At 56.3% G+C, this 135,431-nt stretch overlaps 9 protein-coding genes across 18 annotated transcripts in view; 4 read left to right on the top strand and 5 right to left on the bottom strand.

Moving 5' to 3' along the window:
* The window catches only part of SNPH (syntaphilin), a 13,291-nt gene extending 7,404 nt beyond the window's left edge, over window positions 1–5,887 (top strand). For 2 of the 3 annotated variants that reach the window (XM_032704573.1, XM_032704572.1), the window contains 3 exons: window positions 239–439; window positions 2,263–2,412; window positions 3,293–5,887. In XM_032704573.1, coding sequence (XP_032560464.1) covers window positions 239–439; window positions 2,263–2,412; window positions 3,293–4,430 — 1,489 coding nt within the window. In that variant the 3' untranslated portion in view covers window positions 4,431–5,887. The remainder of the gene's footprint in view (window positions 1–238; window positions 440–2,262; window positions 2,413–3,292) is intronic. The other variant, XM_032704574.1, reaches the window with a different exon arrangement.
* Window positions 5,821–10,758, bottom strand: SDCBP2 (syndecan binding protein 2). Of its 2 annotated transcripts, XM_032704576.1 has the most exons (10): window positions 9,353–10,758; window positions 8,726–8,893; window positions 8,014–8,079; window positions 7,843–7,918; window positions 7,506–7,609; window positions 7,172–7,333; window positions 6,778–6,953; window positions 6,506–6,677; window positions 6,291–6,382; window positions 5,821–6,199 (listed from the first exon to the last, which is right to left on the bottom strand). In XM_032704576.1, the coding sequence occupies exons 3-10, from the start codon at window positions 8,065–8,067 to the stop codon at window positions 6,145–6,147; spliced, it is 891 nt and encodes a 296-aa protein (XP_032560467.1). In that variant the 5' UTR covers window positions 8,068–8,079; window positions 8,726–8,893; window positions 9,353–10,758; the 3' UTR covers window positions 5,821–6,144. The 2 variants fall into 2 exon arrangements, with proteins under 2 accessions (XP_032560467.1, XP_032560468.1); XM_032704577.1 differs by lacking the exons at window positions 7,843–7,918; window positions 8,726–8,893; window positions 9,353–10,758 and having other exon boundaries at window positions 8,014–8,030.
* A 105-nt stretch (window positions 10,759–10,863) lies between these two features.
* FKBP1A (FKBP prolyl isomerase 1A) lies at window positions 10,864–20,231 on the bottom strand. The gene is made up of 5 exons (XM_032704578.1): window positions 20,000–20,231; window positions 19,837–19,884; window positions 13,778–13,890; window positions 12,866–13,018; window positions 10,864–11,879 (listed from the first exon to the last, which is right to left on the bottom strand). Exons 1-4 carry the CDS (start codon window positions 20,121–20,123, stop codon window positions 12,890–12,892), a joined length of 414 nt encoding a protein of 137 aa, XP_032560469.1. The 5' UTR covers window positions 20,124–20,231; the 3' UTR covers window positions 10,864–11,879; window positions 12,866–12,889.
* A 13,845-nt stretch (window positions 20,232–34,076) lies between these two features.
* On the bottom strand, window positions 34,077–42,062 carry NSFL1C (NSFL1 cofactor). The gene is made up of 9 exons (XM_032704575.1): window positions 41,914–42,062; window positions 41,078–41,175; window positions 40,400–40,474; window positions 39,109–39,274; window positions 38,687–38,779; window positions 37,946–38,055; window positions 37,387–37,524; window positions 36,736–36,900; window positions 34,077–35,757 (listed from the first exon to the last, which is right to left on the bottom strand). The coding sequence occupies exons 1-9, from the start codon at window positions 42,013–42,015 to the stop codon at window positions 35,595–35,597; spliced, it is 1,110 nt and encodes a 369-aa protein (XP_032560466.1). The 5' UTR covers window positions 42,016–42,062; the 3' UTR covers window positions 34,077–35,594.
* Window positions 42,063–43,387: 1,325 nt separating this feature from the next.
* LOC116795152 (tyrosine-protein phosphatase non-receptor type substrate 1-like) lies at window positions 43,388–70,755 on the top strand. 6 transcript variants are annotated; one of them, XM_032704560.1, is made up of 9 exons: window positions 59,023–59,100; window positions 59,443–59,572; window positions 66,023–66,376; window positions 66,590–66,901; window positions 67,052–67,402; window positions 67,656–67,754; window positions 68,092–68,116; window positions 68,491–68,530; window positions 69,266–70,755. In XM_032704560.1, the coding sequence occupies exons 2-9, from the start codon at window positions 59,500–59,502 to the stop codon at window positions 69,518–69,520; spliced, it is 1,509 nt and encodes a 502-aa protein (XP_032560451.1). In that variant the 5' UTR covers window positions 59,023–59,100; window positions 59,443–59,499; the 3' UTR covers window positions 69,521–70,755. The 6 variants fall into 6 exon arrangements, with proteins under 6 accessions (XP_032560448.1, XP_032560451.1, XP_032560450.1 ...); XM_032704557.1 differs by lacking the exons at window positions 59,023–59,100; window positions 59,443–59,572; window positions 66,023–66,376 and adding exons at window positions 43,388–43,589; window positions 44,520–44,873; XM_032704559.1 differs by lacking the exon at window positions 59,023–59,100 and having other exon boundaries at window positions 59,219–59,572.
* A 944-nt stretch (window positions 70,756–71,699) lies between these two features.
* On the bottom strand, window positions 71,700–76,293 carry PDYN (prodynorphin). The gene is made up of 3 exons (XM_032704563.1): window positions 76,192–76,293; window positions 73,184–73,327; window positions 71,700–72,905 (listed from the first exon to the last, which is right to left on the bottom strand). The coding sequence occupies exons 2-3, from the start codon at window positions 73,310–73,312 to the stop codon at window positions 72,333–72,335; spliced, it is 702 nt and encodes a 233-aa protein (XP_032560454.1). The 5' UTR covers window positions 73,313–73,327; window positions 76,192–76,293; the 3' UTR covers window positions 71,700–72,332.
* On the top strand, window positions 74,586–97,997 carry STK35 (serine/threonine kinase 35). Its single transcript, XM_032705307.1, has 5 exons — window positions 74,586–74,699; window positions 78,887–79,382; window positions 80,660–81,388; window positions 86,802–87,549; window positions 93,566–97,997. Exons 1-4 carry the CDS (start codon window positions 74,586–74,588, stop codon window positions 87,512–87,514), a joined length of 2,052 nt encoding a protein of 683 aa, XP_032561198.1. The 3' UTR covers window positions 87,515–87,549; window positions 93,566–97,997.
* FNDC11 (fibronectin type III domain containing 11) lies at window positions 85,492–108,102 on the top strand. 2 transcript variants are annotated; one of them, XM_032704562.1, is made up of 4 exons: window positions 85,492–85,495; window positions 95,471–95,476; window positions 104,593–104,637; window positions 107,030–108,102. In XM_032704562.1, the coding sequence occupies exon 4, from the start codon at window positions 107,048–107,050 to the stop codon at window positions 108,041–108,043; it is 996 nt and encodes a 331-aa protein (XP_032560453.1). In that variant the 5' UTR covers window positions 85,492–85,495; window positions 95,471–95,476; window positions 104,593–104,637; window positions 107,030–107,047; the 3' UTR covers window positions 108,044–108,102. The 2 variants fall into 2 exon arrangements, with proteins under 2 accessions (XP_032560453.1, XP_032560452.1); XM_032704561.1 differs by lacking the exons at window positions 85,492–85,495; window positions 95,471–95,476; window positions 104,593–104,637 and adding an exon at window positions 104,875–104,972.
* A 936-nt stretch (window positions 108,103–109,038) lies between these two features.
* On the bottom strand, window positions 109,039–134,578 carry HELZ2 (helicase with zinc finger 2). The gene is made up of 20 exons (XM_032704553.1): window positions 134,493–134,578; window positions 128,611–129,753; window positions 128,317–128,500; window positions 127,859–127,966; window positions 126,756–127,279; window positions 125,768–126,400; window positions 123,832–124,615; window positions 123,328–123,403; window positions 118,511–122,018; window positions 117,571–117,656; window positions 117,080–117,211; window positions 116,677–116,844; window positions 116,307–116,448; window positions 115,715–115,831; window positions 115,100–115,292; window positions 114,082–114,216; window positions 113,627–113,845; window positions 113,182–113,338; window positions 112,514–112,681; window positions 109,039–112,038 (listed from the first exon to the last, which is right to left on the bottom strand). The coding sequence occupies exons 2-20, from the start codon at window positions 129,609–129,611 to the stop codon at window positions 111,917–111,919; spliced, it is 8,457 nt and encodes a 2,818-aa protein (XP_032560444.1). The 5' UTR covers window positions 129,612–129,753; window positions 134,493–134,578; the 3' UTR covers window positions 109,039–111,916.
* Between the last annotated feature and the right edge of the window lie 853 nt (window positions 134,579–135,431).

Raw genomic sequence — 135,431 nt, 5'->3', positions numbered from 1 at the left:
AGGGCCACGCTCTCAGGGGACTCTCCAGGGGCTCCCGGGGGGTTCCAGGGGCTCCCAAGGTCCTCAGGGTGCAAGGATGCTGTGCCAGCATCCAGGGGCTGCCACGCCAGGGAGGGGGGAGTGGGTGGGCGTCCCCCCCAGCCCTGCCTTTGTGCCCGTCGCCATGTCCGTGCCATTTTGATCCCTGCTGTTTGTTTTGTCCTTTTGTCTTGTGTGTTCTCGGTGTGGTGGTTGGCAGTCGCGGGGTTTATGGACGGAGTGGCTTTGCCTCCTTCTTTAAGTCTTCAGCGCCCTCAGCCACTCGGCCTGAGACACAGCCTCTTCTCCCTGCCTCCAGGCGCCCCTCGCCCCCCGGGAGGGACACCTACGGCACCTCCTCGCTGAGCAGCAGCAGCAATTCTGGCTCCTGCAAGGGCAGCGACAGCAGCCCCACCCCAAGGTAACCCATCACCCGTGGCCCCAGGGTGGCTGCCGGGTGCCCCCGGGCAGGGGGAGCAGCCCCCCCATGCTGCCGGTGCCGGTGCCCGGCGGGGACAGGAGCTCAGGGCCCAGTGGAGTGAGGCTGTGCGCGTGGTGGCTGGGGGAGCTGGAGCTGGCAGAGCTGCTCGTGTGTCTCCGAAGACCCTCACTATCCTCTCCAAACCTCTCCACTGCTGCTGTTGTGTTGTGTCCCTCCCTGTCCCCCTGCCTGCCACTCAGGGACCCCTGTCCCCTTCCCTCCGTCCTGCTGTGGCTGTGGCTTGCACGCTGCACGCTCCCTCCTGCCGCTCCCGCACTCCAAGGAGCACCTGGATCCTTCCAGACCAAAGGCACGAGAGCAAGAACTTTGCTTCCATCCCCTTGTGTTGCCTGGCAAAGGTTTGATAAGAGCTGGTGGCACCCCAGCTTCTTAGCAGAGAGTTGCTGGTGTGTTTGGGGCACAAATAGCTGGCACCAATCTGTGGGACGAGCACCAGCCCCAGCCCCTCAGGCACAGCAGCCCATGGTGCACTGCTCCAGGGAGTGAGGCCCAACTCTTGAGTGTCCCCAGCCACCTTCCAGCTCTCAGAGGTGGAGTCAGTCTGGGAGGGTCTGAAGGGCCCACAGGTGACATGGTGATCAGGGCCCATAAGTGCTGCAACTGGGGTCAGTGGCCATGGGGCAGTCCAAGGCTACAGTCCTGCCTGGATGCTTCTAACATGATACTTCTGTCCCTGGCCAAAGGCTGCTGAGCTGCTGGCCAACATGCATGGGGGCTTTGGGATAGTCCCCTGCCATGCACAGGGAATTCCCACCACCCTGCTGCTGTGCATGGGGAATTCGGTTCCCCCACTGCCATGCAGGAGCCGCTCATGCTGCTCCCAGCTCTCCATGTGCCTCCCAGCCCACCATATAGCCCTAAATGTGCAAAACCAGCCTCCCTGAGCAGCCCCAGCTCTCTGCACTGCCCTAGGCTTTGGGCCAGAGATGTCACTTCCTCCACCCCAGTGCCAGGGGTGGCACAAGGAGGGTCCAGATGTGCCGCTGGCCCAACCTGGAGCAAATGCTGGATGCCCTGGCTTGTTCTCCAGGGGCAGGACAGCCACCATCTCCAGACCTACTCCTTCCCAAACCCTTCCATTCCCCACCTTCTGCCTCCATTCCTGATGGGGCTGATCCCACCCTGGGGTCTCCATCCACATCAGTCGTTCCTGGAAAGCTCACTGCGGGCACACAGAGACCTCGGTGCCCACCTGCTCCCAGCTCTGCTCATGCCCTAGCGAAATCCCAGCTCCACAGAAGGCTCAGTGCCCGCCAGTAGTATTAGTGGATCTAGGAGCTGCACCTACCCTCCTGTCAGCAACACAGCACCTGAGACACCCACCCTGCCCCTCCTGTCAGCAACACAGCACCTGAGACACTCACCCTGCCCCTCCTGTCAGCAACACAGCACCTGAGACACCCACCCTGCCCCTCCTGTCAGCAACACAGCACCTGAGACACCCACCCTGCCCCTCCTACCAGCAGCACAGCACCTGAAACATGCATCCTGCCCCTCCTGCCAGCAACACAGCACCTGAGACACCCATCCTGCCCTTCCTGCCAGCAACACAGCACCTGAAACATGCATCCTGCCCCTCCTGCCAGCAGCACAGCACCCTCGGGCACCCATCCTGCCCCTTGTGCTCTCAGAGCTCCTTTGGGATGTGCTATGGGGCTGCACCCCGGGAGCAGGTTGGTACCCCTGGGCCAAGCCTGTGCTGACCCTGGCACTGGCAGTGGGTGACATCCGTGTCCCTGCAGGCGCTCGTCCAAGTACAACCTCTGCAGTGACAACCATGGGATAAAGCCGCCGACGCCGGAGCAGTACCTGACCCCCCTGCAGCAGAAGGAGGTCTGCATCCGGCACCTGAAGGCTCGCCTGAAGGACACACAGGAGCGGCTGCAGGACAGGTGAGCACGGGAGCAGCAGGCACTGACTCCCTGGCACGGGAGCTGCCGGGAAGGGTCCTGGCACCAGCCATCACCGCCTGCCGTGGCAGCTCCTGTCTGGGACTGGTCCTTCTGGGGGTCTCAGTTCCCAGCACGGTATCTTGTCCTCGGGCTCGTGCCCAGGTACCAGGATCACAGCTCTACTGTGGCATTGCAGGGGTCTGGCACTGCTGCCCATCCAACCCAGAGCTGCAGATTAGGAGGCCACGGAGCCCCACGTCCCACCTGCGGTGGCTGCGCTCTCCCCTTGCCCTGGTTAAGTCCCTGCCGTGCTTTTGCTGAATTTCAGCGTCAGAGGGTGGCTAATCCCCATCTGCTCCTCTCGGGCTTAGGCATGTCCTCATTGGAATGCCAGCTGCCACACGCCTGCCCGGGGCACCTGCCCACCCCCACGCAGCCCTCAGGAGCCCTGGGTGCTGCAGCCCCTCCAGGAGAAGGCCGAGTGTCATTTCCAGGGATCCTCGAGCATCACTCCCAGGGGATCCCTGAGCATCAATCCCGAGGGTCCCTGAGTATCAATCCTGACAGTCCCTGAGTATCACTCCTGAGGGTCCCTGGTCATCACTCTTAGGAGTCCCTCAGCATCACTCCCAAGGGTCCCTGAGCATCACTCTTAGGGCTCCCTGAACATTGCTACTGAGGTTCCCTGAGCATCCCTCCTCGGGGTCCCTGAGTGTCACCCCCTGGGGACCTGAGCATTGCTCCTGAGGGTCCTCAAGCCACTGGATCCAGTCACGAGTGTTATTGGGTAATCTGGTTCCAACTCAGTGCTGGGCACACGAGGGCAGGGCTGTCCCCACAGCCCCCTCAGCGCTGTGGCGGTGCCCTCCCATCTCCGCAGGGACGCTGAGATCGAGGACCTGAAGACGCAGCTGTCACGGATGCAGGAGGACTGGATCGAGGAGGAGTGCCACCGCGTGGAGGCTCAGCTGGCGCTGAAGGAGGCCCGCAAGGAGATAAAGCAGCTGAAGCAGGTCATCGACACAGTGAAGAACAACCTGCTGGAGAAGGACAAGGGCCTCCAGAAGTATTTTGTGGACATCAACATCCAGAACAAGAAGCTGGAGACACTGCTGCACAGCATGGAGGTGGCGCAGAACGGGGCGCTGAAGGAGGAGGGGGCCGGCGAGTCGGCCGGGGGGTCCCCAGCCCGATCCCTCACCCGCAGCTCCACCTACACCAAGCTGAGCGACCAGGGGGCCGGGGACCGCAACGTGGGGGGCTCACAGACCATCTCGCTGGACGAGGGGGCCGACAGTGGCTTCGTGGGGATGGAGGAGGCTCCGGGCCACACGGACCCGCTGGAGGTGGGGGGTGAGCCTGGCACCCACCTGCCCCCCAACAACACCTACGAGAAGGTGCTGGGACTGCGGGGCAGCGTGGAGGCAGGGGTGCAGGCCAGCTGCATGCAGGAGCGGGCCATCCAGACGGACTTTGTGCCCTGCCAGCCCGACCTGGACACCATCCTGGAGAAGGTGATGAAGTCCCAGGCTTGCAGCTTGGGCAGCCCCACCTCTGCCTGGGTCTCCGAAATGGAAGACACGATGCCCGTCCCTGAGCTCACCAACCCCGCTGGGGCCACGGACATGCTGGTGGCCGAGCCCGATGCCACGACGGTGGGTACCGGTGCTGAGGGAAGTGCCCCCTGCAACCCGGCGGTGCGGCAGCCCCCCAGCGCCAGCCCCTCGGTGGCCATCGCCTGCATGGCAGAGGAGGAGCTGACGGAGGCGACCGGCTGCGAGAACAACCCTTCCAAGAGCTACTGGAGCCGCCACTTCATCGTGGATCTGCTGGCAGTGGTGGTACCGGCGGTGCCCACGGTGGCCTGGCTGTGCCGCTCGCAGCGGCGGCAGGGCCAGCCCATCTACAACATCAGCTCCCTGCTGCGGGGCTGCTGCACCGTCGCCCTCCACTCCATCCGCAGGATGGGCTGTCGCCCCGTCGCCAGCCCTGGCCCCGGGGGCAGTGCCCAGCCCTGACCCCCCCGAGGCCCCCCACCCGCCCCCATGGACCCGACTGCTGATTGTAAAACCCTGGCGTGGCACTGGCGGGTGGGACGGGGTGGAGGGGTCTGTGGGTGTGTCGGGGTGTGCTGCCCCCTCCAGCTCCTCTGTCCTGGAGGAGGGAAAGGACTGCTGTTGGAAGAGGGGCACTAAGCATCACCCCCTGCTGATGGACCTCCCTGCCCGTGCCTCTGGCTGCGGGGGGCTGCACCCACCGGGTGGGCTCTCCCTCCATCACACTTGCTTTTTGGTTGTCCCCAGGTTGTCCCGAGGGTCAGCCCTGCCACGGGTGGGTGATGGCAAGCAGCTTCTGGCAGCAGGGAGTGCTGGGGGTGCAGTGGTTCCTTGTTCCAGGTGCAGAGTCTGTCTGTGGGCAGCGGGATGGGGGGATCCTGCCCGGAAACAGGAACCAACTCCGGAGTGGTTCGATCCAGCTGCCCGTTCCCTGGGAGATGCCTCCCCACACCAGGATGGAACTGTGCTGCTGCTCACACATGGAGTGCCCCGAGGAAGACGTGGGCTCTCCCTCCCTTTGCTTTGCACTATATTCACTTTTTTTTGGGTACAGACTGAAGCCCAGGTGTTGGGACTCTGGCCGCCAGACAGCGGGTCCGGGGCCTCTCACAGTTTTGGCAGCGGTGATGCCGGTTATCCCACCATGTGCTGGAGCTCGGATGCCTTTGCCGGGGTGCGGGCAGTGCCGTGCAGGCAGAGCCAAGCCCTTTGCCCCCCTGGCCCACCCAAACCCCCGCTTTGCTGGTGGCCTCCAGAAAAATGCCTTTTTTTTTTGTTGTCGAGACGCAAAGACAGCGAGGATTGCTCAGCGGGGCTGTTGGGGCGCGGGACTTCGGGCTCCCCCCCGGGCGCGCCGCGCTCCCACCCCACGAATGTCTGTGGTTTCTTCGTGACTTGAACTAACAGTGTTTCCCCCACCCCAACCCAAGCCCACTCCCCCACCCATGGGTGCCACTGGCTGGGTGCCCTGGGAGCCGGTGATGCTCCACACACCGGCACCCAGCGGTCCCTGCAGGGGCACGAGCCACATCCCGCGTGCCCCATGCTTCCCTGCATCCCCCATCCGCTGTCTCTGCCTGTGCTGGGGGGCAGTGGGGGGCAGCAGCTCTTCCACCAGCACAGCACCAGGTGCTGGGGAAAAGATCTAGGGAGCAGCAGTGTCCGGGCAGCCGGGGCAGATGTAAGCGGAGCTGGGATATTCGCCTCTCGTGCAATGTATTTGTGGATCTGTGTACACGTCTGTTAGACTATCCAAAGCTTTGCCAAGAAATAAATGTAACGATTATATTTGAAAGACAAATCTATATAATATATTTTTTAAATACAGAACTGAAAAAGCTGTAAACCCCCCTTTTCTTGTTTCCCCTGTCCTGTACTCACTCTCTGTGGTGGATGTAATAAACGTCGCTGGGTCTGTGTCTGCTTTGGCTGGAGCCAGCCCTTGGCGTCCACCCTGAGGGGGGCTGGCCTGAGCAGGGACAGGGGGACATGGGGACCCTGGGACAGGACACCTGCCCCACCCCTTCTGAGGAGAGGAAGAACCACCCAGCAGCCACCAGCCTCTGGAGCAATGAGGAGATTCATGCTAAAAAAGCTTCTTTTGAGGTGTTGTGGTGTCCCCTCAGCAGCTCCTCCCAGCTTCCAGTGTCAGCTCCCCAGGAAGGCAGTGATGGCATCACAGGTCAGGGATGGAGTGGTCCATGGACGACTTTACCAGCCCTGATGAGAGCCTGGGCAGAGGGACAGAGGGAGAGGAGATCAGTGAGGGGAACCCAGGGGGCCTTCTGGGGTGTGGAGGTCCCTGTGGCCCCACATTCTCACCGTTTGACCATGTGCTCATAGATCACAGTGGGGATGATTGTCAGCGTCACCACATTCCCAGCCCCTGCCAGCACCTCCGTGAGCTGTTTATCCTGTGGGAGAGAGCAGGGAGGGGTTGTGGGGTGCCCAGCTTTGCTCAGAACCCCCGCAGCTTCTCTGGCCACATCCTGAACTCCCTGGGCACCTCCTGTGCCACCAGCAGGGCACAGCCCTACCTTCATGCCGATGACGTTCTGGCCGTTCACCTCACAGATGCAGTGGTGGGTGAGGAGCCCGTTGCGGGCGGCTGAGCTGTCCTTGGCCAGCGACACGATCTTCCCCTTCTTCACCACGATGCCGATGTGGCCGGTGCTGTCCTTGTGCACGGTGACAGTGCGCTGGAAAGGCCTGTGGGAGAGCACGGTCAGTGCTGCCACTGCCACCACCGGCACTGCCACCACCGGCACTGCCACCACCGGCACTGCCACCAGCACTGCCACCCGCTCACCTGTCCCGCACCACCATGACGATTTTTTCGGGGTTCGCCTTCTTCAGTGCCCGCTGTGCCTTGTCGCTGCTCCAGCCCGCGCAGTTCTTGCCGTCGATCTGCAGCACCTGGTCCCCAAAGCGCAGCCCCACCAGCGCCGCCGGCGAGTTGGCCTTCACCAGCTGCACGAAGATGCCCTGGGGACACAGAGGAGCGGTGGCACGGTGCCATGGAATGCCGTGCCATGCCCTGTGCACCCTGCTGTGCTGTGCCGTGGCACGCTGTGGCATTTAACGCCACGCATTGCCGTGCCATGAGACACTGTGCCGTGATACACTGTCACGATTATGCCACGAGTGCACCACGTCACGGGGTCCTGTGCTGTGCCCAGCCCCGTGCCAACCCAGCCCCTCACCTGGTCAACGTTCTTCAGCTGCAGCCCCGTCTTGCCCCGCTCGTCCTTGCACAGGTGGATCTCCCGCACGCCCGGCTTGATCTCTGCCCGCCGCAGCCCCGCGCTGTTCCCGGTCAGGGGGGCCACCAGCTGGCCTGGGGTGGGGCCCACGGGGGTCAGGGCCTGTGGTGGAGCCAGGGGTCAGTGGGAGTGGGGGCGACACGGGGCCCTGTGCACCTCAGCCCTTGGGGGGTGCTGCATGCCTTCCCCGGGCAGGATGCGGACCCAAAAGGACCCCCACCATGGCATGGGGACCCCATGCGGGACAGGGAGAGCAGCTGGCTCAGAAACCTACAGTGTTGTCCTCTGGGTGGAGGTTCTTCTGGATCTCCTCACTGGAGAGTGCGAGCCCCATGTAGTTCTCCAGCTCAGCCAGGTTGGGGTACAGCACGGGTGGCTCTGTGGGACACACCGAGGGTGACCTCAGCTCCTGGGGTCCCCTACCCACAGACATTGCCACCCTCCAGCCCGTGAGCCCCCTGCGACCATGGGCCAGCAGAAAGAAACCCCCAAATTCCATCCCCCACCCACATATTGGGTTTTGGGGAATCTCAGCTGAGTCCCCCACACAGTGAGCATCACCCCCCCCAGACAGCCCCAGGACAGGATGAGCTGGTCATGCCCCACATTACCGGTGCCTGAGGTGAGCTTTGGCTTCTCCGTGACCACTGTGGTGGGGGGAGTCCTCACCCCAGCAGCTGCCTGTGCCTGCCAAGAGATGGGGTCTGCTCAGTGCTGTGCCACTCACCCGGAGCACCCTCCATTGGGGTCTGCTCACCCCCCAGAATGCTGCTGACACTGACCTGCAGGACCTGATGGCCCTTCATGTCCTCCAGGGAGGGGTAGAGCGTTGCCATCGCTGCTGCTGCCTGGGGACAGGGATGGGGCAGTTCAGGGACTGGGATACCTCTCTCCAAGCATCCCCCTCCCTGCCCAGGTGTCCCAGACAGGCTGTCACCCAGAGCCTCTGGCGTGACTCAAGGCTGTGTCACCAGGGCCACCACTTCCTGGTGGCTGGGACATGGGTGGCTGCCAGGCACAGGCACCTGGGCTTTGCTTTCCTGGTGGCAGGTCCCACTCCCCATGTCCACCTGTCCAGTGGGGTCATCCCAGCATCACTCAGACAGGGGAGTGGGATATCCCATGGGAACAACCCCTGTGCCTCCCACTAGCCCCTCTGCTCCCCATGTCCACCTGCCCTGAGGGGCCAGCCAGGCATCATCCAGACAAGGGAGAGGGATATCCCATGGGAACAGCCTCTCTGCCCCCCATCAGCCCCCTCTGTCCCCAGTGCACCTCATACTGTGCCCAGGGCAGGGTTGTGCTCCCCCAGCTCTGCCCCACAGCGTTGCCTTCCCCAAAAAGTATCATCCAAAACTGGTGGGTAGGGGCCAAATCCAGACCCAGCTCTGAGCCCTGTGGGAACCAGGCAGGATCCCACCCGCAGCTCAGGGATGGCAGCAGCATCCAACGGACAAGACTGTCCAAGCCCAACCCTGGCACCCCTGCACTCACCTGCCAACAGCTCCCAGATCCTTGTGACACCCTTTGCTTGGCTGCTGGATTTTATAGCCGTGCCCAGCCCAGGGAGGGGCCAGGCAGCCTCAGCTGATTGCAGCCCAGACAGATAGGGCATAGGTGAGGAAGAGGAAGTGGAAGGTGAAGACAGCACTGTGCAGGGCCCTGGGGACAGGGATGAGGACAGGGATGGCTTTCTGTGGGTTTGGGCACCCTGGAGGAGCAGGGATGGGCCTGTAGCACCCCGCACTGCATCACCCCTCCTGTCAGACCCAGCACCTGGCTTGGCCTCCCTGGGGGGGGGGGCCCAACCACACCCCATCCTGGGCTCCACGGCCCTGCCGGGGGATGAAGGGGATGCCCCACCGTGAGCCCCTGCGTGGGCGGTGGCTCCTGCTGACACCTCACTGCCCGGACACGTGGGGCTGACACAGCCGTGACTGGGATGCCATGTCCTGCACCATTCCAGCTGTCACCTGGGACACGTGCCAGGCATGACAGCCCCGTGGGAGTCCCACACCACAGGTGGAAAAACTGAACCAGCGCGGAGTTCAGCGCGGGGTGGATGTGGCATCCCACGGGATATCACTGTGTCACTCTGGGATCCAGCCCTCCAGCACTCACCTGTGACATCCTGCTGCCTGCACCTGGGACCACACAGGACACCATGTCCTCAGGGGCTGGGCAGTGTGGTGCTGAGGGTGCTCAGCCGGGCCCACAGCCAGTGGCACCAGCCCAGAGCTCTCTGGCTTGGGGCCAGTCCTGCTGTGCAGCTGTGGCCAGGCACGTCCCAGCTCCCTCTGCCTCCACTCCTGTGTGCCAGACCAGGAGGAAACATTTTATTTACTGGTGTTATTTTTAGCTGGATGGTCCCTGGCTGCCGTGTCCAGCCTGGGACAAGAACAGCCTCAGCGACAGGGAGAGTCCTATACAGACAGAGGGTTCCTAGGACTCTGTCCCTTCCCCAAAACCCTCATTCCCCCTAAAACCAGAAGAACCTATACCCCACCTGCACTTACGGGTGCTGCAGGAACCATGTAGGTGCTGCGGGCATGAGGTCAGCAAGGTCCCCCAAGCCTCTCCCCAGCCCTGGCTTATCTCCAGCCAGAAGCCATGGCACTGCCTGGCACTGGTTAATAATTAAAGCAAAAAGCTTTGCAGGAAGAGAAACCCAAGCTGGCCTTGAGCTTCCACCCAGAAACAGCCATAGCCAAGGGCAGAGTGGGCTGCTGGTGCCCCAGCAGATCCCATTCTGCTTCACTGAGCAGCAATTAAGGGCAGCGCTAATTCCTGCCCAGCCTGGCCCCAATCCCGCACAGCCCCATATTCCCGGGTGCATCCCAGTGGCTGAGCTGCTCCTGCCCCAGGGCCACAGTTCCCTCCAGGCCCTGTTGTTACACACAAACTTTGCTCTGGAGCTGGGACTGGCTGTGTTATCGATTGTGGCTGTGTTATCAGGCGTGGCACTGGATCAAAGGCCGTCAGCAGAGGAGCCGGGCGCTAGCCTGTGCTGGTGCCCGAGCAGCTCCTACACACACAACATCCACAGCTGGAGCAGCCAAGCCCAAAGCGGGGGATGTACCATGTCCCACGTGCCATGTCCGGCTTCCAAAAAGGGCCAAGATAAATCCAGGGAGATGTATGGACAGGCTTCCCCAGAGGTACAGGGACCCTGGGAACATACATCAGTCTGCCCTTCATGCTCCTAGTCTGGGGTGAATCACAGCTGCAAGGGCACAAGGCTGTGAGGGCAACACTTAATAGGTTATGGTGAGGCAATTAATTATGCAAATTCCAGAAGGCCGCCATCAGCTCCCCACAGAGCCCAGGAGCCCCAGGCATCCCACTGCGCTCCCAGAGCTGAGCACCTGAGCCTCACACCAAGGCACACCAGCACAGTACCACAACCCTGGCAGAGCACCCACAGCACCCCATGAACCTGGCACAGCACCCTGGGAGCGCAGAGCAGCACCCACAGCACCCTGTGAGGCAGGAACAGCACCCACAGCACCCCACACAGCACCCACAGCACCCCGTGAGCCGGGCACAGCACCCACAGCACCCCACAAGCCCAGCCCAGCCCCTGCTGTGCTGAGCGACAGACGGGCAAGGGAAAAACCTCCAGGACACAGGGCTGAGAAAAGCCAGCATAAAGCGTTTTTATTGCAATAATAAACTGGATACCTTTGTGCGGCGGAGAAGGAAGTGACCGGCAGGAATTTCTGTTATCAACGGACTGGGCAGAGCAGAGGAGGGGGCACGGGGGGGCAGCAATGTGTCCTGTGAGACCAGGCAAGCGGCGATGACCAGCATCAGGTGGCAGGAGAGAACGGGCAGGTGTGCTGAGAGCGGGGACAGCAGGGGCTGATGGTTCCTTTCCCGGGGGAGGGAGGGAGGACAGGGGCGTTTTTGTTGAGTTGAGCCTCCATCACCCCCCCTGCTAACAGCACCTTCCCTTTGTCCACTGTTTTCCTTTCTCTTTACAGAATGCTCCAGGCTGTGGGATTTTCAGGGTGCGGTGGAGCTCTGATGGAAACCCAACTCCCTAAATTCAAAACTGGGCTGGGGGGAAGGCAGGCTCACCCGGTGGCAGGGTGAAGCAGGGGCAGAGCAGCCCCCCTTCCCTGATGCTGCTCCCTGCATGGAGAACAGGGAAAGGCCAGGCTGCTCCCTTGCTGTCCCATTCCAGGCAGAATTCCTATGAACAATCCTAGTGCTACCTTGCTCTCTGCATCCCTTTAGCCTCAACAGGCTCACTCTGCTATGGCTTTTGCAGCAGCAGCAATTTCTGGTTTGGAAACACCATAAATCTGCACCAAAACAAGTAACTAACAGGATTCCTTTTGTTCAAATTACTCCTATCTAAGGTCAACCCATCTGCGTGCTACTGGGAAAACGCAGTCTACACCTGGAACAAAAATAAGATTAAGAACTTGACCCAAAAAGAGTTGAGGTTTACGGCGTATAGTTTAAAAAGACATAAAAACACGATACGAGGAGGAAGAGTCAGACGCAAAGCTTAGTGACCAAAGGCATTCAATCAAGGTGTAAGGTTATACAATGAGTGTAGTGGACTATCAGGAAAAGCTCCGTACAAAGTCATGTGCACTCTTCTTGAAGCTGAGATTCTGGATTCCTCCATGTGCCAAACCTGTGGGGAGAGAGGAGAGGCAGCATGACAGAGCCGCCCACCCGCCGAGGGAGCTCAGGGCATGGCAGCCTCAGCATGAACCACACCAGGCCTTCCAAGCAGAATTCAGCCCCCAGCTACAGGGGGAACACAGCCCCATCCTGCCCCCACCACTGGGACCCTGCACCCCAGAGCACAGCCCCACAGAATCACAGAACGGTCTCAGTTGGAAGGGACATTAAAGCTCATCTCATTCCAACCCTTTGCCATGGGCAGGGACACCTTCCATTCGATCAGGTGGCTCCAAGCCACTTGGTCTTGAACACCTGCAGGTATGAGGCAGCCACAGCTTCTCTGGGCAACCTGTGCCAGGGCCTCACCACCCTCACAAAGAAGAATTTCTTCTTAATATCCAATCTAACCCTGTCCTCTGTCAGTGTGAAGCCATTCCCCCTTGTCCTGTCATTCCAGGCCCTTGTCCAAAGTCCCACTCCAGCTTTCTTGAAGCCCCTTTAGTTACTGGAAGGAGCTCTAAGGTCTCCTCAGAGCCCTCTCTTCTCCAGGCTGAACAACCCCAGCTTTCCCATCCTGCCTCCATAGCAGAGGTGTTCCAGCTCTTGGGTCATAATCAAAGCCTCCTGTCCACACCATCAGCCTCAAGCACCACCAACATGAGAGGCAGGAGGGGGAGCAGCAGCAACACAACACATGGAACCTGAGGCACAAACAACCAGCACCATAACACATCTGTGGCACGAACCCGCCCTGCCAGGCTAGGAGCTTTGCTTTTACCACCACAGTGATCTGATCCCCAGCTCACCAGACTCCCAAGAGCAACTTCTACCCACAGGCCCCTACTGTCCCCTCCTTCTCATACTCCCCATTGCCACCCACTCCTCCTGCCTCTCACCCCCATCCCACCTCCCCACGTTGTCCCAAGATCAAAGACAGGGGCCTTAAGCTGTCCCCAGTCCACACACTTCCTGCCAGCAGCTGCCCCTCCTTACCCGAGGACAGGGTGCTGGGGTGGGTCATTCCAATTTCATGAGCTCCACGTCAAAAATTAGAGTGGCGTTTGGCGGGATGATCCCTGGGTGGCCAGTGGAGCCGTAGGCATAATCTGGGGAGATGGTCATCTTTGCCCGCTGACCAACGCTCATCTGGGGCAGGGACAGAAACACGGGGATGTCAGGAGATGGGCAAAACCGCCAGGTGAGTGACAGAGGAGAGACAGACCTGTCCCCACTGCTTTCCCTACACTGGGCAAGAGCAAGGCCCTGGGCTGAACAAACCAGAGGGGCAAGAGAGGAATGGGGAGATCATCAGAGGGGAAAAGCACGCAGCATGGGCTGGAAAATGAGCAGAGCTTGAGATGTCCTTCACACAGGGGATGGCACAGAATGCCAGTCAATTTCCTCCAGCCACTGTCACCCTTGTGCTCATGTCCCCAGCATGGCACGGAGCGGGTGCAGTCACACAGGCAGGAGCCAAAGCTGTGCTGTGCCCACCAACCCTCCCTGGTGTGGGCCCACAGCCTGGAGCTGTGCCGTGCCCACCAGCCCTCCCTCTCTGTGGGCTTCACAGCCCTGGAGGCTGGAGCTCTCCCGCCGCGCTCGTTCGGAGCTGACTCAGTGGAGAAATGTCACCGCTGAGTCACCGACGTGCCGTAGGTGTTGCTGGGGCCCGGCCCGGCTCCATCCCTGCCAGCTGGCAGGTGGCAATGCAGAAGGTGATATTCACGCCCACACCTCCCAGCGCCGAGGGGGCGGAGGGGTGGAAATCTCAGGGGAAGAGAATAAAAAAAAATAATAAAACAGGGAATGAGCTGCACACAGCGATTCCTGCCCACGCTGCAGCTCCCAGCACACGGCTCGGCACAGCCCGGCACACGGATCGCGAGTCCGAGGAGCTCCGGGCACCTGAGCAACTCCTTCCTCCCAGCCGCGGATCACCTCCTGCTTGCCCATCACAAACTTGAACGGCTTGTTCCTGTCGCGGGAGGAATCAAACTTCTTCCCATCCTCCAGCATACCTGGGGGGAGAGAGAGAGAGATACGATGGTGACACAGGGACAGAGCCACGCACGCCACCGTGAAGCTGCTGTGACCTGTGACAGTCACCCCTGGGACAGCTCACGTGGCTCTGAGTCAAAGATGTGTCTAAGTTGAGCCTCCTTTTCCCTGGGAAACATCTGCACAGGGGTCATGGAGGGGAAAACCCCTGGGGCATCACCCAGCCTGGGGCAGGGTAGGATGGCTCTTGGCTGTCTTGGCCCAAAGAGAAGTGGTCCTCTGGGCTGGGACCAAGGACTGATAAGGGGAGCAAATGAAGGGGGGGAAGAAAACCTTGCCCACCTCACAGCACCACTGCCAGCCATTTGTCAGGCAGCAAGATCCAGCCTGGTGCTTCCTACCACACCAGCACACACCTCTCCTCGCCAGGCTTCCACCTTTAGTCATCCACTGATGATGCTCCAGTGCCCCATCTGGAGGCTTTGACTGGCCTCCAGCCCTCCCATGCCCAGCTGTGTCCTGCTGATCTGTGCCAAATCCCTCCCAGGCCCAGGAATGACAACGGGGAGAGGCAGCACCAAGTGCTGGATGCGTGTGCCTGGGGCAGCCCTCGTTCCCCAGCAAGGGCTGAGCCAGGCTGATATCCCCAGAGCTAAATATAACTCCCCAACATGAGCTAAGGAGGAATTTCCTCCCCTCCCTTGCTCCCTGCCTGACCTTCTTGGGGAATCTTGGAGCTGGCACTGCCTTATAGGAGCAGTAACTCCACTGGCCAGCTCCTATAAGGCAGCTCCAGCTCTGCATTAACACAGCCAGTGGCCTGTACAATAAACCCTGTATGATAAGAGCAATATTAAACTCTCTTCTAAATGCTTTTCACTTCTTCACTTCCTGAAACAGCCAAAAAAACCTGTTTTCCTGGCTGGAAACTGCTCTGTAGCCTTGAAAAACCAAACTTTCCCAGGAAGGCCTAGAGCAGAATGCCTTCCCTTTGCCAGGGCACATGGGCAAGGGAAAATGTGTCTGTGAAAAAGATGGGATGGGAGATCTTGGCCCCTGCTTGCAGTTACCAGAGCAAATGGCATGCAGGGACCAGTAGCCACAGAGATGGGACATGCCAAATGGAAAGGAGAGAATGGGAAAAAATACATCACCTTTGCAGGGGCAAAAAGCACTGAGACCTCTGGGCTGCAGGAAGCTTTCTCTCAGGGAGTAGAATTAAGCTTTTAATTTCACAAACAGCAAAAATCCCCTCTCCAAGATGTCAAGCGTCAGCTCAGCCAGTCACGCTGTAGCCCTGGACTTTGGAACAGTAAGTCTGGAGTTTTCTCACTTCCTCCTTCCAGGATAAACCTCTTGCCGCTGAACCTGCTTCCAGCCCCGTCTGGCACTGCTCCCCGCTCCCGTCCGCTGGCCTTCCTCCCGCCCGGCGGGGCCGCTGGCAGCAGGGACATGGGGCAGGCTGTGCCGGCTGGCACCGGCAGCGCTGCCTGGCTGCACCCCGAGCTGACCCTGCCTCAGCTCCAAGCCCTTCGGCACTGCAACAAGCTGGGGCGGCTGAGGAAGGATGGAGGTGGCAGCTCTCTGCCATCCCCCTCACTGGACACCCACCGAGGCCGTGCAGCACAATCCCCTGCTCGCTCGCCACAGCAAGCAGGGACCTCTGGGATTGCTCCTGGGGCGTCCGCTGCCTGCAGAAGCACATCCCATTTGGTGTCCCAAGCAGGGCAATGTAAAGGCACCATCAGCGGCCCAGGAGATGTGGCCAACTTTGCACAGGAGTGAATGGCACTGCCCAACCCTGCTGCCGAGCTCACCTGTCCCAGTCCAGCCTCGGGAAGTGTTTCGGAGCTGGCAGCACCCTGGCTGCAGAAGAGAGGGACTGACAGACTAAACTGGTTGCAGTAGCCCAAGGGATTGATCACTCAGCTGCCCCCGGCCCAGGACAGAGGTCACACACAGCCCATCCCTGCTCCCCAGCATGGGGCTGCTGTGAGGCTGCCATGATCCCCCATCACGCCAGCAGGGAAAACAAAGAGGCTCCAATGCTCCAGAGACAGCATCCTCATCTCAGGCACTTCCTCTGCCCACAAGCCTCCCGGGAGATTTCTCCAGCCCTGGACAAGTATGAGCAACCATTTCCTCATCTCTGCCATCCCTGAGCAAGGAGATAACGAGATCTTAAAGCTATTATGGAGACAAAACATCCTCTGGCAAAAGTAGCCATGGCCAGTAGAGCCCCAGGAGCAGCAGACAGTCCCTGGCACAGCTCTGTGCTTGCCACCACCAGTCCTGTGAGAGGAGCAGAGCCCATGGAGGTGGGTTACAGAGATCCACCTATCCTGGTTACCAGACTGAAAGGCTTTGAGCCTCCAGGGATCCCACCTGGGCTATACAGACCCTAGGAGGGTTCAGGGAACAGTGAGAAAGAGCACGGAGCCCTGCAGGGGCTGCAGCAGTCGTGGGATGGAGCAGGGGCTCTGGAGTGCAGCCCCAGCCCTGGACGGGCAGAGTGGCCGTGCCAGGTCTCTGCCACACTTGGCAGGCAGGAGCTGGGAGACGCCGGCTGCAACGTGCGACTTGGCTCCGGGCCCCCCTGGGCGGGCAGAGGCGGTGGAGAGCGGTGCTGGAGCAGGCAGAGTCAGCCCTGGGACAAACCTGCCGGGTCGGGTTTTGCTGGGGGTGCAGAGCCCCACCTGCACCCCCTCCATCCCCTCCAGGCTGCCAATCCTTGGCACAATCATCGCCCAGGGGCTCCCACATGGAGCCAGCTTCCTGAGGAGAGGCAGGGAGAGACCAGAGCAGTGGTGCAGGTCCCTCTGCTCCATCTGGGACAGGATGGAAAACCCTTCCCAGAAGCCCTGGGATACCCAGCATGCTCCAACCCCCCTCTGCTCAGGACCAGGATGCACAGCTGAGGTTCAATCCTGCCTCCACCAGTGCTCCCCATCACCCAGCCCACCCCACTGCCACCCACAGCTGGATGCAGAGGGGTTTTCGTCCACCATTCTCATGGCCTGGCAGGAGAGACGACCCCAGTGCAGGTAGGGAAGGGGGTGCAGGAGCTGCCACAAGTGTCACAACCTGCAAACTGACAGTTGCACGCCTCGGTAGGAAATGTCTCACAACCACAGGGTGTTCGCTGAGCAGCAGGAGAGCATCGAGGGTAGCAGCACCCAGAGCAGTGGGAGAGCACCACCACCCCACGGGTGCTGGAGAGGATGGTCCTCTCAGTGCTACCTTGCTGGAGAAAGATAGTTTTCTCCAGTATCCCTCCCTGCTCCAAACCCCTCTCCTTCCAAGACTGCAGATGCTGGGTATGCTCTGCCACTCAGGCAAAGCCGTTTGGCCAAACCATGTCAGACTTGCTCCTGTCCTGGCACTGCCCAGCATGACCACGGCTCCCCATTTCCCATCCAGAAGCACGGTGGCATGCCCACATTCTCCCCATATTCTCTGCAGCCCCTGTGTGCTCAGATAGCAGGTCCCCCTGGCACCAGCACTGCCAGACCCCCCACTCTGTCCACTGCTCTGACCCAGGGGGCTCAGCTCTGTTGGTCCCCAAACCCACACCCTCTCCCCACCAACTCGCTCCCATGCCACCCTCCTATCCCATGCCAGTTGCTGCAAGCAATCCTGAACGTGTCAGTGAACTTTACCCTTGATTTAGCTCCTTTAAGGGCCTTATGTAGCAGATTTCATATCAAAGGCTATTTAAGATGCCTCACGGTGTGAGCTCTCCACAAAAAGACCTGGGTCTCGGGATGGAGGAGGGGGAAAGGGTCCAATTCCCCCAGCTCCCCTCATACACTTCCACCTCTGCAATCCCAGCATAAGCAACTGGTATCTCTCAAGCAGGAGGCCCAGAGGATTCTTAGCTCTCCACCTCTTTCCCCAGCACTGCCCTCCCACACCAGGGCTGTCTGTCTGTCCATCCCTCATGCCTGGGATGCTCTCAGTGGGGCCAGGCCCTATGGAGCAGTAGCTGGGGCACAGGCAGAAGCAGCACCAGCCTCTGGCTGACTGAGCCAGCTCCCCACAGTCCCTCATCCTTGGATCACTGGTTTTTTTCCCAAAAATGGTTTTTACCCAAATCACTGTGCATCCGTAACCCAGCGCAGGGAGAGCTGCCTCCCGCACACCACAGGCTGGATCTCCCCAGCACTGGAGCAAAGGGAAGCCGGGGACGGAGCCAACACAGGGCTCTGGAAGGAGCCTCGGAGCTCGGCACCTCCAGCACTGCAGTCTGCCGCCATCCCTGATGCTGCTCTGCAACGGAGCCGGGAATCAAAGGTTTGTAAGGATTCCCGAGAGCCAAGCCCCACTCCAGCCTCTGGTAGGGCTGACTGCGGGAGCCACGCTGCCGACGCAGGGAAACGGCATCAGGGCCTGGAGGTGTTTGATTCCTGCTGCCTGCCGAGGCGGGCTGGGGGGGGGCAGGAGCCGCCTGCGGACGGAACGGGCGGGGAAGCATGAGGGGGGGAATAAAGGACAAAAGGAGACAATAATAACAAACAAACAAAATAAAGGAAATTAGAGAACCGCTCCCAGGGGCGCAGCGGATCGCTGCTGCTGGGGAGCGCCTGTCGGGAGCAAGTCACCACGTAGCACTTTGCCTGAAGCACCATGACGTGGGGACGGGACGTCGGTGACCCCCCAGGCAGCTCTGCCAGGGTGGGGGGGACGGAGCTGGGGAGAGCGGCAGCGCCGCAGGAGGGGGGGAGTCAGCGCTGGGAGCCGAAGGGCTGGGAGCTGGGAGGGCTGGCAGGCGGCAGGACTGGCCCACCGGGAGCCACTTGACTGCCTGCCAGCCTCTCTTTGTTCTTCCACCGGCGGAGGAAACGGGGCGGCCGGGCAGACCAAGCTGCTTCCTCTCCCTGCTGACGAGGGAAGGGGAAAGAACGGGGGAGATGGAGGAGCAGCAGATGGACTGGATGCCCGCCGAGCCCTCCCGGCAGGCTGGGCTGCCCGGGCCCTGCACAGAGGGGCTCCCCAGCCCCCCACCATGGCCAGGGAGGCGGAAAGGGGAATTGGTTATTAGCAAAAACAGTCGCAAATGAGTCGTTGACTCGTTTTTACCCACCCCGATGAGCCAAAGCTGTACAAAAGGAGGCCGAGGGGGACAGCAGCCCCAGGAGTGACCCCCCAAAGCATTTTTTGGGGTCTCAAGGTTGTTTTCTTCCTGCCCCCCAAGCTTGCAGAAGGCTGCTGGAGAACACCGAATGGAACATGACTCTCTCTGGCTTTGGGGAAGCCCCTCATCGAAGCACTACCCCGACCCCCAAACAGTGCCTTGGTTACCCACACTGGGGTTGCCCCAGAAAAGCCCAGAATTTGGGTCTGCGGCTGCCCCACAGGCACCCCCGGTGTCGCCCCACAAGGGAGAAGGGGTTGGGGCAGTAGTGGGGAGGGGGATTGCATCCCTACAGGGAGGTCTGGCATGGGGGTCCTGCTCCAAGGCAGTGGACCCTGAGACGTCTCGGGGATGACTCGTGGAGCCCGTGGGGGCTCTGGGCTCCACAGCCCGCAGGCCTCGGCTGCCCTGGGACCCCCAGAGACCCGCTGGGCTCTGCCCTGGGTGCCCCTTCCTGTCCCCCGGGGACCCCCCGAGCCGTTCTCCCGGTGCATCCCCAAAAACAAGGCGAGATGCGTGTGGGAAAAGGCCCCTCCAGGGATGAGGCTGCGGGAGAGACGGGGACAACGGGGCCTCCCCACGGCCACGGGGCACCGACAGGACCCCCCATCCCGTCTCCGCGCCCCCCCCGGGAGAGCCGCCCGTGGTGGCCCGGACCCCCCCGGTTCCCCCGGGGAGCGCCACGGCCCATCCCGGCCGCCGGGCCCGGGGTCCCCGCAGGCAGCCGGCGGCGGGCGGGGGGGAGCGGCAGGCCCCGCTCCCTCGGTGCCCGGGCCGGGCAGACCCTCCCGCCCCTCCGCTGCCGGTGCCGGCGGGGCCGCCCCGCACTCACCCGTGTAGTGCACCACGCAGGTCTGGCCGCGCTTGGGGAACGTCCGCCCTGCGGGGAGACACGCACCGTCACCCCGCGGCACCGGGACCCGCACCGGGACCCGCGGGGAGAACAGGGACAAGGGATGGGGGGTGTGGGGGAAGCGGGCACGGCCGCGGCTCACCGTCGCCGGGGGCGATGGTCTCCACATGCACGCCCATGCCGGTGCCGGTGCCGCTCGCACCCGCAGCGCCCGCAGCTCGAGGGAGGAGGGGCCGCGTGTGCGCAGCCGCGACGGTCAGCGCCATAGAGCCCGCCCGCCCCGCCAGGGAACTCGCCCGTCACCGCCATCCAGCCCACCCATCACCGCCACAGAGCCCGCCCGTCACCTCCATCCAGCCCACCCACCACCGCCACAGAACCCGCCCGTCACCGCCATGCGGCCCTCCCGCCCCGCCAGGGAGTGGTCCCGCCCCGGCCGCCGCCATCTTCCGCCCCCCCCCGCCCCGCCGCCATCTCGGCTCCACGCGGTTGCCGGGGAAACGCGAGCCGGCAGTGAGGGACCCCCGGGCTCGGGCCCCTGTGGGCTGTGCCCGTGTATGGCCATGCCCAGGCCCGAGATGTGTGGCCCAGCACAGAATCATCGAATCACAGAATTAATTAGGTTGGAAAAGACCTCTCCGAGGTCATCGAGTCCAACCGGTGACCGAACACCACCGTGTTAACCAGACCATGGCACCGAGTGCCGCGTTCCAGGCTACCCTTAAGCATTCCAGCGGCAGTGACTCCACCACCTCCATGGGCAACCCATTCCAATATCTAATCTCCCTTTCTGTGAAGGAATTCCTCCTGTTGTCCAACCCAAACCTCCCCCAGTGCATCTTAGAATCATAGAATGATAGAATCAACTGGGTTGGAAAAGACCCCCGAGATCATCAAGTCATTGACAGATCATCAAGTCCAACCCTTGATCCAACACCGCCGTGGTTACCAGACCATGGCACTAAATGCTACATCCTGTCTCATCTTAAAAACCTCCATGGACGGTGAATTCACCAGCTCCCTGGGCAGCCCATTCCAATGTCTTAAGACTGTGTCCTCTTGTCCTATTGCTTGTTACGTGTGAGAAGAGCCCGACCCCCACTGGGCTACACCGTCCTTTCTGGGAGTTGTAGAGAGCAAGAAGGTCCTCCCGAGCCTCCTTTTCTCCAGGTTGAGCCCCCACAGCTCCCCCAGCCGCTCCTCATCACACTTGTGCTCCAGACCCTTCTCCATCTCCATTGCCCATCTCTGGACTAGCTCCAGCACCTCAGTGTCCTCCTTGCAGTGAGGAGCCCAGAACTGGACACAGTCAAGGCCACAGTGCAGCCTCGGAGCTGCTCGGGAACCCCAATGGCAATGGCCGACAGCATCCTGGCTTGTGCCCACCATTGTGTGACCAGCAGGACCAGGGCAGTGACTGTCCACCTCTGCTGGGCACTGCTGAGGCACCTCAAATCCTGGAGTCAGTTTTGGGCCCCTCACAGCAACAAAGATATTAAGGTGCTGGAATGTGTCCAGAGAAAGGCAGTGGAGCTGGGGAAGGGGCCAGAGCACAGGGAACAGCTGAGGGAGCTGGGGGGGCTCAGTTTGGGGAAAAAGGAGGTGCAGGGGACCTTCTCTCTCTCTCCAGCTCCTTGACAGGAGGTTGTAGTGAGGTGGGGGTGAGGCTCTTCCCCCAGGCAACAAGTAACAGGGCAAGAGAAAATGCCTCAAGTTGCACCAGGGGAGGTTTCGGTCGAGTATTGGGGAAAATTTGTTCACCAGAATGGTGCTCAGGAATTAGAACAGGCTGGCCAGGGCAGTGGTGAAGTCACCATCCCTGGAGGGATTTAGGACACACATGGATGTGGCACTTGGGGACACGGTTTAGTGGTGGCCTTGGCTGTGCCAGGGGAATGGTTGGACTCAATGATCTTAAATGTCTTTTCTGATTAAAATGATTCTGTGATTAATGCTGCTCCCCACCGTGTGGACAGGGCAGGGGCAGGCTCAGAAGAAGACACACAGGTTTGAACAACCCAACACTCAAAAGGACTTTTTTTTTTTTCTGTGAAAAGCAGCAACTATTTTCTTTTTTGGTCAAAAAAAGAATCACTCCAAGCACAGGATTTTTGCCTCAAAGTGTCCTATTTCTTTACTTCAAGGAGATGAACTTGAGCCTCCACAAGGGAACAGAGAAGTTCCAAGGACAGCCAAGAGACTAATAAAAAGCCAGGATTCTCAGCAAGTGCATTAAAATGGGACACAAGAGGAGGAGACTTAAAATAACAGATAATAGCATGAAGCAAGTTTTAATTGCTTCTGTTCCTTGCATCTTTTAAATACTGAACTACCAAGGGGGTTTTTTTCTTGTTTGATCCATAGTATTATGTTTTACGTTAAAGCTCCAGCACATCGATGATTCCTGTGGTCCCTGACTTTCCACATCAGCAGGGTGGATGTGTGAGGCCCTGAGTCAAGGTGAAAAACAACAGGGTAGAAAAAGGGGCACATTCTCATCCCTCCTGATTCATACTGTCTCTGTGGAGAGCTGGGCCTGCTTTCCGTACAAGAACCACTGATAAACAAGGATCTGAAAGGGGAAAATGCTGCTGGATGTAAGCCCACGCTGGAGCCCTCACCTCACTGGTGCAGGCACGCTTGCACACGTCAGACACAGCAGCTCTTGCTCTGGGTGGGGTATTTTGCTTTTTTTTTTTTAACTTCCTGGCATAACCTGCTCATCTTACCAGCAGCAAGGGCACTGCAACAAGCAGTGCTTCAACAGGGGTAAGGAGCTCAGCCAGGGTTGATCACCCCTCACTGCTCATGGTCCAGCAGACAGACCCAGGACAGGTTCAGGTCAAATTCTGGTGCCCAAACTCTGGAGAAAGCACAAAGACTTGAAAACTAGTGACTCTGGATCACCCGCTGGCAGAACTCACAAAGTAAGAAATGCCAAGAGTGACCATTCAGATCTAATGCTGTAAAAAATAAAAGGAACATTATTTGAGCTACAGAAGCACAACCCTGGGCAGCAGTGGGCTGGCAGGCACCACACACACCAGCAGCTGCGGATCTGCTGGAGGGCAGGATGGCTCCACAGGGGGATCTGAGCAGGCTGGATTGATGGGACAAGACCAGTGGTATGAGGTTGAATAAGGCCAAGTGCCAGGTCCTGCCCTTAGGTCACAGCAACCCCATGGAATGCTCCAAGCTTGGGCAGAGCAGCTGGAAATCTACTCGTCAGAAAGAACCTGGGGGTGCTGGTCAACAGCAGTTGAACATGAGCCAGCAGATGCCCAGGTGGGCAAGAAGGCCAATGGCACCTGGCTTGGGTCAGCAGTAGTGTGGCCAGCAGGACCAGGGCAGTGACCTGTGCTGTTCCTAAATCCGGAGGCAGCCAGGCTGGAAGCGAGGCAGTGACGGAGTGCAGCACATTCCAACACCTGGCCGGGCTGAGCCAAGTGATCCCAAAGAAGAGCCTTCACGCTCCAGAAAACAAAGCAAAACAAAAACAAAACAAGCAAACAAACAAAACAAAACAAAAAAGAAAAATGAGATTCTTCGTGCATCTGAGCAATGGTTCTGAACCCAGGCTGCTGCAACCATCCTGATGCCACTCTAAAACACTGTCCCTCTGTTGATCACAGTGTTGCACCACGAGACTTAAGGCTTTGCATTAATTCATCTCACAACTGGGGAGCAATTTGCTCAAATCCTGCCAGTGTGCACCAGACTGGAGAGCTGCAAGGTCAGCCTGCGGTCAGATCCAGCACCAGCCCTAAAAATAACCAGCCTCCCTCTCTGCCTCTGCATGAGGCTGAACCCAGCCCAGCTGTACAGCCCTGGGATGGCTGATTTCCCCCTCTCCCCCTGCTGCCCCCTCACTGTTGCCAGGAGAAATGTGGGGGTGCCAGCATCTCTTGAAGATGCTGCTGCAGGAGATTTAGCTACAGGCTACGATTTAAAAGCAGCTCAGTACTTCTTGGCATTTATTTGACACTTCTGCCATAACCTCCCAACCTGGCAAAAACCAGGACAAGCTGCCAGACCCACCCCAGCTGCCTGACCAGAGGCAGCACAGCCCATTCTCATGGGAGAAGCTCCTGTTTTCCCAGAAGTGACAGGTGACATGGCCCAGGCAGGTGGACAGAGCTGGCTCCCACCTCCCTGCTACCAGGTGTTGTTTCTGCTTGAAACCACCACTGGCTTCAACTTCAGCCTTCTTCAAAGAAATTCTAAACCTTTCCCCATGAAAGAGCAGTCTGAGCACAAAGAAATCCACTGTCTCTGCAGCATTTTCCCTAAAAACTGGTCAAAAATAGTTTCCTCTCAAATACAACCCTTGTGTTTGCTGTGCATGTGTTCCCACCAGCTTAAGTGACACCTCCACACCCTGGTGTGTCAGCACTATTCCAGGGCTGGTGGGGGCCCTTCCTCCCAGCACTGCAGTCTCTCCCAGAAGGAAAGTGTGGATCTGCCTTGCCCAGATCTGTCAGGACCTGCCGGGCCAAGCCCTGGAAAAAGCTCTGGAGAGGTGGCAGAGCTGGGGCTGCAGCAGGACCCCTTCCCTGTGCCTGCCAGCCAGGAGAGGGAGGGGGTCAGGATACAAACCAGGCGTTTGGGACAGGGAATGGGAAACAACAGGAAGCGACGACTTTCCCCGACAGCAGCACATCCTGACAGCGCAGCAAATCCACGTCCTGCACAGTGAACTCACCCTCTTCAGCCCGGATTCGTTCCCAGCTGCCACACTCCACCTGATGTGGGTTAAAAAGAACACAAGCATTTGTGAAACCTGGTGAGAAGCCAGACAAGGGTAGGACAAGGGGAAATGGCTTTAAACTGCATCCATCCCTTGCTGCTCCCCAGCTAGAGCTCTCCCAGGCTCCACTCCAGGTCCCTTCCTGGAGAGGCTGGGACTCCCCAGCTGGCTGTGCCCCCATCCCTTGCAGCACAGGATGGTGTGTAAAGACAGTCAGCCCCAGGCACCATGTTCCTTAGAGTCATGCAAGTCTGGAAGAAGCAGTACCTGAACAGGTGCCACAGGAATTTCAGGGAGGCAGGGGTGGGACGACGTCAGGCTGTAGCCAAGCACCCCGGATGGCGTGGAGCTTGCAGCCATGGGGAGGAAGCAGAGCTGGCCAGATGCAGCCCTCAGATAAGGTGGTCACACTGCTCCTTGCACAAGCCAAGCTACACAGCACAGCCAAACCCCAGCCTCCAAACCACAGCCCAACTGCTGAGAGATCAAGATCTACAAGAGGAGGCACTAACATCTGAGAGAAAAGGTAGTGTCCAAGCTGAAAACATCTTGTATTCTCTTGCTTAACTTCTTCAAGTCCTTTCTCTGCAGCAGGACCCTGGGGCAGCAATAACCCTCTATGTGTGAGATCTGCCCGTGGGACCAGCTTGCTGTATTTTCTCCTTGGACTCTTGCTGACCAGGAAGCCAATAGCAGGGTCAGTAACTGCATCCAAGGCTCTTCCAAGGAAAATTATCAAAGAGGCATGGAATGGCTCCAGCCAGGGGGGAAAGGGAAACCACATCTCGAAAGGAAATTCTAACAAAACGCTGTGAAGCAGCAGCACGATGGAACTCACTCCAGCCAGCATTTCATCTGCATTCTCTGGAGATCCCTCCAAGGGTTGAAATGGCCCAGAAACATCTCCACCACCAATGTTTACATCATGTGATTTTGATCCAGTTTGAATGTCTATTTCTAATGAGCATTCCAAGGGCTTTGAAACACCCACCAAACTCTAGCCTTGCCCCAGACTGCTAAGCCCCTTCACAGATACCCCCGTCTCACATGGCCACTCACCTGCGCAACATCCAACAGGAAGATTTGGAGGAAAAATCCCAAGGTGTTGCCTGTCATCTGGTAGGGAATGCCCCAGCAGTAGAGCAAACCTCTGTGCAGAGAGCAGCCCTGGCTTCTCCTGCAGCTGCAACGCCAGGGAATGATCCAACCTGAGAAATTATATGAACCTCTGACTGACAGCTAAACCCCATCTGCTGCTTATCCCTGATTTAAACTCTGAGTCATGTCATAACTCCCCACGACAAACACACCTGTCATTGGCTGGACATTGCTCCACCTGACACCCACAAACAAGGTGGTCATGGCAGTTGGGGTGCTGTGGGGTGCTGGCTTCCCAATTGCTGGCAATCCCGGTGGTTCAGGGTGCAGTGCTTCCCTCCCTCAGGCTCTGCCTGGATCCCCAGGTCCTGCTCAGTGGTGTTCCATGTTCATAAGCCCGTGGGATCTCTTTCAGAGTGGCTCCAAGGGGCCAGGCAGGCCAGCACCCTCTCTTCCTGCTCCAGCCCACCATCTCTGGGTGGGGAGGCCCCGGCACAGGTTGCCCAGAGAAGCTGTGGCTGCCCCATCCCTGGAAGTGTCCAAGGCCAGGTTGGACAGGGTTTAGAACAACCTGGTCTGGTGGAAGGTGTCCCTACCCATGGCAGAGGGATTGGGACAAGAAAAGCTTTAAGATCCCTTCCAACTCAAACCATTCTGTGATTCTATGATCCCACACCCACTCCTCCACCAGCCAAAGCCCCAAGGCAAGTGCTGATTAGTGAGCATCTGTCTCATTTGCTCCTCTTAAGCTTGTCTTGTCACCAAGGTCACACCCCTGGTGTTTCCCCTGTTCTCCTCAAGGCATGTTTGCAGGAGATGAGAGGCTGCTAACGCATGAGACACAGATCTAACTGAGGCACAGTGCTCTGCTGAGCTGCTCTAACACTGTCCTTTGCTGTTCCACTGAGCCACAATCCAGCGCTTTGGGTTCTGTAACATTAAAAAGTACAAATTGCATCCGGCTTAAAGTGACTGTAATGGAGACAGTGAGGAGAGAGACTGCAAAGGCCAGAGCCCAGGGGATTTCTATAGATCAGCAGGGGAGGCACAAGGAACGTTTCAGTGTGCAGGAAAAGGGCTGATGGCAAAGCCTCTGTTTTATTTGGATGTGGTTTTCTTCAGTAAACACCACACCAAGCCTCGAGTATCTGGCAAGTTCCCAGAAGCAACCTACAGCACTGACTTCCCCACAGCCCCAAAACGAACTTGCTGTCTAGCATGATACACCTCAGCGTCAGACAAGGCCAGGAGTATCCTGAGGGATACAGGGTGAGGCCACAGAGAGGGTGGACAGCTCGTCCAGGCTCAGCTGACACTCGCTCTCCTACGAGCAGACTTGTCCCGAGGCCATTCTGTCAGGACAGGGCAACCAGTGGTGGGGTCACAGTGCAGATCAGGGCTGACCTTCTCTCTTAGCACAGGTTGCCGTGGATGATGCTCAGGGCTAACAGGCTCATCAGCATCTTGGGTTCCCGGTCACATCATGTATTGGCTTTTCCAATTCCCAAGCAGCTCCAGTGCAGCTCAGAGCACAGCAGATGGGCTCTGTCCTGCACCCAAAAAATCCACTGCCTCTCTGGAAAAACATGGAAGGCTCCCTTGCCCAGCAGGGCAGATGGCTATCCCAGGCACCTGGTCCAGACAGGACTGTAAAGGACTGTGAGCTCTTCCAGAAGAGCCCCACAGAGAGCGAGGAGGGATGAACACTTGGCACGGAGCAGCTGTGCGAGAGGCTGGACGGAGGGACAGGCTGCAGCGTCACATGGACAGCTGGGGAACCAGGAAATCAAGTCAAGAAATGCCTCACATTCCCACTTGCCCTCATCTCTGGTGGGGTGAGAGGGCAATCTGGCAGTTCCCCGGCCTATCTGGGCTGGGGACAGCTCGCTGTGCCATCAACACCAGTCAAGGTGACAGCTACCCTGGAGGGATGACAGACCTTCATTGTAATGGTACTAGGGAGCCGTGTACAAAATCCTGGGCACAATCCCAAAAAGCAGCATTCCAAAAGGCACTGAGTGTCCCTCATGCAGTGATTAGCAATAACTCCTCCACAGCCCATGCCACGGAAAAAGCACTGATGCTGCCATGCCCACCAGGTTGGAGGGTCCAGCTTCTCCCTGCACACCCAGGAGAGCAGAGCACCTACTTTCCCCCTGCCAGCTAAGCTCAGCAGCCTGATCCTGCCTCTCAGCTTCTGGTCTCAGTTTGCTTTCTGCCTTTTACAGCACAGCGAGGGTCAGGTCCCTTGTATTCCAAATTGCAGGCATTCAGTCTAAAAAGCTTTGTCCCACGGGGATGGCTGAGGCATTAGGCTTGCACCACCGAGAAGCACTTACTCACACAACATCTTATTTCCACAGCAGTTCTGTTTCTAAAATTACAAAGGCATTTCTCTGGGCTGTATGGTTTTGTGGTAGCTTTTGTTCCCTTGATGCTCTCAGCAGGTAGGACAGCGCTCTGCACGGCTCTGCCCGTTTCACTTGAAAGTCAGCACCAACCCCACAACGGCAGAGCCTTGCTTTAACAATGTGTTCTCGAGCCTGAGTCATAAACACTTCAAACCACCCCCACAGCCTGCGGCTCGAGCCGGGCAGGCTCCGCGTGGGCGAGCGCGCTCGCGAGGGTGAGCTGCACGTGTGAAATGCGCTTCTGCATGTGAGAAAGCAGCACCCTGGGACACTGATCTTACCTCTCTGCAGACCACTCTCCTCTGTGGGAGAGCCCCTTGGGTCGGCCTGTGCAGCTCAGTGTCTTTGTCACCACTCAGAAGTGTGACAGCAGACGTGACCATGTCCTGCAGCAGCACATGGCAGGGAAGCAGAGCCTTCCTCACCCAGGGTGAGGAAGATGTTGTCTTTGCACATCAAGGAGTGTACTGGAGATATGAGTGGATCAGAGCTGGCTGGAGATTTGACAAGTGAAGGTACAACACTTGCAGGGGCCCAGGAGGAGCTGAGGGAGGGAACGTGACCTGCCCTGCGAGACCCTGTCAGGGCTCACGGGGCAGCAAGTACTTGGGGCAGTAGCTCCCAGACTCTCTACAGTCAAGTGGAGAATCCGCTGCTCTTCAAAGGTCAAGCTGTGTCCAGTGTTTCTTCCCCACCCCACACTGCTCCCACAGTGAGATCTTATGGATGTGGGGAAGAAGTCCTTTGCCTGAGCTCCAGAGCACTACAGGAGCACGTTGGAGCCACTCCAGGACTCCTGTCTCAGCACCAGCAACCACCAGCTGCAAAGAACCAGCATGTGAAACCCAGAGCAGGCAGACAAAGTGGCAGGAACAGGTAGGCAGAGGGCAGCAGGAGCAAGAAGGTTCTTATCCCAGGTCACTCCCCAACACAGCCCCTCTGTCTGAAGGCAGTCCAGGAAGGCCCAAAACCCCACTCTGGTTCCTTCCTCACAGAATCACAGAATGGTTTGGGGTGGAAGAGACCTTAAAGACCATCTTGTTCCAATCCTCCTGCCATAGGCAGGGACACCTTCCACTAGACCAGGTTGCTCCAAGCCCTGTCCAACCTGGCCTTGGACACTTCCAGGGATGGGGCAGCCACAGCTTCTCTGGGCAACCTGGGCCAGGGCCCCACTACCCTCACAGGGAAGAATTTCTTCCTGATATCCTCGTACTGAAGCCATTCCCCCTTGTCCTGTCACTCCAGGCCCTTGTCCAAAGTCCCTCTCCAGCTCTCTTGGAACCTCTTTAGGCACTGGAAGGGGCTCTAAGGTCTCCCTGGAGCCTTCTGTTCTCCAGGCTGAACAACCCCAGATCTCTCAGCCCGTCTGTATATTTGGGGCTGTGGAAACCCCCTGCCCTTTGCTGTTCTCTGTCCTTAGGAAGTGCGAGGTGTTGGCACTGCCCTTGCCCAGGACAACATCAGTGAGCATAGGAGGTGTGGGATACATTTTCCTTTATTAAGCCAGATCTGCAATTACCAGCCTCATTCAGCCTATGAACTCCTGAGGGATCTCGAAAATGCAGACCCCACATGGTACAAGAAATGTGCTTTTCAGTCCCCTTTCACAGACCCTCCATAGCCCAGAGCACCCAGCAGTCTCAGCATCACAAACCAAGAATTACTCCTGCATGAAGGGTGGTGGGATCCCAGTTTCTTGGCGCTGGCAGTGTGGGAGCAGCGGCGTTCCCAAGGCAGCAGCACTCACAGCTCGCAGCCAGCACTGCTATGAACGCTGGGCTAAGCAAAGCAGAGGGAGAAATCAGCTTCAGAGGACAGAAAGCACAGGAAAAGGCTGGCAGAGATTGATGGCACCATCACTCTGCCCGCTAATGGGCATCTGGTCCCATTGGGCAGCTCTTTAAAAGCACATCCTGCCTCGATCTCTGACTTATCTGCAGCAGCCAGGGCACAAGAGGAGAGGTAAAACCCTCTCCTTGCTCCCACTGGGAACGTTAAATCTGTGTCTCTGTACCACCCCTATACCCAAGGTGAAGTGAGTACCCTTTCTGCAAAGTTCATCACAATGTGTCATCTTCAGCTCAGCCTTGCCTTGTCCAGTGGGGGTTAATCTAAACCACCCAAATTTCCCCGGCTGAGTCAGAACTTGGTTAATAAGCCACAGTGCAATTGAGTCAGTGGCATCTCTCCTCACTGCTGTTTTACTGACATCCCAGATAACAAATATCACTCACGCTGGACCACAGGCAGTGCAGTGGGATCCAAATGCCCGTCTCCCACCAGCATATCTAGGCATACACATCTATAAGAAAGCAAAATACATCTCTCCCCACCCAAGGGGAAAGGGCAAACTGAAAAGGAAATATCAAATCCTGATTTATTTTTTTTTCCTAGGCCGTTTTGTAGCCATTCACCACACAATTACATTTGGACTGACACAAGGTACTTTGGAAATTGTACTCAGCACTTAATCCTCCGGCTCTTTGGCACTTATTTACTCCCCAGGTGCACTGAGCTGCATTTTCTGCTCACAGACAGGAAAGCCAAGGGCTGACCAGCAGTCACCTCCCGGGAGTAGCTGAGTAGCTCTGGCTCCCTGGCTAATTCAGTGCACAATTATCTCCGACACAGGGAGGCTTTATTTCTGCCCTGCTCGGCTCCTCCCAAAGCCTCTGCCGTGCTCTCAGTGCCTCACAGGAGGCAGCGTCACCCGCTGGGGCTCGGCAGGATGTCACGATTGCTAGAGCAGCATGGGGAGCTCACAGCCCCCCTCTGCATGACAGCGGGGCTCAGCTTGGTGCTGGAAGGGCAGATTTTGGTGAAAAGCACCGATCCTATTGTTAATCAGTGCTGTACACCATGTGACTCCCTGGAAACAGTGAGCTTTCCAGTAACACCATGTGCCAAGGCCTGAAATCTAACCAGGGGTCTGGAGCCAAAGGACGATGCCTCTTCCATCACTAACTGATCTTTTGCCTTCACTTAGTTAAAAGTAGGTTTGGAAAAGAAAGGGGAAAGCACTCAGAAGACACAGCAGCTACATCCCTTGTTCTGTTGCAAATATGCAGCAAAAGGCTCAGAGAAAACAAAGCTCTGCAGCTTAAGAAACAAGGTCATGTTGGAGTTTCTGACTGAGAAGGAAAGGTCCCTTCCCCAGCACCCTCTTCTCCGCAGCAGAACCATGGCATCTTACCTGCCCAGAGCCCAGAAATGTGTGATACCAACAGCTCCAACCCAAGCCATGCTGGCTGAACAGCTTTCTCAGGGCACTGTGACCTACAGATGGGCTGCTCAGGCAAGGGAGCCCCATTGAAAAAAAAAATTAAAGTAAAAAGAAGTCTAGAGCCAGCAAATGGGAATTTTCTTGGCAGAGAAGCAAGTGGCAGCGTTTGGATGTGTTCAACCAGCAAGCCCTCCAAAGACTTACCTCTCCTTGACTGCTCTAGGCATGGCCAGAAGCTCTCAGATTCCCTTTAGCACAGCTGCCTTCTCTTGGTGGAACAGGAGTCAGGACTTCAATCACCACCAAAATGGATGAGGCAGGAGAGGAGCTGTTGTAGGCTCCTTAAGCCATTAAAGAGTTAATTTAAGGAGGAGTCATGAAATGTACCTGACTTGTAGCTGCTGTTGTGCCCACTGGGATTTTTTGCTCCCTGTCTCTTGTTGCTGCTTCCATTTATCTGCCAGCTGGGCTACCCGAGTTTTGGGTCAAAAAAAAGCCAAGTAAAACTGACTGCTTTGTGCTGTTAGCGTTGTTTTACCTGAACAGGCAGCTGAAGGTACAACTACACCTAGAAATGGGTGTTCCTATACCAGGATCACTAAAACACTACATGGCCCTGGGGTAACAGAACATCCTGAGGAAAACAGAGCACTGAGCATGCAAGAAACATGGACCAGGAAACACCCCACAGCAGAAGCAGCATTAGAGAGGGGGAGGTAAAGTTCCAAGGAAATGGTGTGAATGCTATCAGAAAACACAGGAACTCAACCTTAGCAATGAGGACATGTGAAAAAAGAGGAAACAAAGAACTGCACGCGAAGGAAAAAAAATCCCAGGAAGTCCTACAATTACCCATCTGAGGGAGAGAAAACTGTTAAAACACAGCACTTGGAGAAAAACAGTCAGATACAGTGAAAGACATGAGCTCCAGATAGGACAGCACAGTCCTGAAACTGTACCTTACCATCCAGAAATTGAAAAGAAGTGAGTTTTCACACGAGATGTGGAGCACTGTCTTAACACTGGGGTGTGAAAGGCCAGGAACACAGGCACAACTTCCTCTTGGGGGATGATCAGAGAAAAAAAGGAAAATTTTGCAGGGAAACACTTCTCCAGGCAAAGAAGGAGAACAAAGACACTTGTTTGTGAGCATAAATGCCAGTTTTAGAAAAGCCCAATCTCAGCCTATGTTAGAACACAGAAATGGAATGACAAAGGAAAGAGATCTTACTAGAGGGAAAGTCAAATAAACTCAGTAACAACCATCAAAAACTACAGGAGTGTCAGAAATAAGGATTTAAGTACTGCAGGGGAACAACACCAAACAGAATCATGGAATCAAGGACTGGTTCGGCTTGGAAGGGACCTTAAAGCTCATCTTGTTCCAAACCCCTGCCATGGGCAGGGACACTTTCCACTAGACCAGGTTGCTCCAAGCCCTGTCCAGCCTGGCCTTGAACATTTCCAGGGATGGGGCTGCACAAGTGACAAGGAAGGTGATTTTCTTTACCAAATCAAAGCATCTCTTTCCACCATCGCCTTTTTTCTGTTCTGGTGTACTATCCCTTCCCCATTAATTTGCCTGACTGTCATTTTTGCTTTATAGCTTATTTTATACTGGAACACTCCACCAGCTCACAGGAGCCAGTGTAATACAGGACATTGCACGTACATCACTCCCAGTTGGTTCCACGGGCTCTTTTGTCAGCTTTGGAAGAAGACAGGTCTGTCCTGGTCACTGATCTTGCAGTCCATCCTGCAAGCAGCAGGGCAGAGCTGACCTGCTCAACCAGGAGATAAGCACTGCTCATGACTTACAAAAACCAAGGAGAGAACTGGAGGCAGGAGGAGCCAGCAGCGTGTCCCAGGGTGCTCCCAGTCACACCGGAGCACAAGATGCAGCTCCCACAGAGAGCAGGATCTGGCAGAGCTCCTCAGAGGAGCCTTCGAGGTGGAGAGCAGCTTCTCCGCAGCACTGCCACCCTCCGGCTCCAGGGAAAATTCCCTCTTCCTGGCAAAGAAACGCCCCTGAGCCCCTGGATTTATCCCCTTTCCCTCCCAGCGGCAAGGAGAGAGCTGGCAGCAAACCTGGATGTGAAAGTTCATCATCGGTGAGCAGAACCTGCACAGCAAAACCTTGGGATCAGCAGCTGGAGGAGTTGCTGTCTGGCTGCCAACACTCCCTGAATTTGTGGGCACCAGCGTGGCCAGTTCATCCAAAGACCATGGACACCAGCCGGCCACCACCTGTGCTCTGATGCCACTGGCTGACAAAGGCAGAAGCAGGAGACAAATAACTTGCACCCTCTCTGTTGGATAAACTTTCTCTCTGGGTCTCGGGGTGCATCCTATCCAGCATTCCAGAAGATGTTGTCCCAGGTCCCCAGAAGGCACGTGTGAAGATCAGGATACAAGAACTGAGTAACTTCTCACAAGGCAGCTGTGACTCTGTTTAGCTCCGAGGGAAACCCCCTTTTCTCAGTTCTCTCTGTACTGGTTCCCACAGGTTACTCACTGGTCATAACAAACACCAGCAAGTGATACAGGCAGGTGAACCCCAAACTCACCTGTAAGAAAAAATAATCTTTAAAATGCTGCTGAGAGTTTGAGCCTCATTTAGCTGAAGACAGCTCAGCACAGGAAGCCTGCTGGCAGAGCAACCCGAAGATGAGACACCCTCACAAACCATCCAAAATCCAAGACCAGATGGCAGCCAGTTAGAAAGGGTCAAACACTGTTTTCCTATTTTGTGGGCTTTTAATGGCAATTTTCACAATAATTTACAAATTGGTTGTTACGCACATTGTATGTCCATTCTGTAAAGAAAAATGTGAGTTAATTCAGCTCTCAGTCGAGAAACTGCTGTAAAAATGCCCTTGCCGAGGGCTGGTCTCTGCTCCCGCTGGTTTGTTACTACAGGCAGCCAAGCGAGTTCCTCACGCTGAACCTGCCCAACCTGCCAGCCCCTCCCCTGCACCCTGAGCTCCCTCTGCTCACACCAAGGTGAGGACCTGGAAGCTTCCCAGTGCTGAGGGGGGTGGACTCACAGCACGGGGCTCAGGATGGGGAGGGAGAGCTCCAGCCCTTGACAGGGCAGGAGCGTGGCCTCTCCCAGGGACTCTGCTCCCAGGGAGCTGGTGGCTGCAGCCCACGGCTCAGCTCTGGGCTCTGCTTGTAAGCCCAGGATGAGGACAGAAGCAGCACAATATTCTAGCCTTGTGTCTGGGCATAAGGAATTGACCCGCAGGGTTCTGTTCAAAGGAGAGAAAGATATGGAGACCTGAGCCCAAAACACAAACAGAACAGACCAAAGCTGCAGAACTCCAGGTGTTCAGCCATGTTAGTCCTCAGCAGAGGAGAGGAAATACATCAAATACAGCCTTGCGTTTTTCCACCTGAGCTGTTGCCATCATCTCAATAATTCACCTCAGGATACAACTTGCTTTCCAGTTAGACTCTGTTTGTCTCTTACTTCCAGTCAGTTCAAGCTGATTCAGCTTGAATTGATTTGTACCTTCTTGGAAAGAAGAAGTCAGCAGCAGGGTTTCTCAGAGAAATGCAATACAGCAAATTAAACCTGCAGCCGGTCTGGCCTGCCAGGGAAAGCACAGGCAGAGCAGGTGGGGACTGCAATGAACACCTCAAGAGTTCAGCTGAGGGAAGGAAAGTCAGGGCTTTCTCTCTGGAAAAGCCTGGGAAGTGTTAAACCTTGCACCTCAGATGCTGGAGTTTTCCCCACACTGAGTTCTTTCACAAAGACTTCCCCCATAATGCTTTTACAGGAGCGTAACCATTATCCTGACAATCAGATTACCCATTCTCGGACAGTTTATACTTAATGTGCGGAAAAAAAAAGGGAGTACTTTGCAGCAGTCCCTGGAGGGAAGAGCAAAAGGACTGTGGTGAGCAGTAAACGACAGAAACTGCTCGCTGAAGCTCCCTTCCCCCTCGCCTTCCACCTCTCTCTGAGTGCAGTAACTCAATCCACAAAGGTAACTGAACTCTCCTGGGAGAATCTGGGGCACAATAGGCTGCAGCTCCTTTCAAAACAGATTCGTTTCGTTTTATTTATTTTAAAGTCCACTGATCATCATCACAAAAAAAAAAAAACCATCGGAAATGCAACTAAAGAGAAAAAAAGTCCGACCAAGACCTAAAAACCCAGAGCTACGAGCAGATGTGGGCCCGTGTGGCACCGCGCAGGAGGAGACGGCCCCGTGCGCCGCGCTGGGCGTGTGGCCACAGCTGGGGTCCTCTATGTCAACCTCTGAACAATGACAGCGTTGAGCAGGTTGGCTTCCTTCAGGGTCTGATTCTCGTCAGTCAGCTCTTTATTGGGGAAGGTGGTCATGAGGACGAAACTGGTGGCAGCCATCGCTGGCCGAGCATCTACTATGAAGAGCCGGATGTCACGGATCCTGTCCAAAGGGATCAAACACACAAGGGTGATCCTGTTACTGAGCAGCTTCTACAAAGGTGTGCAGCCTGTGCTGCGTTTGCTTCCCAGCTCACGTCACAGGCCACAGGCAGACTATTCTGATTTAACCTGCTCCTCTGTGGGCTCCCTTTTAGTGAAATAACAGCAGCTGCTTTACGGGCTACAGACTCAGCTCAGTGTTCTTTGTCTGTGTTGTCAGGAGGTTATTAGAAACTGAAAGCTTCCAAACCCTTAATGATGAACAGATTTAACGAACTGTTTGACACTTGCTGCTCTGAGTGACTGAGCTTGTCACACACAGCAGAACCCAGAGGATTTCAGCTCCCCTGAGCAGCCACACAGTGACACAGGATCCACTTCCTGAACTCAGTCATAGACAAAGGCTTTTGTAAGTTTTTGCCCTGGGCTTGACTCTTATAGAAACTGGAGGAATGAACATAAACCTCAAATCAGGGAGGTGAGAAGGACTTTAGGAGAGCAGTCTGAGGAAGCAGTGGGGTATCTAAGCCAGCTCTGCTTGCCCAAGGGAACAGAACTGTGGTAAGAACATCCCTTCATGCTCCACTCAGCACAGGGAACAGTCCTGTAGAGAAGTCTCAACTGAGGCACAATAACTGAACAGGTTTCTAATTACACAATAACTGAACAGGTTTCTAATTATCTGAGAGTTTCTAAAGCCCTTAGAAGAGATTCAGTTTTTTATAGGTGACATCAAGGAAAGTGTTGCTGATAACACTGACCCTCCCAGGTGTGGTACCACTGGCTATAATCTATCCCTATTTGGAAAGCAAATCCTATCCAGCAGTTAACAACCGCCTTAAAACCCCACAATAATTCTATTCCTCCCCAGAAGGATCCCCAGAGCTCCCTTTGGCAGGCAACCAGGATTTTAACACCTGCTCCACCTGTGTCCAGTCTGCAGTGCCATGCAGCCCTTCCTGGTGTTTCCTGCTCATACCTGTGACTGTGGTTAAACTTCTGGACCAGTCGCCCACCATCGGCGAGCCGGATCTGGATGTTGGTGACGGGCTCCGACTCATCAATCGCGATGGCAGAACTGGCTTTGGCTTCGTTCTCTGCCTGCTGGGCTGGTGAGCTGGTGCCCATCACCTGGGGCACGGTGCTGGCAACAGGGGGACACAAGGGGAGCTGTTAAAAACCAAACTCACCTGGCTGCAGGGAGCCAGGATCAGACAGCCAGCTCATCGCCTGCCAGGCCCAGCTACCAGGGCTGCTAGACAGGAGACACCAAGCAAGCTGGAAGTGAGAATATATTAGTCAGCCAGTTAGCAGGAACTTGTCTAGAAATTCACCTCTACCATCTCCTTTGGTACCACGTCACAGGCCCTTACATCCTCACGGGAACAGGGGCAGTGTGACTTGGAAACACTGCTCCTGCGTGTTCTATGGGAGTTCCAAACCAGGGAGAGGCTGAGCCACCTCACAGTACATGCCAGTGAGCCTTGTTTCCTCAGAGGAACACCTCCCATCCCACAGGCACCCAGTGCCTTTCCTTCAGAAAGACGAATCAAAAGGCTCCACCTAGCAAGGCTCTCGAGTGACTCTCTCCCATCACACACAGAGCAAACCAGCGCCACCGTCTTCTCACCTGCCCAGCTTCTGTCCTTCTCCAGTAAAAGCCTTGAAGACACTTTTAGGTTTCACATACTCCTCATCCCGGTGATCCTCCATATCCAGGTTCACCTGTCCTCCCCGTGCTAACCTGCGCAGCTCGGCCGGGACTTCCCTGCAAAGACAGAGTCCTAAGGCAGCTGCCTGAAGCAGCAAGGCAGGAAAGTGTGGAGAAAAAGCCCCAAACCTTTGGATTTTCAGGAATCACGGTGTGCCCCTTGCTTAATTAACAGGGCAGACGCACACCTCCCCCACTGACACACACAAATTAAAGGTTACTTTTCCCTGTCACCTGGAGTGACATGATGCATCAGAAATCTCACCCCAAATATGAACACCTCTTTGTTCACTTCACACAAACCCCACACAAACCAAAGCCACTCCCTGTTTACCTGAACCAAATGTTCCATATGAAGAATAATTAATTTCTTATAAGAAAGCCCAGGTGAAATGTGCCACAGATTCAGCAGCCTGGATTCCAAAAACACTTGTGTCTCAGAAAACAGCTGCTCTTTTTCTTCTCTCTCACTACGTACCCTCTGCGGATATCATCGAGGAACTGGGCATTGGATGGATCCTGGTAGCTCCTCAGCTCTCCACTATCCAGACTGAATCCACTCTTCCAGAGCTTCAGTACAACATGCACCTGCAGCAGCCCCCAAACAACAATCAGCCTCACTGAGCATCTTGGTGACAACAAAAATCGATGCAAAATGAAAAGTTCCTACTGGGCAGAGGAGCTTCTGGGTGCAGAAAACACTCCAGCCAGGTTCCTCTGGGCTGAGAGAAAAAACCCAAAGCACTGGCTATGTATGTAATGGTCAGGTGTCAATTCCTAGAAGGTGGCACCACAGTCCCCTTTTAGGCAAATATGGCTGAAGAGCCAGGAGTGTGCTGGGTGAGGAGCCTAAACCAGGCTCCCACCACGGCCTAGAAGCACGTTTGGCCATAAACCAAGCACGAGGGAACCTCACACTGATGCTGGCAGCTCCACAGCTCTCCAGTGGATAAAGAAAAGTTAATTGCCCAGTGCTCTTCACACATTATTTCACTTCTAAGGAATGCTCATATTCTTAATTAACAGTTCATCAGAAAACTGCTTACCCAAGACCAATCATCTACTTTCTACTCGGAAATCCCGCAGGAAGCAGGATTTACCATATTTCTGTCCTTGTGAATTTCTATCAAGTTTTGTAACTCTCAGGGGTGGCAAGCTCTGTAGCTAGAGCAGAGAAATCCCTTGGGTCACATCTACAAACTTGTGCAGACATACTCACATCCTGAGCAGAGTTCTGCCTCCTCTCTCCTGCCACGTAAGCCGACTCCTCCTCAGGAGTAGCCCCAAGGCGATACCCTCCCCCTGCAAAAGGCTGGAAGAGAGAAGCAGGCAAAGGGTTACAGAACCACACAAACCCAAGAGAGCTGCTCCCCTTCCCCACCACCCCTGTGGATGAACAGGGGCTTCATGGCATCACCAGCATCTACTGCCCTGCAGGCACAGTGACAGGTTCAGCAAGTTCATAAATACTGCACAAGAGCAGCTTTTCTTGCCACTGTGACACACAAAATAGAGCTGCACTGAGAGAGGAGTCCAGACTTAGCTGTCGAGGTAATTCCAGGACTCCTCAGTGCCAAACAGCTGGCATGGTGGAGCCTTAACTGAAACAGGGAACAGAAGGAAGAACTCAGCCCTCCTCACCTTCGGCTTGCTCGTCTCACCACCGCCCTTGGTCGTCCGATCGACGGCCACTGCGCCGTGTTCCTTGGCTCCCTTGAACAGATCCTCCACCAGCTCGTTGGGACTCTTCTTCCTTGGAGGGCCCACGATCTGCTGGCCACTTCTCTCCGAGCCACCAGCATAAAACCTAAGGGAAAGCACCCGGCTCCTGGTCAGACTGGACCCGCTGCCTCTCCAGGACCCAGCAGTTTGACATCAGGATTCACTTGTTCGTATTTGTGCAGCTCAGTGAAACACCCTGGAATCACAAATACTGGATACTACCAGCGTGTCTCCCACTGCCGCCACCTGCCAGTTCCTGTACTGCAAAGACTTTCTTTTTATGTCAATTACTGTAAAATTACCTGTGGATCAATAGCAATAAAGTGGCCACAAGTCTCAGATCTGGCAAGAGGAACCGCCCAGAGAGACAAGCCCTGTTTTAAACACCAGTACCAGCTCAATCACCTGGCTGAACAAGGCTTCCAGCGAGCCTCTGACCCACCAGAGAAACATCCAACTGGAATTCTGGGGGAAGGCACACGGTCATGCCACACAAAGGACGGATCTCAGCTGGAAGCAATGGATGCACAGTCAGTGAAGTGCAATTAAGCACTTCTGGAAGATTGGGTTTATTAGCTTCCAGATGGCTTGTAACACACACAGAGCGAGCTCCCAGCTGCCTGCAGACCACGGTCCATCCAGGCTGAGCCACCCCTTCAGAGACATCAGTTCCATTCCATTTACTTTGCCTGTCAACCTTAAGGGTATTTAACTACTTACAGCTGACATCGTAGGAGACTTTCTCACTAGTATTCCATGTTCCTGTTTTTCTTTCCACTTCCACATTCCAGTACATTACCCTTAAGCAGCACTTAAAAAAAAACCCAAATGAAACAACCCAAACCCAAAACCCCAACAAAAATAAAACCGAAAACCCCAAGCAGAAAGAAAACAAATCTCTGCATTATTCCCGCGTTTCCGTTCTCTATGGACACAAATGAGGATCTGGGCTGTTTCCTGTTCTTAACCCAGGGTTTCCATACCCTACTTTAGGCTTTCTCTCAGTGCTGAGAGCTGGTGCTTACACAGCTGAGCACGTGCTTGTGCACAGGCTTTGCACTGACAAACCCCCGTCAAACCTCAGATGCTTCACTACAGGAATTTCATAGAGACACAAACCTGATCTTAAAAAAACTGAGCACAAGCAGCAAGTCTTCCCAAAAGGGCTGGGATAAACACCCAGGGTTTGAGTCTTTAGCTGGAAACTTACCGCTGTCCCTCCTCCTCTTCATCATCCTCCTCCTGCGCATGCACAAGGTCTCTGAACGAGGTTACTCGATGGTCACTGCAAAGATCCAGCAAGAAGAATGTTGGGACACAGTCCAAACTAAAACATTCCCAGCTAAAACATTCCACACTGAAAACAGTCGACACTGAAACAGGCTCCTTCTGCAAGGTGGACTCTGTTCACCAATGCCTGAACCGAGAGCATTTCTCTTTCAAGATACAGCCAGCAACTCCTCTTTAAAACTGGGCAGCATTCCCTGACTTCACAGGGATTTGGTAAGGCAAAACTCACTTCTGTTTTTTGTAAAATGCTTGACTTGGTCAGCTCAGGTCTCACACAAAACCAGAAAATGTTCTTCCTGCAGAGACATGGTCTGCTCAAATGTCACCAACTGACTGTCTTTAACCTCAAAAGACAAACCAAGTTTTTCCTGAGAAATGAGCCGAGCTTTCCTAACTGATCTCTGGCTCAGTTGTGCAATAACACCTGTGCTGGTGACGTACAAATGCTCAGGCTTTCACAACTTCTAGAGAGCCAAACAAGGTGAAGCAAATCTGAACACTCCTGAAAACTAACACACATCAGTGCTTTAGAGAGAGTTTGTGTTTTCACAGTTTCCACTGTCAAGTTTCCAGGATGGAGCTGGAGCTCACTCCTCACCTGGCTCCAGTGCCTCTGGATATGGAGCTGGGGGTGGGCTGGGGCAGGGTCAGGATGTCCTCATCACCCCCATCCTCGTAGAAACTGGCGAGGGCAATCTGCAAAGGGAAACCAGCAGAGCTTGTCAGGATGGGAGCAAACACTCCAGAGAAACAGCAAAACCCACACAAACATCCCAGCTGAACCATCTGCCACGCTGGACCTCTCAAGGCACCTTTCACTAAAGACACTTCATGCATTTCCCCCTTTGCAGGTCCTGGCAAAGACGAGGCCTTGGCAGGCTCTGCTGTTTGGCTGTGTCATGGCAGGGCACTCCCTGCTGCAGGGACGTCACCTTCCCTGCCAGGGAACGCCAGGGCCCTTCTTCTGCAGCACTGACACAAGGGCTATGCCAAAACTACTGCCCTGAAACAGCTGCTTTTGTGCCACCCACAAGCAGAGGTTAACACAGTCAGATCCTTCGAGAAGGACCAGGGACAGGGGCAGGTCAGAGTAGTGGGTGGCTCCTCCACGGTCCGGGGGCGCTGGGGCCGCCGCTGGCAGCACCAACAGCACAGCGCTGACAACCTCGCCAGCATTCCAGGAGAACCCACACAAACCCGGCACACCACAGACCCGCCGCCCCTCACCGCGCGGGAGAAAACGAGCGAGACAACCGAGACGGGACTCGGCCCCAGCCAGGCCACGGTCCCGCCGCAAGGACTGAGCCCGGCGACGGGCGGGGGCGAGGCCTGAGCCTGCGGGACACCGAGCTCCGGCCCAGCGCTGTCCCCCGCCAGCGCCGCGGCGCCGCCGAGCCCCGCAGCGGGGCGGGCGGAGGGCAGCGGCGGAGGTACCTGGAGGTCCCAGCCCGCAGACTCGAGGAAGAACCGCGCTCGCTCCTCCTCGGTGCCGGTCACGGCCACGAACTCCCTCAGCGCCTCCTCCCTGTCCGCCATCTTGCCGCGGTGCAGCGCCCAAACCCCGCCGGGTCGCCACGCCCCGCCCCCGCGTGCGCCGCCAAACCCGCCCGCCCGGAAACACCCGCGGCGGCGAACGGCGCCCGGCCCGCGCACAGCGGCCCCTGGCGGCCGGGAGGAGCCGGTGCGCCGGGAACCGGGAACAAGGATGGGCAGCACTGAGCACCGGACACGGGGAACTGGGCCCTGAGCACTGGGTACTGAGCCCCGGGAACTGGGCACCGAGAGTCAAACACAGGGAACCGGGCATGAGGGACCAGGATGGGCAGCACTGAGCACCAGGCACCGGGCACTGAGCACTGGGCATGGGGTTGGGCAGCACCAGGCACAAGGCATCAGGCACCAGGCACTGGGATGGGCAGCACCAAACACTGGGATGGGCAGCGCCAAGCCCTGGAGGAGGGCAGATGGATGAGTCACAGACAGGGCTGGGTGCCCGGGACTGACAGCACAGAACAACCCAGGGCATCCTCTGCATCCTGGTGCATTTATTTCCAGGCTCACACGACATGGCTGGTGGTGGCCAAGCCCTGGGACCCTCCTTGAGGAACAGTGGGACAGGTCAGCATCCCCAGCGCTTACTTCTTTGTGCGCCTGAAGAGGAAGAAGAGGAGCCCACCAAGGATTCCCTTCTCCAGCAGCATGCCAAGCCACAGGAGGAGGAGGCTGGATGAAAGGTTCACACCTGCAGTGGGGACAGAGGATGTGAGCAAGCAGGTCGCAAGGACAGGCATTCCTGGCCCCACAAGGAGCCTTTTCTGGGACTTTGAGCTTTCTCAGGGGGTTACACCATACAGCCACCCTGGCAGGCACCCCACCCAGTTTGAAGCACCACTATTTATCTGGGACCACTTGCTTGGTCCCTTCTCATCCGGGCTGGCGATCCACAGGATGGCTGACTGGTTGACAGGGGCCTGACCATCGTGTACCACCAGGCAGGTGAACACGGACCCATTCCTCTCCTCTGTCGCTTGCACCTCCACCTGGCTCCTCAGCTCCAACAAGCCCTGGCGCAACAGCGATGGCCGGGAGTCGTTCTGCACCTTCATCTGCCACGGGCACTGGGCAGCCAGAGAGAGGGGCCCTGATGCCTCACACTCTCCCACATGTGGTCCCAGCCTGTGGCTCAGCACCCCGGGGCGTCGGGGGCACACCCATCCTTTGCCAGCAGGATCAGGGGGCGGGCTGGTGTCTCCCATGGGTCTTGGTGCAGAGCTGGGCCAGGGGCCCCCGGTGCTCCGACCCCGCACCGAACCGGGGAGGTCGCAAAGCCCGTCCAGCTCCCTGTCCGGAGCCCAGTGCAGCCCCTCGGGGCCGGGCGGCCCGGCCCGTCAGGGCTGATGCCCGTCAGAGGTGATGCCCGATGGGGCTGATGCCCGACGCGAGTGATGCGCGACTCTGCCGGGCAGGCATCAAAGCGTTAACCACCCGCTTGCCTCCGTTTCCTGTCCTGTTTCTCCTTTTCCTTCCCAAAGTTTGGGCAGAGCCCATGGCCGCGGCGGCAGCTCCGCTCCAGTCCGGGCAGCGCAGCCCCGTTCAGCAGCAGCTCTCGGGTGAGTCGGGAGTGGAGCCCCCGAGCCCCCCGCTCCCTTGCCCCGTCCCACACCGGTCATTAATGCGAGCGGGCGCCAAAGATAAGCGCTGGGCGGGGGGTTTCCTTCCGCGACCACCTTTTGGTGGCAAAGCATCCCCGGGGCTGCAGAGCCCAGCTCCGGAGAAGAGCACAGCCGAGTCGAGCCCGCCGAGCCGGTGCCGAGCACACCGGGGGATTTGGGCAGGAGAGGTTTGGGGGCAGGAGGGGTTTGGGAATGAAGGGGTTTGGGAAGAGGGGAGATTTGGGGACTGGAAGGGTTTTGGGGTGCAGGAGGGATTTGGGGACAAGGAGTGTGGGAGCTGCGCTGGACTCTGGGGCTGCACAACCCTGCCCAGAGCCAGCTCCTGGTTGGCTCCTGGCTGCGAACCCCAATTCCTCATGGAGCCCCAGTGATCCTGACTTGTGTGGAACAGAGCCAGGGCGTTAACGTTTAACAGCACTCGGTTGTTTTTCCTGGCAGGAATTCCCCTTGGCTCCCCCTGTACCTCTCTAGCCTCCAGGCACCTGCAGCACCTCCTGCAAATGACACGACAGGGTGTAGATTTATCAAATCATAGAATCACAGAACCATTTAGCTTGGAAAAGATCTCAGAATCCTCAGGTCCAGCCATTCCCCCAGCACTGCTAAGGCCATCACTAAACCATGTCCCCAACTGCCACATCTGTATGTCTTTAAATCCCTCCAGGGATGGTGACCCCACCACTGCCCTGGGCAACCTGCTCATTTTTCAGATTTGCCCCTTGTTCATTTTGAACTTGGCTTCCCCTCTCCCAGTGCCTGCACTTTGCCTCTACCACATCCCAGGATATCTCTCAGCTGCTCTGCCGGTGAGCCAGCCCTCGCCTCTCCCCATCATTCAACCCTGAACCCTCCTGTTGCTGTGCCCAGGTACAGGTGCCCAGGGGGGTCAGGACTTCAAGCTGCACCAGCCCCAGGACAAGGTGTCGGTGACAGTGGGGAAGACGCTCACGCTGGGCTGCACCGTGTCTGGATCCAGTGAACCTGGTCCTGTGAAGTGGCTGAAGGGCTGGGGCAGTGGGAACAGGACCATCTATGCAGACACAGGCTCTGCTCCCCGTGTGACGAGAGCAGTGAACGGGTCAGACACAGACTTCACCATCCACATCAGGGATGTTCAGCCCGAGGATGTCGGCACCTATTACTGCGTGAAGTTCCACAAGTCCCTGAGCGGTGAGGATGTGGTGTTTCAGCGTGGAACTGGCACAGAGGTGTCTGTGCTTGGTGAGTGCAGCCCAGCAGGACGCTGCTCCCAGGAACCCCATCCCACAGCCCCCACCCTACCTGCAGCAAGGTCCCACACTGCCCTGCACCCACCACCCTCTCCCGCTCTGCCTCCATCTCCACAGAGACAGCCGTGGTTCCCGGCATGGTGGCTGCAGTTGTGGTGCTCTGCTTCCTCCTTGTCCTCGGCCTCCTCGTTGCCCTTTGCCTGTACAGAAGGAAGCACCAAGGCAGGGTGGGCAGCCCGTGCCCAGCCGGGCCAGCAGCCGTGGGCAGCTTCCCTCCCACCTCTCTTCAGTGCTGTGCAGGGACCCCCAGCACCTGCAGGTTTGTACCCACCACCTCTTCCTTCTGCACCCTGAGGTGAGCAAACTGCCTTATTCACCTGCTTTATGCTGGTTTTTTTTAACTCTCTGGAGCAGTAATTTGCCCCAGAAAAGGTTCTTTACTGCGCTGTGCTGCTTCTCTCTGTGTTTCACAGGAACACCTGGTGGGGAGCACCCAGTAGCAGGGAGCTCCCTGCAGCCCCTCGCTGCGGTGCCTGAGCCCAGCCCAGGAGCACAGACAGCACGTTGTCCCTCTCTACCTTCAGCAAGGGCATCCTGCTGAAATTTGGGAGGGGAATTGAGGGAGGCTGTGCTGGGTGGGAGGGGACCCAGATTCCTTTAGTTCTAATGGTTGTCCTTCCCTCTGCAGCGAAGTTCTGGATGCAGAGAACTCCCACCTGCCCAGCCAGGTAAGAGTGAGCTGTGAACAGGGAGAAGTGCATCCCATGCCAATGCCCCAGCTTGCAGGAACTCTGGGGCCAGGGGGGACCTTGGGTGGGCAGCAGCTGCCTGCATGTGGTCCCAGCACAGTCTGCACTGCAGCACGGGGCCACCTCTGCAGCTGCACCACCACCAGCCTGGCTTGAACCTGGTTCTTGGTGTTGCCCTGTGCGAGGCCAGGAGTTGGACTCGATGATCCCTGTGGGTCCCTTCCAACCCAGGGGATATCCTGTGATTCCGTGAAATAGGGTTGGGGTTATTTTTGCAAGATTTTTCCTTGGGGTGGCATCATCCCCCATTTGTGTGCACTTCTGCAGCAGAGCAGCAAGGAGGAGAACGACATCCACTACGCCGACCTGCAGGCCCTGCCCACGGCCCCCCGGCGTGGCAGGAGCGCGGGCACAGCCTGCACGGAGTACGCCAGCCTCAGGGTAGCTGCCAAGTGACGCGTGGCACCACGGCCTGCACGGCCAAGCCATGGTGGGAGGAAGCAGGGATGTTTCTGCAGGGCACAGTAAAGAAGAAGTGGAGCTGTTTACGTGGCACACCCCGGTCTCAGCTCAGCACGCCGTTCTCAGAGCCAAGCTTCCTCCTGTTTATTCCCATCTCAGGGCTGGACCTGCTGTGCCGGGGCTGGGCAGCAGCTCTCCCAGGACCCAGCAGCCATCTCTACCACTGGATCAGACCACGAGGCCAAGCACCTCTGCCTGCTGTTTGGTTCTGATGACACCAGGAGGGTCTCATGCTTGCTTGTGCCCACCAGCACAGGCCTCCACTGGCCCTTTCCCAGCTCACAGGTTCATAATTTGTGTTATCTTGTCACCACCCTCATTAAAGCCATCAAACAACCATGCTGTCCAGTTTTACTGTGCTCAGGGCAAGAGCAATAGTGCCAGTCCTGCAGGATCCGGGAGGGGATCACATGAGGCCCTCAGCAACCCCCTTGGCGGGAGGGGCTGAGGCCAAAATGGGCTTTCCAGGCAGAGGAACCTGCTGCCACTGCTGCCTGTGACCTTGGAAGCTGCTGCACTTGCTAGTTTTCAGATTTATCTACTTTTTCCTGTGAAATCAGAAAAGAGAAGTGAAACAAGACTGCGCAGCCCCGGGGAGTGTGGCTGGCAGGGAGATCCTCGTGAGGACAGAATTGTCACAGGGGGGAGAAGAGCTACAACGGAAATTTATTTGCATGACTGAATAAGAGTCCCCTCCTCTGGGGACGTGTCCTGGGGACAGTTTGGGGTCAGTTCTTTCTCAGAGACAGTTAGGGAACGCTCAGCACCCTGTGGGCATGGTGATGGGGGGTGGAGTTTGCCAGGGCAGGGGTCCAGTGCCTGTCCTCAGCCTGGCCCCGTCAGCATGGGGCTGTGGGGTGGGAGTGCCAGACCAAAGCCTTCCCCAGTGCTGGATCCTGAGTGGAGCCATGACAATGCCACAGATCATTTCCCAGCCAAGGCAGTGGCTGCTCTGAGCAGGACAAGGGTTGCCCGGGCTCTGCACAGGGACGACACCAAAACTGGCGGAAATCTCACATCAAGGCTGTGAACAGGAATATGTAAAATATGTGGGTGAGACTGAAACCGGGGATAGACCTTGAGGACCAGGGGAAATGAAATTCAAGGGGATTTAGAGCTTTTTAAGCACTGGGCTGGATCAGGAGTGGGGAAATCCAGTTTGATAGGAGCATATGCAAAGCAGGGAGCGAGCAGAGCACGGTGGAGCGCTCTGCACCTAGGAAAGGGCCCAGGTCTGCGGCTTACTGCCCAGGGGAGGGATTTGGTGGTTATTAAAGGAAAATCCTTTAAGCCACCAGCCCGGGGTGTGCCGGCAGTGAAAGCACAAACAAGCGCCCGAGCACGGACACAAGGTAGGAGCGTGCTGGGGAGCACCTCTCTCGGGGGGCAGAGCCTCACTTGGGGGGCAACACCTGGCTTGAGGGGCAACACCTGGCTTGAGGGGCAGTGTCAGGCACTACTGGGGTCATGGGTTCACTCTGGTATTTTGCTGGTGCCACTGGTTGTCACATCCCACTGAGTCACCCGCTGGGTACTTGAGCAAGATGAGAGGGGTGTGTGGGATTTCGGGAGCTGCCATGGCTGGGGGACACAGGGAAATGCTGGGGTTTGGGGCTGGCACCCACCAGGCTCCTCCTGCCACAGCCAGGGCCGAGTGAAGGTGGCAGAGGCTTCACTTCAGTGTGGAGCTGAGGTGGTGCCTGGATGGGTGGTGGGAGAGGCTTGGTGTCCCAGGGAGGAGACCAAGCTCCAAACTGGGGAGTGTCCTGCTGCTGAACCCCATGCACGGACACCCCAGGGTGGTGTTGTGCCAGGTTTAGCTGGGCTTTTCCTCTGCATGATGTGTGAGCCCAGTGCCAGGACCCCATGGGATGGCAAAGTCAAGAAAAAGGGCTGAGCTGCAACAGGATGTGTCTGGGTGGCCAGGGAATGCTCAGGGGCTGCTCTGGCATCTGATCTGGGAGGTGGGAATTGTGTCCTGGAGGTGCCAGTGCCAGAGGGCTGTCAGGGCCTGCCAGGGTGGTGGTGTGTTCTGTGCTGTGCTGTGCTGGGGAGCCAGTGTGGGAGGCATGGGCTGTGCCAGGAGCCAAGGGGGAGCATGACAGAAAACATGGAATAGCAGAGAGCAATTAGACTGGAGAGGGTGGCTGACAGAGGGGGCTGGTCCTTGCAGCAAGGGGAGGGCAGCAATGGTTTAATTAATGCTGAGGAAGAGCATGGTCTCAGCTAGTGTGTGGGCTGGCTGAAACAGGGGGCTGCAGGAGTCTCCCTGGTGTCCTGGGGGACAGGAGAGAGCTGGCTGCACTCATGGGGAGTGGAACAATTCTTAGCTGTGCTGAAGCCAGGTCTGGGCAAGAAGAAAAAGGGAGAGACAGGGAAAAATGCTTCATGCCCTGCCCCAGGATGCTCCGGCTCCAGGATGAGAAGCAGAGATCCTCCACAGTGGCAGTGTCTGTCACAGGAATAGGTGCCTGGGGGACATCGTGTCTCCTGGAGCCAGTGTTGCTCCAACTGGTCCCCTCCAGTGGCTGACAGGGCAGTGGCTGCAGCCGAGGGCCTGGTTTGTGGCTGTCTCTGTCCAGGACACCTTTGCACCCCTGCTCTGTCCCCATCCCTGTTTCCGTCCCTGTTTCCATCCCTGTCCTTTCCACCATGTAACTGTGGTGGGCACAAGCCCATCCCCAGGGAGAGACAGGCTGATCTATTTGCACACCAGCATCCCCCAAAAGGCCATGGGTCCAAGAGCATCTGATGCCACAGGAACCCCACAGGGCCCCCACGATGCCACAAGCACCCTGTGATGCCAGGGGGACCCCATGCTACCAAAAGAACCAGGCAATGCCATGGGGATGGTGTGCCAGGACACAGCAGGGAGCAGCAGGAGGAGCTGAAGGAGCAGCCAGCTGCCTTGAGGGGGTTGGAGAGAAGGGAGAGGGTCTTGGAGACACTTTGACTGTCCCCAAAAAATGCCCCAAGGGTCTTGCTTATGCCCACTGTCTTCCTTGGGCTGGGCTCCTGCCAGGAGAGGGAACAGGAAGGAGAAGCCCTGGAATGTTGCACGGTCAGAACCTTCTCTCTCCGGTTCCAAACCTGTTAGCTCACCCCTTTGCAGCTCCCGGTTTCTCAGGCTTTTCCTTGGAAAGGAACGAAGCCGAAGTAAAACGGTGACATGCTTTACACTGGTCCTGATTTATTTCACGTCTTACTATTGAATCTTATTCCCCGGTTTCACGGTTGTTGTGGATTTTCACCAAAGGGGATGAACAGGTCTGGGATTTGGGGTTGTCATAGGAACTGTTTCAGTGCCACAGCCTCACTGCCAGCCGCATCCCCTCCAGGATTCCTAATGGAGTGAGGGCCCTCACCAGCCCAGTGGGGGTTTCTCCAGCCCCCCAGGCACAGTCCCAGTGACAGCCGGGGTACAGGACAGCCACCCCAGAGCACTGGGACACCGGGGTGTTTGGGGAGGAGGTGGACTCCTGGGCACTGCCTGGCCCTGCCCACAAAGCGAGCTGGGACCCCCAGACTGCAGTCCAGAGCTCTAAGTTGAGAAGAGGAGGAGGTGTTTGGAAGATGCTGCTTGTCCCTGTGGATTCTCTGGTGTCTAGTAGGAGGCTGTGCCATTGCAGTTATTGATAGTGGGAACCTCTCTGCCAGATCTGGAATCATTTTCATTTAATCCATGGAGCTGAAGGGGCGTGGGGTGGATGGGGGGCTACCCTCTGACCATTCCTCACCTCTTCTATCACAGGCAGAGGGGGCAGGCAGCAAAAATGAAAATGTCACATCCTTTGTACCCAACACTCCTTTGGCCCGTTCGGTCCTTCACTGCGGGACGCCATGAGGCCAAGACTGGCAGTGATTAAAGAGGGGTTTCCAGGGCCGTGGGACAAACAGGAACATCCAGTGCTTAAGAAAGACTCACTTTGTGCTTTCGGTGTTGGACGGGACATTGGTCAGGGACAATCGCCCTCGGGAGCCAGCACGGGGAGGGCGGATCCAGCTGCAGTGCTGGGTCCTGCCAGTGCCTGCGTGAGGGTTCCAGGGTGAGCAGGAGGGGCTTTCCTGCCTGCACTGGGGTGCCAAGGGCTCTTCATGCTGGATCAGCTGTTGGTGGAACACTGGAGTGGTCCTGGTGCCCCCCACAGCCACATGTACGTTGTACCCGTAGTGAGCTGTGCACACCCCTGGGGACACTCCAGATGGCTTTGTCCAGGGAGAAGTGCTCAGGGTAGGGAAAGCCTTTGGGGAGCTCCCTGTCCCGAGGGCAGGATGTTGCGGGGTCCCTGGAGCTCCCCACTGCTCCAGGGAGCGACCTTAAAGCGCGGCTGTGCTTGGCAGTGGCCCCAGCGCTGGCAGCCCCCGAGCCCGGCACAAGCGTCCCTCCGCGGAGAAGTGCAGGGAAAGGGAAAAATATTGAGAGAGGCAGGAGAAGGGGGAAAGCAGGCGCTGCGGGAGGCAGCACGGCGCGGGCTGAAAGCTCCCTCTCAGCGGGCTTTTGTTCGCCCCGGACGTGCCCAGTGCTGCTGCCAGCCCGGAGGGGCTGTGCTGGCGCCGGTGGCTCCGGGCGATCCCGGAGCTCCGCAGCCTGCCCGGCGCCTCAGCCCAGCGACGTGCCCGTGGGCAGGATGCGGGGACCCCCATCACCCCGCTGGGCTTGGCCCCTCGTCGCCGGCCCTTGGGGGGGGGGGGGCAGCGCTCGGACCCACAGCGCGCTCCCGAAAAGAATTCCTTCTGACAGATCCATTTCTTCCGCATGGTTCAGGCTTAATTTTATAATGGTATCAGTAGCTATGGCAACGTGTAAAAATAACGGATCCCCGAGCCCGGCAAATTCTCCGTAAACAGCTCCCGTCTCCCAGAGCCCGGCCGGGTGGGCATCACCCCTTGCCCACGGCTACCGCGGCCGCTGCAGTTAGTGGTTGGGTTGGGATTCACGCGATGACTAATTAGCAGCGTTAACTGCTTACGCTTTGGGATGATGATTCCATCAGCTAATCCTTGGGGCTAGGCTGAGCTAATTGGGTGGATATCGTTAACTCTGGCGGTCAGAGCTGCTGTTACAGGGCTGCAGCGCAGCGGAGGCTGGAGCATCTCTCCCGCGGTTCCCTCCTGGCACCCCAGACCCAGCACGGGGCTGGCAGCCGTGGGGGACCGGGCACGGCTCAGCCCCCGCGGTGTCACCGGGCCACCGGCCCCATCCACACCTACAGCCTGTCCCAGAGCCATCCATCCACGCGTGTGCACACGTGTGAACACACACACACCAATGCAAACACACGCAGGACAGGTTTCCCACACGCAAGAACCCCCCTCAGCAGACATCAGCTGGTGCCAGCATCTGCCGCAGCTCAGAGGTCTCCGGTCACCACCGTGAGTGGATAATCCCAGGCAATATTTTCTAAACCTGTTAGACATCACACAGACCCTCTAAATCCCTGATCCCCCTCTGAGGCTATGGTGGGATGGCAGCACTTGGCAGCTCGGATTTGCAGCTCCTTATCAGGGCCAGCCCCTCGGAGCGATGCAGTCACCGGGAGCATGGTAGATCCTGCAGAGCCGGAATTAATCCTCCAGCTTTTCATTGCCTTTCAACTTCAACAAAAAAAAAAAAAAAAAAAAAAAAAAAAAAAAAAAGGGACAAACCAACACAAATCCCTTGGGGAAGCGTTTTTTTCCACCCAGCTACCAGCAGCAGGACCAGAATGGCCCCAGCTCCACAGAGCTAAGAGTGCTGGGTCAGGCAGTGTGGATGTGCCTGGTCTCAATGGGTCCAAAATAAGGAGCCAAGAGCTCTGGCATGAGGCCCCTGAGCCTTGTGGCTGCTGTGGGGACAGTGTGGGGACGGCCACCACAGGGACAGCCCAGCAGCAGGGCCGGGGACTGGTCAGCACTCCCCTCCAGGGTTGGGTCCAGCTGTTTTGGAGGGCACATCCTCCTCTGCATCCCAGTGTAATTGCCATTCCCTCTGCGAGGCATTGGATCCTGCACTGTCACAAATGACCCCAGGGAAGCTCCTGCTGCCAGACCCTTGGTGATAATAGTAAAAGTGACGTGGGGTTGTACCACATCTCCTGCACCCCCTGTGCTGTGTCTCAGCCCTCCATGGGGCATCTCCTCAGCTCCAGTGGCACGAGTGTCCACGTGCTGAGATCTCACAGTGCAAATTCCCCCACTGAGCCTGCACTTCAGTGTCTCCCAGCGAGGGCTCTGCCGAGCAGGAAGCGATGGGCTGAGGTGGCTGAACATGATCAATCCCCCACGTTAGCAGTTTTATTTCCACCCGCAGCTGCCGCAGGACTCTCAGGCAGCGCAGCCTCGATGAGCTCCAGCCGCCGGCCCAGCAGTGCAGCGTTATCTGCTGCTGCAGCCTCGGATGAGCTTTCATGATAACGATTTGCAATCAACAGAGAACTTGGAGAGGATGCAGAAAAAAAAAAAAAAACCAACAAAAAACCCTAAACCAAAAAAACAGCCAGAAGAAAACTGAGATGATATCACACTTCCCTCGACGGGCTCCTCGCCCCACCACAGCCCTGGTGGTGTGGCCAAGGGGAGACCAGGGTCTTCTCCAGCATTGCCCCATGGGGCTGCCTGTGTGCTGGGGGATCTGGGTACTAGCACTGCCACCACATCCCCATGGGCCAGAGCAGTGCAGAGCTTCCCCCTCTGGAGCAAGAAGGGAGGCTTTGGCTCAAACAGCTCCCAGAAACCTATCAATGATTAACACCCAGCTCTGAAATGTTCCTGCATGGCTGGAGCTCCCTGCCTGCCATCCCCTCCCCTCCCTGCCACTTTCTCCTCCACAGCACCACTGCTCCCCAGGCTGGGGAAGGGTCCTGAGGCCACCACCATGGCACCGTGGCTACCTGTGGCTCTGGACCCCCCAGAGCTGAGGCGAGCTCGGTCGTGCCCCCCAGACAGCACAGATTTCCCCACAGCTCTTGAGTTTTGCAACCACTGGCACAAGGGGTGCAGGGCTGGGGCCACCCTGTAACCCCAATGAGCTGCCCTGGGTGGGGGCTGTCTTGTGCCCGGTCATCAGTTACGGCTGGAAAATATCCTTGAGTCCCACCGTTCCCCCAGCGCTGCAGAGCCACCACTCAGCCATGTCCCCACATCTTGAACACTTTGAACACTTTCAGGGATGGTGGCTCTACCACTTCCTGGGCAGCACCACACACGTTGCAGACCCACAGTGAGCAAACCTTCCTCCAGAGCAAGGGGCAGGATCCTGCCTGCGAGCAAAGGTCAGCAGAGCCCTCCCAGCACTCACGGCACCTCATTGGACACAGGCACTGGCACTGCCAGCTCTGTCCTTCCCAGCCGACCCTGTGGATGGGTTTTCCCAGCCTGTCAGCAGTTTCACCCTAAACCCCCTCATCCCGGGTCAGCCAGGGCCGCTTCCAGGCCAGGCACAGGATATAAACCACCTTTCCTGCTCTGACACAGCCGTGAGGAATTCCCCCAGAGCGTGCTGGGCTCCATTAAGGAAGCCCGGCCAAGTCACCCGGTTTGCAGCATCCTGCAGGGCACTGCTGCCGGGTGGGAGCAGCCTGGGGGTACAGCATGGCCCTGGGATGGGTGAGCTACACTGTGGATACAGTCCCTGCTGTAGCTCATGGGCTTCCCTGCTTGTTTGGCAGACAGTGGCGGATGGTCTGACAGTGGTGGATGTTCTGATGTTGGTGAGTGGTGGTCTGACACTGTCCAGGCTCTGCTGCCACTGCTGAAGTCAAGGGTGACAGCATGTGAATGCCATGAAGGTACTTGGAGCATCACTCCAATTCAGCAAAGCCCAGTGTGGGCAGGCAGTGCCACATCACTCCCTCATCCTCTCTGAAAGTCATTTCAGGGGCTTGGAGGGAACCAGCTGATCCCAGCAGTGCTGGGGATTAATTCAGTGGCAGAGGGACACTTAAATTAAGTGGGCTGTGATTCAGAGCCCTGCTCCCTAAGGAGGAGGCAGAAACGGGCAGCAGGTCTGGCCAGTGTGCACAGAGGGGAAAATCCCCCTTGCCAGGGTGCACCTCACCTCCTCCCCACTTGCACCCCACACCTCCCTTGCACCAACAGGGTCTGAGAGCTCTGACAAGCACCTGAGAGAGTTGAAATAACTCAGCTGTAACTCCTAAATCACCCAATAAAAGCTTGACCAAAACAATTACAGGCAGTTTCTGTGAAATCCCCAAAAGGTGAGGGGCAAAGCCCATGCGTGGGCTGCTCACACAGCATCCCCCACAGCCCAGCCCCACCTTTCTCCTGGCAATCACAGCCATAACAAAGCCCCTGCAGCTCATCACTCTCCCCAGGGCCTCTTCCATATAAAGGGATGATTGGGTGCCCCTATCCCCAGCTCCATTGTGTTCATGGTGGTGGGTGCTGTGACAGGAGTATGAGGAGACAGGTAGGATACATCCCCCTGCTTCTTAAATCGGTGTTTGGAGGGCTTTGTGTGTTTCTTCCATGGGTCATGGTCCATGTAAACAGTTCACAGGTCACTTCCTTCCATTCCCACAGTAACATATTGCTTGTTATAAGTTAACATCAGACAAACTAATTTAAGCTCCCCCTGTACTCGATGTCTTGGATTAAATTGGCATGGTACCTAATGAAGCTGAAGCTCCATTTGTTGTGCTGGAAGCCCTAAATATCAGCAGTGTAATTGGTGCTCCCAACTTCAGGAGACATTTGTGTGTTTTTCCTCCAAGCTAAAAGCCCTCTGTGAGTTCCGATTGAAGCCTGAGGGGTGGTGAGGAGAAGCAGGGGGGCTGTAGGATGTGTCCACTTGGTTCTTAAGCTGGGGGGCTGTTGAAATTTGGGGTTGGAGGTGAGGATGGATGGGGCGAACGTGCCCAGCCCTGTGCGCGTGCTGGGGGGGGCTGTGCTGGCTTGTGGGTACCAGAGCAGACCTCGTGTGGGCTTGGTGCTCTGATGTGGTCCCACATGGTGTTTTGTTGTGGTGAGCTGTGAAAGCAGCACCTCTCAGGGTGCTGGGGCTGGGCTGGGGCATGTCTGGGGCTGGGACTGGGCCAGGATACATCTGGGTGGCTCTGAGCTTGCCCTGGGCAGTGAGTCCCAGCAGCCCCACGTGCCTCGATGGGGGTGTACACTGTTATTTGTGTTTATCGTGGAATCTTTGAGGTTGGGAAATACTTCTAAGATCATTGAGTCATTATGATGGAGGGCTCCCACAGGTGCTGGCTGCTCGCTGGTGCCCGGGCACAGCTCTGTGCTCACAGCTCCAGAACTGCACTGCTGGATATTGAGTTTGGAGTGTTTTCTAGGCTGATGTCCAAAGTATCGGTGGTTTTTCCTTTTATCCCTGAGCTAGTTTGGGTTTTGAATCTGGACTGAGCCATCTGGGACAGCTGCTGTGCCCTGGTATGATGTGGTCAGTCAAGCTATTGGTACCCTTCCCACTGTGCCTTCCCATGCTGGAGTGGGGATCCTGAGGGAGAAATTCCCAGGCAGGGAACAAACTGCATTCACCTCCATTGTTTATGAAATGTGGCTCATTAACAGGCCCGGGTTTGGCTCTGCAGGGCAGGAACTGGAGCCTTTTCTGTCTCCATCCCCTGTGAATCCCCTCCAACTGAGTGAGCCACCGCTGTCCCCCAGGGGCCATTGGGGCTGGGAGAGGATCAGACAGGCAGCTGCTTAAGGGATGAAAGAACAGTCTGGGCAAAACCAGTGCTGCAAGACTTTCCACTGGGATCACCCTGGCGAGGCTGTAATTGTCCCTGTTGGATACTGATGGGTGCTGCTGCCCTGGTTGGGCATCCCTGTGTGGGGAAGGATCCTCACCCCTTCCTGGGGAGGGGACAGATTCTGCTGCCCAGCTGGAAATGGGGGAATGCAAAAGCACCTTGAGCCTCTGGCCCCAGCTGGGAGCAGGGAAGGAGAGCAGAGCCCTACCTTCCCAGCCACCCCCCAGCACCCAAACCTGTGGGGGTGGCTGAGCCCAGCCCAGACCCACCACACGGAGCACGTGTCTTCCCCAAACGGGCGCTGGCAGCGTGACGCGAGTTCCTCGCTCTGCCTCAAAGCTGCGAAAATCAACTTATTCTTGAAAAGCTCCCCTGGAACGGCGCCCCATCCCCGTGCTGGCTGCTGCCTGGCTCCCAGGGCCAGGCAGAGCCAGATTCCGGAATCCTCCAGGGTCTCTGGAATCCCCCTTGTGGGAGCAGTGGTTTTGAGCTGGAGCACTAAGATGCTGCAAAGCGAGCGCAGCCCGTGTGCCCGCTGGCAGCACGGAGAGCCTGGCAGCGCTGCCCGCCCTGCCAAGCGGCACCACAGCCTCCTGCTCGCCGTGGGTGTTCGGTGCAGAAGGATGACGGTGATGGCAGCGTTGCACTCCCAAAATTCTGCGTTCTCCTTCCATCTCGGGCGCACAAGGAGCTGAACGCTCCTCTCCCTGAGGCTTCCCTGGCTGACACAGGGCAGGTGCTGCCCTACTGGGGTGCACCCTCCAAACCCCCTGTGCTGGAGCAGGGCCCTTGCAATGCCGAGTGGAAGGGCCGTGGGCAGGAGGGGAGGCAGCTGAGCCTGCCCATATGCTTCCTAATGGGGAGCAATAGCAGCTCTTCCCGGGAAGCTCGCGCCGCACCATCTGCTCCGCGCCGTACCTTCTCTTGCAGAGCTTTTTTTAAGCTCTAACTTCCCTTCCCGAGTGCTCTGCTGCCTGTGTGCAGGCTGGCTCTGCTCTGCAGTCGCCTCAAAACAGGTTGTCTGAACCTTCAACGCCAAGCAGGAGAACAGCCCAGACAGGCTGAAGGCAGCCAGGCCCCAGGAACTGTGCTTCCATGTAAAAATAACCAGGAAAGGTGGCTGTGAATGGCTGCAGCGTGTCCCTGGCACTTTCCCTCCTGCTGGGAACCCCCTTGCCCTGAGGGTCCCTCCTTCTGGAATCGGGCCCACTAAGATGCACTGCCCATCATGGGGTAGCGGCACAAACTGCTGCTAATCCCAGGGAATATCCTGAGTTGGAAGGGACCAACAAGGATCAAGTCCAGCTCCTGGCCCTGTGCAGGACAGCTCCAACAATCCCACCACGTGCCTGAGAGCATTGTTCAGATGCTCCTTGAGCTCTGTCAGGCTGGTGCTGTGATCATTTCCCTGGGGAGCCTGTTCAGTGCCCAACCATCCTCTGGATGAAGAACCTTTTCCTAACATCCAACCTAAACTTCCCTGATGCAGCTTCATGCTGTTCCCTCAGGTTCTGTTGCTGGTCACCAGAGGGTAGAACTCAGCACATGCCCCTCTGCTTCCTCTTGTGAGGGAACCTGTGGACTGTGGGGACGTGTCTCCATGTTCCATCCCTGTGCAAGGCAATTAACCCCATGTGCAAAAGGCTAAATCTGAGGGCTCCTCTGGGTCCTTGTTCCCACTCTGGCCAGCCGTGTGAAGGGAAATGATGGTTGCACTGGGCTTCTTCGGAGCAGCACTGGCCACTGATGCTCCTCCAATGGGAGCAGCACTGGCGGCAGCCCTTGAGTGCAGCCTCCAACTGCTGGTGGGTCCCAGAAGAAAGTGAGTGCAGATGCCTGGGGAGCTGGTCCTGGCTCCCAGCAGCGCTAAATTAAGGCTGGATGTGCCCCGTGGGCGTAGCTGGGGCCGAGGGGGAGGCTGGCGGGGCCGGGGATGCGCGGGCGGACGCCGTGCGCAGATTGATGGTGCCAAGTCACTTCAGATATCTCGGCTGTGTGTTTGTGCGAGGCTCTAAATAAAGCCGACAGCCCCGGCGGCTGCCTGGAGAGGGAGAGAGGGAGGGAGGGGGGAGCCGGCAGCCGGTCCCCCAGCACGGCACCTGGTGCTGCCCTTGGGGACCCGGCCCGGAGCGGGAGAGAGGTCGGTGTGATCTGTGCTGCTGGGGGTGCTGCGGGTGATGCTGGGTGGGCTGGGAGCTCCTGCTCTGCATAGCGTCTACCTCACTCCTGGCAGGGCAGAGGGGACAGCGGGGTGGTGCTGGGAGCTGCCAGCCTTGTATCTGCATCCCAGATACCTGTCCTGGCCTTGCTGAAGTGCCCACAGGCAGTTGTAGAAGCTGTGACAGGTGCAGGCAATGGAGAATGTGTCCTTGTGCCTCCTCTGGGAAGGACTTTTTGACAGGGAGAAGCAGGGCAGTGCAGGGACACGCATCCCATGGATGCTGACACCAAAACACCCTCCTCCTCAGCCCTGTCTACCATTACAGCTGCCTTGTCCTCAGGCTCTCGCTCCTCCCTGCCACAGGCTCCTGCTGAGGGGACATCACTGGGATGTCCCCATGCTCCCAGTGTGCTGTGCAGGAATTTCCTCTCCCTCCCCATCCACCCTCCAACTGCCTGTACTGCACCAGTGTCCCCTCCTTGCTCTGAACCTCACGGGCCAAGCTGACCCATCCCTGTGACACTTGCAAAACACCACCCGTGCCTCTGCCACGGGCTTTCACGGCTCAGCCTTGGATAGTCCCTTGGGTGGTCCCTGGACACTTGGGACCCCCAAGGCCGTGTGCTGCTTGTGACCCTGCTACAGGCTGTCCTGGCCCAGACCCAGGTGGTCCCATGGGTGGTCCCTGGGTGTTCAGGAGCCCCGAGGCTGTGCCCCTGCACCCCAGTCCCAGTGCAGGGACGCTGGGCTGTGGCCGTGCCGAAACAGTGGTCACACTGGCAGCCTGTAGCGCGTCAGAGAACCCCTATCCCCCTCCCCGCAGCCCTGGGGCCGCTGAACCGTCTTTTATCCGCTCCGGCGGAGCGGGACGGGGCACCCCGGAGCTCCCGGCGGGTGGTCCCGGGGGTCCCCTCCCAGCCCACCTTAAGGCAGCCGCACACCGGGGTGACCGGAGAACTCTGCCCCGGGGCGGGCGGGGCTGGTTTCGCCCCCGCCACCGGGGGGGAAGCGGCGCTAAACCGCGGCTGCTGAGAGCCGGGGGGTTCTCGAGACCGGGGCCAGCCCCGTCCCTCCCCGGTACCACGGCAACGGCGGCGGGAGGCGGCGCGGCGGCGGAGGGGAGGCGGCTCCGCGCGGCACCGGGGCACGCGCCCGCCCGGGGCCCCGCCGCGGCGGCCCCGTGAGCCGAGCCGAGCCCGGCCCGGTGCCCACGGGCGGCGGCGGGGCCGCGGGTGCGGGTCCGTGTCGGTGCGTTGCGTGTGCGCTGCCCGCCCGCCGCGGAGCGGCGAGGGGGGGGAGGGAGGAGGGGGAGCCCGGCCTCCTTCCTCATTTTGGGGCTGAGAACAGCGATTTGCTTCGCCAGCTGCAGTTCTCATTTTTTTTTAATTATTTTTTTTTTTCCCTACATATCAAATCCAGCCGCTGAGCCGGGCGCGGGGCCGCGCTGTGAAGCCGCGGGCTCCGCTCCCCGCACCGATGGAGCTGCATCCCCGGGATCCCGGCCGCACCGCCTGGGCACTGCCCTGCCTGCTGCTGCTCGCCCTGCCCGGTAAGCCATGGCTCCTGCCTGCCTCCCTGATCCTCTCCTTGCCCTATTCCCCCTTTTCCCTCCCACCCTGCTCCGCTGCTCTGTCCTGTACCCCCCTTTCCCACCCTGCTTCTTTCCTCTGCTTTGCCCTGTTTTCCCTTTTTTTTCCACCCTGCTCCTCTCTCCTCTGCCCTCTTTTCCCCCTTTCCCTCCCACCCTGCTGCCTTGCTCTGTCCTGTTCCTCCCTTTCCCACGCTGCTCCTCTCCTCTGCTTTGCCCTGTTTTCCCCTTTTTTCCACCCTGCTCCTCTCTCCTCTGCCCTGTCCCCCCCTCCTCTCCCTGCCCTGTCCTCCCTTTTCCCCCGTCCTCTCCTCTCCCCGCTCCTGCACACCTCCGGTACGCGACATGACGCCGTCTCTCCGCGCACGGTTGGTTTGACCTTTCCCGGGATGACCTAGAGCGCGGCGATGGCCGAGGGGCTCCCGCGGGGCCCTCGCTCGGCGGCTCCTCTCAAACCAAACTTCAAGGCAGGCAGGCAGACATTCCCCTTCCCAGCGAGACAGGGAATTCTGCAGGGGCATGAAGAGGCATGTTGTTCCCACCCATTTGAGAGCACCCCCTGCCAGCTATGGGAGAGGCAAATCTCAGCAAGCAGCCCAAATTCCCTCTCGGAGATGGTGGTGGAGCAGGCATGGGGAGGCTCTGGTGAGTGCTGCCTGTCTCCTCTGCCAGGAACTTGTTTTTCTTGCTACCCCCCTGTGGGCTCTTTCTCTACCCAACTGTTGGGCACCAAAGCGGTGGGATTGCACCATCCATGGGCACCACCCAGCCCTCGGCTACCTCAGGCTCAGGGTTCCCCAGCCCTCCCCAAGGCTCATGTCTCCACCAGTCCCTCATAAATGCTGGGGACACAGCCAGTCAGAGTGTGCCGCTCCCCATCTGTTTCCCTTCCCCTCTCGGCAGCGGGAAGTCTCTGGTCCTACCAGGAACGAAGCCCTGTGGTGGCTGCTGCTTTCAAGGATGTCTCCTTTCTAGGATGTTTCATTTCGGGTGTTAATTGCAAAGGAATCGCTCTCCTTCCTGCCAGTGGAGGGACAAGGTTCTTGGGGCAAACCTTGGGCAATACTGATATAATTCCAGGAGCATCTTGCTGCTGAGCTTTTTGCCTGGTCTGTCCAACTCCCACCCTTCCCAGCCAGATCCCACTACAAACAGCACAGCCCAGGCTCCATGGGGGAAAACCACCTTCTCCCAAGCCCACTGGAAATATTTACCATCAAAGCTTTACTTGAGCGAAGAGTTGGATGCGAACTTGGGCAGAAAGCAAATGCTTTCAGCACAACACGCCTTGCTTTGAGTCGCCTGATCACAACTGAGAAGTGCTGGCCCCAAACTGAAAACTCCGGCTGCTGAGAGCCAAGAAGACTTTGGCGGTGAGTGCGACTTCCCAGTGAGTGAAAGAATGGCTCCAGCAAAGCTCCCGAGCTTAATGAAATGTGGCCTTGGAGTAAGAACCCCGTTTTTTCAAGCCAGCCATGGGAAAAGAACCACCCCGAGGCAGAAAGCCCTGGGTTGTGGGGTGGTTCACATCCCTCATTTCAGGTGCAAGCGTGCAGGATGATTTTTCTTTTCCCCCATATGGCGAATCCCTCCTGGGCCACAGCTCAAACTAAGCTGAACTCCAGCAGAGCTGGCCCAGGCTCCTGCTGCCAGCTGCTCCAAAAGCTTCTGCAGAAGCAAAGGGGAAAGGGAAAGGTCCTGCAGGAGACCTTCCTGTAGGGCAAAGGCATTGAGATCCTGGGAAGCCGAACAGCAAAGTCCTGTTGTGAAACCTGCGCCCTGCAGAGGAGCCCTTCCGTGTCTCCACAGAGGGTTTCAGCTGCGCTTCCCAGAGCCTTTTCCAAAGGGGAATTCTGCTTGATTCTGGGGCTCTGGCTCTTGGGATGAATTTCTGCTGATGCTGGAAGAGGACAGCCTGGAAATGGTGGCTGCGTGTGAGCTGAGGCTTCCTCTGATGTCACGGATGTAAAACACAGCCTTTACTACAACCCTCCCTGAGCGCCCCGGGATCTGCTCAGGGCTTGACAGCTATCCCTGGGGCTCTCCTTGGCTTCCCTAAACAGCAGATTCCAGGCCTTTTATAGGCAGCACCTGTTAGTTTCCGCCACCGGCAGCACTGCTGCAGGTGAAATTCCAGCAGGATTATTTTGGGGTTCTCTTGCCCATCGGCCTGTTCCTTCACTGAGTGACCATGGGGCTTCGGATGCCGGTGACCAGCTGCACGTTGTTTCTGGAGCACACAGCCATCCCAGAGCTCCTTATCCGGCTCCTTCAGAGGAAAAAAATCTATTTTTATCGGGAAGCATCTAAGCAGCCTCTCCTGAATTAAACCCCGGCCTCTCGCAATCTGTTCAGTATCGAATACTTCAAAAGGTGGAATATAGAAAAAAATGTGTCACCGACACGGAAAACTTGCGCTGCAGTGAGAACTGGGATTATTTTGCTCCCAAATTAAACTGAATAACGGGAGGGAGGAAGGCTCTGCCAGATCGAGCTCCTGCCTCTGCTCTGGGCTTGGAAGTGCTCTGGGTCTGCACTGCAAGGGTGCTCCCACCTACATGGGAACTGTCAGGTGATGCTTTTCAGGGCTCTAAAACCCTTGGCTAATTCTGGAGTGTAGGATAGAGCAGATTACAGGGTCAGAGCACCTAAATTCCCCATGATCTTGGAGGTGAGAGGATCCTGCTCCCATTCCAGGTAGTTTGAAATCCAAGTCGAAGAAAATAGTGTCATTTGGTGGCAGGTGGGAGGCAGGTTTGCCCTGAAAGAGTGAAAAGTTGTGGTGTCCCACGTGCTTGTGGCATGGAGACCCCCAGCATCCCACTCCTAGTGCACAAGCCTGTTGTGAGCTGCTAGGAGGGGGCTCAGATGGGCTCCTGGTCCCACAGTTCTTGGGGCAAGAGCTCTGAAAGGGGAAGGAGGAGGGAAGGCATCTGCTGCATGCAAGGAGAAGCTACGTTCAGGGGGAAAGAGGAAAGGAGCTTTGGTGGAAACTTTGCACTTTCTAACTTGCATGTTCTGGGGTTTTCTACCAACTTCCCCTTTGTGTTTTCCCATCCAGGGGGTGGGGGCATTGCTGAGTGCTGCTGCAGGGGGTTGAGGTGGTTCTGAGCAGGCGGGGGCTCAGCTTGGTCCTGGTGTAGGGTGTTAGGTGCAGGCAAGAGGAGGAGAAGCCAGGTCTGACCGGGGACTCCTGCTCCTGGGCTGAGGTGTGAGTGGGTCCTGTGGAGGTGTTACTGTGGTGGGTCATGGCTGGAGCTCGTGTTGTAGATCAGCAAACCCTGAACGGGGTGGTCTGAGCAGAGATGGGGGGGGACTCTCTGAGGTGATGGCTCAGAACAGAACACACGGAAAAATACCCCAAAGCCCCATTTTAGTCCTGTCTGAGAGGCTGCCTGGAGCCACGCGGTGTTTTGTGCTGTGACCAGTGAAGCCTCAGGGGCAGGCAGCCCTGCCGGCAGCGCGAAGCCCTTTGTTCCCGATTCCTCTGGGAGCAGCAGCAGTCAGGAAAGCACCTCGCAGCCTGTCGCTGGACAACAGCACGCTCTGTGCCTGCTAATCCCTGGGCATGGGAGGCAGACAGGGTGCTCGCATGCCGCTGCCCGGCGAGGAGGGAACGTGGGCTGGGTGACGTGGAATGCATACAGACCATCCACATTCCTGCAAATCTGGGCTCTGGGAGAGGCGTGCCTGCTGCCTGCAGGTATAAATCCCTGTGGTCTCAGGAAGGCAGGACCCTCGTGCCAGGTGTGGCAGCCAGCCACGGGCAGGGCACCTGGCCACGCTCAGCTCAACGTCCCAGTGCCCACGTGGATGTTTCTCTAAGACCCATTGCTGCAAACAAAAAATGAGCTTTGAGGTTGAGCAATGCCCACCCCGATCATGCTCTGGTATCAGGGGTCAGCTCTGGGGCCCCGAAGTAGGCACTTCCCCAGCTCAGCCCCTTGGCATGCCACCTGCCTTGTGGGGAGATGGACAGATGGAGAGAGGGAGGATGAAGAGGAGGCACTCAGCTCGCTCAGGTTGGGCTAAGCAAGGCAGCACAGGCAGTTCCCCCTGGAGCAGGGGACCCTAAAGGGGACATGGGGGGGTCACCACCCCCCAGAAGTTGCTTTTACAGCAGATTGCAGAGGGGAGCAACAAGCAACGTGCTCATCACGGGGCACAAAGCCCGTGTGGTGGGGAGGAGGCCTGGCCCCCTGCTCCTGTGGGCACACACAGGACACAGGACCCTGACTGTACTGCAGTGCTACCTGCTAATGGTTTTCTCAATTTGGTGGAGTGAGCACTTGGCATTGTGACCCCCCCGGGTGCATGTAGGGGCTGGGGGACCTGTGCAGTTGTTGGCTGGGGGTGCCAGTCCCGGTGCCCACAGCAGCCCAGTCCCTGCCTGCATCACATCCTCATGTAGGGGCTCATCGAGAGGCGGATGATGTGATGGTGCTTCTGTGCTTTCAAACTTCCTCCATGTGTTTCTCAACCGCTTCTTGTGGAAGGTCTGGGGGCAGCAGGCGATAGGGAAGCTCAGGAGATGCAGAAGTTCAGGAGATGCCACAGCAGCAGATCCGGCAGCGTGTGCCCTGCGTCAGCACCGTACTCAGAACAAGGAGTGCACGAGGCCTCTGCTCCAGGGCTGCTCCCCGTGATTTGGGTGTCACTTGAGAAGCCCAGGGTCACCTCACAGATGGCCAGGCTGCCACTGCTTGGATGCAAGACCAAGTCTCAGACTGAACGACACATCTGGACATGACACAAAACAGCTCTGTCCTTCTGTGTTTGTTTTATGGGAAAAACGTGTTCTGGTGTCAAGTGCTGCTGCCACGTTAACCCTGATGTGCCTTTGAAGGGAAACACCGAGGGCTGAAGGTTTTGGCTGGGGATGTTGTGGACTAAAAAAGCAAAGACTAACTGAAGGAGTCTGGAGATACTGCTTGTGGTAATTCTGACCATTGGGATCAAGTAATTCCACACGTTGAGGAACAGCAGGAACATCTGTGGGTACGGCACATACCGCTGAGAGTCAGAAGGGATTAACAGCTGCCAAAAATTAGCTCTGGTCTCTGTGGGAGCCAGCTGTGGCCTGAGGAGTCAGAGCAGCTTGTCCTACAGTGGGTCCTCCTGGGAGCATCCAGCCGGAGATTGTGTCCCAGAGGCAGCTTTGGCAGGAGTCACTGCCCTGGGTTTCCCTGAAAGGAGGTTGTAGCCAAGTTGGGGTCATTCTTCTCTCCTGAGTAACAAGTGGCAGCTCAAGAGGAGATGGCTCCAAGTTGCACTAGTGGAGGTTTAGTTTGGATATTGGGGAAAATTTTTTCACTAAAAGGATGGTCAAACCCTGGCACAGGCTGCCCAGGGCAGTAGTGGGGTGGGTCACTATCCCTGAAGGGATTTAAGAGACATGGAGATGAGGCACTTGGGGATATGGTTTAGTAATGGGCTTGGTAGTGCTCCGTTAACTGTTGTGCTCAGTGATCTTAGAGGGCTTTTCCAACCTAAAGGATTTTGTGATTCCATGATTCTGGTGTGAGGGATGTGGGATGCTGGTCCATGTGCTCCCCACACTGCTCAGTGTTACTTTCTCAAAGGCAACAGTCTCTGTGTGACCATGACACCAGCTCTGGGTGCCACTGCCAGCTCTGGGGCTGCAGTGGTGAGCCCTGTTGTCAGCAGGTGGATCTAACTGGTTTCCTCCCTTCTTTCCCCACGTGGCTTAAAAATGTTATGACCAGTTTTGAAATCTTACTGAATTTGTTTGCAATAACTCTACTGGCATGGGAAGCACTGACAAAATTAACCCCTGGGTAACCCATGGATGTGAAGTGGGGATCATCTGGGACATGTCTGTCTGCGGGAGGTGCGGCCCGGGCAGCTGGATTAGGGAGTATTGGTGTGGAGATGCTCTGAGATGGCTCCTTGTGGTTGATGCTGAGCAGGAATGGTGCCTGCTTGGCTGGCACTGGTGATGGGGGCGGCTGTGCTCCACTGGCATCACCAGGGCTGGGATTCCATACAGAAATGGGACAGATTCAGGGCAGAAAACACGGTGTCACACTGGTGAGGGGCACTCTTTGGAGTGCCTTGTTTTGTGCCCTTGTTTCTCCTGGCTGACAAAGCCAGGTGGCCATGGGAGGCAGCCCAGAGGCGTGGGCAGCTGGGATTTGCTCCATGATTTAGCCATACAGAGCATGGCAGGCACTCACTGAGCAAAGCTCCATTCGGCTCCGCTGCTGAGCACTGTGGGCAGAGCACTGTGCCCATAACCACACCCTCTGCCCTGGGCTCCCTGGCGTAAGGACCTTGTGACCCGTGGTCCCTGCTAACACAGCGGGGTGCTCAGCGTGTCCCAGGACTGGGAGAACAATGGGGCATCTGGATGTGCAGTGCCAGCTGAGACTCGGTCTGGTTTTTCCCCAGGTACAGGTGCCCAGGGGGGTCAGGACTTCAAGGTCCACCAGCCCCAGGACAAAGTGTCGGTGAAAGCGGGGGAGACGCTCACCCTGAACTGCACCCTGTCTGGATCCAGTGAACTTGGTCCTGTGAAGTGGCTGAAGGGCTGGGGCAATGGGAACAGGACCATCTATGCAGACACGGTCTTTGCTCCCCGTGTGACGAGAGCCGTGAATGGGTCAGACACAGACTTCACCATCCACATCAGGGATGTTCAGCCCGAAGATGTTGGCACCTATTACTGTGTGAAGTTCACCAAGTCCCTGAGCGGTGAGGATGTGGTGTTTCAGCGTGGAACTGGCACAGAGGTGTCTGTGCTCGGTGAGTGGGGGATCCCAGAGCAACTCCTGGGGGAAACCAGCCCAGCCCAGCCCAGCCCAGTGGGCTCTGCTCAGGGTGAGCAGGGGATGGGGAGGGGGCTTTGGGGGCTGGTCCCAGGAGAGGATGCCATGGGCCATCCCCATGCCCTGCTCCCTGCAAACCTGGGGCTGGGCAGGGGGACAAAGTCTGACAGTCCTGTGCTTCTCCCCACAGCCCAACCCTCCCCCCCGATCGTGTCTGGGCCCAACCAGAGAGTGGGGCCGGGGCAATCGGTGGCTTTCAACTGCACGGCTGGAGGGTTCTTTCCCAAAGACATCGGCGTGAAATGGTTCAAGGACAAGGCCCCCATCTCATCTCAGCTGCCCCAGGTCACTGAATGGCGGGAGAAATCCTACAACATGTCCAGCAGTGTGACAGTGGTCCTAGGGGAGGGTGACGTCCCCTCACGGCTCATCTGTGAGGTGCAGCACTCCGCGTCACAGACCCTGCTGCGGGGGATGTACCAGCTCAACAGAGTCCTGAGAGGTGAGGGCTGGGGCATTTGTGCTGGGATGTCCTGCTCCTGTGGGCCTGGGGGTCCTGGAGTGGGTACAGTGGGTCATGGGGTGTGGACAGGGCACCCTGCGGGCAGCAGAGCCGGGGATGTCAGACACCAGGCGCTGCCTCTCTTCCCAGTTTCCCCCAGTGTGGATGTGAGCCCTGACCAGACGAGCCCCATTGAGCTGAACAAGACTGTGAAATTCACCTGCCACGTGAAGGGCTTTTACCCAGCAAATGTGGCTGTTTCCTGGCTGGAGAACGGGATGAAGATGAAGGTGCAGAACGACTCCCGGCCATCGCTGTTGCGCCAGGGCTTGTTGGAGCTGAGGAGCCAGGTGGAGGTGCAAGCAACAGAGGAGAGGAATGGGTCCGTGTTCACCTGCCTGGTGGTACACGATGGTCAGGCGCCTGTCAACCAGTCAGCCATCCTGTGGATCGCCAGCCCGGATGAGAAGGGACCAAGCAAGTGGTCCCAGATAAATAGTGGTGCGTCAAACTGGGTGGGGTGCCTGCCAGGGTGGCTGTATGGTGTTACCCCTTGAGAAAGCTCAAAGCCCCATCAAAATCTGGTTGAAGGACCAAATCTCTGTACCAGGGGAATGGAGGGTGTGATAGTGGCCGGCATCGAGCTGTCCTCCTTGGGGCTTCATGTGTAACTGGGCCAACCCCAGCTGTGAGTCTGGAGGGACTGGGGGTACCAGGTTCTTGGGCCATGGTGACCTTTTCATTGATGTTTCAGGCAATTTGCTCATCTATGTTGTGGTGGCCGTGGTCTGCTTGGTGCTGGCCCTGCTGGTGGCTGCAATTCTGTACCTCATCCGGACAAAGCAGATCAAGGGTAAGGGAGCTGAGTGTGTGGCAGGGAGGTAGCTGCTCCCAAGCTCCTCCTTTCTCTCTCTCACATTAGTGCTTGGACAATTCCTGGTGGCTCCTGCCCAGTGGGATGATGGATAGAGGTACCCTGGCTATTTGCAGGCATCAGAGAAAGCTCTGCTTGGTCTGACCCCTGCCCTCTCCTGCAGGGAATGAAGTGAAACTCCGGGGAAATGTAGGCACTTGCCTTTGAGAAGAGATGTGTCCTTGCCCTTGTAGCAATCTCTGCTCCATGCCTGGGGAAATGTGGGGGGTTATGTTGTTTCCTGGATTATTTCTTTCCTAAACTACTTTTCTTCCAGCAGGTAAAAGCTCACCAACTGCCAGGTGAGTGCAGATCTCCTCTAGTCACTGGGTATCCTGTGGGCACTCCAAGAGGGACACCTCTAGGATTGGGACAGAGCTGGATCCCCAAAACTTGTGAAAGGAAAGGCATGAGCATGGGCTCTGCCCATCTCCCCGGCTGGGGTTCTGCCCCCATGGTGATTTTTGGCTTGTGGTGGGGCTGAGCAGGCATGTGGGAGCTGGTCTCTGGCCAGCAGAGAGGCAGCTGGACCAGCACATGAGCAAACACTCAGGACCCATCCTGCTGGGTGCAGCTGCAAGGTCCTCAGTTTGCATCTGACCTCCCCAGCTGCTCCATCACCAGGGAAGAGGCAACAGGGCACTCAGTCTCTGTCTGGTTTTTTTCCCCCTTCCAGGTTACATGAACCGGAGAAGAGCAGCGAGGCCACGATGCAGGTGGGTCCATTCACGCTGGGACTGTGGAGGGAGAGTGGCTGAGAGACACTGGAGATGGGAGCAGAGCGTGGTGGTTCTCCTGTGAAACATCTCAGTGTCTCCAGTGGAGGGTGGTGGTTCCCCAGTGAAACCTCTTGGTGTCTCCACACTGTGGCTGGAGATGGAAGAGAAGCTGCCCCAGGAATGGGGTAGCCACTTCCCAGCATCTTTCCTGCCTTCGCCTTCCCTCCTCCTCCTCCTCCCAGTAAAGTCTGGGTTTGTGCTGCCTGGAGAACCAGCTGTGCGATAGCCAGCCAGGCTATTTGTGGAGTTATTTTGCATTTGGTGACGCAGCTGTGAGCTAAATCGTGATCAGCAGCAATCTGTCCATCCCACCCAGGCTCTGCCAGCTCCCTTGTGGGCATCGCTGGGCAGGCTGGCCCTGCTGGGACAGGGTGATGGAGCGGCTTCAGTGGTGGCTCTGGCATTGTGGCAGTGGCTCTGAAGCCCATCCCTACCAGGGCAGGGTTGACAGGGTGGCTCACGATTTGAAACTGTAGCATGAGGTAGAGCATGGCTGCAGGATGGTGGCTGCTGGCGTTGTTCCCCCTGTACAAGCAGGGGGACTGAGGTGTCCTGAGACAAGCTGCAGTGGGATTGATTCCAGCATGGAGCTGTGGGTTGGCGAGTGGGTGGTGGGTACAGGGAGGTCTTGGCTTGTCCTCCCAGAGGAGGAACTCTTGATGTCTCGTACAGGAATCCGACCCCAACAACCTGACCTATGCAGACCTGAACTTTGACAAGGAGAGGAAGACCATCCGCCGCATGGTGGAGATGGGCCAGCAGTCGGAGTACGCCTGCATCCAGACCAGCCAGGCACCCAACGGCGACGACAACCTCACCTACGCTGACCTGGACATGGTGCACCTCAGCAAGGCACCCAAGCGGCCGGCCCCGCGCCCCGAGGAGGCCAGCTCCGAGTATGCCAGCGTCCAGATCCCCAGGAAGTGAGCAGTGGCTGCTGGGACCCCCTGTCCCGTGGGGGGCAGCTCTGCTCCTCCCCGGGAGGGTTCTCTTGGAAGCACTGGGAGTGATGTGAAGATGTGCTGCGGTACCCGTGTTTTAGGATGGAAGTGGAGCCCGCAATACTGTGGTGGTCATCTCCCATCCACAGAGACCTGATTTTTGGGGCCAGCTTGGTCTTAGGGCTGCCCGCTCCATCCCCTTGGGACCCCCCCTGGGGGTCGCTCAGCCTCAGTGTGCGGGGTTTGCCCACGAGCGGGTTCAGCCAGCGGAGCAGCAGCTCCTTGGGAAGCTCCAGCTGGGCTGAGGGGACAGGTACAGTGCCTCCACACCAGCTCTCATGGGGATGCCACTGCCTGGCCCACGGCTCCCCGGGACCAGCAGGGCCCCCCACACTGCCTTCTGGGGCTCTGCCACCACGCCTGGACACCACACTCTGGCTTTAAAGGAAGGACCAAAGTGTCCGCCTCTCTTCCCAAGTGTCCCTTCTGCGGGACCTCGGTCTCGCCCCAAGGCCAAGAGGCTGGAAGGCCATCGAGCCGAGCCCCCACCCTGCTGTCCAGGGGGGCTCCAGGTCTGGCTCCCCAGCACCAAGTATCCTCATCATCGTCATCTTCCTCTGCACAGCCTTGCCCTGCACCGGGACCCACCAGCACTGCCCCAGGCTTGTACAAAGTGTGCGGGGTCCCCCCAGCCTGGCTCCCCCCGGGAGCTCCCCGCAGGTACCATGTAACATGTTTTGACTGTTTGACATGTAACTGTTAATTTTTAGAGCTGAACCCCCCCGATGTTTTTGTGTTGTACGTGGGTGTACTGCTGTGTACTTAACACTAGAATAAGATGTGCGAGATTAAGACCGAGGCCTCAGTAAAAAGACCCTCCAACCCCTACAGAGTTTATAAGAGACTTACATGCCCCCACCCCCAGCTCTGTTTTGGGGGCCAGGCAGGCTCCCCCCAGGCCACTCGTGGGGACAAATGTCTTCCATGTGCCCCCTCTCTGGGCCAACATGCGGGGTCTCACCCTGTGTTGGCTCCTGCAGCAGAGGAAATGTGTGGGGCTGCCCCCCTGGCTGCTGGCAGGGGGCTGGGGGGAGCTGGAGGTGCTTTGGGAGCGATGTGACTGCTTGTACAGATTTTTCGTTTGTTTCTTTTTTTTTTTTTCTTTTTGCTTGCAAGATATTTTTATAATAAAAGTGAAAAGTCCTGTGCTGCTCCCCCACATCAGCGTGTCCCTGTGCTCAGGGAGGCCACCTTGTCACCTGCACTTGGGGTGCAGCGTGGGGTTGGGGGTCTGTGTGTCCTGCAGCAAAAAGGAAAGGGAGGGGGTTTATCCTGCACAGCCCTGCAATGTGCTGTGGGAAGAGGAAGGCAGGAGGCTGAGCCTGGGATGGGGGCTCTCATGCTGGTGCTTCCCTGGGCAGCATGAGGGAGGGCAGCAGGGGACATGGGCAAGGACTGATCAGGGTCTGGCCCTGCTGCATCTTGAGGTGACCCCTGTTCCCTGGGAGCTGAACTGGAGCTGGGGTGCCCAAAGTGGGGTGCAGGCAGGGTTGGGTGCTGGCTGCAACCTGTGCTGTGGGTGAGCTGAGCATGCCAGTGCTCTGCAGTGACCTCCTCCCTTTCCCATCCTGGAGCTGGCAGCCTGGCTGTGTCTGGGACACAAGATGTATCTCACTGGAGCCAGGAACTGTTGTGTGGGGTTACGAAGAAGTTCAAAAGGGAAGTTGCTGCCCAGGCTGGGCTTCCTCAGTACTGTGCTGCCTCTGGTGGGGTCACACGTGAGCACTAAAGGGGCAGTGTGCCCACTCCCCTTGGCATGACTGCCTTTGCTGGAGCAGCAGCCGTGATTCCCAAGGGAGCCTCCCCTGGATGCTGCTGCAGGAGGTACCCTGCCAGCACCCTGCATGCCCCTATACCACGCTGAGCATGCCTGCCCTTTCTCAGCTGGGGTGGCCCTGTCACCCCCAGGACATGGCTCCAAGGGGGCATGGGGTCCCACGTTCCCTTTGGCACCCATGGCACAGGAAGGGGACCACTGTGTGCTGCCTGCAGGTCTCACAGGTGGCACCACTGACACCCAGCCCAGCCCCAAACTTGGGGTGCACGGTCTCTTCATGCCAAGGGCTTGCTCTGCCCCATGGAGAACGCTCAGCACCCGGCATGGCTTCGGCTTCATTGACATCTGCCTTTTATTGACTGCAGGGGGAGCTGGGTGTTGAGGTGTGGGGCTGGCCCTGCCTCTGGGGTTGTTCTTGGAGGGGCAGCCCAGGGGCACCAGGAGGGCATTGGGGTGGGTGGGACACGGTGAGCAGCTCTGGGAGGGGAGTCAGGGTTGGGCTCAGCACCACTTGAGCACCCGGTGACAGGGCTGTGGTGCCACCAGCCACCTCTGCCCACGGCCATGGGAGCTACCTCCCTGATCCTTCCCGGTGCTCAGAGGCCGCTGCCCTGTATATCAGCTATGATGATTTCCAGACCCTGCTGCTACACTTTAGCAGCCACAGGAGAACGGAGGATACATGTTTCCAGCAGTTTGCCCCCAGGAGCCCTGGGGCTGGATCACGGCCACACCGCCAGCAGCCAGAGGGTAGGCACTGTCCCCTCCATGCACAGAGTCCCTAAGGGATGGGCAGGTGAACCAGAGAGGGACAACTGGGGATGGGACCCATGGTTCACTGGGGGAATGAGGCAGGGATGACTCCAGCCACGCCGGGCTGGGCAGGGGACAGGGCTGGGGATGACGGAGCAGTCGGGGCTGGCAGCGTGGGGACCATGGTGCTGTCATCCCACGCCTGGCTCTATAGGTCCAAGACCTCCCCTGAGTAGGCGCTGGGGTCCTCGTCAGACCGCGTGATCACCTTGAACTGCCGCCGCAGGAAGCCCCCGTAGCGCTTCTGATTGTCCCACTTGAGCTTGGGCCGGATGCGGCGCATGAAGCCGCCGTAACGCTTGTGCAGCTGCGCCAGCTCCTGCCCCTCGGGCCCGGCACTCGTAGGCTCCTCGCTCCCCTCACCTGCTGGCCCCAGCCCCGGGTAGTCCTCGGGGGCTGCCCTCTCCTCTGGCTTGTGGCCGAAGCCCGTGAACTTCTTGGTGAGGCTGCCCTTGCTGTGGGCATTCTCGCGGAGCAGGGACAGCAGCTTCCCCTTGGACATCTTCTTCATGAAGCCCCCGTAGCGCTTGGCCGGTGCCAGTGGCTGCTCCCCGGGACCCAGCTTCTGCTCCAGCTCTGCCTCGTTCTCCTCCACCTCCAGTGGTGACGGGTCTGTCCCTTCAACCAGGGCCACCAGCGGGGCCAGGAGCGCCAGTGCCTTCCTGCACATCTCCCACTCGGGGCCAGGTGGCAAGGAGCCCTGGCATTCCCATAGACACATCTGCAAGACAGCGGCCACAGCGGCCCCAGGTACTCAGGGTGACCTTCCACCCCACCTTCTTTCCAACCCACCTTCTTTCCACCCCACCCTGGGGATGCCCCCACCCCAAGCCCAGGGGTCCATGCCCACCATGCTGCACAGCTCAGTGAGGAGCCAAAACTTGCACATCCCCAGCACCCCGGGGTGCCCATGACCACCCCCCCCAGGTGCCACCATGCACCCACAACACCCCATTGCCATGACCACCCTGCTCATATCTGCACAGGGCCAGCACTCACCAGGGGCCAGACGCTGCTCTCGGTGCCATGGGTCTGGGCTGCGCAGAGAGAACACTGGGTGACACAGTCAGCAGATGCCACCGCAGCCAGGGACAGGCAGAGTGCCAGTGCCAGTGCCCACCGTGCCATCTCACCCTGCAGCCACTGCCTGGGGAAGGGGAGACAGCACAGAGCCCGTCACCTTCCCTGTGCTGGCTCTGGGAGACCCACCACTGCTCCTTGGGCTCCAGGCAGCCACCACCTCCACCTGTGAGCTGCTCCTGGGAACACACACAGGGACCTGTGCCTGTGTCCCTCCCTGTGGGAGTTACCTCCAGGCACTGCTCCTGGGTCCCAGGCCAGGAGAGAGGGGACAGGAGTGACTGGCAAGGACACTACAGGATGCAATCCCTTACTCCTGCTGCAGCCTGGTCCCTGGCACAAGCCCTGAGTCACAGTCAGGCCCTCAGGGCCACCAAGGTCACTGGGGGGGAGAGCCACCATCGCATCCCATCCCAACGCATCCGACTCCATCCCCTCTCTCCTCTCTATCCCTCTTATCATAACATTAAAAAGAAAAGTGCCTTTTTTCTCTAGTGCTGTGTTTCTCTGTGATACTGCGATTGCCACATCTGTGTGGTGTGGAGGGATGAATCACCAGCTCTTCCTCTTGGCCTTGGGGAATAGAACCACAGCAACCGGAGCTGTGGTGGGAAGGGGAAGGGGTGATGCCATCACCCAGTATGGACTCACTCCAGGCTGCTGTACCCCACACCAGTGCAGCCTCATCTCTCCTCCCGCCCACCCACCAACTCTGCTGGGCTGGTGCATCAGGAGGGAGGGCGGAAAAATATGGATTTTGGCTTCAAGCCTACCTGCAAGCCCTGATTGCTGTCCTGCAGCCACCTGGGAGCTGTGATGGAGCCTCTGGCATCCGTGGGTGAGGCCAGGGAGGGCTGAGAGAGGGGGTCAGCTGAGAGAGGGGCTCTCCAGGTGGCAGTGCTCAGCCAGACCCTGGATGAGGCTGGAGGGGCCAGTGCCAACCCCCGTTCAGGATCACAGTGCCACCAGGACCACGACGGCCCCGGGAGTAAGAGCCAACCCCAAAGGGGTGCGCTGGCTGCAAACCCCTGCCTGCCTCCGTGGCTGCTTTTATCTGGGGTGGGAAGGCATGACCCAGAGGGATCTGTTACACATTAATGACGCATATTAGAGACTATTGTGTTCTCCAGCAGTAGCTGCTAATGTACTGTAATTGGTACTGATGAAGAAATGTTAATGCCACAGTATTAATTCACGCTAGATTAAAATTTAATTTGAATTATCTGCACCATCGTGTGTCGAGCTGTCTACATTCCTCGGCTGCGCTGCCACCGGCTCCGTGCATCCCCCCCGGTGCCCTGGCAGCACGGCAGGGACCACAATGAGCGTGATGGGACCTCACCCAGCCCTCACTGCGGAGACACAGGGACGGTCCCCTTATCGCCTCGGAGCCACCGAGACAGCACCGAGGAGCGAGGACCTGCCGGCCGCACAGGTAGGTGCCAGCTGCAGCACCGGGAGGAAGGAAGCTCCCAAAAATAGCTACCAGCTGCTTCCCAGCAGCCCCACTGGGAACATTTTTTTCCCTTTTTTTTCCACCTGCTTCTCCTCCCTTGCCCTGCCGTGCTCCTCTGCTGCCGATGTGGGTGACGCCAGAGTAGCGGGAATGTTCACTCCGTGCCGGGAACAAGCTGCCAGTGAGAGTGGCACTGCACAGCTCAGTCCCCTGGCACTCTGAACACGGTGTGTCCCATCCCTGTCCTGCTGCTGCAGAAGGAGGATTTCACAGCACTCAGGGGAGCTGCAGCTCTCCGGGCACAGTGTGTCCAAGGACACCCCGAGACACCCCACAGCAAATGTACCGTGTCCAGGTGGGTCCAGGCAGTGCTCTGCCTGCTCCTGCGGCTGGGAGGGGGGGACTGGCAAAATGGGAGCAGGAAAAGGGGAGGAAAACAAAGGGCTTTGGACAATAGAGAAAAGAAGCAGCAGGGGGGGAAGAAGCAAAAAGAACACAAAGGGAGGAAGAAGAAAAGCAGAGTTTGAGCTCAATCCTGCGTTACCTGGAGGATTACCAAGGGTTGCCTGGAGGAGCCCAAGGCTCCAGAGCCACCTCTCCTGCAGAAACACCTCATCGGGATTGTGGCAGGGTCTGGAAATGCCAGCATTGGGTCCCAGCCACCGTGGTCACTCTCTGTTCTACCTCTGCCAGGTGCCTGCCAGGATCCCCTCCTGCCCTGCCCCATTTCCACTTGAGTCTCCAGAGCCCAGGCTTTGCTTGTGTTTGAAAAGCCACAAACTGCATCCATCCACTCCAGGGGCCAGTTACAGACCTCGTGACCCAAGGAGGGATGGGGAATCGGGATTGAGTGTGCCAAGCAGCAGACACCAACCCTCTCTTGATTAACCTGTGATTATTGCTAATGAGGGAAACAAACAGCAACCCCAGACTGACCAGATCCCTCCTCCCACACAGGTCTAACTACGCAGGTTTGGACCCTGCACGTATTCCTGGTGGAGAAGAAGAATCAACCTTCCAGCTGTTCCTTTCCTCACTGTTAAAATTTACCTGGACAAGGCTTCTCAAAAAAGCTGGTAACTTTCGGAACAGAATCACTCAAAACCCACTTCTGCTTAAGCCAAGCAGTGGGGGAGAAAGAAATGCCCCATCCTCTCTCCCCACTCCCTTTGCCCCTCTGAGCCCTGGGTGACCCTGCTGCCAGGGTGGCAGGCATGGAATCAGCACGGAAATCAACCCCAGCAGAGCTCTGGACAGTGGTTCACAGGCTATGAAAAACCACTTGAGGGACAAGTGGAGCACCTGCAGCCAGGTGGGAGCCCCTTCAAAATAACACAACAAGCCCAACCACGAGCTGCTCTTAGCACTGCAGCTCAGAGTGTGTTTTTAAACAGCCACTTTTAGGGGAGCAGGAGCGATCCCCAGCTGTGCCCATGCCATGGGAGCAGGATGACAACCCCAATAGACCTACCTGTGCCCCGTCCCGCCGAGAACCCACTTCGCCAAGTCAGGACAGGTCGTGGGTGATGGGTGTCCCTCCACGGGCGTCAGGCTGAGCCAGTCATCGGTGGCAGTGGCAAGGCCACAGTGGCGAGTGGCCCAACGGTGCTGCCCAGGTTGCCAACCGGACTCGCCGTCCGCTGGCTCCCACCCCGCTTTTATGGCCACGGAGTCTCCTCCTGCGGCGGGGCCCGGCTGTGCGCGGCGGCAGAGCCAATCGGGGCGAGGGAAGCTGTGAATAATCAGCCCCGCAGCATCCCCGCCACCTCCCGAGCTCGCTCGCCCGCACCGCCGAGGCCTCCCCGCAGCCGCCCGGCCGCCCCTGGGGCCGGGGTGCACGTCCCACCGCAGTGGCTGCATCACTCGGGGACCTCCGTCGGGGCCAGCGTTTGGTCCTCAGGGCCGAAACGCGTGCCCCGAACAAGGGAGGTGGCTGGGGACCGGGATGTGGTCCATCATCTCCCACAGCTGTGTGCCAGAGGAGTTTGGCTGCTGGGGGTGTGAATCCCCTTTGCCACCAAATTCAAATCCTGCCCAAGAAGGATGAGAGACTGAAGCCCTGACCTCCTCCTACCCCACTCCCCAGGCTGGGAAGAGGCACTGTTCCGTGGAGATGCCAGGGAGAGGAGTGAACCCATTCAAAGCTGCTGGAAAGGGAGAGAGGGTCTTCACACCCTGGGAAAGGCTGGATGCCCCCAACCCACCCAACCTGGCTGCTGTTGGGCAAAAAATCCCTCACATGGAAACCTCCCATCTCCGCAAAATCAAGGCTCAGACTCCACTGAGCTTCCCCCCAAGTCCACATCCCCCACACTCCTCCTCATGGGAGCAAATCCAGAGATGAGCTGAAGGGGCAGGGGGAGCTGTGTGGGGCGACAGAGACACCCCCACTTTCCCTGCTCAGCCCTGATTCCTGTTCTCTCACATTTCCAAGCCTGATTTGGTGGTGAGGGAGGGCAGCACTGGGCAATGACAGGCACACCCTGAGCCCGTGCACCACCATCCCACTGCACCATGTCACAACAGAGGTGTGGGATGGGGGTCCATGGCACAGACCCTGTGAGGCCAGGCCAGCCTGCCCCGGCCCCAGAGCCCAATGGGTGCAGACACATCCCCTGTGCCGCCAGCAGCGCAGCCCATCCCCTTGCCTTGAAGATGGAGCTATTTTTATCGGAGCTCAAGAGGGATGTTTCCCAGCAACCTGCTGTTCTCCCAGCTCGAACACCAGCTGCTGGACCTGGTGCCCCCTGCTCAGCCCTCCCAGCACTTGTGAGGGACATGGAGGCAATTGGCACAGCCAGGAACCAGCAGCCACAGCAGCCTGGGCCCGTGGTCCTCCATCCCCGAGGCTGGTGGTCACCTCCACTAGCACCCATGTTTGCTCCCCAAAAGCAGATGGGACTCCACAGCTTTTTTTTGGAGGTGGGGCTGTGCCTGCACGGAGGGACCAAGAGAGCAGCACATGGGGTGGGGGGCAAGGGCAAAGCATCCTGGATCCCCTCCAAGGCCAACGGAAGAACCCACCCCGGGTGCTACAGTGAGGGGGAATGAAGCTAAGGCCCCATGGAGCACACAAGCAGAGAGCAGCCACTGCCCCCCCTCACTGTGTTGGGTTGTGCTGGTCTATGTAGGCACAGAACAAAGCTGAGAACAAAATACAGCTGCAAACCACCACTGACACCTTGGGCGAGGGGCTGTGGGCAGCCCCCTGGCAGTTTAATCCTTGCTGCTGGGGACTGGCTGTCCTGCAGGCACTGCAAATGTGGTGCAGAGGACCATTTCTGCACCAAATCCATTATTTTTATATATATATATATATTTATGTATGCACCTAGCAGCCTGGGGTGCAGTGTAATTGTGCTGGAGGGAGATGTGTTCCTAGGGACGGAGCAAACCCCACGGACACAGAGGGAAAAGTCGTTTGGAATAAGGTTCCTTCCCTTTGCTCCAAGTGGGAAGTCGAGTTACTCCTGTCCCCAGAGCAAAGTGCCACAGGTGTGCTGAGCTGGGTGAGAGGGTCCAGGCAGGCGTGGGGGGTGACAGGGTCCCCCAGGAGAGAAGCTGGGATCCAGCCCACCCACCAGCAACTCTAATTGATATTCATCTGTCTCTTCCTAATGGGAAAGTGTCTCTGAGTCACACTGACGTTTCCCTGGGACAATGGTAATTAAGCACCTGGGTAAGAGGAATGTGCGGTAATAGAGAAGTTAACTTTTCTTAACTACATGAGTGAAAGGCGGGTTCGGCGAGGAGGGGGCCGAGCGTGCCAGGCACTCGCGGAAGAAGGTGGGAGTTTAATGGCAGCTCACGTCACACGGCGCTGCCACTCTGCCCCTGCGCCCCCAATATCCCCCCGGGGACCCTGCCCCGAACCAGGCAGGGCGTTCGGCTCCCCATCCCGGGATGGGGTAAATCATCCCTGCAGGTTGGGACAAGCTCTGCCGTCCGCCTGGGCTGTCCCCGAGCAGCGGGACCGTGACCCAGCGCTGCCGGCGGGACTGGCAGTGGATCCTCCAGCACGGTCAGCTTTATCCCATTCAGCGGGGCAGGGCTTTTCCAGAAACTCCTAAAACATTCACACTCCTGCCTGGCCCTGCAGGAGATGCATTTTGAGGAACACTGGGAGAAATGTGGGATGAGCTTCTGCTCCAAACCTCCCGCGGAAGCTGCACCATCTCCCACCGCCCGTGACAGCGCCGGAGCGAACCCCCGGCGACTGCACCGGCAAAGAGGGCACCGGAGCAGGGACCGGGCACACGGTGACCTCCCTGCGTGGGCAGGAGGCACAAGGGCCACTCGACGGCGGTGCGAGAAGCGGCGCCCACGCGAACGCGGCGAGTCACGGCGCTGCCGAGCGGCACCGGGGCCGCGGCGCCCGCAGCCCCCCCCCCCGGGGAGGTGAAGTGGCTCCATTTAAAAGCAAATTGAGGTCAAACCACTCGCAGGAGCTGCAGCCGCCGTGTTACCGCGGGGCAGCCCCGCGCTGGAGCCACCGGTGGCTCCGGGGGTCGCCGTCCCCTCCCCGCGGGGACCGGCGTGACGCAGCCCGGAGCTGCCGGGGCTGCGTGATGGCAGCGGCACATGGCTCAGCAGCGAGGCGAGAAATCAGGGACTTTCGAGAGCTCCTCCGTGAACAGGCTCTGCAGACGATCTCCTTGACCGGTGCCAGTGGCACCGCGCGGGGGGGAGGAAAACGCGGCTGGAAAAGTACCTGTTACGCGGTTTCGTCGCCATTCTCCCCCCTCTCGCTCCCCCCCCCCCGAAATCCACTGAGAGCGGGACGGCGGCGTGGAAAGCCTCGATCCCAGGGGGCTGCCAGCCCCCGGCACCGCCAGGACCAGGATGAGACCCCACCTGTGAAGAGCAGTTTGGGGGCGGTGCGTGGGACCGGGACCCCCGCGTGGCCACGCGGCCATCCCACACTCCCTGCTCGCGGGAGAAATGCGGCCAAACCAGCCCCGCGGGGAGACAGGACCCAATCCTGGGGGACACGGCCATCCCGGGGGGACACACTGCAGCCCCGGCGTGGGGCAGTCGCCGCGTCCCGCTCTCGGTGATGGATGCACGTCCCACACACGGACACCCGGTGGGTGCCGCGCCGCTCCACGCCAGCCTGGGCTGCCCCAAAAAACCCCGGTCCCGGCCCGCAGGGCAGCAGGGCGATGCCTCCTGTGATCGTGGCTACTTTCCGGGGAACTTCCAGCTGAAATCTCCTGGTGATCGCCGGGAGCGGGGTTGGACCGTCACCGGCGGGGCCCCCAAATGCTACCGGGGCTGTGAAAACGCCCCCGGCGTGCCGAGCATCCCACACCGCACGGCCACCGCTGGCGCACCGGGGATTCACCCGGTCCCGGGGATTCACCGGGTGTTGGGGCATCACCCCCGGGTGCATCGCCCCGGTGTACCGAGCACCTAGCATCGCACGGCGTCTCCCGGGGATTCACGGGTTCCCGGGACACCGGCGCCTCCCAAGGCGCCACTCGCCGGGTGGCATCACACCCGACCGTCCCCGGTACACCAGACCCCTTCCACCGCACGGCCACCGCCGGTGCACGGGGCCCCTCCCGGGACATCGCCCGACCCGGGGCGGTGGGAGGGGGCGGGTGGGGGCGGGTCACCCCCCGCCGTTACATAAGGGGTTACGTCAGGGCGCGCGGCCCCGCTCTTATCCCGCCGCCGCCACCGTCCCGCCCCACCCGTTCACACGACGCCGCGCAGCGCCCGGCCCGGAACCCCCCGCCGCCGCCGCCGCGCCCCAGGTGAGCCCCGCGGGGCAGTCCCGAGCTCCCGCCGCGCCCGGAGGGGCGGAAGGGCCGGGCGGGGGGACCCGGGGCGGCCCCCATGACCGGCCTGTTTACACCGGCGCGGCGCGTACCACCGCGGCGCGGCAGCGGGGGGGGCCGGCCGCCGCGCTGAGCCACCTCCCCCCGCCCGCCGAGCCGCGCTGGCGGCGCCGCGTCCCGGCGGCCGCGCGCGGGGCCGCAAACCCGGACGCCCCGCTCCGAGGCCCGGGGCGGCGGCGGCGAGGAGAGGCCGACCCCCAGGGCGGCGGCGGGCGCCGCCGCCGCCACCCCCCGGCGCGGCGGTGGTTCGGCCCGCGCGGCCGCGATTGGCCGGACGCTTAAAGGGGCCGGCAGCGCGCGCTTTTCCGCCCCGCGGCGCGGCCGCGGCCCCGGCGCGTGCCCCCGCGCGTGCCCCCTCGCCCGCGCGGCGCTGCCCGACACGCGGGGCGGGCGGGGGGGGGGACATGGACGGCGGCCGCCGCGGGACACAAAGGGCGGCGGCGGCGGCGGGGAGGCGGCGGCGGGCGTTGCGGCGCGGGGCCATGGCGGCGGCCGCGGTGGGGCCGGGCATCGGCGGCGGCGCCGGCGGCCCGCGGTACAGCCTGCTGGCCGAGATCGGCCGCGGCGCCTACGGCGTGGTGTACGAGGCGGTGTCGGGCCGCAGCGGAGCGCGACTGGCGGTGAAGCGGATCCGCTGCGACGCCCCCGAGAACGTGGAGCTGGCGCTGGCCGAGTTCTGGGCCCTAACGAGCCTCCGGCGGCAGCACCCGAACGTGGTGCGGTTCGAGGAGTGCGTGCTGCAGCGGCACGGCCTGGGGCAGCGCATGAGCCACGGCAACAAGCGCAGCCAGCTCTACCTGCGCCTCGTCGAGACCTCCCTCAAAGGTACCGATCCCCCTCCTGGGGCACCCCCGGGGCTGCTCCCGCGCCCAGGGCCTCCGGGGCCCCTGTCCCTGGCATCCGTGTCACCCCTCCCCTTTCCCTGAGCACCTACATTTGTACCTTCCCTGCTGCCATCAGTGCCCCCCCCCAGGTCCTCCTGCCCACCCCCCTGTCACCCCACCCCCAGGTTCTATTCCCCTTGGGATACACCGTGCAGGACAAGGACACCCTGGTGTTTTCCCCCTTCCCATGGGACATCCTTCTCCAACACCCCCCACCCCGGGCACTGCTGCTGCCCTCCCTTGCTCTCCATCACCCCCTTGCTCAAATCCTTCCATGTCAGTGCCTGCTCTCAGGAGCACCCAGAGCTCCCCCCAGCTCTCATAACACCCCTCCCTCCACTTTGACTCATTGTTTTTCCAGCATAACCACCCCTGGGCTCCCCCCACTGTGCCCTTGGGCACCTCATCAACCCTGCCAGCCCTGGGGTTCCCTCTGGAGTACCTGCTCCAGGCTTGCTCCCTGCTGTTCCCATCACCCACCTCTGTCCTGTCCCTGCAGGCTCCCCTACAAGGTCTCTCTGCTGCCCCTCTTTGGTGCCATCCACCCTGAGCACACCTGGAGGATCCCTGTTCTGGGCTCTGTCCCCCCATGCCCTGACCTTAGTTTCTGCCTGTGTATCCTCTCTACCCTTTCCTGTGTGCTGCTCCCAGTGACACCCTTCACTAAGCCCACACCCATGTGTTGCAGCCCCATGCTGTACTTGTGGGGTCCTGCAGCACCCCAGCCCCATCCTCCTTCTTCTGAGGGACCCTGTTGCCACCTCCAGGCTCAGACCCAGCCCTGGGGGACATCCCTGTGTGGTGCCCCCAGCCCTTCCCTGCACTCTGTGCCAGCACTGACTTCGTCCTCCTCCCTTGCACCCGAAATCCTGGGGTTCCCTCTGCTACCACAGCCCACACACATCCCTTGGGGACCTTCACAGCCTCTGCCCCAGTTACACCAAGGGGACATCTGCCCATCTCTGCCTGATGTTCCATCTCTGAGCACCCCAAGGCTGCAGCCTGTTATGGTGCCCTGCCTGCTTCCTCGAACTCTTGCGGCTTTGGGACTGTCCCCATTTCCCCCCAGTGCTGGCTCTGTGGGAACAGCCCAGGAGAAGCATCAATGTCTGTAGCCTGGGCTGACACCCCCATTTTCCCCTGGGGTCCCTCAGCAGCATCACGGGGCTGTCAGGGGTCACCTTCTCCTGTCACAGCCGATGACTGTGATGGTGACATCTCCAAAATGCTCCCTCCCTCTGCTCTCTTGGCTGCTTGTCAGACCCAGCTTTGCCAACGTGCCGTGAAGATGTGGAAAAATACTGGAGCCCTCGATGCCCCCTGGGCCCCCCAGCCTGCTGTGGGCAGAGCCAGCTCACCCCAATCCCTCTGCCCCAAATTTGTGTGCCAGGGCTCCTGTCTGCTCTTTAGGGGCTCAGTCTCTCAGTGCCCCCCAGCTGAGCCCCCGGCATCGGCAGCCCCCAAACCCTGTGCCAGGCACAGAGTTCATGTGAGGCTGCTGAGACCCATCCTCTGAGCAAACCTGTGGCTCTGACTGCCCCTGCCTTCCCTGTCCCCTCTGTATCCCTGGGGGGGACATGTCCAGACCTGCCTGGCTCTCCCCATGCAGCCCAGCTCGTGGTCTCCCTTCACACAGCCACCCAAGGGAGGCTCCCTGGGAAGGGCAGTGTCTGAATTCCTGTGCAGCCTGGACTCAGGGCTCCCTGGGAGAGGAGCCAACTCTTCCCTTTGGGTGTGTGTCCAGCTGTAGCAGGTCAAGCTCTTTCTGGCAGGTACAGGGGTGGGTTCCCACACCCCCTCTGTCATGTTGCACACCCCAAGGAGAGGTAGCTTGGCTTGGGGAAAACTCTTGGGCAGCTGTAGGTGCCTCATCTCCAGGTGGGGAGGGAGCCCCATAGATGCCCCCATCTCTAGGTGGGGATTGAGCTCCCTGAACTCCCAGGGAGGGCTTTGCCTGCCCCAGTCCTGCTGCAGCCCTGGGCCGAACAGGAGCAGTTTGACCCCCCCAAACCAGAGCACATTCCCCCCTCCATCTGCCCTCCTGCCTGCCCTGGGGGCTGCGCTGCGCTGGGGCAGCCAGTGCTCGCTGCCTTCCCGAGCCTTGGGTCCAGATAGACACGGCTAAATATTTCCAAAGCAAAAGCCAGAGCTGGAGGAGCCCCCCCAGGTCTCCTGCTCCCGTTCCCCGTGCGCAGCAGTGCCGGGGCTGCCGCGGTGGCCGTGGAGCTGTGCTGCCGTGCCATTCTGCACGACCGCAGCTGGGCTATTTACGGGCCAGCGCAGATGCTGTGCCAACGTGCTGGGGCTCAGGGCACGTTGAGGATTAATCCAAGACCTTCTGAATTGGGAGCACAACTGTCGGGACACCCGGGCAGTGTTGGGTCTCAGCTACAGCACGGGAACCTGAACCTTTATCATTTTAATGAGATGCAGAATAATTAAATTTAAGGGCAGGGTGTAAAAAGGAAGCTGAAAGCCCAGTGCTGAGCTGGAGGAGAGGCACAGACCAGTGCAATGTGCTCAGAGCCCTGATACAGGAGCACCTCCAGGGCACCATGTGCCCCTCTTGCTCCTAACCTATAGCAGTGACAGAACTCCCTTAAGTGAACAGGTATAAGGTGTTGGTTCCTAGCGTGTCACCTGTGGGGCCACCGACTTGCCACCAGCACTCAGCTTCACTTGTGGGCTGCCCTGGCATCACCCATGTGTGTTGCCATCATTCCAAGCACCCGGCTCGGTGCCACCAGTTCCCATCTCTCTGGCACAGCCTCTTTGCACAGAGGGAGTCGGAGGTTACACGTGGTAGTAGGCGCTGTGATGCTGCTTCTGCTCTCCCTAGATTTTTGTTTTCCCTCTGAAGCCAAGCAAGTTAGCATGCTGCTAATGAGCTCCCAGGATAGGTGGGGGGAGGTGCTGCTGGAAGGATGGAGGATGAGTGTGTGCCATCTTGGGTTTGGGCAGGGAGCTGGTTTGGTGATGGAGAACAGGTCTGGCCTGTCATCAGCTCTTGGCTGCTTGGCTTCAGCTTGCTAACATCTCATCTTTAGGAAGCAGCTTGCCAGCTCTTTATGTTTAAAGCTGTTTGTTTTGAAGGCAGGAAGATGATTTAACAACTAAAACACTTTTAGATTATAGAAAGAAAATGAGGAAATATTACTTTTGGCTTAAGCCTCTCCTAGCGGCGCTCCACCCAAACTGAAGTGCCTGGTGCTTGCAGTTACTGGTGGGTCGCCGTCCTCCCCACGCTTGCTGAGGTTCAGGGGCCAAGTTTTAAATCAGAACCTTCGTTATGCTAAAAACAAACCTTGGCTTGTCAGAGGCAACAGGTCCTGGCTGCTGCTGAGCCAGTGTTTGAACCACGTCCTGTGGGAAGGGGCTGTCAGCAGCACTGTGTGGATGCTCCCACCTGGCTGTGTGTGAGGGGAGTGAGGCTCTGCTGTGCTCCCTGTCATGGCTTGATTCCCAGTAGAGAAGAGCCAGACCCTCCTGCTCCCCAGGTTGGGGCTGTATGGATGCAGAGGGGAGCAGGAAAGCCAAACTCTGTGTCCTGCTGTGATGTCACTGGATTTAGCAAAGTGTGGTGGTGGCAGCGGTGTGAGCTGGGGCTGTCCTGGCTGTGCCAAGGGCTCTGCTCCCAGGACAAGCAGCCTCTGCTGCAGTTTCCATGCTGTCATGCCAAAGGGTGGCTCACAGCAGAGAAGCTACTTTTCCTAGTCAGCATTTTGGTCTCCAGAGCCAAGCCTGTCCTGTGCTGCTCCCACTTGGCCCTTGGGCTTGCAAGCTGAGCCCTCCTCCAGCCAAATGAGACCCCCAAAATGCACCCAGTGCCTTGAGTATCTCCAGCCTGTTCTTCCATTCCCTAGATTTAACCTTCAGACCTAATCTCAGCAGAAGATTGCTGAGGGCAGAGAGGTGCAGCCAAATCCTTGTGTTGTGCAGCTTTCCATTTCCATAGCAGTAGCCATGGATACAGACTGTTTGTGCAAATAACCGATATTCCCACCCACACCGATCACTGACCAGTGCAGTTCAGAGCTGGGTGTCCCTGGTAGTCCTTGGCTTTACCTGCTGCTGGAAGTTTTTAGCTTTCCCAGATGCTCTCTAGGGCTTTGCTCAAACAAAACTCAACTTTGTCAAATGGGTGGAGTTACTTAACTGCTTTCAAAACACTAGAGTTTGGCTGTGGGATTTGTTAACAGTGGCAGAGGTGAGTGGTGTCCTCCAGCTTTTCCCTTATGGTGCTTGAGGGTAAAAAAAGCTAGTTTCTAGAGTAAAATGATGCTCTGGTGGTTTGTGCAGGCTCTGCCTGTCACCTGGGTGCTCTATGGAAGAGACCTGGGGTCTGGCAGTGGGGTTTGCATCTTGGCACCAGCTAGTGGGGCGAGGTCTGCCAGTGCTCCCTGGGGCACCCTGGCATCCCTAGGGAGCACCAATGGTAGACCTGGCCCCATTAGCTGATATGATTCTGCTGTGTTTTCCACTCATCTAATTTATGTGCAGAAGAGTCCTTTCCTTGGCAGGAGGTTTATGTAGTAAAACCTAGATTTAATGAATTGACCCTGAGATGCTCTGAGTTTGAAGAGCTCACTTTGATGTCTGGCGAAGGGAGAAGACTAATATTGAGTAGTAGCAACAGTAACAGCAGCGTGGCTGAGATTACACTCAGCGGGCATGGTTTGCTGCTTGGACCTCCAGTTCCATCTCGTTAAAGAGTTGTTGACACTTAATGAAAGCTGGATAAAGTGGCAGAGCTCCCCCAGCACAAATGCAGCTAAACACACAAATTTGGCCTGGGAACACCCCGTGGGCTGCAGGGCTTGGACACGGGTGTGACCACTCTTAGTGAGGCTGCACTGGCTCAGTTCAGGGCTGTCAGTTACTCCCCACGTGCAGTTCCAGTAAATTGTGCAGAGCGAGCCAGCCTTTGCCTCCTACAGCAGAGCTCAGGTGGGAGAGGAGGTATTCACATAGAACTGACTTTTTTTCCTCCTGTAGACTTGCTGCTAGTTGTGCCTTTAGCTTCTGTCCCTTGGCTGTCAGCCTGGGGAGAATGGCCTGATGGTGGGACTGGAGCAGAGGTGTTCTCAGTGCCGCTCACTGCGCTTTGCTGGGAAGAGGTCCCTGGGCTGGCTCCCAGGCAGTGGCTTGGATAAATGGGGTGCTGGTGTGTGGTGCTCAATGGGATCCCAAAGCACTTGAAGCCACAGCAGTGCCACTGATAGTGCCCTGCAGTGTGACAGATCCCGATCACATTCCTGTATCCACATAAACCAGACCCATGCCTTATCCACTCTGGGTTAGGATAGACTTTGTAATGTGCCTGAAAAACCCACTCTCTTATCCCTCTTGGTTAGGTGAGAGGATCCTGGGCTATGCAGAGGAACCTTGCTACCTGTGGTTCGTCATGGAGTTCTGTGAAGGGGGAGACCTGAACCAGTACGTGCTCTCCCGAAGACCCGACCCGGCGACCAACAAGAGCTTCATGCTGCAGCTGACCAGTGCCATTGCCTTCCTGCACAAGAACCACATCGTCCACCGGGACCTGAAACCAGACAACATCCTGATAACAGAGAAGTCTGGCACCCCTGTGCTCAAGGTGGCCGACTTCGGGCTGAGCAAGGTCTGCGCTGGCCTGACTGCTCGGGGCAAGGAGGGTGGGCACGAGAACAAAAATGTGAATGTGAACAAGTACTGGCTGTCCTCGGCCTGTGGCTCTGATTTCTACATGGCGCCCGAGGTCTGGGAAGGACACTACACTGCCAAGGCTGACATCTTCGCCCTCGGCATCATCATCTGGGCCATGATTGAGAGGATCACTTTCATTGACGCCGAGACCAAGAAGGAGCTGCTGGGGACCTACATCAAGCAGGGGACTGAGATTGTGCCCGTTGGGGAAGCGCTGCTAGAAAACCCAAAGATGGAGCTGCACATCCCTCAGAAACGCAGGACTTCCATGTCTGAGGGGATCAAGCAGCTCTTGAAAGACATGTTGGCTGCTAACCCGCAGGATCGACCTGATGCCTTTGAGCTTGAAACCAGAATGGACCAGGTTACATGTGCTGCTTAAATTCAGGGCAGGGCACTGCTGTGCTTTGCAGCTGGGTAAGTGATTCACACTTTATGTCTTAATCTGTCTGCTATACTGGCCCCATAGTGCACTTTGTAGTGACACAAAGGAGTCTTATGTTCCCAGAGCTATTTCTGTAGTGACTCATCAGAGCAGTGCTTCTGAGGTTGTTTTCACCTATTCTACTGCAAAAATAGCAAAAATAAAGTAGAGGTGGGAAATAGAATTAGCAGCTGTATGTCCTGCCACTGCCCAAAGGCCCAGTGGAGTTGGAAAGGCTGGGCAGGAGTCCTGCTCCTCACAGGTTCTGGCCAGTGTCTGAGACAGGCTGGGGTGTGGCAGAGAGACCTGTGAGCACTTGGTGTAATATTTGGGGGCGTCTGTCTCCCCCAGGGGCAGGGAGGGAGCTGCCAGTTCTGCCTCTGCTATGTGGTGTAATTTCTGTGATCAGTGTTGGGGGCACCTCACTGTCTGGCACCGTCCCCCCTCCCCTGTGACACTTGGACAGGGCACCTCGGGGCTCAGCTGGCTCTGTCAGCAGGCACCAAGTGGCACATCTGCCTCGGCACAAAGCTGTTTCCTTTCACCTACGAGGCACGTGGGTCTGTCTTGTGGCTCTGTTTCATTTCCCTGTTAAGGGTAGGACTTCCCTTTGGTGTGAACTGCAGTGGCCCAAACCCAGGAGATGCTTTGGCCTCCAGCATCTGTGTTTGTAGACCTGTGTCTGCCAGGAAGGAAGCTTACAAAACAGCAGTGCTCAGACTGAGCTCTGCTCTGTTCAAGAGTCCTCTCCCTTCTCCCCCCAGCTAAATAGTCTCAAGCTCAGAGGTCCTGATCCTGAGACCTGGGTGGTCACACATGGTCTGAAAGGATCCCCAGGGATGTGGGGTAACTGGCCCTGTCATTAACCAGTGACACAGAAGGACTGGGAGGTGTTGCCTACATGGCAAAGCTGTCTGTAAACAGGAGCTGTTACTAGGGATTTTCCCAGCCAAACATTTCAATGGAACTGAAGAATTACAGATTACTAGGGGTGAGGCTGATCTCTTCCTACCCCAGGTCCTTTCTCAGGCTCGTGCAGAGCTGCCTGTCTGTCAGTGATCCCAGGAGACCTCTGAGAGCCTGCCTGTTAGGTGCTGGCATTGCAGCCTGGCCCCCCAGCCCCTACCTCACCCCAAAACCACACAGAGCTGGCTGGACTGGAGCAGACCATGGATACAAGAGGGCAAAGAGGGAGGAAATGGCTTCCCTGGCCAGCACTCACCAGCCCTCAGCTGATGGCTGAGTGCCTGACCTGCTCCGAGAGGGAGCCTCCAGCAACAGGTAGTGGGGAAAGTGGGGCTGTTTTGGCAGATTTTGTTAAAACCCCTCATTGCTGCCCACCTGAGTGTTCCTGAGCTTATGGAAAACAGTGTGCTGCCTATCCCCCCTCTGCGTGTGCCCAGGTACACTCTGTGCTGTATGTAGAAAAATAAGGATATGGAAATGGAAAGACCCATTGGGTGGGTCTCGTTCTGTCACTGTTGGTTTGTCCAAACTTGTGCACGGACCATCCCCTTTGCACCATCTCACAGCACAAAATATTTAACGCCCTTGAGGTCTCAAGTGGAGGTAAATGATTCAAGCACTGCTGCCTGGGGCTTGATACTGGTCCCAGTGCAAGTGTGGGCTGGGGATTAGTGTGAGAGGAGTGAATCTGGGGAAATGTGAGCCCTTAAGAAGGGTGTGCTCCAGCCCCAGGGCAAGAGCAGACACTCACCCCAGGGTGAGGCATGGGGGCTGGTCCGGGGTGGGAGGGGTGGGAGCAGCTCTGCCGAGGGTCAGGCCGGGCTGTGCCATCTGGGCTTGCTCTGTGCTGACATGATGCTGCTGAGTTATGCAACCAGCCCCTGCCCTCCGGGGAAAATTCATCCTGCGCAGATCTGCGGAATAGTACATGAAGGGATAACAAACACCGAGGGGACAGTCCTACCCTGCGGCTGTTTGCTCAGTCCCAGCTGCCTCCTGCAACCACCCCCCCTCCATCCGTGAGGCTGCACCGATCGCTCCGTGGTGACACAGCTGCAGCAGCCATGGATGCTCTTACATAACCCAACCTGGCACACGGAGCGTGGTCGCTTGGCCCACATAGAGCCCAGCACCAGCCATATGTTCCCTGCAAGCCCAGAGCGTTCCTCTGCCTCACTCGTGGGGCACCAGAGTATTCAGTGGGCTTTTGCTATGGGGATTTTCTAGTGCCTGGTGTAGTAGTGCATTCAAATCAGCCTTCCTCTGGCTGCTGTTAAATGCAAATCTTAAATTGGAAACCTGCTTGAGAAGCTTAAAATGGGATTTAGAGCAGGGCCTGAATTCTCTTCTCAGGTAATTTTAGTTGACCGAGAAACTCACGTAACCCCTTCCAACTTATTCGTGGCCACTGGCGTGTAGCTTGGTCATGCAGTTCAGACCTGCTCAGCCTTGGTTCATGTCATAACCTGGAAAACTGTAACCCTCCCTGACCCAGGCAATCGGATTTTTGCTTATTCTTTGCTATACCACTGACCTCTTCAGATTTCGCTTCATGTCTCAGCAGCTTTGCCTTTAGTTCTGCCAGGGATGCTGCACGCACCTGCCAGCTCCATGCTCCGCTGCTCTTCCAAAATGCAGATAGGAAATGTCAGTTCTCAGAGAGGAAAGTATTTCTGGCTTGGTTTCTGCTGGACACCGGGGGTGTCTGAGGTGGAGATGATTCCTTATCTCCTCACCCTCCTCCCCAGCACTGCCGGTGGCCCTGGGGCAGTGCTTCCAGCAGAGGTGGGCAACGTTTTCCTGGGGAAAACAAAGGTATTCTCTTTCTCATTTGAATACTGTGCTTCCCCACCTTGGGTAGAAGTTTATAAACAGCCTGAGATCTTCTGCAGAAGTTTATTTACAGCCAAGTTTATCTACAGGTCTCTATAGCTGTTTCCAAAGCCTTTTGGGCAAAGAGGACAAAAGCCTTTCTGGTACAGTTAGGGAGTGGCTGGGTTGTGCTGGGTACCTGCTAATGTATCTCTTGATTGCTAGCCCAGCACTGACTGCTATGCTTTTAAGAAACTTTATAGTTTTGATTCACACAGGACATCAAACTGCAATGGTTGTGTTCAGTGTAGAAGGCAGCTTGTTTTGGCAGATTGTATTCCATGATATTTTCACTGTGGATGAAACAGTTGGTCTGATGTTGTGGTGGATGCTCAAGATGAATGGCAGGAATCTCTGCAGGCTGCTGCAGCATCTTGGGGGCTGCCGTCAGCAGGAGGGTGTCTGACAGCCGAGGGCAGCCTGGTTCTCTCCAGCACTCCTCTGTCACTGGGTTTGATCATTCCAGTTTTGGCTGAAAGTGGCTGTTTGCATTTGCATTGTTCTGCTCTTTGCATTTCAAACGTGCACCGGGAGCTGATGCTGAACAAGCTCATCTGCTCGCCCTGCATGACGGTGTCTCTCTGGCCAGAGCTCCCTGATGCTGTGCCCAGCCACTCCCAGCCCGCTGATAAACTGCTGCCCTGTGGAATTTCAGAGCTGGAGGACAGAGAGGGACCGGGGACACAGCAGCAGCTCTGGTACCTGTTGGTGATCAGGGGCGCTGCATCAAGTTACATCTTGTCTGTTAGTACCACTCAGCTCAAGTTTTACCCACTGGCCAGTCTAAGGACAGCAATTTCATTCCTGAAACAATGTTGGTTTTGACTTTGGACCGTTTCCGATGTGATTTGTGGATCTTGGCAAGGACAAAAGCCATGGCACAATAGAAGCAAAGTCAGTTCCTCTTCTCGGCTGTAGCAGCAGGTGCAGCATCACAAGGCCACCCCAAAGTTTGGTGATACTCTTCTTGGTAGTATTGATTCTACCTGGGGTGAAATGAAGCCCTGCAAGTGAATTGGATCGTGTCACCTGTGGCCAGATGTATTAGTGTTTGTGTTTGTTCACTGTCAGCCCTGCTTTGCCTTCTGGGGGAGGCTGCTGCGGTTGGATTTAAGTTGCTCCCAAAGAATGCATCACAAATATAGGTACAAAGCGTGAGAAAGGGCTCAGGAGATAAATCAGGCTCTCAACCCCCTTCCCTGGTACTCTGTGTTCCCACACGGGGGCAGATATTGTGGTTAGCACGAGAAGGTGATGGGTTATCTCTCTCTCCCTCCCCTGCACTGAGTCCTCTCTGCCGTGCAGACCCCATTGCCAACTCCCCTCTCTGCGAGACCCACGCATTGGTGTCACCTTTGCACGCTGGGTGAGGACTCCATGGGCTGCTGGTTCACGTCCTGCTGATGCTGAATGAACATTCGAGCTGATTAAAACTATAAGTGGCATCAGAGGAGGGATTAAAAGCTCTTGAACAAGCTCCTGCAACAATGTGCGTCAGAGGGGTCTCAGAGCTGTGAGCTCAGGGCTACTCAAGCAAGAGCCCTCCCTGAAAATGCTTCTACTCCAGGGAAGCACAAACAGAAACAGTGCCCTACTTGCTAATGAAGCTGCATAACAGGAGAAATCTTCCACAAAAATCCTCGTGTTTGCCCCTGACCTGATGTCTGGGTGCCTCTCGCCTCCTCAAACAGAAGGGGTTTTTTTCTGATGGCAGCCTGCAAAAGTGGCATCTCTTGGTTGACCTCTCCTGAAAAGGAGTGTGCCCATGACCCTGCCTTCTGCTCTGAGCAGCCTCTCCCTTTAGAAATGTGTTCCTCGGGCATGGATTTCTTTAATGAGATTTCCTAGGGCTAAGGGATTGGAGTAATTTGCTGGACAGTGGCATTTTTTCTGCAGTAGGTCTCTCCTGCTGCTCTCAGTGTGTCTGCAGAGCCTGTGGTCCTATCCCTGGTGGGGGAGGACCTGCCCCTGATGAAGGGGGGAGCTAAATCCAGCCCCCAATTTTTTTCCATATAACTTGAGCTCGGAGGTCAAGTTTGAGGAAAAATTAAACTGATGTTAACTCCTGGAAAATTACCACCCCTGAGTAGCATGAGGGAGGACTGACAAAGTGAGACTTTCATGGAACTGCCACCACTGCTTCCCAGCACAACTGCTACCCTTGGCTCTGCTGGTCCCTCCTCTGGAGTTTGGGGCATCCTGAAGGGTGTATTTCCAGTACAGAAGTGACATCATGTGCACGTGTCCTGTTCCTTTGCTGGGTCCAGCTCTGCTGCTGTGTGAGATGTCTGCAGGCAGTTTTCTGGGTTGCAAACGAATTGGATGGAAAATGCTGGTGGCTTATGTGTGGAGTTGAGCATTTCCACATCCCTGAGCGGAGAGGATGGGTGGGTGCAGTGCCAGGGCTGTGGATGAATGGGTACAGCACCCCTGCTTCTACAAGGACCATGGGGGATGCTGAGTGTCAGGGCTTTGGCCAGAGCAGGGATTGGGGCAGCAAATACCTGCCTGCTCTTCCCTAAAATTCCTGGTGCTTAGCATCTTTGTGGGCTGAGCTGTGAACCCATCCTGCTCTGCTTCCAGTTGTACCAACCTGGATTTTAGCCACCCCTTGCAGAGCCACTTGAGATGCCCAAGCTGCTGCTGACGCACCGGGCAAGCGGTGCAGGGCATCCCAGGATCACAGCTTGTTCCACCTTTCCTGGTGCAGCACAGGGAGCCAGCGCTCACGGATGCATTACGTGGATGCTCAAGGCCAGGCTCTGCCATGGTAACACTTGTCCTTGTTCCAGCAGGGCTGTTGCTGCAGGGAGCCCTGTGGGATGGGGCGACGCTCAGCCCCCAGTCAGCCCACCCCAGCTCAGGGCCTGTGCTGGGGCAGCTGGATGTGTGCTGACCTTGACAGTGTGCTCCATGCACTGTTGAGTCCCTCTGGGAAAGAACTGACTGTAAACTGAGTCCAGTTCCTATCTGGATCGACAGCAAAAGCACTGTGAGGTAGAGAGATGTGGCAGCACCCATTTTAGACTAACTGGGGTCAGTGGGCAGGCGGTGGGAGTGGTGTCCTACACCCTTTCCATCCAGCAGTGACAATGGAGTTAGAGTGTAGTAACTGGAACAAGTCACTGACAAACCTGACCTGTCTTTCTCCTCTCTTGTTTTCTCTTACAGGTTTATTTACCAGGGACCCATAATCTCCGTTATTTACATGCAACGAGGAAGTCAAAGATAAGGGAAGATGATAATACAGAAGATCTCTGGCAATGTGAAATCTTTGGGTGTTACTTTATTGTGTCGGGAAGGGGTGTTGTGGGGGTGTGGGAGGGGGATGCAGGGGCCTGTGGAAGAGCACAAGCTGGCAGCTGTCACACTGATGAGACCTTTAAACAAGATCCAGAGAGTGGAGCTGCCCTTGCCCAGCCCTCCCCACATCGCCTGTGCTGCCATTTGACTCAGTAGATGTTTCTAGAGATGTGGTTCCATAAGGAGGCAGCCTGGCACTGAGGTGTGCTGTCAGGCACCAGCTCTGAGTCCAGCTGGGTGCAATTTTGGGTTGAAAGCTATTGATTTAGCCTAGGGAAAATGGAAGCAAAGTGATGGCGAGGTTCGCACTGGGAGTGCAGTGCTTTAGGAAAAACCAGTCTCTTGAATCACATGTTGCAAGCAGCTAAATAATAATAATTTCATAGCCAGGCAGCTCTGAACAGGTGGGTGCTGCCCAGGCTGTGAGCAGTTGACATTAGGATAGAGTAGGATAAACAAGCTGGAAAGCCATTTGGCAAGGCATATCTGCTGCTGTGGTGGGCAGACCTCTGCTCTCCCTGAGCTGGATTTCACTATGATGTTTGGTACTCTCTGTACAGAGGTAACTGTGGAGCTGCTGAGTGCATTTTCAGGTGAACATCATCTGCATGCAAGAGAAACACAAAGCAGTCCACTGCTCTGATCCATTTAATGCTGAGCTCTAGTTGTTAGGAACAATGCTGGGGAGAGGAGGAGGTTTGACCTGAGTGGCTCATGAGCTGGATTCTTGTCTCTCATGGGACACTTTTCCCTGCTAGCTAATGATCTCCAGGAAGCAAAAGGCAGTGCTGCTGTTCAGGGTGGGTTACAGTACAGTACAGCTCAGGTAAGGAGGTTGGAACCTCAGGCTGAGCAGTTAATACTCGATTTCCTTGCCTGTAGTTAAACTCCTGTTCTGGGGCTGCCCCCATGTTGATGATCTTTAGACTTTTCTCACTGTAAATGCAATGTAAAGCACCACCTCTTCTCCACCCTGCAGCTTCTGAACCACCTAAAACCTTTCTCACCAGGTTAAATCACCCAGCAGTGGTTTGGGGAGAGGGCTGGTCTGACCCAGCAATGCTCCCAAGCTGCTGGGGTGCTCAGCCTGGAGCTGGCCATGGCCACGGGCAGGAGGGGATCCCCTTGAGCCCCTGGCTGTGGGAACTGCTCCTTGCCTGTGTGCAGGCTGCAGCTTTCCTGTGTCATCACTGGAAGGTTCCTAACTGGCAGCACCTCTGTGTATCTCCTCAGCGTACTTTGCTGACCTCATGGGAATGAATGGAAATGGAGGAAATTCAGGTGGGCTAAGGCAGAGCTAGAGCAGGGAAAGGAGGGAGGGGCTTCTTTCTTCTTTTACATCTATTCCAAGACACAAAGCTAAGGCTGTGGCTGCAGGAAGGCTAAGTCCCTCTTAGGAGGACCAGGAGGGTCCAGATCATCTGTCTGTGACTTGTGAAGGTTCAGACAGCCCAGATTCAATGCCAAGCCTTTGTTCTCACACTGCTTTTGTGTTTCTCCCTAGGGATGCTTCTGTGGGGTGCAGCCAGGTGGGACTCTCCTGCAGCTCTCTTTGTTGCATCCCTGAGGAGGGGGAGAGTGAACCCTGTAGCTCACAAGTGCATAGTTAGTGCCCTGATCACTAGACCCATCCTTCCTCCACCTGGCAGAGCCTTTGCTCCTGACTGTTACAACTGTTCTAACCGAACCCTGGCCTGAATGGGTGCAGTAAGAGGGCTTTGTCCTCCCAGCCCTGCTCACAGGGCTTTCCCTGCTGGAATGGCACCTCAGCAGGTGTCTCACTGCAGTTAAAGGGAGCTTCCTAGCAGCAGGAATACCAAGCCTGAAAGGCGGGAGGTGAGGATGGAAGGCACTGAGTGGGGTTGCTCCCTGGGACTGTTGTCTTAAGCCAGCTGCCAGCTTCCTGCTCCTCTCTGGGGACAGGAATGAGCCTGGCAGGTCCTGGGAGGGTCAGTCCTCTTGGTCCACTGCCGTTTCAGGCCATCTTCAAACCACACGTCTCCACCTCAGCTTTTGAATTGCAGATGTGTTTTTAAAGCAGCTTGATGTTAGTGAGCTAGACCGTAGTGCCTTACTTAGGATTTAGCAAACACTTCCCAGGAGGAGTCCTAGGGCTGCTAGCCTTTGGCCAACGTGGATGTTTCCCTGATTAGTTTGTCCTTTTAAGAGCATTTCTCCCTGATGATTTTGCTGCTGTTTGTGCTCAACTCCCCAGACTATACAGGAACTTGCCTTGTGTTTACAGCTCCCCACATCTCTCCTCCCAGTTACTTTGGCCAGACCAACACTCCCTCTAGAACAAGCTGGGAACAGGGAACAGCTCAAACCTGCATGTGCTGTGGGATAGAGGATGTTTAGGCTTCTCTTGCCAGGTGGGTCTATCTGGCCTCACCTGCCTAAGCTCCTGCAGGCTGAACTTCACCCTCCGCTGGGGATGTTCTTGGCATTAGGATGCGCCGCTGGGAAAACCCGAGCTTAAGAAAGCAACACCAAGCCTGCAGCCCATTACCCAGCCTGGGCCAGGCTGGCTCTGTCTTTTGTGGCTGCAGTGAAGCTGGGCATCCAGGTAGGGGGTACCTGGTCAGTGTGGGGGGAGCCAAGGCCCCTGTTGCAGAACCCTGTCGCCCTCTGGGCTCGTGCGGCCCCAGCCAGTGCCCACGCCGGGGGAGTGATTGTATGAAACTGTTTACTTCTGATTTTGCTGTTTACAAGAGGGATGTGGGGTGGGTGGGGGGAACAAGCCAAGCCTCAGGAGGATTGGGAAACGTTATCTGCACCAGCCTGCAGCAAGGCTGACACCACCGGCATCATGCAGGTGTCACGGGGATTTCCCGGCCAGCTTTGGTCCATGGGGAGGAAAGCAGAGGTGGCTCTAGCCTAGAGGGGTTAGATTAGCTTCCCCATATCCCCTTGCTGCTGTGTTTGAGGTTCAGCAGTGCTAGTGACAGATAAGAGTTACCCCTGTGGTCTTCCTTTACTCCTCAGGACCCAGCTCCTTCACATATCACGGGCTCCTGGAGCCTTTCTGGAGCAATAAGATGTAAAACGAGCATTACCATCGTCGTGGAAATCCTCCGTTGTGTGCGGTGTCTGTCTCCTCCGTATGCAGTTCGAGTCTGGGTTTAAGCCTGCCAAGCATCATGGGGCAGCTGCTTCAGGGCACAAACTGGGATTCATTTCCCTGGGCTTTCTGCCGGTCAGGAGAACAGGGAAACCCGTTGCTGCTTTCCTTCCTCGCCCCAGGCCTATGCTGCCCGAGCCTCACACTAGAGCTGCGTGGGGCGAGGGGGGCTCCTGGTCCCCTTTTTGGCGATGCTGACATGGGGTGGGTGTGTGGTGCTCAGTGCTGTGCCGGCTCGGCCGTGCTGCAGGAGCAGGCTGTGGGCTTTACTCCACTCTTCACAGCCCTCCCCATCCCATCAGCCGGGGCAGCATTTGGAAAGCAGAGCCCCCGATCCCTCGGCAGCAGGATGCAGCCAACGCTCCTGCCGCTGGCTCCCTCACCCAGGAGCTGTCACTGGCATGGGGAGAGCTGTGCCAGCAGCTCCTGTGCTCCTCCGCTGGTTACAGGCACATCCCACAGTGCGGCCCTTCATGTCCAAAAGCGTTTCACACTCCAGGGTGTCTGAGGTGGTGGGTGCAGCTGGGAGGGAAGCACAGAGAACTGCTCTCTTCCAGCTGTGACCTGCCAAATTATTTCTCTGTAGCCTGCCTGTAGTGCTTTTAGCTTTGAGAGTGATGTCTAGGCTGCTGGAAGAGCTCATGGGCCCCATAGGGGTGCTTGCTGTCCCCATCCTGGCACCTTTCCCCTTCCCAGCAGCTGCCCAGCCCACCATGGGCCTTCAGCTCATTTACCCAGCAAAACGCAGCAGCTTTGCAGGGATGAGCAGCTTCACTGCCACACCACTGGGGTGCTGGCTGACCCCCAGGACAGGCACCCTGCCCCAGCCCTGCTGTGGACTCCTCCTGGTCCCCACAGCCCCTGTGCTGAGCTAGCAAGAGCAGAAGGCTTAAACCCAGACTCCAAACTAAAGATAATATTAGTAAACGAATCTGCATTTTTCTTTTTTTTTTTTTTTTTTTTTGCACAGAAGCTGGTAATCTAGGACCTATGTGTGAACAACTTTATATAAATATTTTTTGTACTTGGTTTACTCGGGTTTGGTATGAGACGTTCTATTTAAGTTCTTTGAACACTGTGGATCCCCTGATGTGTATGAATGGCAGAGGCTTTGTAAATTAAGGGACGTTTGTGTGAATAAAGCTATTTGATGGGGTTGAAAAGCCACACACAACTTGAGACATGAGCTCTGTGTGTTTGTCCTCCACTGTGCTGGCAGCAGTGGGGTTGGAAGGATGTCCCCTGAAGCAGCTCTGACTTTATCCTAAAGGGCAGGTCCATCTAACCCTGGTCTGGGGTAGCTGGACTGACCCCAGGGCTTAGGGCACTAAACCAAGGCATGGTGGCCAGTGCCAACCAGAACATGGCTCTCTGGCACGCGGCACTTGTGGCCCTTTATCCTCGCCCTAGATTAGGATTAGCCCCGTTCTTGCTGCAGACACCCAACTAGGCCACAGCGATTAGTGGGACAGGGAACCTCTGCCTGCCTGAAAACACCTCTGCGTCCTGCCCCTTCCTTCCTATCTGGCCACTTCCCCAGCAGCCCCGTTTGGGAGCCAGAGAGGATAAGCAGCCCCTCGCCCAGTTGGCTTTCTGCTCTTGTTGTGGCTACAAACCCACCAAGGAAAATGCCCAGCAGAACTGCTGCTTTATTAGCCACACTTTCTCCCTTTGCACAGATCCTCTGCCCCAAATCCCAGATGCACAGACCAAAACCAAGCTGGTCACATCAGCTGGGATCCCCCGTAGCCCCATTTCCAGCCAGGACTCTCAGTGCTGCGATTGACATCCATGATGGGAAAAGCACCACAAGGCTGAGCTGCATCCTGCAGCTGTTTTCCTGTGGGTGATGTCCACAGGTGTTGAGCAGCCTGGGACCACCCTGGGTGGGAAACATGGTGTCCTGTGGGACACAGGATGTCCCGGCACACGGGGCCACGCAGCCCTGCTCGCCAGCCCTTGCGTAACGGCCCCGCAGCCTCGCGCGACCCGAGGCAGCGGCACTGCCCGTGCTGGGACGTGCAGGGCAGCCCGTCCTCCCCTGCCACCCCCCCTGCGGCAGCCCCAGCACTGCCGGCCGCGCGGCCCTGGGCTCCCCCCGCGCACCCGTCAGCATTGTGCTCCCTAATCGCTGCCGACAGGCACCGAAAATGGATGTTCTCAGCCCAGTGGGGCCGCAGTGAGGCTGGTCGACCCCAGCTGGAGTGATGGCCCCGCTCACCAGCCAGCAAGGGGGGCCCAAGCCGTGTTTCCCCTGGGCCTCCCAGCTTCCAGCTGGTTATCAGGCATTGACTGCATGGCACCCACTGTGAGGGCAACCCTGGGTGCTTAAACATCTCCCCCCGGTCCTGCCAAGAGCATCCTGGCTGCAGGCAGAGAAGGGGCCAAGTTACCTCCAGTCACACTGGCCCCTGGTGTGAACACACCCCAAGATTGTCCCTGTCCTGGCGTCAAGTGCAGCTGCAGACAGTGGCTGTGCTACACTGCTGTGCCCCACCAAATGCAGCCACTCCCAAAATCTCTGTCTCAAATGCTGCTGCACCTCCAAGACTTGTTTAAGCTACACCAGTGACGAGGATCATGTTGCCAGTCTCCAGGTTCGTGGCATCCCACGCTTCTCTGTGACCAGACACACATGTGAGTGCCATGGCCTCTGGCTCCCAGCTCATCCCTTGCAAATGGGGTGAAACTGAACCCCAGCAGGAGCTTGGGATGGGAGCTCGGGTCGCCTTGCACGTGTGCTGCCGTGCTGCAGGCGAGGAGCTGGTAAGGGCAGGTGACCACACTGCACAGCCGACAACCAAAAAGCGTCATTAGCGAGAGATGTTGGTGTCAGTCACCAGGAGAGATGTCTCACTCTGGATTTGCTCTCTGGAGACCTGCTATTTCACATGCAAAGAGGTTTGCTGAACTCCACAAAGGTGCTTCAAGTACTTGACAGCTGACAGAAGTACCCTGGCAGCCACCGCCTGCCCTGCGCTCCTCAGGGACCAGGGGGGCACGTGCTGGTGCAGAACTGCACGTGGGAAAGGCCACAGCCAGGCAGCAGGGCCAGGGTAGGAAAGGCAGCCACCATGGCCACGAGGCCAATCACAGTCCTGAGCACCAGCACCAGCCTCACCCCAGAGGGATTTAACATCAGAGCAGAGGCAAGATGCTGCCGCCATAGCTTCGCTCTCCCTCTCCCCTGCTTGCACACAGGAACATTTCTCAAGAGCCTCCTCTCCACAAAGACTGTGTTTTACAGCTGAAGCACTAAGTCATTCAGCACAAAACATAAGTCCATATTTCTTTTAAGATCTCTTGAGCTCCTCAAGCAGCAGCCACTTCAGCAGCCCTCACCGGGCCAGAGTGACATCTGCTGCTGCCTGAGCTGGTGGGAGGAGAACAAGGTCCATTGTATTGACACAGGACATTCATCCGCCTCATCCCTGCATTGATGAATTGCTCCACTTTACCCGTGTCAGGCTCCAGCACAGCAGAGGATGAACAGCTAAAGCTGCACTAAGCCCACACACTCCACTGAGCTGGGAGATGACTCAGATGCAGGTGGAGGTGACGGTGAACACAAGGGACGAAGCCGAGCAAGCAGGGGCTCTGCTCTCCCCATGGACCACCACGCTGAGAGGCAGCAGCCTGGACCCTCCTCACCCTCTGTCCCCCTGTTTGGTGGCAGGACAGTCACAGTGGTCCTTGGCACAGGGAAAGCCCAGCCTTGGTGCTCTGCCACACAGTGGATAAGGCCATGGATGGCACTAAGGTGTCACTTTAAATACCTTTAATCCCGATGCACACAGTATCCCAACAGCTCTCCAGCACCAACTGAAGAGAGCCATGCATGAGGAGCAGCGCAGCCCCCAGTGTATGTGGGATGGCCCTGGCTACCCCGTCCCTCCTCCTGCAGAGCCCCAGGCGGCCCTGGGGATGCCAGTCCTGCCAGGGGGATCCTGGGGATGGAGCAGGGGGAGCAGCATCGCCCAAACCACCTCCTGATTCCAACCAAGGCTTCAGAAAAGGTAATTTTTGCCTTCTATCTGCCTTGAATGCAGGGTGCCCGCTCCACCTGCACCCCACCTGACCTTCCCCACAGCAGGGACCGCACGTGGCAGAGGCAGCAGCTTCACCCAGAGCCACTTCAGGTCAGTCTCAGTTTCATGAACAAAAGCTACTTCTCCAGCTCGTTTCCTGACAGAGATAATGGCCTGTGCCCCTCTGGGGACCCAGCACTTGCTGAGAGGCAGCAAGGGAAGGAATTAAAAACTTATTTCCTCTGCCAGAGATAAGATCTTTAAACAAACTTCTCAGCCAAGAACTTTAATTTTTTTATTTTTTTTTTACAGGTTTTGCAAGGGAATCTTATTCTTCAGAATTGCATCCGCCTCCAACCCCACTTAGAGCTGCCAAAGCCTGCACTTCCCCCGGGACCAGCCTGCAAGAGGCAGAGATGGATGGGATGACACGGGCATGATTTTACCCTTCTGTCCTGCTGCTGGAGCCGGGGGCTGTCAGGATTCCCAGAGGACACCCCTACTCTGGCCCTGCACTATGGCTCCACCAGCCCCCTTTGATCAGCCCCCCAGACCACAGCCATGGGTGCCACAGCCCCTGCCCCAGCATTAGGGCTGGATGAGGCCCCAGGGTGAGCACCCTTGCAAGCAGCAGAGCCTGGCACATCGCTCCAAGCTCCAACTCTGCTCCCTCCACACGGATCCAGCCCCACAGTCACTCCTGTTTAACCCAAGAAGGGCCAGTGCCTGTGGTCTTACGAAAGGTGCTCATGCCCCCTCTGTAAAGCCTTCTGGGAATCAGTGAGGGCACTAAACTGGCCGTGCAGGGTTCACCTCCCCTTCTCCACAAACCCAAGAAGGTCATTGTCTCACCGTGAGCCTCAATCCCTCCTTGTGACACAGACTTGTCCCAGTACTGGCCCTGTGTCTGAGGAACATGGATAAATGTTCCCCAAGTCACTGTAGTCTTCAATGGCAAGAAATAAAAGCCCCCATGCTTGTGCCCTGGGGGTTTGCAGCCTCCCCTTCCTTGGAGGCTGTTGTGGGATCAAATGCTTTGGGCTGATTCATCCATGTGAGATGGAGAGCTAACAGACGATGGCTTTGGAGGAGCAGAATGTGGGTTTGGGCTCAGACCAGGGAAGATTTTTGCCCCAAAACAGCCTCCAAATCCCCAAATTTATTGGCCTGCTGTATCAAACGGCCACTCCAAACTCTGGCAGGTCCAGGCTTTGGGGCTCCCTCCTTGGGTGCCATTAGTGGGTGTAATGAGCTGGAGATAATTGCTGCCTCAGGGACACAATTAACTCCTTTTGCCCTGGTCCAGCTGGGGCTTTTGCATCCCAGGAGAGCAATTCCTCCCCTCTCCCCCCCTCCACGGTTCCTTAGAAGACTTCCATCCCTCTTCCTTCTCAAAGTGAGCCTCTGAATCACAGTCTGACGAACACCACGAGTTCACTAATGTGTGGAGATGATTTAGATTTGGAATTTATCTGGAATGTATAATTTATTTCAGGTATCTGAGGCACCAGTGAAACTGGGAGCAAGCAGTGAGTAAATCAGTCATACCCTTGTGATGATGGGGATTGCAGCCTTTATATTGCTCTGAGAATCCTGCTCCCACAGAGCCAGGTGAGCATGATGAGGGATGGGTAGTTTTTGGGGCTGCAGGGACACAGTCAGGGACCCTGGAAGAGGTGGTGATGGTGGAAGACTTTAAAGACAGTGCTGCTGTGAGGACACAACCTCGCTCAGAAAGGTCAGTGTTGAACAGCCCTTTGCCCTGGGACAGGGATCACTTTGAACTTGGTGCTGCTCAAACAGCTGCTCCAAACCTGGTATCCACCTCCACCCGCCAGGAAGCAGTAGAAGAGGAACCAGGCACAGAGTTCACCCCCATCCCTGCCCCTGTTTTGCCTTTGCGGCAAATCACTGTTTCAGAAATGCAGATGTGAAATATGAAGACAGAAATTGCCAGCGACTTTTAATTTGGGTTCTGCCAATTTTTCTGTTCCAGCTATTGATTTTCCATAAAGATTAATCCCTGCTCCCAGTCCGCTCTGACAGGCACTATCCGGGTGTTTTGCTTACCCCGGGTGAGGAAATATATGTTTTATTAAGTGTCAGAGCTCGCTAATGAGAAGAGGGAAGAAAATCAATCGTCTGCTTATATCTTGATCTCAGACAGGACTAACAAGTTCTTTATTTTGATGCTGTGGACAGGACAGCCAGAGTGACAAACGGAGTGACAGCGGCTGTCAGCTCTACCACAGAGACAGCTCAGCTGATGAGAGGGAAGGCAAAGGGGTACGTGGTGTTCAATGCTTCAAACACATTTGTATGTGTATTAATTCAAAGAGATTCATTGAATTGATCCCTGATGCAAAATGACGGAAAACACTAAAATTTCAGCTGCAGACTCTAAGCGGGTTTATGACGAGGCAAGGTTAGCTGGACCTCCACAGGTCTCTTCTCATACCCTCAGACCACCAAGGCTGAGGGAAAAGGACTCCTCCAGTTCCCAGCACACACAGTCTGAACAACAGGATCGAGATCCATGACATGAGCATGAACATTAATTTCCTGCAGAAATTTGGCATTATCACCGAATACTGATCTCCACTGGCCCTCCCCCCAAGCAAGGCCATCAACCTGCTTTCAATCCTATTTGGTATCTGTCTCAGCTGTTAGCAAATCACACCTGACAATTGTATAGTTAATCTCTTGGCAGCTGTGAAATGAAATGGTAGGCTCTGGTTGCCTTGAGAGGATGCACTGATTTCTTAAAATGACAGATCACCCCCTCCCTTGGTGTTCAAGCAGGAGCTTAGGGCTGGTGTTATGGATCCTGCCTATCATTCAATTAAAAAAGCTCAGGAGAGATGCACCAGCTAAGCACACCAGACAGCATTAAGGCTAAGCTCTGACCCAAAGATTTAATAGCAGGGAGTACAAGGGCACCTTCAGCCCAGGATGCCTGTCCAGTTTGCTGATGAACTCACCAGTTGTGGCATGGAGCTTGCCCTCGTGAATCAGACAAGCCACTCTCTTCTCCACAGTAACTCAGCTGACTGGGCAGCCGGGTCCCACAGGAAAGCAGAGAAGGAAAATCACTTCGGCCCCAGAAGGAAGTTTGCTGCACTTAACGGAGCAGTTTATATCCTATTTCATCATAGCCCTTTAATAAGGATTATGTGTTTAAGTTAACAAAACTCCTGACAGTGTGAGACAGTCTCAGTCTCGCTGTGGAGAGCAAAGTGCTGGTGTCTGGCCTCAGATGGACTCTGCAAGATTTGCCCTCAAAAAGCAAAAAAGCCCTCACTCACAGCACACCATAAAGCCCAGAAGGTCCTGTTCATACCCCACAACCACCCCTGCTTTCTGAGATTTGGATTAGATATTAGGAAGAAATTCTTTCCTTTGAGGGTGGTGAGACCCTGGCACAGGTTGCCCAGAGAAGCTGTGGCTGCCTCATCCTTGGACGTGTCCAAGGCCAGGTTGGATGGAGCTTGGAGCAACCTGGTCTAGTGGAAAGTGCCCCTGCTCATGGCAGGGGGTTGGAACGAGATGATCTTTAAGGTCCCTTCCAACCCAAACCATTCTATGATTCTACGATTCCATGGTTCCATCATCCTACGTTCCCAGCTTCCCTGGTTCCACGATGCCATTGTGATGCAGCAGCGGGCACAACCTGCGCCATCGCTTTTGGAGCCACAGCAGACACCTCTCGCTGAACGGGCAGAGCAGACATGCTCTCCTCACGACGCCCGGTGTCCCCGGTGTCCCCGAGCCAGCAGCCCGCGAAGAAGAAGGTACGAGGGACCAGAATGGGCGGCTGCGAAGGAGGTTACTGGGATTTAGTGCCATCGCCGCCTGCGGCGGGGGCGTGGAACGGGGAGGAGCTTTAAGGTTCTTCAACCCCAAACCATTCTGGGATCCTGTGAATTGCGAAGGGGGGGAATGTGTGGAGGACTTTGGGGCTGGTCCTCGGCCGCTCCAGCCGCAGCTCCCCGGGCCCGGGGGGGTCGCCATGGCAACGGCGGCGGCCTGCGGGGCTGTGGGTCCGGGCAGGGCCGGGCCGCGGGTCCATCCGGCCGGGCCGCAGCGGGACCGGGGCACCTGCACACACCTCCGGGGGCCCGACGAGGTGGGTCGGGGCTCAGGGGGAAACCCCCCTGCGTGCCACTTCGACCCCTTCTGGGTGAACACAGAGCCCCCTCCTTGGGTGACTGCACCACCACTCCCCCCCCCCTCCCCGCCCCCAGGCTGCGAGCATAGCAATACTGCAGGGAATACAGCCAGCCCTTCCTGGCAGGAAAAGAAAGAAAAAATATGTATGTAAAAACAGCAAGGGAAAACAAGCACAATGACAGCTCGATCTGTGGGCAAACAAACTGCTCTGGAGAGCCAAATCCCTCCAAGAGCGGGGAATGTCACCTGGCACATGTGCTGGCACTGCTGCTCCCTAAGGGATGCCAGGAGCTGGCACTGCCTTGGTTTAGGTGGGGTTTTTTTGGGGAAAGAAAAGAAGTGAAAAGGAAATACAGTTTAGTTTGTGGGTTTTTTAGATGACAGCTCTCTTGGAGAGAAAAAGTTGCAAATGAGTGACTTAGTATATAAACCATGGTGCAGCTCGGGGCCAGACAGCTACAAGGTTTACAAACGCTTGGAATTCCTATGAGGAAATGTTATTAGCTCCATTATGAATTTAGCGAAAATGAGGCTAAAGAAAATGTATTTGTCAAGCAGGTGTCACCATCTAGCTTCTACAGAGCATGGAAGAATTAAAATCTCACATGTTAGATCTTACTTTCAAAATTCTGTATCAATTTCATTTTCAAATCAAGTGCGTTCAGCCTGTGAAAACCACCTCAGTGTCCAGCTGAGTTCTCATTACAGTATCACTGGCAACAGGGACGCAGGCATTTATTTAGCTAACTGCTGTTTGTGGTACATAAACTGTGTGAGCCACAGGTACTTCAGCTAAAGCACAACAGAGAAACACCTTCTGCCTTGGCTCAGAGGGCACCACCAGCCAGGGCACATCTTTGCCAATAAATGAAGTATAAAATCACCCCAGACTGGTTTGGGTTGGAAGGGACCTCAAAGATCATCTCATTCCAACTCCCCTGTCATGGGCAGGGACACCTTCCACTAGACCAGGTTGCTCCAAGCCCCGTCCAACCTGGCCTTGGACACTTCCAGGGATGGAGCAGCCACAGCTTCTCTGGGCAACCTGTGCCAGGGCCTCCCCACCCTCACAGGGAAGAATTTCTCCCTAATATCTAATCTAACCCTGCCCCCTGTCAGTGTGAAGCCATTCCCCTTGACCTGTCACTCCAGGCCCCGGTAAACAGCTAAGATTAAGCCAGCAGATATAGTGCTACAAGAATCCCTGTCTAAACATCCTGACATCGAACTGTTTGCAGGTGTTTTACATGTGTTTCATTCTCTTGCTGTACATTGTTCATAGACTGGAGCATTCTACAGGAAAGCATCATGATCTGGGATAATGCAAAATAAAACCAAAGAAAGGGAAAGCAGTACATCACTGAAAATATAGTCAGGTTATGACTGCCAATCCACTGTTGAAGGTGGAAGTGCGAGGAAAACGCTGTAATTCCCCTTGGAAGCTGTCATGAGGTGACACTCAGTGTTGCTCTGCCTGCTGTGCACCACCTCGCGTGGGGGCAGAGGGTTAATTTGAATCACCAAGGTGATTATGTAGCTGTAGGAACTGGCTGAGAAGATGGGTCTCAAACCTCAACAGCCTGGCAGATTACAAAGAGAGAAAAAAAAATAGACATCTCCAGAGAGGCAGAAGAATGGAAAGAAATTGCTTACAGGAGTACAAAGGCAGCTAATTAGAATGAAACAGAAGATAATAAGATAGGGAGAAATTTTGGCAGAGTGTCTCAGAGAATAGTTCCTGTCAGTGAATATATTAAGCAGAGGTAGAACCTCTCAAAGGGAGGGATAGAAGGATGCCATGGCTGGAATACATATAAGTAGACAATATAAAATATGAGAAACCACACAACTATAAAGGAAAATTCCTCTGGAACTACATCTAGTCTAGCAGTTCTTTTCCATCTACATAAGCTAAGCTTTAATTAAGAGAGAAGAGTCACAGCCATGATTATACTCCCTCACAGCTGCTTTTCTTTCGGTTCTTAATGTTATTATTGCTGCTTTCCTACACAGCACCTGAGCTTTGGAAGCATGGCTAAAGTTTTCAGTGAGACTGAAACCAGTTCGGAGAGTATGGCGACCAGAGAAGGGCAAGACAATGCCACTGTGCAGCAGTACATGAGAAATAAAAACCTTGTTCTGGATTTCCTTCACAATGAGCTGAACCCTCGCCTCCTCCGGTACCACTGGAACAGATTTAATCTTCTGAAGAAGTGTTACTTTTACTTGAAGATTGAGCCCAGACACCTGTGCGTGAGAGACCCGAACAATATGATGATTTGCGCTGACATCTTGCAAATCGCAAACCCCTGCCAACTCCAGAAGATTAAGAAGGTGGGAAAAAAACAGACTGAAATCCAGCTGGCACTTTTAACTGAGCTGTTGGAACAATTGGATCGAGGACGAAAGGAGCTGAGCCATTACGTAGAGACCTGTGACATGGCAACTTTCCTCTCCCAATGGGACTTGACTATAAAGAAAGTGCTCAAGCTCTCTGTGCTTTTCAGTAAACTCATTGCCTTGGAAGAGCCAAGAAAGCTCCATGTCAAGCACAGTTTGGTGTCACAGGTAATTCTTGGAGGTGCTGTACACCCTCACATTAGTCTTTCTCTATATACAAAGAAGCCACCAGTTTTTGATCGGAGAGAGTCATTTGCATCCCAGAACTGGGCCCAGCTCAAGTGGATTAATGAAAATCAAGAGTCACACCTCGAACGATGGCAACTGGAGATTAAGTTAGTGACAGACGACAGTCAGACAGAACCAGGATACAGTCGGATTCAGGAAGTCATCTCCAACCCATGTGTAATCCATCACCTGCAGCCTGGCAGATTATACGAGTTCAGAGTTAAAAGATCTGACACTCACACACTTGTCTACTCACAGTGGCACGACCGCCTTGTATTGGAGACAAAAACAGTCCCTGTTGAAGACACCAATGGCAGCACCAACGGCAGCACCAACGGCAGCACCAACGGCAGCTTCGGGTTTACAAGGCGGCTCACCAGAACATCTTCCTCATTTTAATGGTTTGGACAAGATGAATAATTAAAATAAACTGTTTAAACATTTTGCACAAAATTGAACTCGTTCTGTTTTCAGCAGCAATTTTACAAGCGCCTTCCCCAAATCCCTCCAGTCAAACAGTAACCCATTCCAAATTTCTCACACAAAACAACATCCTTAGGAAGCATTTGGGGCTCGATGCTTGTATCCCACTGCCAGAACCAACAGGTGGGAGCAGCCAGAAGCAGAAAATCTTGCAGGACACCTCTGAGGCAGAGCACAGGAGACAGAAGCACCTCCACCATGCAATGCTTTCCATATACCACAAGATGCTGGTGCCAGCTCCTTGCAATGATGTTTTGGGGTTTTTACCCCAAGTTATTGTCCTTCTTCCAAAATACCTGAACTGAACCCTACAAAATAGCTGAATTGAACCCTGAGTTCTTTAAATCACCCACCCAAACTTATCTCCATCACTGGTTCCTCTCACCCTCTACACCCTGTGCCTTATAGGTACCTAAGCATTACTTCATGCTCATCCCTCTATAAGTGCATGAAAAGATCACTCTAATTAAAAGAAACCAACCAAATCCCAACAATAAATAACCCCAAGCCCCCCAGGGAAGGGTAATACATCCACACAACCAATATGCAGAAGATTATCTTCTCTGCCACGAACTGCAGGTAATGTTCATTTTCTTTTTTACCATTTGGTTCAGTCCAAACAGAGCTGTCCCCACACAGATTCTAATCAAACCATCACATAAACAGACCTTTTAGTAATAAAATTTATTATTTAAATAAATTCAGATTATTTTTACAATTATGGCTTAAATATCAAAAAAAGGAATGTTGAGGTTCATTCTTATAAACGGCCGAAGCAGGTAAAAATATTTGTATCCAAAAGGTCATTTGAGGTTTGCTGCGAGTCACAGACGTACAAAAGATAAAAACCTGCTGCATTTCAAGTTCCTTAATTCACACTTCATGACACTTGATGTTTAATTTCTATTTAAAAAAAAACCCCATCAATTTATTGCAGTAAATTGATTGTCCTACATTGATCTGTCCAAGTCCTCAGAAACAGTCCAGCTGGCCAAGGAGAGGATTCCTGGAACCACATGGCCCATCCCAGGCTGACACCAGGCACACCACTGGCTCCCTGCATAGGTTCCCCTTGTTCAATTTGTGCTCAAGCTCTACCTAATGCCGAAGAAATTAAGTTAATCCTGATGGATGAACTGACATTTGTGTCCTGCAACCATGTGCTTTTTTGGCTGTGACTGTGGAGAACACAGACCCTGTGACTGGACAGATGCCCTGGGCACCATGCTGCGAGGTGTTCCCACTGGGATTCCCAAAGGCTTGGTATTTTAAGAACATTTGCTTGAATGTAAAATTCTTTCAAAAGTTAATTCAAAGCTCTGTGTGCAAATGAAACCAAACCAACTTGGACTTTTTTTTCCTCTATTGATTTCTATGATTCTCTCCATGAGCACAAGGACAAAAACATGATATTCAACTGTCACTACAGTCTATAAAAAGTTTAATTGCACTTTCTGCTATCCCTGACTATTCCATGTCCAGCTCTCCAGGAACCTGCTCACAGTGCCAGAAGCACAAGGGTCCAGCCTGGCTGTAACTGCTGCTTGGGTGTATTTTCTAAACACCAGTTATAAAATACATCTTCAGAGGAAAAAAAAAAAATATGTATATTGTCTTGCAACACAGAAATGACCAAGCAAAGCATTTTAGTCTAGCCTTTGCCTCTGTGGAGTAGGAATAAACATTTTTTTCCCCACTGAGGACAAAGGGAGTTGCTCTATGAGGTCTCTCTCTTGGCCAAACCCCCTCCAAGAGCACGGACTAAGCCACTACACATGGGGTGAGTCTTCTCCCATATGAAATAATGTGTTACATGTATGAAATAACCAGGAAAAAAACCCAGGGGAGAAACTCTACACTTACAGGTGATCATGAAAATGAGGCCCACTGGTTCTAAAGTGACCAAGGTGGCTTTGTTAGAACGATGCTGGCCCCATGTTAAAGTAGCTATCCCAAGAATTCCAGCCTCTCCTGCAATTCTCCGCATCATCTTGGAGCTAGATGATTGCATTTCAGTAGTCTGCTGACAATCTTATTTTGGAATTGCAGTAATATTTGCAAAACCAGGCTGCTGCAGAATCTTTTAAGGTCCCACCCTGGATGACTTCAAAGAGGAACAATGAATTTTACATCTTACCAGCATCTTTAGAACCAGCAGGATGTACTTCCTATGGGGTTTTATGCCTCATGGAATCACCAGCCATGTGCCTGTTATTATGCTTCAGCAGGACAAGAGTGAGCCTGGGTGGTCTTTGGCATAGAGCTCAAACCCCCCAAAGGCAGATGTGCAGGAAGGTAGTTTAAAACTAGGAAGAGAACAACAAAACTTCTCCATGTGTTCTTTAGCCAAGTCTAACAAAGAGTTCATGAGAAGAAACACGGCGCTAAATACAGACTTTTCCTGACACAATGCTTCCTTATTGCACATTCCTCCACACTGGAAAGAGCCACGCTGCACTTCAGCTGCAAACAGGATGAAATTCATCCTCCCACAGCGCTGTGAAACCACAGGGACTCACACCAAGGAAAACTTGTGTCCCAGCACAGTATAGACTTGGTACTACACCGTGTTTGCATCTCATCTCCGTCCCACACGGACACCTAGAGACAGCCAAGCACGTGGTTTGGGGAGAGCCGAGGCAGGCACTTCATACATTCAGAGTTGAAATGAGATAAAAGACACCCTCCCTCAAAACTATCATGCTTCAAAAAGCAGCTCCATGATTCTCAGAGAGCACCGCTTCACCGTGATACATCGCCACCAGCCACACTGGGCAAAAGCAGCCTCTCTAGTGAATCACAGCTTCCAGCTCACAGCAGTTTGGCTACAGAAAATAGAAAAATACATTATACACACATATGCCGTGGTACATTTATCAAATTTCCTTCACTACTCTTAAAATCTCAGGCCATAAGGCTGTGAAACAAATTCACAGAGTTAAAAGTTAATAAATTAGAAGCAGCTTTAAAAAAAAAATATGTGGGGTAGGAAAGAGGGGCTCAACAGGAGATTTCAAATAAATTCTGAACAGTCTAAAACAGGCTAGGTAGGAGCAGTCCCCACCTTTCCTTTTTTACCTTTGTGCTGGTGAGGACAACCTCCTTTGTACAAAGAACACGTAAATCTATTTACAAAATCACCTTGGCCTTGGCACTGAAATATTTACATGCTCAGAGAACAACATTTTGGCTGGACAAGGAGTGGTGCATGCACCTCTCTTTGCTTTCTTCCTTCACTTAAAAAAGAAAAAAAAAATAAAAAATGAGAAGTCTTAAAAATCACCCTGGCCTTGGTTTTAAAATGAGATGCTTTTTTTACTCAGAAGCTTTGGTCCTCCAGGGTAAACAGCATCTTGCTGAGCAGCTCTGCTTTGTGTGGTTGCTCCACCTCGACGAATAGACTGAGTATTTGATCCCCAAAGAGCAACTCCGATGGCTGGACTAAATATTTGGTCCCCAAAAATTGCAGCTGTAGTGGCAGTTAGGATGGGGGGGTTCTGCTGAGCATCTTACAGTTACAAAAACAGTAATGTCATCAATAAAGTCGCACGCCCGTCATCCATCTCCAATGCTTTTTGGTTTGCTAATAGCTGAAAGTTCCTGTCCAAGGTTGCACTGATTAAAAACACCCCAAAATGCTGAAGGAGGTGCTGAAGCTCTGAGCTGTCATGGTGCAGGGGAAGCTCCCAGCTCCCCTGCTGCATTTGGCTCCGTGGGTCACCAAAGAACGGAAAGATCTGGTCCTTCCCAAGGCACACGTAACGCAGCTCTGGCAGAGAGGGCCCATCCTCATCGGATCGCTGTGGTCTTCCTGACACGAATATCCTGGGCTGCAGCACAGCAGTTGCGCTGGCGGTAATGCTGGAGCAGTCTCTTCCACAAGGGGTTGCATTCCAGGAGGTACCGGTTCCCTGTGGGCACAGGGATGGGGCCAGCAGGTTAGTGGCCAGAGGAGGCTCGGCTGATACCATCACACGGAAACTTGTCTAACATCTCTAGCTAACGGGGCTGGGTCCCTGGCAGGAGCATTTCCAGCTCCCTTCTCCATGCTGTCATATCTGTGAGCAGCTTCCCTACACACCACAGCCTATGCCTGTGCAATTAGGAGAAAAATAAGCAGCCAGATTTTGTTAGGAGAGAGCTCTAGCATGCAAGGGACAGGAACAATGTGGTCCAAACCAAAGGGTGAGAAAAACTAACTATACGTGTTGCACTCAAGCCGTGCCTGAGCCCTGCTTTGCCCAGATTGCCCAGTTTCAAAACCACAGACTAAAGAAAGGGCAGAAGAATAAAGCAAGACCATTGGTTGTACTAGTTTGGATCACCACCCCTTTATCCAAGCATCCTGTTCCCCTGTAGGCCTGTGCACTGTCCAAGGAGACCCACCTATGATGCAGAGTCCTTCCTGAGCTCGTGTGATGCCGACATTGACCTGATTTGGGTCAGTAACAAACCCCAGGTACTTCTTCTGCCAGCTCTTCGTGGGTTTCCTATCAATCTCCGACCGGGGGCAGGAGCGTACAGTCGAGAGGATCACGTATTTCCACTCACTTCCTAGAAAGTGGAATCAAACCAGATTTTTTTAGAAGGAAGCTTTTGGTCATCCCTCCACCCCACAGGACGCTCATTTCTCTACTGCAGCCACCCTCTGGGTTTCTCTAGCTTCAGAGACCATCGGACTTCTGGTTGTTACTCTCCAAAGAGAACATGTTTGGGCAGTTCTCCAACACCCCCATCAGACACAGAATCATAGAATCACAGAGTGGTTTGGGTTGGAAGGGACCTTAAAGACCACCTAGTTCACACCCCCCTGCCATGGGCAGGGGAACCTTCCACTAGAGATCCTCCACCTTCCTGCCTTAAGCAGCCTCACCCTGCCCAAGCACTCCAGAGGCTTCCAAAAGATTTATTATAGTCACAAATCACCCAGAAATCTGATCTTCCATGGCTGAAATGACCCTGGGGTAGGGTTTGCTCAGAGACTGTATTTGTGAGCAGTTCCTGAGGAAGGCAGGAGGAGACAGACCTGACCCTCCCCTCTCCTGCCCCCTCACCTTGACTCTTCATGATGGTGCAGACAGTCACCCCGCGGATGCCCTCCCTCAGGAGGCTCTTGTTGATCTCGGACACCTGGGCATTGTAGGGGCTCAGGATGGCGATGCTCTCTGGCCGGATGGTGCCATCTAGTGCCAGCTGCTTGGCGATCCTCACCTGGAGAGACCAGCGTCCTGCTCACCTGGGAAAGGGGCCTGAGGGAATGGCCCCCCAGCACCCTCTCCACGGGGCAGCGATGGTACCTGCCTTGAGGTCAGGCTGCCCCAAGCCTGCCTCTGCCCAGGGGTGTCCCGGTGTGCTCCACACCCGGGAGACACCAGATAGACACTGCACCCTGCTGATCTTTAACCTTACATCTCTGTCATCCCTCCACAATCCCAAGAGTCACCCAGCACAACACCCTCCCCTCCTGCATCCCCAGCAATCCCCCAGGACCCTCCTCACCGCCTGTGCCACTTCCTCAGGGTTGGCTTTGGAGTTCTCGTTTCCTTCCTCAGTGGAAATCATGAGGGACTGCTCCTTCCCTTCCACATGCCCGAAGATGATGGGGCAGCAGCTGTTATCCCTGTGGTGGAGCACACTGGGTCTCCGATGAAGCTGGGGCCACGTTTTCAGCCGCGTTTCATAGAACTCCTGGGATGGGAACTCGCAAATGCCATTGTGCTGGCAGAGAAAAGGAGAGAAACCGAGGTGAACAAAACCCAAGGAACTTCTCAGCCTGCAGAATCTCTTTGGGCAGGCTTCACCCACTGTGACATTGTGCTGTAGCTGGCTCTGGTATATTCCTAGATGTAATCCTATATCTAGGAAAGGGAAAGCACTAATGGAGAATATGTGATGCTTGAGGCAAGCCCACATTTTCCGTGATGGAGAAAAGACAACCCCCTCGAGGGCCTCACCATGCGATATTGTGTATCCAGCATCCACGCCTGTTCCCGGTAGCGCTCAAAGAGAGACGTCTCCATGCCAAGACTCTTGCAAACATCATTGTTAACCACCGGCTTCAGCTGCTTGTGATCCCCGAGCAAAACAACCTGGAAGGAAGAGCAGACACCTCAGCTGCGAGGGTGGTGGCACTCATGAAGGAAATCAGTTCTTTGAAAGGCTGTTTGTACACAGACATTTGTTGCTACTTATTTATGTTACGGTTACAGCAACCTCAGTCAAAGACCACAGTGGCCATGATATAAAGATCCTGTTCCAGATAATGTGTTCCCATCTGATGGGAGAAAAACAAAAAATCATAGAATTCTACAATAGCTTGGGTTGGAAGGGACCTTAAAGATCATCTCATTTCAACCCCCCTGCCATGGGCAGGGACACCTTCCACTAGACCAGGTTGCTCCAAGTCCCGTCCAACCTGGCCTTGAACACTTCCAGGGATGGGGCAGCCACAGCTTCTCTGGGCAACCTGTGCCAGGGCTTCACCACCCTCACAGAAAAGAATTTCTCCCTAATATCTAATCTAACCCTGCCCTCTGTCAGTGTGAAGCCATTCCCTTTGTCCTGTCCCTCCAGGCTCTTGTCCAAAGTCCCTCTCTATCTCTCTTGAAGCCCCTTTAGGCACTGGAATGCATTCTAAGGTCTCCCTAGAGCCTTCTCTCCAGGCTGAACAGCTCCAAATCTCTCAGCCTGTCTCCATAGCAGAGCTGCTCCGGCCCTCAGAGCATCTTCAGGCCTCCTCTAGACTTGCTCCATCATGCAGTTAAGTCTACTCAGATCTGCTCTATGCTTCTTGTCATGTTAATACTTTGTACTTGGGCCAGAACAATTTTTTGGTGACAGCAATACCCATCCCATAAAGAAGCACAAACCTTAACATGCATTAAGACTTGGAAGAGCACCATGGTAAAGGATGGAAGAGGTTCCAGAGCCCTGAGCCACTGTCTCAGGGACATGTGTTTGGGAGGGACGTACCTTCTCAGCACGGTGGTGGCCGACCAAGGGGATGAGGGTCTCAGGCTCTGTGGACATGGCACACTCGTCAATGATTATCTGCTTGACATTGAGCTGCTCCAGCATGTTGGAAGATGAGGCAGAGCACGTGCACAGGATGACATCGTGACGCTGCAGCTGATACGTGCGACCACTTGACAGCCACTCTTTGTACCTGGTGGTCGATGCAGAAGACATTGGGTTGTGCATAAGGGAAACATCTCCAGATTCCTCTTCAGGAACCAGGCAGAGCCTGTACTTTCCCAAATGATTATGGCTCCCTCCCTGGGATGAGCTGGTGTCCCCAGAAAAGGGCTTTGGATGGACACTGTAGGAAATGTACTTTGTCCTGAACTCAACAGGGTGGGGGCTGCAGGTGGAGGATTCAAGGGTCACAAAGGCATAATAGGACTTCTGGTCCAGATGGACAACAGCACCAGTGCAGAAATGATGCTGAGGCTCTGCACTGTGCCACTAATCTCAAGCTCATCTCTTTTTATCATTATTCTGAACACACAGTTCTGAACACACTCTGTGCTTCAGAGGTGGCACACAGCCAAAGTCAGCCATCTCTCACCAGGGTCTCTTCCTACTCACTTCTGTGTTTCTGCTTCTGTGATCTGGTCTCCATTCCTCATCCGAGTGTCAAAGTGACGGATCTCCTGCCAGAAAGGGCTGGGCTCCCGCCGGATGAGGTGATGCAGGATTATATCGCTGAGTAAAGAGTCAATATGTAAATATTTTCCCCCAACACAGACCCAAGTGATCTATTCTACAGTAAGCAAACCACACCACCTGTCTATGTGGAGAAATCCCACTAGCTAAAAAAGTCACAACCAGATTGTCCCATCATTGTAGATCCAACAGTTCACACTCGAGGACAGAAAATACAACCACTTCCCTTTAGCAGTTGCAAGCAGGAATGAAGTCAGAGACTTTTAGAGCTGTTCCACAAAGAGATGAAAACATCTAGGGACTTTTAAACAACCTGGGTTTCCTGACTAGTGCCACATTAGACTGTACACCTTCACTTGAATAAATTAATTACAAATTAATTACAACGCAGGTTAGTAGTGCTGCTCCACAGTGGTGGAGCAAAACTGCATTTGCTCTGGCTTGTTCAGGGCTACTGGTGCAGAAGCCACCTCTCTCCAGCACCCTCATTGCCTGTGGGGCCTTGCCATCCTACCTGAGCTCACGCTTTGGCTTTGTATCCCGCAGGGATTTACGGGAGAGCTGCCGGTTGCTCCCTGGATACGGGAATTCCATCGCCTCAATGGCTTCCCCGTAAACTCTCAGTGGTTTCAGGCTCTTCATCTTCAGCAGCATCTCTGAAAGGGAAAGGAGGACAGGTCTGCTCAGACAGCACCAGGCACTGGTGGTGCTCAGGGCCTGCCTCTCCCCACCCCTCACTCCTCATCCCACCCTCACCGGTCCTCACCCTGCAGCACGGGGTCTTCTGTAAGGACCATCCCCACTTTCTGCCCCTCCTGCTCACACCACGTGTTCTCCATCCCACCACTATGAGCCACTTCAGGGGCTTAAAAAACAATAGTTACCAGCAACAACATCAACAGACTTGTTGGATGGGCCACAGTACAAGATGCACTTTCTCTTTTTGGACTTTTCTTTTTCCAAGCATGGTGTTTCATCCTTCTCAATGCTCTCCTCATTCAGTTGATGGAACCAGTAGACAATGTGAGTTCCAACAACGGTCTTCCCTGTGCCTAGAAAAACAAGGAGGATGCTGAGAACATTTCAACAACACCACCCATGCTCTCGATCAGCATCTGCCTCATCAGTCATGAAATAAAATCAAGAACAGAGGGGACTGCCTTGCACAGCTGTGGGTGATGCCAACACACGCTCTCTTCTCCTGGTTCACTGAGGGTCCTATGGAAAGCAGCAGATCAGCTCTCACCTGCCATTCATACCATGTGTTCTCCTGCTGTCCCCCCTTACCTGGCGGGCCTTGGATGAGCGTGAAGGAATCTCTCAGAGCATTCTGGATAGCCTGGTACTGACTCTGGTTAAGCTTCCTGTGGCTGCCAGGGAGATCAAAGGATCTTTGCTTCAGGATTCTGGATTTTGTCACTGTTACAGCAGAGCCAAGAAAACAAATTTAAAGAAGGTTACTGAGGGCAGTACAGAAGTGATTGAGCAGGAGGATGCAGCAGGTACTAAGGAGTCATGGTCCATCACAAGACCACCTAAAAATAATCCTTGTCCCATGCCAAGATACTCTGCCTGTGAACCTTCTCTGTGAGTCCTGGGGATTACAACCTCAGCAGGGCATCCCAAATTATGTGGAAGCTCCTCTCATCCCCTTGTCAGGGGAACCTCCTGGTGTGGGAGCATCAATCCTACGGCAAGGGCCCACGGAAGCTGCCAGGGCACCTGCCTGGCCAGAAGCAAGTAGCCACAAGGTAAGAAAGATTGATATTTGCACTTACCTTTCTGAGGAGGTTCGTGGCCAAGGGCGATGCTTTTAGCAAGGTCGGAGGCATATTTCAGCCTCCAAAGTGCCTTTTCTTTCCGTCTGACAGACAAGAAAAAGTAAGAATGAATGGAATGCAGCACAGAATAGCAAAAGTTGTAATACAGCTTTGCACAGCTGCCTTGTTTATACTTTCTCTCTGCTTTGGTGTTGCATTAACTCCTTCCACAAAGAACTTAAACCACAAATAACTTAGACTTATTCTGCTCCTCTTCTTCTGGGACTATTTCTTAACTGACTGAAGAGCTGAGCCTGCAAAGATGTTGAGGGCAAGGAGCACAACTTCTGTCCTAACTTCATTTTATTATGGCCCACCCCCTCTTCGTGGATTAGCTTCCAATTTTTCCTAAAATTCATGGCACAAAAGGAAGCGCATTCTGCCCTAAGAAAGCTACAACATCGTGGGTGTGTAGCAGCCTGTGCTGTGTACGAGGAAGGGCAAACTAGACATCAGCTCTGATTTAATAAGAGCAGATCTTGCTTTGCAGCAACAACAAAGGGGAATGATTTGGAAATCAGGGAGCACTTCTGCTAAACAAACCCCACTCCAGTGCTTCACATATGACACGTATTGCAGCAACTCAGTAACATAAGAAAAGATGCCCAGGGAAATTTCAGCACCCATCTCCCCAGTCTCAGGGACAACCAGAAGAGCACGAAACCCTCTGGAGAAGAAACCTTAGGAGTGCTGCCATCCCCCTGAAGATCCACAGCCCAACAGTATGGTCAGTAAGAGCTGGGTAAAGGCAGGTTTTTCAGGGGATCAGCCACAGCAGAGAGCAAAGCCCATGGGGGTGCAGCAGAGGGGCCCCAGGGGAATGCAGCAGAGGGGCCCTGTGGGAAGCCACTGCTCTGCATGGACAAGTTAACCAGAGCACACTGCTAAGCCCACTTACACATCTGGCAGCATCTTTGGTATGAGCTCCACCGTGAACCTGGCAGAGGGCTGTGAGATCTCCACAGGGATGTTCTCCATAGACATATAGTGGATGTAAAAGTTCATTGTCTGCTGACCAGTCCTGTCTGACTTCTTGTCATCGTCGAACTCCTCAGTGATCCCATGAGCCACCCAGGTGTAGGTATCAGGATCGACCACAAGTTTGTTCTCTGACCTTCCCTTGTCAAGCAAAGTCAGGTTCTGGAGGCCACGGCTAAGGCTTTCCTCATCGCTTTGGAGGCTCCCAAGCTTCAGCCCCTCTAAGCGGATGCACAGGTAACAGTTGAAGAAGTCCACTTCAATGGAGCAATCCTCCAACCACTTTTTGTTCAGGATGAAGTTCCCTTGCAGTTGCCCTTTGCTTGTCCTTTGCCTTGCCCACTTTATTTTAACATCGTGGAGGACAATCGAGTCGTTCTCGGCCACGGCACACGATGCAGACTCCATGGCACTCATCGGCATCCACACCTTGTTGTACTCCGTCGTGTTCTTGTACCTGTCCTTGGATTGCAGCGTGGCATAGGCAGAGAAGCACTCAATTGGCTTCTCCGTGTGCTGCAGGCAGACATCAAAACCCGGTGTCACACACCACAGCTGCACGAAGGGCACCAGGAAGCCCCGGCGGACGTCGGTGGTGAGCTGGAACTGCAGCGCGTCGCCGGTGCTCAGCTCCAGGGCCAGCTCCATGTAGTGTGAGCAGGGGCTCTTCCGCACCCATCCCACGTGCCGCTGGTACAGCTCCTTGCTCTGCTGCAGGAGGGAGGCAGCCCTCTCAAACTGCTCCTTCCTGATGGCTGTAAGCACGTCTTGCCACATCTGGGTGCGGAAGAGGGTGACACTCTGGTCGCGGAGAGGTCCTTCCCGCAGGCTGTGCTCCTTCGTCTCCGCAGAGTATATCCTCCTCTTCCATGTCAGCCTGATGCTGCTCCGCTGCTGGATGAACACGGGCTGCTCTATCAGCTGAAGGGACCTGTAGTTAATTTTCTGTGGATCCGGAAGACTCTCGTTGTTGAGGGGAAACAAGGCTTTAAAAAACCTGCTCATCTCTTCGATATCTACCACGAAGGCAATTTTCTGCAGGACTTGGCCCTTCAGCTGGGTGGCCATCTGCAGGCAGTGGGCTCTCTTCTCGTACATCATCGCCTGGGAATTCTTCCTGTTGAAGTCGTGGCAGAGAAAGTCAATGTCATCCACAGAATAGATGAGGGGCTTCTTGCGGAGCACGGAATGAAGGTGCCGCTGGACCACAACATCCACGTATCGGCGGATGGGAGAGGAAGCCCAGGTGTACGAGTCAACATGCAGGGAGTAATGGCCTGCTTTCGACTGGGCAGTGGAGTTGGAGCGGCAGAAATAGGAGCGGCTGAGCAGCCTCCTGAACTCCAGGGCCACGGGGGCCAGCTTTGGGTGGATGTCATCAGTGACGACGAGGTCTAGCATCTTCTGGAAGTCACGGGCACTGGCAGCCGACTGCAGGTGCTCCCAGATGGGGGCCAGAAGACTGAACTCCACATTTTTAGGGGTGTCTTGTCCAGGAGGCACCTCTCCCAGGTGATGTGAGAGATGGATGGACAAAGGAACGATGTGGTTGTACTGGTTTTTCATGTGTGACAGCTGTGTAAGACTTGGCTCACACTGACACCGAAGAGGAGTGACATTTCTGGTCACTTCCTTGTCAGTGAGGAACTCAGCCACGAAACTGTTGAACATGATCATTAACTCCTCTATCATCTGATGGGACCCCCTCTTACCTGGGGAACTTTCCTCATCCAGCCGGTCATAGAAACAGTCCTCCTGCAGCCGAAACTTCCTATGGATCCTGGAGAAGTGATAAGCCACAGCAATGCAGTCCTCCAGGGTATCAAAACGAAGGGTGTTTGCTGCTCCCCTGTAGCAGTCCTTAATGCAGAGCTCTGCCTCTTCATAGGACAGCTGCCTGTCTGAGCGGATCACGGAGATGGTGAAGACTTCCTTTAACATCTGATCAGTGTCCTTTTCTACGGTGACAAACAAGGAGATCACCCGTCTATCTTTCTGCGGCAGGAGGCTGCAGACGTCCTGGCTAATGTGGGGTGGGAACATGCCCAGAGGCTCCCGCTTGGGAGCGTAGTAGGTGACGCCCCGCTTCTTCGCTTCCAGGTCCAAGGCGCAGCCTTTGGGAATGATGCCGGCCACGTCTGCAATGTGGATCCCAATCTCATAGTGACGCCCAAGATCCCTGACACTGATAGCGTCGTCCAAATCCCTGGCACCCTGGGGGTCAACAGTGAAGGTCAGGTAACTCCGACAGTCCTTCAGGGGTTCCTTGGTGAGGTTTATTTTGCTGTTGGAAGTGTATTTGGCTAACTCCCTGTTGACAGCAGCTGGGTATTTATTCTCCAAACCATACTCCAAGGCAAGGATCTTTAAGCCTTCTTCCAAAGTCAATGCTGCATGCAGGATCTCCGTTACTATTCCCAAAGGGTAGTAAAACCCCTCCCGCCAGGAGATAACCTGGACGCAGAAGAACTGGCACCTCCTCGTCTCCTGGTTGATCTTCTCACAGCTGACCACCCTGTACTTCCCATTGACAAGCTTGCGGATGGGAACGACATTGGGTTTCTCCTTCAGCCCTGGGACAAATATTTTGGTGACAGTGGGATCGATGGGTATCATCACCCGGGGATCAAACTCGTCCATCATGCAGATGAAGCTCCGTTCTCTCTCGGCGCGCTTTAGGATGCCCACGACCTTCCCCTGCGGGCGGTGGCTGCTGCTGTCGGCCGTGCTGCCCTGCAGGATTTCCACCAGCACCTCGTCCCCAGTGAAGGCTGTCCCACAGTGAACTCTGCCCTTGATCTGAATGTTCATGGCAGGGGAGTCGTTGAGGGTGAAGGCAGAAGCTCTGTCGAACCCCTCTTTGATCAGCTCGCATCTCTTGTACATATTGGGGTGCATGTGCAGATACAGCTGCATCATCTGAGAAGAGAAGCTGGTGTATTCCTGCTTGTCTGCCCACAGGTTTGAAGCCTCAGACTTCACATTCAGCAGCCCTTCTTCGGACACTGTCACCAGCATGTTCTTGCTCTCATCTAAGAGCTCCTGGAGGATGGGATCATCGGGATTCATGCTCTCATCTTCAGAGCTAGAGGAATCCGTGTCACTGTCCTCCTCATTCCTCTCTGGGCTTCTGCTCCAGCTCTCCTTGTCACAAGCAGCCTGTTTGATCTGGGCCATCGTCAGGTTCTCTGGGAAGATGCTCCCCTTGTCGATGCACTGCTGGATGAAGCGCTTCCACACCTTGCTGCACTGGCCATGGGAGCACAAGGCCACGGCATCCCCCACTGCCACCACCAGCGACTGAGCCCGGGTCATGATGGTGTTGAGCACTCTGGCCTCGTTGAAGAACTCGAGGTGGTGCGAGGCTGAGATGCGCAGGCTCTCGCTGGTGTGGACTGTGCTGATGATGATGACCCGAAACTCCCGCCCTGCACCGGAGGGGACAAGGGAGAAGTCACTCACAGGAATCCAACGGGGAAGACCCTGCCTGGCTGTCACCCATCTATGCTGTGTCACGTGGCCATGGACTGATGTAATCCCACTTGGCTGAAACACGGGAGTCACCTGATGTGAGTAAAGCAGCTCTTGGGGATGGTGAGATCCTCTGGGCACGAGCCAGGATGGACACCACAAGGCACCACTGCCCACACACCAGGGAGGGAAGGGCAGTGTGGAGACGGGACAAGGGCACTGGGGCAGTGCAGCCGTGTGTGCCCATGGAGTAGCCCTGTGTGCCCAGTGCCACCAGCAGCCCTGCCAGCTGCTCCTTGCAAACACGGGTTTGCTGTGAATCCCAAATTCCCTGAGGAACTGAGGATCTTGCAGGAACAAGAGCAGTGACCATTTGCAAGGACGCCTCTCCCCTCGAGAAGAGCTCTGCTGATCACACAAAAAATAACAACCAAAAAGAAGCACCCTGGTGATGTCAGAGCTGGGAAGACACTGCAAAAAAAGGGTGTGGGGATCAGAAACACCCCCCAGGGTCAGTTATTCTTACCACGAGGAGTCTCAGCTGCACATTAAAAAAAAAGATAATAATAATAATAAAAACATAGATGAGTCATAAACTAAGTCCTTGAGGACAAAATCAGCCCTATCCCTCCCTCGTCATCCAGACCAGCAGATTCCTCCTCTAGTGAGCTGCTCTGTGATTGGTACCCACAGGCTACCCTGGTTTCAATTCCCTTCTATCACTTGCCTCCCCCACTGGTACTCAGGGTTTCACATGATTCACACATGCCCAAGTCTCTGGGATGGCACTTACAGAATTTTCACCCTCCTACAAAGCAAAATCCATATATTTGAAATGAGTTGACAGTTGGGTGCAGATTTAGTTCAGTGTGAAATCTTATTCACTGAGGAAAAGATGAAATCGAAGAATTGCCAACCAGAAGGGGATGGAAATCAGCCAAAGGATTTCCAGACGCTCTGTCCTAATCAGCATTACGTGGGCTGTGGCAGTGGCAAAGACATGGGGAGGGCAGGGGAGCTCTGCCTGGCAGCACCTCCCGGAGAGGTATTTTTCCATTGTAACAGCCAATATTTTGCATTTTAGCAGGGAGGAAAATGTAAATATGTTGAAAACTCCTCTGCTAACACCTCACTGCCTCTTCCCCCAGCCTGTTACACAGTGGTTGTAGTTGCTATGGACTCTCCTGTTCACCAACATGACTGCAAAAGTTATCCATGACTAGCACGCAGAAGACCCCAAAACGTGGCCAAGCACAAGACACACACCTGGCAAGTTTTCATAGTTTTCCACCACCACATCTTGTAGCTGCTTTTTCCTCAGCTCTTGTCTTGTTGCAGAAACCTGATAAGAAAGAAAGAGGCACAACTGAACTCAGCTCGGAAACACCTCCCATCCAACACCGAGGTCCCTCACCCTGCACAGCTGCAGGTTCCTCAAGTTACTTGGCAGCAGCCACACGTCCTGGGCTGACTTCAGCCAGGGCTCCCACTGCCTTGTTGTTAACCAGCCTAGAAGATGCTGAAAGCAGTGTTCAACTGAGCCATCCCACCATGAGGCATCTCTGCTCTGACCACCCAGGACATGCTGCCTAAAATGGACATTGCCTCAAAAAAACCACTGATGGCATGTGAGACCCCAGATTCCCTATTTTCACTAGCACAAGAGACAGGTTTATCATAAATAGATTAAAAAGCATTTATGAGGGAATGTTTAGTCATCAGTGCAGGTATAGCCCCCTCAGGTGGGGAACACAGGTTTCTAGCACACACCTGCATTCCATGGGAGACCACACAGATCTTCTTCAGATCCCGGACACCCCACTCATCTGGCCACCTCTGATAGATCTCCTTCACTTTCTCAATCACTTGTATTATCTCGGAGGCGTTGTGCCAAGAAATCATGGAGATATCCCTTTCAGCCACACCAGACACGTGGCAGAACACGAGCGGGTAGATTTCGGGATGGGGTGGGATGTTCCCACTGGCTTGGATAGCATTGCCATTGCCAATGTAGAAGTGCTTGGAGACAAACTCAATGATGCCTGCAGTGGAACGGTAATTCTCATTGAAGATGATCCTGCTCTTCATGGCCACTTCATGCCTCTCCCTCTGGTAGAACTGAAAGAGCCGGTTCAGGAGGGTGTGATCAGCAGATTGCCCACCCCCAACACAGAACAGCTTGGGGGTTATCTGCATGTGGTCCCCGGCGAGGACAATCCGGGTCTCAAAGGTGGCGAAGGAGAGCGGAACCAAAGCTTCACACTCCAGCATCTGCGCAGCCTCGTCGATCATGATGTGGGTGAAGTAGCCTGGGGGAACCTTCAAGTTCTTGGATAACATGGAGGTGGTAATAATGATGTGGTGCTTGTCGATCTCCTGCTGCGTGGGGTGCCGGAAGGAGCGCTGGTCTGGCGAGAGGCAGCAGTACATCTGGGTGATGGGGTCCGTCAGGTTGACGGGCCGGTCGGTGGATATAATCCTCAGGGGGACAGCCCACGGGTGCCCGTTGATCACGTAGTTGTGGAAGTACTCCCGGATGTAGATGTCAGCAGCACTAGAGGGGAACAGAAGGGAAAAGCATTGAGGAATTGTAGGTGCTGTTCCTAAACTCTGTGACTGTCCTCCCAAAGTGCTCTCAGATCATTCCCCACCGCGCACCCAAACTCTCCCCCTGCTCTGGTGACACCACCCTTCTCACAGCAGACATTCACGACCACACAAACAAGCCGGTGTTGGTGTAGCCACCAATTCCCAGCCTCTTTCGAGAGTATGGTTTAAAATAGGAGTTGATACTCAAGACTAGGGCATCTCTCAACACCCATATGGAAAAATGGGATGTGCTCAACAAAACCTGTGGCCCTGCAGCTGCCCAGGGCCAAGTGACACGGAGTTCTCCTCTGACAGCATCCCCATCCCTGGGCGAGACAAGATCTGCTGGAGAAGTTTCCGTGCAAGCAACCAGCCTGGAACAGGCTAAGATTAGCAGTCACCATCTATTATGCATTAAAAACTGAGGCAGTAGCAGCCTGCAGGATCGGATGTGGACACTCTTTTCAGTGTAACTGCTCTAATTTTAACAGTCTTGGCCTGGTTTCTCTGAAGGCAGATTCAATGGCATTCAGACCAGATCTGCATTTCCTCTCCCCCAAACTCTCCTTGGAAAAGTCAGTAAATTGGCACGTGCACAAAGCAAAATAGTCTTCAAGGACAACTAGAGCACAATATTACCCCAGCACAGGCAATGGCTTTCTACTTGTTGCAGTACACAGTAAAGGCTGGAAAGAACTGTCTCTCCAGCCCCATTCTCATTTTATAATGAGGCAGGAATATGTTAAGTGTTCAAGACTAGGTTGGATGGGGCTTGGAGCAACGTGGCCTAGGGGAAGGTGTCCCTGCCCATGGCAGGGGGTTTGGAACAAGATGAGCTGTAAGGTCCCCTCCAAACAAAACCATTCTAGGATTCTATGACTCTCTGTTGCCACTTCCACAAAGACTTTAACCCATGCCTGGTTTCCTCCTAGCAGGAACTGCTAGAGCAGTTTAAGACGTATTCAGTAAAAACTAATCTATTTAAGCAAACAATTGAAATGCACACTGAGAAAAGGGCAGCTCAGCTCTGGCTCATACACTTGGGCTCCCCCTCAATCCCCCAAGGAGAGCAATGGACCAGACTGCCCCAAACTCTGGTTGCCTCTTCCCTGCTAACCTGTTCGTGTGAGTGCAGATCAGCACCCGTGTGTTGGGCTGCCTGAGGATCTCCAAGGTGGCCATGGCCAAGGTGAACGTCTTCCCTGTACCGAAAGGCCCATAGATGAGCAGAGGTGGGACCTGCCGGCTCGTGGTCTTCTGGCCTGTGATGAAGGAGATGGCTTGTTTCTGCTTGCTATTCCCTCGCTGCGGTGACCCAAGAGAGTAGGGGATGGTGCAACTGGCAACATCTGGCAGGACCAACTTCTCATCCAACAGGCGGTCCACAGCCTGGTGCCACTGCCGGAACAGTAGTTGGTCGATTTGGAACTGGATCTCCACCTTGTGGGAGGTGTTTGCCTTGAAGTTCAGCTCCAAGCAGCATCTGTTTGGTATCTGTAGCCAGATGGTCTTCTCCGTGGTGGCTTTGTGCTCCACAATAACTTCATAAACCCGGTTGTCTACAGGTGGGTCAGGTGCCAGGAAAGCAGTGGGCACAGACCTGCTCAGCAGGTACCCCTCGTCCGTGTCCGGCGAGAGGTTGTATGGGGTAGGCACTTCAGCAAACAGCTCCCCAGAGACAGCAAACTTCATCCCCATGGAGAGGCTCTGCAGCATGGGGGTCAGGGAGATGAGGACCCGCAGGTTGAGTCTGAAAGGAGGAAACACTCGAATGAATAGCAGAGAACAGACCCAGCAGTTCATGAGCCCTCCCCAGTGAAAGGGGGATTGCTACCTACACCCACAAAGGGTCTGCCAGCCCCCCAAGCACAGAGGGACAGAAATCATGCTTCTCACTAATCCACAGCCACTAATCCACAGCTCTCCCCTCCTATCACCGCCCAGCAAGCCATCCTTCTTGGCAGGTTCCCATTTTTCTGGGAAAGCACTCTAGGACCCAACCCAGAAGGGACAGAGACCTCAGGAGCAGCAAGGCCCCAAGGGTTAACCATGGGCTCATGGTCCTCATCAAGGAGGAACCATCTGGATCCACACCTGGCACTTACTTGGCAATCAGAGCCTGCTCGGCTTCCTCCTCACGGAAGAGGAAGCTGTGCATCCTGTCCCGATAGTTGAGCCGGGTGATGGGAACCACTGCACCACCCTCACTTTGGTAATCCAGCGCAAGAGCAGGAGGCTTGTACTTCGCCAGCAGAGCCATGTCTTCGGCAGTCCTTGGCACGCTGGGAATGATGATCCGGTTACCTCTATCCCATCGCTCAAAGTTGACGAGTCGGCTGCTCTCCTTGCTGCTGGGGACGTGCTGGGGGGTCTCCCTCCTGCCCACCTTCACTTTGATCTTCTGCATGAGGACGGGGCGTTTGCCGAAGTCAAAGACCACCCACTGCTCGAAGACCCCCAGCGTGCAGCACTCCATGCTGACCTCCACCAGCGCCGTGCGGGGCGAGGAGGACACGATGGCCACGTGCTCCCCCCGGAGGTACTGGAGGTCCTGGGAAAGGCCATTCCCTGAGAAGTAGAATTTGACTCCAGGTTCCCGCTTCAGCAGGGCCACGTGCTGCAGAGACATCTGCCATTGAGGAAAAGACAGGGATACAGTGAGGGCAGCCCACGGGAAGAGCCCAGCATCTGGTGAGGTGCTCCAGCAGCAGTTCGTAGAGAAATGCCATGTCAGACCCACCATAGCTTATTCCTCATGCAATCTACAGTAATTATTTTAAGGTCTCAGAGAACCTCAGGTTTCAGTTTAATATCAGTGGAGCCAGTGTGCTGTAAATGGGAAATCTCCTGTGCTGGAGAGGACAGGCTCCTGCCCACAACACCCACAAAATCCTGGGCAGAAAAGCAGCTGAATGTGATGATAGATGGGAGGTGTTAAGAGGAGCCAAGTCTACCCCAGCTCTACTGCAGAAGATGGGAGGCACAGTGGCTGGGCACACAGCCCCAGTGCGGGTACCACCTGAGCTGCTCCTGAATACCCAACACATGTCCTCACTCCGACATCCCCAAAGACCTGTCCTTCTGCCCCTTGCAGAAATAATAATTAAAAAGCCCCAGCCAAACAAAACTCTCCAAAGGACAAGGACTGCACCCAGCAGCAGGCACTGCCAGCAGCAAACAGCATCCCCCTGCACAGGGCTGGGCTTACCTGAGTGTGGACCTTGAACCGCCACTGGTATTTCATCCTCCTGTCCTCCAGCTGCACTTGCAGAGGCTGCTCACACACAACTCTGGCACCCTCAACATGCTCAGACATCTGTGGGAGGCATGAGAGGGACTGAAGGTAGTGTCCCAGAGACACACTACAGAGCCCTCCACGGGGCTTTACACTATATCATCCCAAGAGGGACCAACAGTACATCCTCACCCACCACTGCTCCATGTCCCAGTGCAGCAGCCTTGGGAAGCAAGAGCACCTACGGCACAGCTCGGGTACCCCGAGCAGGCTCTCAGGTTGCCATCTCAAAAGGGGTGAAGGAAGGGGGATGCCAAATCCCTTTCTGCATCTCCATTAGGAAGGTGAGTGGTGGGTTCCATTCCCAAGCTCTCACACCAGAAGATTCCTGCACTGGACCAACGCGCTCCCACCCTGTGCCCACCACTCACAATTAACACCTCGTTGGAGCACGACCGATACTCGGCAATGAGCCGGTCCTGGTAGGACAAGAGCCCGTCCTTCAGGGCTTGCTTCTTTTTCTTCACGGCAACCTTCACCCTCTGGATCCACTCCTGCAGCTCCTCTTTGGAATGAGCCTTGGTGCAGCTATTCCCCATTTCACACACCTCCGCTCTGTCGGGAGAGAGGTGTCCCAGGTGCCACCCGTGACTGGTGCCATGGGGGTCCTCAGGGAGCCAGCAGCTGCCTGCTGCCCCTGCCCTCTTTCCCGGTGGACGCCTTACCTGCTGCACAGCGAGAACTTGGTCAGCCCGAGCGGCGGCGCGCGGTGCACCCACTGCACAGAGCCGTCGGCCGAGAGCATCTGCATGTGCTCGACGGAGGAGCAGTGGTTCTCAAAGCTCTCCTGCGAGCTGAAGGTCACCAGGCAGATCCGGCAGTAGAAGTGCACCGGCGTGGGTGCCTCTGGCTCGCCGTTGGTGCTGCAGGTGCCCACGGGCGGCAGCAGGTCGGAGCGCAGCAAGCCCTCCTCCCTCTCGGCCTCCCAGACGGCCATCTCCACGTCACTGTGGGCAAACTGGCAGCGGTGCAGGCCGTGCCTGCAGGGCTGGCCCCGGGAGACGAACCGGCAGTAGTTGAGGGTCGAGATGAACTCGGGGCAGGGCCGGATGGCTGTGTACTGCTGCTTCTTCTGGCTGTCCAGCACCACGTGCACCAGGAGCGGGTCCCAGGCGCGGTGGGACTCGCAGAACCGCCTGTGGCCACCCACCGAGATGCGCTGGGGGCAGCCGAAAAAACAACGCCTGCAGATCTCCTGGAAGTGCCCCCCGAACTCGCTGGTGATCTCACTGGCAGCGCTGGCAGTGGGGTGGGGGGCAGTGTGGGGGTGACTCCCCAGCTGTGCCTGCAGCACTGCCGCCTTCAGCCAGCGGCGCTCCAGCTGGTGTTCCCTCTCAAAGTTCCAGACCATGGCCTCCTCCACACTCCAGGCAAAGGTGCACTGGTTCTTGTGCCTGCTGCAGCCCATCCCCATCACGTAGTACCTGCAGACGGCGTAGCGTGCCGGGTTGGGGAAGCCGGGCCGCCGGGACACCTTCCTCCAGGCCGTGCTCCGGTGGCTGCGGCAGCGGGCCAGCAGGATCTCATACATGCACTTGTGCTCCACCTCCCGCGGGTGGTAGGTGATCTCATTCTCCTTCACGCTGCACTTGGAGCAGACCAGGAGCAGCTCCAGATGCTTCTGGAGGCTGCCCAGCGGCACCCCTGGGCCATTGGCTGTCGGCATCTTTGGTGGTGGCTTGAGCGGAGCAAAATGAACGTCGGGAAGGTCCTACCAGGCGATGCCAGGGAGAGGAGGTGCCATGGAGCGAGTGGATGTGTCCTAGCTCACTATGTACCTGCCAGCCATTGGTGCGAGCTCATGAAACCTGACAGAGGAACAAGGAACAAGCAACTTAGCAGGAAATATCAGACAGTTCCTGGCTGGGTGCACACAGAGGCAACAGCACAGCCAGGAACCCCGCCCAGACACCCTCACACTCGGCACCCCAGCACCTGGGGTCTGCCCCCACCCACTCACCCAGCTCTGCTCCCCCACCACCCTGGGTCCCAGGGGACCGTGTCCCACAGGGATCATGCTGCTGAGTGGTGCTGGCTCCCAGCAGGGCTCAGCCTGGTCCCGCGTGCCACAGCCCCTAGACCGTCAGCATTTCCCACCCAACATGGCAAAGCAGTGGAGGCTGCCCCAGAGGGCCCAGCATGGCCCCCACAGCAGCCACAGAGCTTCCCCCGGACCACAGCCACATTATCCGACTTCCTCTTCCTGCTGCCGGTGCCTCCCCCACCTCAGCTCCCTCCTGCCAACTTTCTCTTTCTTTTTCCTGCTCTCTGCTCTAGGCTGGCTGGGCAGCCCCACAACAAGTGGGAGGAAACCACCTCCAGCTCCTCAGCACATCTGCCCTCGTGGTACAAAAGATTAATTGGAATTAACTAAGGAAGGAACCACCCTCTTTGCTCCTGGGATGCAGCACCCAAGGCCAGGAGATGGGCATGCAGGAACAGGGACCTGCCAGCATCTCTCCAGCTGGCAGCTCGGTAAACATCCGGCTGGGAGAGCTCGGCCCTGGCGGTGAGGAAAGCAACTCACAGCTCACTGCCCTCTCCGGCCACCAGCTCCGGCATTTGCCATCAGTTTCCTGGGTAACCAGAGGCCAGGAACATCCCTGGGAATGATGCTGCAGGGTTTGGTGGCTGGGCCACATGGTCAGGGTGAAGGAAACATGCCCAGGCACATCCGTGGGCAGGGTGTGCTGCCAAGCAAAGCCACCAGCCTCATGCTGAGGGCTCCTGACCAGCAACCACCATGGACTGGCTCTCCAGTGATAGTGAGGATGAGACAGATTTACAGCTGAGGTCTGGTGGACAGTGGAGGAGGGCAAACCTTGCATTGCTTCTGCAGAAATACTTTTCACTTTTAGTTAAGAATTATTTTCCCTCCTCTGGGATTAAAGGGGTGCTGGGGGAGGCAGGCAGGGTGTGCTGAAGCTGCCGCTCCAGCTGGAGCTCCAGGCAGCAAACACCAAGCTGGAAGTGGCTGGAGCATCATCCACCCTCCCAGCTCACCCTCAAAGAGGTCCTCACCTCCCATCCCAGTGTCACAGCACCCACCTGCTGCCGAGCCAGGAAGGAATCACCTAATCCTACTTCTCTGTGTGTATCAGGTCGGACACGTGCTCAGTGGATAAACACCAGCCCAGTTTATCTCTCAAGGCCTGGCAGCGAGCCTGGCACTGGGCAGAGCTGCAGGTTTCTGATTTGGAAAGCCGTGGGATTCTGTGGTGGACTCCCACGGCAGCGCTGGCTTGATTTGGGTCACTGTGCCACGGCATCAGCTCTGCACCCAGAGCTAAATCACCCCGACTCATCTCTGTGCCTTCACTTCCAAACCTTTACTTGCAGCACTCAGTGCAGGCTGGCAGTGAAAAAGAGCAGCCCTGACCCAGAATGGGCTGGGGCCAGCAGAGAGCCAGGATATCCCATCCTCTGCCTGTAACAAGGTCACGGCCATTGGACTAAAACTGTTTCTGCAGCCCAGGGGTTGGGAGCTCTTTCTTTGCTCTGGTTCTACCACAAAAAAAGAAAGGTTGGAGCCACAGCAGAGATTCTGGTGCTGCCTGATTGCTGACTGATGCAGAGAAAATGCTTTCCACTGAAATGAAATAATTTGGGAAACAATAAAAATACAGGAGAGCACCTATGAAGGCAGGACAGGGCATGGGACGCTGTGTCTCCTGCCCAAGGGCATCAAGGGATGCTCTGCTGATCCCCAGCAAGACACCAAAGACAGCACAGCACTGGCAGGGGCTGCAGACCCTCTGGAGCTGCTTGGAAGCTGCTCCAGTCAAATTGCTCCAGTATCATGAGCTCCTGAAAAACCCACACACTGGGAACCCAGGCAGTGGTTTGGGGAGACACGGTTTGCTCTGAGCACAGCTCCGCAGGACCCCATGCTGGGCTGCAGGAGGGAAAATCCCTGCACCTGCCCCCTCCTGTGCCAACCTGGGGAGACCCTTTGCTAAGAGGGAGCATTCCCACTCGGCTTTCCCCAGGAACTGAGTGATGAGCTGAAGCTAACTGTGACCCCAGTGCAGAGGCAGAGACCCCTGTGGCTGCAGGCTCAGCTTGTCCCGGGAATTTGGCTTGGGCAGGAGGGACACGGGCAGGAGATGGTGGCAGCAAGGGGCTGGTGGGGTCAGGCTGTTCCCAAACCTCCACACTGGGAATGCCCAGAGCAGGACCCAGGTCACACTCAGGTCACACTCCAAGAGCCTTTCAGGTCCTTTGAAGCTGGTGGGGGCAGCGCATTCCCAGTGGAATCAGAGCTGACATCTGCAGCTTCGGGAACACCTTGGCACCCCTCCGACAGCAGTTTCACCTTCCTTCCTCTGGAAGACTCCTCCTTCCAACCAGCCCTCTGGGAAAGGCACTCATGCTCAGGGTTTGTGCAACATCTGTGCAACATTGAAACTGGTGAAAACTCCGAAATACCTCGGGTTACACAGACGGGAGAGGATGAAACCTGATCGGTGGCACATGGCTCTGTGGAGAGGGAGCCGAGCTTCCTGGTCCCAGTACATCCACAGCCACAGAGCCCACGGGAGACACGGTCCCGCAGCACCGACAAACCCAGTTAAACGCTTAAGAACTGCCCATAAAAATCTTGCAGGACAGCCAGGCTGCTACCAGAATTCATGCCCGGGCAGGGCATCCCAGCTGTAAAATACTAAGAGGGAATATTCCACCTTTAAAGGGGTCAATTGCCTTGCTGTTTATTTTTTTAAGAAAGTGTTTGACTTTGAGCAAACTGCCAGAACATGCTCTGGGTCTGGAGGTGGGAGGGAAGCGGAAGGGGAAGTGCAAACCCTGCTCAAAGTCTCTGCACAGCACCAGCACTGCCCGCAAATTAAAGCATTTTTCTCTCTACAGTCTTATACCAGGAAGAGGGAAAAAAAAAAAAAAGGAAAAAAGAAAAAAGCTAGGGGAACTTTTGCAATCCAGGCTGGGGTGGAGGGAAGACTAAGGGCATGAGGAAGCTCAGGGAGGTGTGCTGTAAGACAGCTGTCCCACTGAGAATAAAACTGATGTCAACTGGTGTCTTGGGGCAAAATCTAAATGCCCCAACAAAGGTAGGAGCTGATGGGGAGCAGTATTTACCAGCCAGCCACAGACCATGGTTGACAAGCTGACTTTTGGATATTTTAAGGAAAACAACCTTCTTTACACAGGTCCTGAAAAGCTCAGACCAGTGTTTAAAGCCACTCACATCCTGCTGATGGGTGACAACTCACCCTGGCAGACTGAGAGGCTGGTTTATTGAACCCCCAGGTCATGGAGGTTCGTGGCCCCATCAGGGTGAGTATCTGCCTCTCTCCCAGTCGCACGGACCCTCCCTGGGCACCGACAGAGCCCCACAGCCAGCACAGGTCCAGCCTTGCCACAAAGCAAACCAAACCACACCACCGCTGACAGCATTTCCTCCGCACTCAGGAAGACGCTTTGGGTCAGGGCCGGGCCACGCTGTGTCCGAGCATCGTCCCCGGCAGGCGCCTCGCGAGGCAGCGCTGAGACCAGAGATAATCACATTTTTCCAGTAATGGCGAGTGGAAGCACGGCTGTGGCAGAGAAATGCTCATCGTGTCCCTGCGTTCTGACGCTCCGCACCCATCCCATCCCACCAGGAGGAAGGCGGTTCTTCACCAGAATCAGCACTTGGTTAATTATTGACAGGATATTAGGCAACGCGTTAGGCTGGAGTAAGCCAAATGCCCCTCGATCAGAGCGAGCGTCGTCGATCAGAGTGCTGGGACAGCCCTCTGTGGGGATGGGGACAGGGGACGGCGTGCCTTGAGGGGCTGCAGCCCCACATCCCAGCTATCAGACCCGGCTGAGCACTGGGGAGTTTTTCCTCAACTACAAGCATTCGGAGCAGCAGTGCGAGACCGTCCCAGCATCCCCAGCAGCCCACGGGTGATTGGTGCAGCCGGGCTGGCCGGGAGGGTTTGGCAACGGTGGAAAAGGAGCTGCCTGGCGGATGCTGCCCGGTGCCACCCCACTGCCCACAGTCCCCCTCCTGGCTGCACCGAAGCCGCACCCCGCCGGTATCTCCCTCCAGTGCAAAAACAGCCTCCAAAGTTCTCAGGGCACCCCTCCAGTTTGTGCAGAGCCCCCAGATACCGGCACCCCGAGATGCTACATTTGCTTTATCCAACTGTAAGAAGTTCACGCGGAGCTCCCAGATGCTCCGAGCTCAGAGGCGGCAGCAGAGGGGGGAGCTTTCGGCGTTCGCCCACCGGAGGCGGCACTGTGCACCCCTGGGGTTCTCCCCATCCTCGATCCAGAGCTTTGCACCCCAAGATCTGCACCCTGGACATGACCCTCCTCTCCCCATGGCGCGCCAGCCCGGGCAGGGACGCTGCGAGCCGAGGCGAGGGCTGAGCGGGATGCGCACCCCGCACGCCCTGCAGCATCTCGCACGCCCTGCAGCATCCCACGGCTCGGTGCGGGGCTGCCGAGGGGACCCTCGGTCCTGCTGCCCCCCAGGGCGCTCCGCAGACCCCCCCCATCCCCGGAGCTCCCCCACGCTCGAAGCCTCCCCCGCTGCTCTCACCGCCGCCGCCGCCGCCGCCGCCGCCGCCGGGGTGGGGGGCTCGGGGGGACCCGGGGACTCGTCGCCGCCAGCAGTTTCGTTTCTGGGGCCTCCCCGCATTCAAACCGGGGCCGGACTTCGCGGAAATTGCATCACGGCGGCCCCGCCCCGCCCCGCCCGCCGGCACCGCGGGGAGCAGGAGCCGGCACCGGGAGGGGGGAACCGGCACCGGCACCGGGGGGAGCAGGAGCCGGCACCGGGACTGGAGGGACCCGCCACCGGGACCGCCACCGGGCGGGGGGAGCCAGCGCCGGACAAGAGGGGAGAGTCGGCATCAGGGCGAGGGGAGCCGGCACCGGGCACCGGGGGAAGGGGCACCAGGGGGGAGTGGGCACCGGCACCGAGGGAAGCAGGAGCCGGTACCGGCACCGGCGGGATAGCATCACCCGCATCCCGCAGCGAGCAGGACGCGCGCTCCTGGGGGTACCAGCCTCCCAGCCCCGTCCCGCTCCACTCGCTCATCTCCACGCATCGGGGGCCGAGTCTCACCCGGGTCATGACCTCCCCTCTCTCCCCCCAGCGTGAAGGGGTCGCTCCCGGAGCCGCTGCTCACCCGCGGAGGGTCGGGGGTCCCCGCGCTCAGCCTCGGTCCAGCGCAGGTTGCAGCGGCACCGGCGAGTTATGAGCGAATATCGATCGGCAGCCCCAGTGCCCAGCCCGGCCCCCCCGGCAACCTTTTAATGGTGCTCGGGGGGAGGGCGGTGGGAGCAGAGTGCTGCCTTCCTTTCTTTTCATCACTTTCGTTTTCCGTTCGCTTCCCCGCCCGGTGCGGTGCACACGCTGCAGAGATCAGCCTCGAGCCAAAAACAAACTCAAACCCCAAATCCACCCCCGGCAGCAGCAGAGTCTCGTTTGCATCCGGTTTTGTGGGGCAGAACACACAGCCAGGGGGCAAGAGCC

The sequence above is a fragment of the Chiroxiphia lanceolata genome, chromosome 17 (genome assembly GCF_009829145.1).
Source record: "Chiroxiphia lanceolata isolate bChiLan1 chromosome 17, bChiLan1.pri, whole genome shotgun sequence".
Classification (NCBI taxonomy): Eukaryota; Metazoa; Chordata; class Aves; order Passeriformes; family Pipridae; genus Chiroxiphia; species Chiroxiphia lanceolata.
This window is presented reverse-complemented; position numbering and strand designations above follow the sequence as displayed.

What these genes read in the sequence shown, in the direction of transcription:
- SDCBP2 (XM_032704576.1), bottom strand. Translation starts at nt 8,067, where the DNA reads ATGGCAACGCTCTACCCCTCCCTGGAGGACATGAAGGGCCATCAGGTC. An exon ending in AAAGCTCACCTCAGGCACCG is followed by an intron (nt 7,610 to 7,842) that starts GTAATGTGGGGC and finishes TGTGTCCCACAG; the next exon opens with AGCCACCCGTGCTGTACCCC. An exon ending in GTCATGGTGGTGCGGGACAG is followed by an intron (nt 6,678 to 6,777) that starts GTGAGCGGGTGG and finishes GCTCTCCCACAG; the next exon opens with GCCTTTCCAGCGCACTGTCA.
- NSFL1C (XM_032704575.1), bottom strand. Translation starts at nt 42,015, where the DNA reads ATGGCGGACAGGGAGGAGGCGCTGAGGGAGTTCGTGGCCGTGACCGGC. An exon ending in GGCAGAACTCTGCTCAGGAT is followed by an intron (nt 38,056 to 38,686) that starts GTGAGTATGTCT and finishes GGGCTGCTGCAG; the next exon opens with GTGCATGTTGTACTGAAGCT. An exon ending in AAGTTTAACCACAGTCACAG is followed by an intron (nt 35,758 to 36,735) that starts GTATGAGCAGGA and finishes CCCTTTGGACAG; the next exon opens with GATCCGTGACATCCGGCTCT.
- PDYN (XM_032704563.1), bottom strand. Translation starts at nt 73,312, where the DNA reads ATGGCACGGTGGGCACTGGCACTGGCACTCTGCCTGTCCCTGGCTGCG. An exon ending in AGAGCAGCGTCTGGCCCCTG is followed by an intron (nt 72,906 to 73,183) that starts GTGAGTGCTGGC and finishes GCTGTCTTGCAG; the next exon opens with ATGTGTCTATGGGAATGCCA.
- FNDC11 (XM_032704562.1), top strand. Translation starts at nt 107,048, where the DNA reads ATGGCTAAAGTTTTCAGTGAGACTGAAACCAGTTCGGAGAGTATGGCG.
- HELZ2 (XM_032704553.1), bottom strand. Translation starts at nt 129,611, where the DNA reads ATGCCGACAGCCAATGGCCCAGGGGTGCCGCTGGGCAGCCTCCAGAAG. An exon ending in ATCTGCACTCACACGAACAG is followed by an intron (nt 124,616 to 125,767) that starts GTTAGCAGGGAA and finishes GTTCCCCTCTAG; the next exon opens with TGCTGCTGACATCTACATCC. An exon ending in GCTCATCCAAGGCCCGCCAG is followed by an intron (nt 116,845 to 117,079) that starts GTAAGGGGGGAC and finishes TTGTTTTTCTAG; the next exon opens with GCACAGGGAAGACCGTTGTT.
- LOC116795152 (XM_032704557.1), top strand. Translation starts at nt 43,400, where the DNA reads ATGGGGCTGATGCCCGACGCGAGTGATGCGCGACTCTGCCGGGCAGGC. An exon ending in GCTCAACAGAGTCCTGAGAG is followed by an intron (nt 66,902 to 67,051) that starts GTGAGGGCTGGG and finishes CTCTCTTCCCAG; the next exon opens with TTTCCCCCAGTGTGGATGTG. An exon ending in GCAGCGAGGCCACGATGCAG is followed by an intron (nt 68,531 to 69,265) that starts GTGGGTCCATTC and finishes TGTCTCGTACAG; the next exon opens with GAATCCGACCCCAACAACCT.
- FKBP1A (XM_032704578.1), bottom strand. Translation starts at nt 20,123, where the DNA reads ATGGCGCTGACCGTCGCGGCTGCGCACACGCGGCCCCTCCTCCCTCGA. An exon ending in CTGCGTGGTGCACTACACGG is followed by an intron (nt 13,891 to 19,836) that starts GTGAGTGCGGGG and finishes CTCTCCCCCCAG; the next exon opens with GTATGCTGGAGGATGGGAAG. An exon ending in GGGAGGAAGGAGTTGCTCAG is followed by an intron (nt 13,019 to 13,777) that starts GTGCCCGGAGCT and finishes TCCCTGCCCCAG; the next exon opens with ATGAGCGTTGGTCAGCGGGC.
- STK35 (XM_032705307.1), top strand. Translation starts at nt 74,586, where the DNA reads ATGAGCGTGATGGGACCTCACCCAGCCCTCACTGCGGAGACACAGGGA. An exon ending in AGGACCTGCCGGCCGCACAG is followed by an intron (nt 74,700 to 78,886) that starts GTAGGTGCCAGC and finishes CTCCCGCGGAAG; the next exon opens with CTGCACCATCTCCCACCGCC. An exon ending in CGTCGAGACCTCCCTCAAAG is followed by an intron (nt 81,389 to 86,801) that starts GTACCGATCCCC and finishes CCTCTTGGTTAG; the next exon opens with GTGAGAGGATCCTGGGCTAT.